General features: G+C 42.5%; 2 protein-coding genes across 10 annotated transcripts; one reads left to right on the top strand and one right to left on the bottom strand.

Moving 5' to 3' along the window:
* On the top strand, positions 18,820-43,646 carry TAF7L (TATA-box binding protein associated factor 7 like). Of its 5 annotated transcripts, none has more exons than NM_024885.4 (13): positions 18,820-19,113; positions 24,358-24,425; positions 25,250-25,328; positions 28,320-28,453; positions 29,450-29,576; positions 30,128-30,183; positions 32,868-32,909; positions 33,782-33,854; positions 34,184-34,297; positions 35,375-35,596; positions 35,791-35,903; positions 36,622-36,681; positions 42,666-43,646. In NM_024885.4, the coding sequence occupies exons 1-13, from the start codon at positions 18,858-18,860 to the stop codon at positions 42,708-42,710; spliced, it is 1,389 nt and encodes a 462-aa protein (NP_079161.3). In that variant the 5' UTR covers positions 18,820-18,857; the 3' UTR covers positions 42,711-43,646. The 5 variants fall into 5 exon arrangements, with proteins under 5 accessions (NP_079161.3, XP_006724727.1, NP_001161946.1 ...); XM_006724664.2 differs by having other exon boundaries at positions 35,372-35,596; NM_001168474.2 differs by lacking the exon at positions 18,820-19,113 and adding an exon at positions 20,569-20,679.
* DRP2 (dystrophin related protein 2) lies at positions 47,401-92,117 on the bottom strand. 5 transcript variants are annotated; one of them, NM_001939.3, is made up of 24 exons: positions 91,757-92,117; positions 87,197-87,299; positions 80,139-80,318; positions 75,880-76,043; positions 74,128-74,284; positions 72,802-72,922; positions 69,967-70,235; positions 69,432-69,578; positions 68,921-68,999; positions 66,826-66,886; positions 66,454-66,515; positions 64,739-64,813; positions 63,613-63,814; positions 63,304-63,389; positions 61,323-61,480; positions 60,820-60,986; positions 59,187-59,298; positions 57,342-57,478; positions 56,979-57,044; positions 56,654-56,719; positions 55,642-55,785; positions 53,357-53,594; positions 51,734-51,854; positions 47,401-51,406 (listed from the first exon to the last, which is right to left on the bottom strand). In NM_001939.3, exons 3-24 carry the CDS (start codon positions 80,253-80,255, stop codon positions 51,282-51,284), a joined length of 2,874 nt encoding a protein of 957 aa, NP_001930.2. In that variant the 5' UTR covers positions 80,256-80,318; positions 87,197-87,299; positions 91,757-92,117; the 3' UTR covers positions 47,401-51,281. The 5 variants fall into 5 exon arrangements, with proteins under 5 accessions (NP_001930.2, XP_016884822.1, XP_047297850.1 ...); XM_017029333.2 differs by lacking the exon at positions 64,739-64,813; XM_047441894.1 differs by lacking the exon at positions 87,197-87,299.

Here is a 114,735-nt window from a genome sequence, read left to right as displayed (position 1 = left end):
TGCCTCAGCCTCCTGAGTAGCTGGGATTACAGGCATGCACCACAACTCCCGGCTAATTTTTGTATTTTTAGTAGAGATGGGGTTTCTCCATGTTGGTCAGGCTGGTCTCGAACTCCCGACCTCAGGTGATCCACCCGCCTCAACCCCCCAAAGTGCTGGGATTACAGGTGTGAGCCACCGCGCCCGGCCAAGATATTTTATTAATACAGACAAGATCGTTCTAAAAATCATAAGGAAAGGCAAAGGAATTAGAATAGCAAAAACAATTTTGCAAAGGAAGAGAAAAGTGGGAGGAATCAATATACTTAATTTCAAGACATTAGAGAACTACAGTAATCAAGACTCTGTGGTAGTAGTGGAAGGGCAGACAGACAGATAAGAGGAACAGAATGGACAACCCAGAAGCAGACCCACATAAATATGTCCAACTGATTTTGACAAAGGCACAAAAGAACTCAAATGGTACTGGAGCAATTGGACAAAATGGCAAAAATGAACCTTGACTTAGACCTCACACCGTATACAAAAATTAACTCAAAGTGGATCACAGACTCAAATTTATAATATAAAAGTATAAATTTAGTCCGGGCACGGTGGCTCACTCCTGTAATCCCAGCACTTTGGGAGGCCAAGGTGGGCGGATCACCTGAGGTCAGGAGTTCAAGACCAGCCTGACCAATATGATGAAACCCTGTCTCTACTAAAAATACAAAAATTAGCCAGGCATGGTGGCATGTGCCTGTAATCCCAGCTACTCGGGAGGCTGAGACAGGAGAATTGCTTGAACCCAGGAGGTGGAGGTTGCAGTGAGCCAAGATCACACCATTGCACTCCAGCCTGGGCAACAAGAGCAAAACTCCATCTCAAAAAAAAAAAAGTGTAAAACTTTTAGGAAAAAATACAAGAAAGTCTTCAGGATCTAGGGTTAGGCCAAGAGTTCTCAGATATGACACGATCCATAAAAGGAAAAATTGATTAATTGGGCCTCATGAAGATTTAAAACTTTTGCTCTTTGATAGAGCCTGCTAAGAGGATGAAAAGACAAGCTACGGACTAGGAGAAAATATTTCCAAACGATATAACTGTCGAAAAATTTAGAATATATATATATATATCTCGAAACTCAACAGCAAAAAAAAAAATCCATTTAGAAAATTGGCAAAAGACATGAACAGAAATGTACCAAAGAAGATAGACAGATGGGCTGAGCGCGGTGGCTCACGCCTGTAATCCCAGCACTTTGAGAGGCCAAGGCGGTCAGATCACGAGGTCAGGAGTTCAAGACCAGCCTGGCCAACACTGGGAAACCCCATCTCTACTAAAAATACAAAAAAATTACCCGGGCGTGGTGGTGGGCACCTGTAATCCCAGCTACTCAGGAGGCTGAAGCAAGAGAATCGCTTGAACCTGGGAGGCAGAGGTTGCAGTGAGCCAAGATCACGCCATTGCACTCCAGCCTGGGTGACAGAGCGAGACTCCATTTCAACAAAACAAAACAAAAAAACAAAAAAAGAAGACAGATTGCAAATAAACAGATGAAAAGATGTGCAACATCATCAGCCATTAGGAAAATGAAAATTTTTAAAAGATATCCACAAGATATCACTACATACCTATCAGAATGGCTTAAAATAAAAAATAGTGAATACATCAAATGTTGGTGATGATGCAAAGAAACTTGAAAGGAGCATAAAATGGCACAGACACTCCAGAAAACTGCTTGGCAGTTTATTAAAAAACTAACCATGCTATTACTGTATAACCCAGAAATCACACACTTGGGAATTTATGCCAAACAAATGAAACTGATGTGCACACAAAAACCTGTACACAAATGCTCATCGCAACTTTATTCATAACAACCAAAGACGAGAAACAACTCAAATGTCCATAAGAGGTGAATGGTTAAATAAAACTACTCAGGCATAAGGCTAGGTGTAGTGGCTCACGCCTGTAATCCCAGCACTTTGGGAGGCCGAGGAGGGTGGATCACTTGAGGTCAGGAGTTCGAGACCAGCCTGGCCAACATGGCAAAACCCCATCTCTACCAAAAATAAAAAAAAATCAGCTGGGCATGGTGGCACACACCTGTAGTCCCAGCTACTTGGGAGGCTGAGGTGGGAAGATCGCTTGAGCGTGGGAGGCAGAGGTTACAGTGAGCCAAGATCGTGCCACTGCACTCCAGCCTGGGCAACAGAGTGAGACTCTGTCTCCAAATAAATACATAAATAAATAAATAAAAGAAGAGTATATTCCTGTCTCTGCCCTTTAATCTGATCAGTTTCTGTCTAAGCAAACTTTCTTTTTTTTTTTTTTTTTGAGATGGAGTCTCACTCTGTCACCCAGGCTGGAGTGCAGTGGCATGATTTCGGTTCACTGCAAACTCCGCCTCCCTGGGTTCAGTGATTCTCCTGCCTCAGCCTCCCAAGTGGCTGGGATTACAGGCCACGTTACCATGCCTGGCCAATTTTTGTATTTTTAGTAGAAACGGGGTTTTGCCATATTGGCCAGGCTGGTCTCGAACTCCTGACCTTGTGATCTGCCCGCCTCAGCCTCCCAAAGTGCTGGGATTACAGGCGTGAGCCACTGCGCCCAGCCTGTCTAAGCAAACCTAACTTTAGCTTCTGTTGCTTGACCTGGAGTTACAGTTGAATCTCACAACTCAAGGCTATACTATAGGGAAGCAACTTTCCTAGGAAAATGATCCAAATAAATGAGGCATTCTGGGAACAAATAACAGAAAGAGATAAGGATAAAGTTGATGTCAGACCCTAGAAATTGGGACTGCTTGTGAGACTTTCAATATAGGCCTGTCATTTTGGTCTTTTGTTCTGGCAGAAGCAGCACTTTCTTAATCATAGTAAAATAGAAATGAAATGCTTATCTGCTACTCATTTCTCTAGGAAACATGATAGATTTGCTCCTTATTTTTACCAGTCATTTGTGCTATTTCTTCTATTTTGATTAGTGGGTCATAAACTATTAGTAACTATCAATCTAAAAAATCTTTTAGTCTTTTCTCACTAGAATAATGATATAAATTACTAGAGAATCAGAACTATCCTGCTTATAGCTGCTGTGGATTTATTTAATCCAAAAAAAAGAGATAGGGCTCAACTGAAATCTGGTAGAAGTTCAGAGTTTACATAACACAAGTGTATGTCTAAGAGCTTTTGATTCTTTACATGGGCTGGACTTTAAAAACTGCAGTATATGTTAAAAAAAAAAAACAGTACACAGACACTAAGTTTTGTTTATAGTCACATCACCTTGCTTGACCATGAACTTTGTGTCATGTATGCAGTGGAAATTGGAGAAGCCGCCCTTTTCGTAGCCTGTGCCTTTGCCCTGGCAACACTGGTAACAAATCTGAGTGTACTGAGTGTATTATTCAGGTAAACAGAATTAAGATGCTTTATTTGGACTTTCTGTAAATATCAGCATCATTTTTACTCTATTCTCCTCCATTCTTATTTTTAATTCTCATACCCCCAAATGAGTTCTGGCTGATAGTATTTTACTTCTGCTGAGGATGATCTTTTATTTCCCTTATCTCTTTTATTTAGGAGAAATTTTAATTTTTAGAAGATATTATATATTTCAGTAAATATTCTTCCATGTATAAAACCCACCAACTATAACATTGCTTGATTTGTCACTTCTGCAATAATTTTTCTTTAGTTTAATAAGGCGCTTCTTTCTAGGAGCTCCTTGGTAGAATTAAAATAACCGTCTTTTTTTTTTTTGAGACAGTGTCTAGCTCTGTTGCTGTTGCCCAGGCAGGAGTGCAGTGGCACGATCTCGGCTCACTGCAACCTCTGCCTCCCGAGTTCAAGGATCCTCCTGCCTCAGCCCCCCAGTAGCTGGGATTACAGGCATGCGCCACCACACCTGGCTAATTTTTGTATTTTTCGTAGAGACAGGTTTTCGCCATGTTGGCCAGGCTGGTCTCAAACTCCTGACGTCAGGTGATCCACCTGCCTGGGCCTCCCAAAGTGCTGGGATTACAGGCATGAGCCACCACATCTGGCCCAATAACTCATTTTATCCCTATTGAAACACTAGAAAAATTCTACATGGTACAAGAACATTGAGTGAATCTGGTCATTTTCATCATTTTTCAAAGAATTGCCTAGCCTATGTCTGGAGAAGGAATTCTAGGTTTATTTACCTTTCCTCTGTTTTCCCACAGTTCCACTCTATCTTCTTACTTTTTGAATGAACAATTGAATGTGCATGGTAAGATCGTAAGTGCATCTTAAGTGTCCTGGGCTCTATGTAATGATGATCTATGTCCAACAAGGGGAACAGATGTCTACCTTGTCACAGACGGCTGAGAAATGGAAAAATCCAGGTACTAATTGAACTAAATAGGAGATAATTTTTATTTTAAAATGATGTTTTTTCTATTTGAAAAAGTAATTACATTTATTGCCAAGTGTTAACAAAATACATGATTCAGCAATTGGTTTACCGGCAGTGAAAAAAGCTACAATATTGGAGCTCTACCTACTTAATTTTTAATTTTTATTTTTAAAATTTTATTTTTATTATTTTAAATTTTTAATTGACCCATAATAATTGTACATATTTACAGCATACAGGGTGATATTTTGATACATGTATACAATGTGTAATGATCAAATCAGGGTACTTAACATATCTATCACCTCAAACATTTACCATTTCTTTGTGTTGTGAACATTCAAAACCCTCTCTTGTAGCTACTTGAAAGTATACAATAAATTATTGTTAGCTACAGTCAACCTACTGTGCAATAGAAAACCAGAACTTATTTCTCCTCTCTAACTGTAATTTTGTATTGGTTAACCAACCTCTCCCCATCCCCCTTGCCCCCTCCTCTTCTCAGGTTTTAGTAACCATTATTCTATTCTCTGCTTCTAATGAGATCAATATTTTTAGCTCTCACACATGAGTGAGAACATGTGATATTTATCTTTCTGTGACTGAGACTGCTTTCTTTCTTTTTTTTTTTGAGACAGAGTTTCGCTCTTGTCGCCCAGGCTGGAGTGCAATGGCATGATCTCAGCTCACAGCAACCTCCACCTCCCGGGTTCAAGTGATTCTCCTGCCTCAGCCTCTAGAGTAGCTGGAATTACAGGCATGCACCCCCACGCCTGACTAATTTTTGTATTTTTAGTAGAGACGGGGTTTCACCATATTGACCAGGCTGGTCTTGACCTCCTGACCTCACCAGCCCCAGCCTCCCAAAGTGCTGGGATTACAGGCGTGAGCCACCACGCCAGGTCTTTTTTTTTTTTTTTTTTGAGTGACTTATTTCACTTAAAGTAATGCTCCCCAGGAGCATCCATTTTGCCATTAATGACAATATTTCATTCATTTTTATGGCTGAATAGTATGCCATTTGTTATATACCACATTTTAATTTTTATTTTAAAATCACTTCATAACAAGTTAGACTATAACCAAGCATGGTTTATTCCAGTAATATAAGGGTGGTTAGACATAAGAAAATCTATCAGTATAACCCATTATATCACCAAATTAAAGGAGAAAGCCCTATGACTATATAAATAAATAATTTAAATAAATTTGATAAAAATTTAGCAGGAATTCCTAATAAAAATTCTAAGAAATTTTTTGTTTTGTTTTGTTTTGAGATAGAGTCTTGCTCTGTCACCCAGGCTGGAGGGCAGTGGCACGATCTCAACTCACTGCAACCTCTGCCTGCCAGGTTCAAGCAATTCTTCTGCCTCAGCCTCCTGAGTAGCTGGGACTACAGGTACACGCCACCACACCCGGCTAATTTTTGTATTTTTAGTAGAGACAGGTTTCATTACATTGGCCAGGCTGGTCTCGAACTCCTGACCTTGTGATCCGCCCACCTCAGCCTCCCAAAGTTCTGGGATTACAGGTGTGAGCCACCACGCCCGGCCTTTAAGAAAAATTTTAAAAACCTACCTAAATATCATGGTTTATTTACCAAAATGCAACAGCAAATAGTAGCAAAAGACTACAAGACTAAGTAGCAAATGACTAAAATAATTTTAATGAAAAGTAGGACTATACAAATACATGTATTATTGTCATTATTATTTAACATTACTTTAGATATTCTAGAGCTGTACTGTTCAATATGGTAGCTACTAGCCACATGTGGCTGTCTACATTTAAATAAATTGAAATTACATTGAAAAAATTAGCTCTTCAGTCTCCCTAGCCCCATTTCTTTTTCTTTTTTCTTTCTTTCTTTCTCTTTTTTTTGAGATGGAGTCTTGCTCTATCGCCCAGGCTGCAATGCAGTCGTGCAATTTTGGCTCACTGCAAACTCCACCTTCGGGATTCCAGTGATTCTGGTGACTCAGCCACCCATGTAGCTGGGATTACATGCACGTGCTACCAAACCCAGCTAATTTTTGTATTTTTAGTAGAGACCGGGTTTCACCATGTTGGCCAGGCTGGTCTCGAACTCCTGACCTCAGGTGAGCTGCCGGCCTCGGCCTCCCAAAGTGCTGGGATTACAGGCGTGAGCCACCACACCTGGCCCCCTAACCACATTTCAAGTGCCCCGTAGCAACACATGGTCAGTGGCTACTATAATGGACAGTGCAACTATAGAACTTTTCCATCATCACAGGAAATTCTATTAGATAATGCTATTCTAGAGAATGAAATAAGATAGAAAAAACGTATATATAGTGGGGAAAAATGAGATTAAATTTTCTATCTCTTTTCACTCATGTGTGCTTGTATACATAGAAAACCCAAGGGACAGTCACCAAAATGGTGGAGTAGAAGCAATCTGGCTTCATTCTCCCCCACATAAAATTAAAAACAACTATTCAGTGCCAAGATTGTTACTAGCAATATCCCAGAACTCAAAACTGAGACTGTGTCAATCTCTGGGGCCACAAAGAATTGAAAAACTGTGACTAGAAGGTAAGAGAAACAGACACCTCTACCTGCGACACCTCTTTCCCCAGCTGCCAGGCACCTTGCAGAAAAGTCTGCCTGGACTCATGGTTTCTACACTGGAGAAAGTGAGATTGAGGTGGACAGCCAGCTCTCTTACTATCTTGGGTTCCTTTGTAGGAAAGCCATTCCTGCTCAACCCATGGGAAGCATCATGAGTGTCTGGAAGGAGAAAAACCCCTGAGGGTAGCTAGGGACGAACAGTGGAGGTGTGGCTAGGACCCCCATTGCAGGGAAACTCAGGAGCTGCTCTTTATCTCAGCCAAAGGAGATGCCAAATCAGAGAGGCAGTTCAGCAGCATCATGCTGTAGGAGGCACGCTCCAAGGGTCCTCTGGCCACTAACCTTAGCCAACCTTCCCACACAGGCAGGATATTCCCTTTGGGACCCCCAGCCCCCCAGTGTGGGGCAATGCTCGGAACTTTTGTGAGAACTATGGCAAATCTTGGCTAACTAGTGCCAAAAAGGAAACAGCAATATGGGATTAAGGGGACTCAACAAGCAAATTATACAGAACTTCTAATCAGACATACTCCAGAAGGACCAAACCAAGCCGGAGAGCGAAGACTGGAATAAATAACTAATCCTTCAATGTGAATCCATAGACATATATTCATAAGAAACAACAGCAAATGGGAACCATGATCTTCCCAAATGAACAAAGTAATAAGCCAGTGACCAATCCCAACAAGACAATGATACATGAGCTTTCAGATCAATAATTCAAAATAACAGTTTTGAGGAAATTCAGGGAACTCTAAGATAACACAGAAAATCAATTCAGTAATTTTTATAAGAGAAATTTAACAAAGAGCTTGAAATAATAAAATAAGTCAAACAGAAATCCTGGTACTAAGAAATACATTAACCAACTAAATTTCCAAATAGCCTATCTTCAAGCTCACTGACTCTTTCTTCTGCATGATCAATTCTGTTGTTAACCTCAGAAAGCAAATCTAAGAGACACTGGCCTTAAAGAGGGAACTGAGAAAGAGCAAGGGCTAGAAATCTTATTAAAAAAAATAAGCACAGAAAACTCTCCAAACCTAGATAAAGATATAAATATCCAGGTATAGGAAGGCCAACATCACCAAACAGATTCAACGCAAATAAAACTGTACCAAGGTATATAATAAACTCTCAAAGGTAAAGGACAAAGAGAGGGTCCTAAAAGCAGCAAGAGAAAAGAAGCAAATAATGGGCCAGGCACAGTGGCTCATGCCTGTAATCCCAGCACTTTGGGAGGCCAAGGTGGGAGGATCACTTGAGGTCAGGGGTTAGAAACCAGCCTGGGCAACATGGTGAAACCCTGTCTCTACTAAAAATATAACAGTTATCCAGGTGTGGTGGTGCACACCTGTAATCCTGGACATTTGGGAGGCTGAGGCAGGAGAATTGCTTGAACGGGGAGGTGGAGGTTGCAGTGAGCCGAGATCATGCCACTGCACTTCAGCCTGGGCCACAGAGCAAAACTCCATCTCAAAAAAAAAAAGAAGAAGAAGAAGCAAATAATGTATAAAGGGGCTCCCATTTGTCTGGCGACAGAATTCTCAGCAGAAACCATATAGATCAGGAGGCAGTGGGGTGACATATTCAAAGTGCTAAAGGAAGAAACTGCCAAATGAGAATACTGTACCCAGCAAAGCTTTATCTCCTTCAAACATGAAGGAGAGAGAAAAAATTTCCCAAACAAAAACCAAGGGAATTCATCACAACAAGACCCGTCTTACAAAAAATGCTAAAGGCATTTCTTCTATCTGAAAGAAAAGGATGCTAACATGCCATAAGAAAATATTGGAAGGCATAAAATTCACTGGTAAAAGTAAGTAGACAGACAAACTCAGCATACTTTAATACTGTAATTGTGATGTGTAAACCACTCAGATCTCTAGTATGAAAACTAAAAGACAAGGCTATCAAAAATAATAATAACCATAACAAGTTTATAGTAGATGGGCAACGTAAAACCATGTAAATTGGCTGGGTATGGTGGCTCATGCCTGTAACCCCAGCACTTTGGGAGGCTGAGGCGGGCAGATCACTTGAGGCCAGGAGTTCGAGACCAGCCTGGCCAACATGGCGAAACCCTGTATCTACTAAAAACATAAAAATTAGCCATGCTGGTGGAACATGCCTGTAATCCCAGCTACTTGGGAGGCTGAGGCACGAGAATCACTTGAACCTGGGAGGCAGAGGTTGCAGTGAATCAAGATCCTGCCACTGCATTCCAGCCTGGGCAACAGAGTGAGACTCTGTCTCAAAAAAAATAAATACATAAAATAAAAATAATAAGATGTAAATCAAGACAATAAAACACCAACAAGGAAAAGCCCAGAACCCGATGGCTTCATTGCTGAATTCTACTGAACTTTAAAAGAGGAACTAGGTCAGGCACGGTGGCTCACATCTGTAATCCCAGCACTTTGGGAGACCAAGGTGGGCAGATCACGAGGTCAGGAGATCGAGACCATCCTGGCTAACACAGTGAAATCCTGTCTCTAATAAAAATACAAAAAATTAGCCAGGCGTGGCGGCGGGTGCCTGTAGTCCCAGCTACCCGGGAGGCTGAGGCAGGAGAATGGCATGAACCCGGAAGGTGGAGCTTGCAATGAGCCAAGATCACCCCACTGCACTCCAGCCTGGGTGACAGTGTGAGACTCCGTCAAAAAAAAAAACTGAAAAACAAAAAACTAATATCAGTTCTTCTCAAACCCTTCCAGGAAACTGAAGAAAAGAAAATTCTTCCAAACTCATTTGGAAGAATCTATTAGGCCAGCATTACCCTGCTACCAAAACCAGACAAGGACACAACAGAAAAGAAAGCTGTAGACCAATATCCATGATGAGCATAGATGCAATAATCCCTAACAAAATACTAGTAAACCAATCCCAGGAGCACATTTAAAATATCATTCACCATGATTGGGATTTATCCCAAGGATGCAAGGATGTTTCAGTGTATGCAAATCAATAAATGTGATATAACACATCAACAGAATGAAGAACAAAAATCATTTTATCACCTCAATAAACTCAGTAAAACACATTTGATAAAATTCAACATCCCTTCATGATAAAAAGTCTCAACAAGTTAGGTACAGAAGGAATGTACAGCAGCACAACAAAGGCCAAACCTACAGCCAGCATCAGACTAGCAATCCCACTTACAATAAATCCCATTTACAATAAATACAAAAAGAGGGAACAGTTGGAAGCTTTTACTTTCAGATCTAGGACAAGACAGGCATACCCACTTTCACCAGTTTTATTTAATGTAATGCTGGAAGTCTAAGCCAGAGTAATTCAGCAAACGAAAGAAATAAAGAGAATCCAAATTGGAAATTAAGGAAGACAAATTGTCCTGTTTGCAGACAACACGATCTTATATGGAGAAAACCCTAAAAGCTCCAGCAAAAAAACTGCTAGAACTGATGAACAAATTCAGTAAAGTTGCAGAATACAAAATCAACATATAAAAATCAGTAGTGCCGGCCACGGTGGCTCACGCCTGTAATCCCAGCACTTTGGGAGGCCAAGGCTGGCGGATCATGAGGTCAGGAGATTGAGACCATCCTGGCTAACATGGTGAAACCCCGTCTCTACTAAAAATACAAAAAATTAGCTGGGCGTGGTGGCGGGTGCCTGTAGTCCCAGCTACTGGGGAGGCTGAGGCAGGAGAATCACTTGAACCCAGGAGGCGGAGCTTGCAGTGAGCCACGATCATGCCACTGCACTCCAGCCTGGGCAACAAAGCAAGACTCCATCAAAAAAAAAAAAAATCAGTAGTGACTCCATACACCCCAACAATGAACTAGTGGAAAAAGAAAGCAAAAGAAGCAATCCTGTTTACAATAAATAGAAAAAATACCTAGGAATGGCCAGGCGCAGTGGCTCACACCTGTAATCCCAGCATTTTGGGAGGCTGAGGCAGGCAGATCATGAGGTCAGGAGTTCGAGACCAGCCTAGCTAATATGTTGAAACCCTGTCTGTACTAAAAATACAAAAATTAGCCGGACATGGTGGTGGGCACCTGTAATCCCAGCTACTCGGGAGGCTGAGGCAGCAAATTGCTTGAACCTGGGAGGTGGAGGTTGCAGTGACCCAAGGTCATGCCACCGCACTCCAGCCTGGGTGATGGAGCAAAACTTGGTCAAAAAAAAAAAAACATAGGAATATATTTAAATGAGGTAAAAGATCAAGATGAAAAAGTTATAAAACACTAATGAAAGAAATTGAAGAGGACAAAAAACAATAGAAAGACTTTCATGTTCATGGATTGGAAGAATCAACATTTTGAAAAAGTAATCTATTACCAAAAGTTCTCTATGCGTTCAGTGCAATCACAATCAAAACACTAATGACATTATTCATAGAAATATTTTTTAAATCTTAAAATTTGTATGGAGTCACAAAAGATTCTGAGTAGTCAAAGTAATTCTGAGCAAAAAGAACAAAGCTGAAGGCACCACACTACCTGACTTCAAAATATACTACAAAGCTATAGTGACCAAAACAACGTGGTACTGGCATAAAAACAGACACATAGACCAATGGAAGAGAATAGAGAATGCAGATATAAACCCATGTATTTACAGCCAACTAATTTTTGACAAAGGTGCCAAGAACATTCATTGGGGGAAGTGACAGTCTACTAAATAAATGGTGCTGGGAAAACTGGATATCCATATGCAGAAAAATGAAACTATACCCCTATATCTCACCATATATAAAAATCAACTCAAAATGGATTAAAGACTTACGTGTAAGACCTGAAACTATGAAACGACTAAAGGAAAACAGAGGAAATACTTGAAGACATTGGTCTGGGCAAAGATTTTACGGCTAACGCCTCCCAAGCACACACAACAAAAGCAAAAATAGAGTAGTGGGATTACATAAAAAAGAAAGAAAATTAACTCAAAATGGATTAAAGACCTAAATGTAAGACCTTAAACTATAAAACTCTTAGAAGAAAACATAGGGGAAAAGCTTCATGACATTGGATTTGACAATGATTTCTTGGATATAACAACAAAGGCACAGGCAACAAAAGAAATAGTAGATAAATTGGACTTCACCAAAACTAAAAACTTTTGTGTACCAAAGGATGCTATCTAGCTGGGATTACAGGTGCCCATGACCACGCCTGGCTAATTTTTTTTTTTTTTTGTATTTTCAGTAGAGATGGGGTTTCAGCAGGTTGCCCAGGCTGGTCTCAAACTCCTGACCTCAAGTGATCAGCCTGCCTTGGCCTTCCAAAGTGCAGGGATTACACCACGCCCAGCCAGAATATATGAAGAACTCTTACAACTCAAGAACAACACAAAGTAGAACCCAACTAACCTAATTAATAAGTGGGCAATAAAGTTGCAGAATACAAAATCAACACACAAAAATCAGTAGTAACTATACACTCCAATAATGAACTAGTGGATAAAGAAAGTAAAAAAGCAAACCCATCTACAGTAACTAAAAAAATACCTAGGAGTATATTGAAATTGAATAGATGTTTCTATTCAATATTTCATATGCTAATTGGCCATTTGTATCTCTTCCTTGGAGTAATAAAATAGGCATTTCTCCAAGGAAGAGATACAAATGGCCAATTCGCACATGAAAAAGATGCTCAATATCATTAGCCATCAGGGACATGGAAAGCAAAACCACAATGAGATACTACTACATACCCATTAAGATGGCTATTACTTTTTAAAAGTGGAAATTAACAAGTGTTGGCAGGGACATGGAGAAATTGAAGCCTTTGTGCACTGTTGGTGAGAATGTAAAATCGTACAGCCACTGTACAAAACAGTTTGGTAGTTCTTCAAATAGCTAAACATGGAACTATGGTGTGATCTAACAATTCCACTTCTAGGTGTCTTCTTAAAAGAATTGCAAGCAGGGACTCCAACAGATATTTTTGCACCAATATTCATAGAAGCATTCATCGCAATAGTTAAAAGTTACAAACAACCCAATGTCCATGGGCAGATGAATGGATAAACAAAATGTGATATATCCATACAATGGAATATTATTTAGTCTTTAAAAGGAATGAAATTATAATACATGCTACAATATGGATGAACCTTGAGAACATTATGCTAAGCAAATGAAGCCAGATACAAAAGGGCTGATACAGTCATCCCTCGATATCCGTGGGGGATTGGTTCTAGGCCTCTCAGGCAGGTACCAAAATCAGATGCTCAAGTCCCTTATATAAAATGGTATAGTATTTGCATATAACCTGAACACATCCTCCTATATAAGTTAAATCATTTCTAGATTACTTATAATACCTAATTACAATGTAAATACTATGTAAATAGATATTGTATTGTTTAGGGAATAATGACAAAAAAGTCTGTACATATTCAATGCAGATGCAACCATCCATTTTTTTTTCAAATATTTTCAAGCCACAATTGGTTGAAACTATGGACACAGAATCCAAGGATACAGAGGGCCACTGTACTGCATGAGTCCACTTATATGAGGTACCTATAATAGGCAAATTCATAGAGACAGAAAGTAGAAGTTAGCAGGGGCTCAGGAGGGGAGGGTAGAAAGGAGACTAACTGTAAATCTAATTATGTGGGAGAGATCTGAATATGTAGACATAGGTAGTATTGAGAATCAAATGAAACTGGGCTTAAATAAATTATTGGCTCTGCCCTTTATTAGGTGTGCGACATGGGTCGAGTTAATTAACTTTTTAATTTTAATTACATATTTTTATTTATTTATTTACAAAATTTTATTGCAAATTCTTCAGGGCTTCATAAATTTTATATCAATAAATGTAGAATATCTAACTGTTAAGAGATAATACAGGGTCACTAATTTAATACTTTTTTTTGGGGGGGGGACAAGATCTCACACTATCACCCAGGCTGGAGTGTAGTGGCACTATCTCAGGCCACTGAAACCTCGACCTCCCAGGCTCAAGCGATCCTCTTACCTCAGCCTCCCGATTATCTCGGCAGGCACATGCCACCATGCCTAGCTAATTTTTGTAGTTTTTTCAGAGATGGAATTTCACCATGTTGCCCAGGCTGGTCTCGAATTCCTGAGCTCAAGCGATCCATCCACCTCAGGCTCCAGAAGGGTTGGGACTATAGGGATAAGCCACCTAGCCCAGCTAATTTGGTAAATTTACCAGGAATCGGGATCCAGTATTCAGACTCACAACTTTAAAACTCGATCTTGTCAGTTCCCCTTGTTAGCAAACTCACAAGGTATACCAATAGATAAACTAGAATGACAATTTTAGATACTCAAGTATCTAGAAAGAATACTTAAACACCTTATTTCAGGCACATCCTTTTATAGTTTTGAAGTATCAAGGAGGCTGATGTTACTTGTAAAGTTAGTAATTAGCAAAGAAATGTGGATTGTCTTAAGCAAAATCTAATCCAGACTTTTGTGAGACACAGCAGACAGTACCTGTCTTTCTAGAAAAAGTTGTTCACATCTCCCAGTTTCAGACTCTCTCTCCTAGAGAGTGCAGGATATAAAAAGTCAATTCTTTTTGACTCCTCCTTTGCCCATGCTCCAAGGAAACTAGATATACAACGGCTTTCAATCCTGGCTACACATTGGAATAATGTGAAATCTGAAATTTAAAAACATACCTAGAGCAATACCCATGCCTCACCCCAAGACAACTGAATCAGAGTCTCTGAAAAGCTAGGAACTTTACATCTGCATTTTTAAAAAAGCTTCCCAAAAGATTCTGATGCATAGTAAGCATCAAAAATAAAATGGACTTCTTATTACATATCCATTTTTTGTTGATTTTATGTTGAGTTCTTGTCTCTCCTATATTATGTACATAATACACTTAAATAAAATATAGTTTAGGCATATACATAGATCTGAGAAGAAAAATCACACTCTAGGCTTAACTGCTAATATATAATATTAAGAAAAATTGTAGGTTATTTTATATTTAAAAGTATATTGAAATAATTAGAAGTTTAGAGTCTGTGTATAAAACCAAAATCTAATACCTAGAAAACAGAATTTTGATTATTATAAATAACTGATCAAATTTATCCACAATTTACATATTTCTTTTTAATTCATATATAATCGTAGTACATATTTTGGGGGATACGTGTGATATTTGATACCTGTCTACAATGTGTAATGATCAAATCAGGGTAATTCGGATATCCATCACCTGAAACATTTTTACCTTTTCTTTGTATTGGGTATATTACAATTCTTCTATTCTAGCTATTTAGAAATATACAATGAGTTATTGTTTAGTATAATTTCCCTAATGTGCTACTGAATACTAGAACTTATTACTTTTACTGAACTGTATTTTTATACCCCTTAATCAACTTCTCTTCATTCTCCCCTCCTAGCCTCTGGTAATCACCATTTTATTCTCTACCTCCATGAGATCTACTTTTTTAGCTCCCACAGATGAGTGAGAACATGAAGTATTTGTCTATGTCTGGCTTATTTCACTTAACATAATGACCTCCAGTTCCATCCATGTTGCAGCAAATGACGGGATTTCACCCTTTTTATGGCTGAACAATAGTCCATTGTGTATATATACCGCATTTCACATTTTCTTTTTCTTTTTCTTTTTTTTGAGACGGAGTCTCGCTCTGTCACCCAGGCTGGAGTGCAGTGGTGTGATCTCGGCTAACTGCAACCTCCGCTTCCCAGGTTCAAGCAATTCTCCTGCCTCAGCCTCCTGAGTAGCTGGGACTACAGGCATGCACCACCACGCCCAGCTAATTTTTGTATTTTTAGTAGAGATGGGGTTTCGCTATGTTGGCCAGGATGGTCTTGATCTCTTGGCCTCGTGACCTGCCCGCCTCGGCCTCGTGACCTGCCCGCCTCAGCCTCATGATCCACCGGCCTCAGCTTCCCGAAGTGCTGGGATTACAGGCGTGAGCTACCGCGCCTGGCCTATATACCGCATTTTCTTTCTCTATTCATTCGTTGATGAACACTTAGGTTGATTCCATATCTTGGTTATTGTGAATAGTGCTGCAATAAACTTGGGAGTGTAGATCTCCTTGATATACTGATTTCCTCTCTTTTGGATATATACCTATACCTAGTGATGGGATTGCTGGGCCAAATGACAGTTCTAGTTTTAGTTTCTTATTTATTTATTTATTTATTTATTTATTTATTTATTTATGTAGAGATGGTGTCTCAGTATGTTGCCCAGGCTGGTCTTGAATTCCTGGGCTCAGGTGATCCTCCCGCTTGGCCTCCCAAAGTGCTGGGATTACCGGTGTGAGCCACCATCCTGGCCTATTTTTAGTTTCTTGAGGAACCTCCATACTGTTTTCCATAATGACTGTACTACTTTATATTCCTACCAACAGTATACAAGGGTTCCCCTTTATCTGCATCCCTGTCAGCATTTGTTATTTTTTTGTCTTTTTGATAATAGCTATTCTAACAGGGATGAGATGATATCTCATTGTGGTTTTGATTTGCACTTCCCTAATGATTAGTAATGTTGAGCATTTTTTCATGTATCTGTTGGTCATTTGTATCTATTCTTTTGAGACCTATTTAGGTCTTTGCCCATTTAAAAATCGGATTAACTGTTTATTTTTATTTAATTATTTTTTGTGCTATAGAGTTGTTTGAGTTCCTTATATAGTCTGGTTATTAATCCCTTGTTACATAGATAGTTTGCAAATATTTTCTCCCATTCTGTGGGTTGTCTCTTCACTTTGTTGTTTGTTTCCTTTGCTGTACGGAAGCTTTTTACCTTGATGTGATCCCATTTGTCTATCTTTGCTTTTGTCACCCATGCTTTTGAGGTCTTAAAAAAAAATTTGCCCAGTCCAACGTCCTGGAGAGTTTCCCTAATATTGTCTTTTAGTAGTTTCATAGTGCGAGGTCTTACATTTAAGTCTTGGATCCATTTTGAGTTGATTTTTGTATATGATGAAAGATAGGGCTAATTAACCTTTTAAAATCTGTTTGCTAATCTGAAAACAAAAATCAATAAACAGAATCATAATCATACCAAACTCAGAGGGCAATTGTGAGGGTTAAATGAATAACATACGAAGCACTAGCAAAGAGTCTAGCACATAAACACTCAGTGAATGTTAGCTATTAATGACCTTAGGACAATTCCCGATACCTAATAAACTTCTATTGAAGGAACACATGCAACTGCATATTTGCTATAATGATGAAACTGAAGCATAGTTAGGGAGGGGGAAGAGTGCTTTATAGGGAAAGGCATGCAAAAGAACTTATTAAAAAGAAACTGCAGCATGACAGACTAGAACCCGGAAACACACTCTCTGTGTACCTGATAATATGATAGTATGTATAGGACAGTTTTTTCTGTATTTGTACATCATGTTGCTTCTTGGATCAACTCTCCTCTACCAAAGAGAAACCATAATTCATATCCTTTCCTTTCTTCCACTTTATATTTCCCCGTTTCCTTAAGAAGGGGCTGGAACTCTGGCAATAATGAAAAAGTTACATATGTGTATGCTCTAACTAGATTGTAAATTTCTGAAGGATAATTTTTGCCTCCTTCCCATGAAACACTTAACCATATTTTAAGCATTTAATAAATGTTTCAAATCCGATCTGGCACACTAAATTCTCAATTAACATTTGTTGGATGATTGAATTTATAAGTGAGCAGTTATTGTGCTCCCCTCCTCTACCCACAGAGATGCTCCCTGAGACACTTTTGTCAGGAGTACTATTTCCTCTCCCTCTCCCTCTCCCTCTCCCTCTCCTCCCTCTCCTCCCTCTCCTCCCTCTCCTCCCTCTCCTCCCTCTCCTCCCTCTCCTCCCTCTCCCTCTCCCTCTCCCTCGTTCTTCTTTTTTTTGACGGAGTCTCGCTCTGTCACCCAGGCTGGAATGCAGTGGCGCGATCTTGGCTCATGGCAACGTCCGCCTCCCGGATTCAAGCGATTCTCGTGCGTCAACCTCCCTAGTAGCTGGGATTACAGGCACGCGCCACCACGCCCGGCTAATTTTTGTATTTTTAGTAGAGACGGGGGATTCTCACCGTGTTGGTCAGGCTGCTCTGGAACTCCTGACCTGAGGTGATCCACCTGCCTCAGCCTCCCAAAGTGCTGGGATTACAGGCGTGAGCTACTGTGCCCAGCCAGGAGTACTATTTTCATTTACCTAACATGTATATATCTGATTCTTTATGAAAAGGCTTTGAGCAGCTTTTAGTGTTATTTACTGCATGAGACAAAAAATAATTAGGGAAATGGGAGAGAACATAGTTACTTAAGATAAAACTCAACATATGTCAGTAAGGCTTAGTTATTACAGGTTGGTTGCAAATTTGGTTCTGAGCTTCCTAGCAGCCATCATAAACTTAATTATATAATTCACACTGTCCTTACAAGTCAAAACAATTACTCAGCTATTTCAGTTACCAAAAACAGAATTTTCATTTCCGTTTTCATGAAAGGATTTTTTTGTATAATTAATGCCTTCAAGAATATTGTATAGTAAATGTAAAACTGGTCTCGTTGGCCTGTTTTCTTGCATAACCCCTGATGTAGCCCCATGGCACAATGCCAAAATGAAGGTTAGCAGATAGATTCTAAAAGGGATCAAAACAATTTTGTCTTGGTCTGAAGCTCTGATAATCTAGTTTAATTGAATGAAAAAATATCATGTCCCAAAAGAAAATGATTGTAGAATAGTCTTCCGAAAATATTTATTCCCTGCGATTAAGTTTGGGTGAGTGTTAGGCAGTGGAGACGTGGCTGCTACAATCTTGAACCGGCACCGGCAATGTCGTTAACAGTATTACGTCTTAAAGACATAAAAGAAACCTTTTACATTTACGAAGGTTCTGGAACCCTCCAGGTCACATGACTACACAGGAAGCCATTTTACAACCCCAACGAGGTGGGCCATGGAGTGCCCCGAGGGACAGCTCCCCATTTCTTCAGAAAATGATTCAACACCAACAGTTTCAACATCGGAAGTAACTAGCCAACAAGAACCCCAAATTCTTGTCGACCGTGGGTCTGAAACCACCTATGAAAGCAGCGCCGACATTGCTGGCGACGAAGGCACCCAGATTCCTGCCGACGAGGACACTCAAACGGATGCGGACAGCAGCGCCCAGGCTGCTGCCCAGGCCCCAGAAAACTTCCAGGAAGGGAAAGGTAGGTGGTTTTTTAAGCTTGTTCCCCCAGCCGAGGACCTTCTTTCGGAGAAACAAACTGCTTTTAGTTCGATTCAAAATTTGTTTGAATTGCGGCCCCCTTGAGGAGCAATGGGCGACGTAACCTGTGTCCCTCTCCAGAGGATGTAAAATGTTGACTCTGTTGAGGAGAGGGGAGCAACCGATCGTGTTAGAGGGCTTTGGGCACAGATTCTAGTTGTTCAGTGGGTTTGCACGGTGGCGTGTTTGTCACTAGGCGAGGTCACCGTGCCTAGGGACAAACCGTCCGACCTAATGGAGTCGAGGAGCAACCAAAAGCGAGCAACTCGCTTTTTTTTTTTTTTTTTTTTTTTGACGGAGTTTCGCTCTTGTTGCCCAGGCTGGAGTGCAGTGGCACGATCTCGGCTCACTATAACCTCCACCTCCTGGGTTCAAGAGATTCTCCTGCCTCAGCTGCCCAAGTAGCTGAGATTACAGGCGCCTGCCATCATGCCTGGCTAATTATTATTATTATTATTTTTATTTATTTTTTTTATTTATTTTTTTTTTTTTGAGACGGAGTCTCGCTCTGTCGCCCAGGCTGGAGTGCAGTGGCGGGATCTCGGCTCACTGCAAGCTCCGCCTCCCGGGTTCACGCCATTCTCCTGCCTCAGCCTCCCGAGTAGCTGGGACTACAGGCGCCCGCCACTACGCCCGGCTAATTTTTTGTATTTTTAGTAGAGACGGGGTTTCAACATGTTGGCCAGGCTGATCTCGAACTCCTGACCTCAGGTGATCCACCCGACTCGGCCTCCCAAAGTGCTGGGATTACAGGCGTGAGCCACCGCGCCCGGCCCAACTCGCCTCTTAGGAGTATCACTGTCCCCTGGTAAAAATCTTCTGGCGCCCTGAAGGTTGCCCCTGTGTAAAGGTAATTTTTTTTTTTTCGGACAGAGTCTCACTCTGTCGCCAGGCTGGAGTGCAGTGGCGCAATCTCGGCTCACTGCAATCTCCACCTCCCGGGTTCAAGCGATTCTCCTGCCTCAGCCTACTGAGCAGCTGGGACTACAGGCGCGCGCAACCACGCCCAGCTAATTTTTGTATTTTTAGTAGAGACGGGGGTTTCATCATGTTGGCCAGGATGGTCTCGATCTTTTGACCTTGAGATCTGCCCGCCTTGGCCTCCCAAAGTACTGGGATTACAGTCGTGAGCCACCGCGCCTGGCCAAGGTAACTTGTTTTGAAGCCTCGGTCTTGCTTCGCGAGGTCCCTGAGCAGTCGCGTCCCCCTCAGCCCTCCCCTCGGCGCTCCCCTCGGCGCTCCGCGCCTTTCGAGCCTTCCCGCCCAGCACGCGGTGAGCGGGCCACTGCCTCGAAGTCGTGCTCCAGTCCGCTGGGCAGCGCGGCCGCGGAGGCGTGGCGAGGCGGGGAGGGGCCGGCGCGCGCCGCTTTTACTGTCCAGGCGCCGGCAGCCCAGCGTTCGCCTCTACGTTCCGCGCGGGAGCCCACGCGCGGTTCGTCCGGAACCCACAGACCAGAGACGCAGGTCCCAGCCTTTTCGGTGTCGGCGCCAGTTCCCGGAGGAGCGGGTGAGTCGGGCGGCCGACCGGGCGGCCGGGACCGGGTCAGCGCCCCGCCAGTGTGCACCCCGCCGCGGTGCACCCCGCAGCCCTCCCCAGCCAGCCTGCACAGCGAGGCGCGAAGGCTGGGACCCGTTGCGACCTGTTGGGCCTCGCGAGAAGTTTTCAAGGGAAAGTGGATCAAAGCCTAGGGGTCAAACTTTCTCTTTGAAAGCTTAGTGCCCCGGGGATAAGGATGGAGGTCAGTCTCTTAAACTGCAGCCGGAGACTGCGAACTTGAAAAAACACCCATTTAGGCGTGTACTGACTTGCATGGCCTGGAGCATGCTGCCAGGCGCCCTCCAGCCAATTATAATTCCAATTGTAATTCTGCTAAAGCGAGATGGAACTAGAGGTGAATGGTAGTAAGGGGTCCTGTTAATTTAATCAGGCATCAAAGAGTGCTTGCTGGAAAAAAGTGGATGCTTTTTCTTAAAGTGAATACCGTACAACTAGTCTTTTAGGTAAATGCAAGTAAATTTAAAAAATAATTAAAACCCAGTTCAACCAGGATTGTCTAACTTTTCTCCCACCAGACTTTTTATTAGGTCTGTTTATCAAACAAATACATTGAAATAGTTTCAGTTCTTACATTCTTTCTTCCATAAAAGAGGAATTACCAAAAAGGCTTGGAAATGAACAAAATGCCCCAGTTTTAGTTCTGCTGAGAAATCTAAAAGTTACTACTGATCTGATAAAATCTTGCTTAGCAGCTAGTTCTTCAAATAATCTGTTCCTGCTCCCAGCCTTAATTGTTACTATGTTCTGTTAGGGAATGTGCTCAGCCCCCAGATTTTTTATTTATTTCGATCAACTCTCTTCTTGCATTTACATTTCTCTTTTGTATTTATATATGCATATATATACATATATATCTGTATGAAACAAGAAGAGAAGAAATTACAATCACAAATAATGCATCTTTCCCTCTCCCATCCTGGGTGTCTGCTTTTCTACTGCTGACTTTTTTTGTTTTGTTTTGTTTTGTTTTGTTTTTGAGAAGGAGTCTCACTCTGTCACCCAAGCTGGAGTGCAGTGGCGCCATCTCGGCTCATTGCAGCCTCCATCTCCTGGGTTCAAGCAATTCTCCTGCCTCAGCCTCCCAACTAGCTGTAAAGATACAGCTAATTTTTGTATCTTTAGTAGAGATGGGGTTTCACTATGTTGGCCAGGCTGGTCTGGAACTCCTGACCTCAGGTGATCCACCTGCCTCAGCCTCCCAAAGTGCTGAGATTACAGGTGTGAGCCACAGCGCCCAGCTGTCTTTCCACCTTTGAGAAAAATCTTCCTCAGAAGTGTGGGCCTGGCTGGGCACAGTGGCTCATGCCCACAATCCCAACACTTTGGGAGGCCAAGGCGGGTGGATCACCTGAGGTCAGGAGCTCGAGACCAGCCTGGCCAACATGGTGAAACCCTGTCTCTACTAAATATACAAAAAAAAAATTTAGCCGGGTGTGGTGGCAGGTACCTGTAATGCCAGCTACTCAGGAGGCTGAGATGGGAGAATCACTTGAACCCGGGCAGCAGAGGTTGCAGTGAGCTGAGATGCGTGCCATTGCACTCCAGCCTGGGGTCAACAAGAGCAAAACTCTGTCTCAAAACAAAACAAAACAAAAGTGTGGGCCCTAATACCCAAAATGCAGGGCTCTACAAATACATCCCAAATACATGGAAAATAAGATTAGAAATAAAGTCTTGGTTCATTGTAAGAACATAAAATTGAAAAACAAATAATGAAAACAATAAAAAATAATAAAATAAAAACTTGGGATCCAGCAATCCCACGTCTAGATGTATATCCTAAAAACTTGAGATCAGTGTGTCAAAGAAATATCCGCACACACATGTTCACTGCAGCATTACAATAGCTAAGTTATGAAATCAATCTAGGTATCCAACAAGTGAATGGATAAATATGTGGTATGTGTACCCAGCTGAATACTATTCAGCCTTTAAAAAGAAGGAAATTCTGTCATTTGCAACAACGTGGATGAATCTGGAGGATATTATATTAAGTGAAATAAGCCAGGCAGAAAAAGACAAAAATCACATATTCTCACTTATATGTGGAATCTAAAATAATTGAACTCATAGAAGCAGAGAGTAGTGTTGGTTATTACAGGCTGGAGTAGCGGGAGGGGCATTGAGGAGATGTTGATCAAAGAACAGAAAATTTCAGTTAGGCTGGTCCAATAGTAGTGGGATATTATCACAACTTATTAACATTAATGCCACTAAAGTTGGTATACAATCTCCCACTTCCAAATTTGGCTTTTAAAATTAAAAAAAATGAAAGTTGCAGTTAGGGGGAATAACTGATAAGTATTTAAGGTGATGGATGTGCTCATTAGATTGATTCAGTCATTTCACACTATATCATAACATCATTGTGTACCCCATAATTATATATGATTATAATTTGTCAAAAAAAGATTAACTTGGAAGAAAGTATTCACTTCACCAAAGGTATATATATATATTTTAAATAAAAAGATCCATCTTAGGAGTTCTTTTAAATAGCTTTTGGGGGCATTCGAAGTAAGTGGTGATTGTGAGGATTATATGAAATGATAGACCTAATGCACTCAATGTAGTACTGGGCATACAGAATGCACACAATAAAGGGTAGTAATGAATGAAAGGGTAGTAACGAATAAATCAAATCAGATTTTATGTTCTCCATAAAACTCCATCTCAAAAAGAAAAAAAAAAGAGACTCCGTCTCAAAAAAAAAAAAAGAACTGGATTCCATGCTGGGCGCGGTGGCTCAGGCCTGTAATCCCAGCACTTTGGGAGGCTGAGGTGGGCGGATCACTTGGGGTCAGGAGCTTAAGACCAGCCTAGCCGACATGGTGAAATCCTGTCTCTACTAAAAAATACAAAAATTAGCCAGGTGTGGTGGTGCATGCCTGTAGTCCCAACTACTTGGGAGACTGAGGCAGGAGAATGGCTTGAACCTGGGAGGCGGAGGTTGCAGTGAGCCGAGATCGCACCACTGCACTCCAGCCTGGGCGACAGAGCGAGACTCTGTCTTGAAAAAAAAAAAAAAGAACTGGACTCCTAACTTTTCCCCAGGGTAGCTCAAAGCTGTTGTTGCTGGCTCTAGAGTCATAAAAAACTGCCTGGTCTCCCATGGACTGCTTAATTTCTACTAATCCATTAATGTAGGTGAAATATTGAAAATCAAGCCCTTGTTTACTTCAAATCATCACAGAACATTTATGCAAGTGGTTTCTAGGCGAATTTCAGCTTTTGGTTTGCATTCTTCCCTACAGAGGTTAGTTTGCTTAGGTAGCCACCAACGTGTTGTTGAATTGTAGTCTTTTACCTGAGAGTCTAAGAATATGATTAAGAAGACGAAATCATGTTTCATAACAGCTCTTATTTCATTTGTTCATCAAATTACATCATGTAATTTGGATTGACTTTGGAAAATCTACACATATTGGAGAGGAGCTAAGGTAACGTCTAGAAATAATTAAGTTATGTCAAATAAGGTATTGTCTAACTGTACACACATCATTCTAGTGAGGATTATGGGCAAGATCTTGTATAATTTAGCCAGTACTACCAGAAGTGGTCAGGAGAGGGAGCAAGAGGAGTTTTTAGTGATGGTTTTCTTTTTGCTTTCATGAACTCAAAATCAAGACATGAGTGAAAGCCAGGATGAAGTTCCTGATGAAGTTGAGAACCAGTTTATATTGCGTCTGCCTCTGGTAAGAACTTGTATCTCAGAACAAATATCTTCATAATTATAGTTTAATTATAATTATAGTTCTACTTGGATTCTGACATTTCTATTTCAGGTAGGCTATAAAAACTCAGAACATTTGTTTCCCAGGAATCATGTTCTGTTAAGCAGTCCTATCATAGCGTGTACTTTTTTGGCAGCATTTTTTCCTCCTGTACAATACCACCTATCATGCAGGTTGATTTCCTGGCAAAACAGCTGTGACAATGATGGACCCATTCACTTACCACCAATACTAACAGCCTGTTCCCTGGACAGCCAAGATACGGCTCCTCTGAAATCCTTTCTGTCACCTCAAAAGGGGCAGTGAGAAGGGCCAGCATTATTCACCACCATGCAAGACTTTTAAAGCTCATCTCAACAAGTATTTGGCTCTCTTCCCCCACACTGATACCTGTATTCAAGCAATTACTTAGTCTAGGCAGCTATATTAAGGATGGGGTTCAGAAACCTATTTCCCTAATTAGGGTTACTTAATATACCAAGCAAACTGCAACTAGGTAAGCCTTTCTTTAGCAACTACAACAGAAGGGTAGCAGTGAGAGGCAGGATTGTAGAGCTAGGAGAAAGCATTAACTGTAGCTACTAAGAGACAATTATGAGTTTAGAGTCAGCTTCATCCTAACTTGACTTATACAGTGCACAGTATCTCATGGTACATGGTCTTGTTAGTAACATTTGGGAGGTGTAAAGTTTTATTTAAGGGAGGGCTTTCTTTGATATATCTATTCTGTTAGCTGCCAAGTAGATGTTTAGTTCTTCTGATTTTTCAATTTACCTCCTTTTTAGGAACATGCTTGTACTGTCAGGAACCTAGCACGTTCTCAAAGTGTCAAGATGAAGGATAAACTAAAAATTGACTTATTGCGTAAGTAGTTAATATCCATTCACTATACATTGAACAATAATTTATTAAGGGATTGCTATGTGCCATACACTGTACTTGGTACTAAGGATGTGAAAAATGATAGAATATGGTCTCTGACTTGATGGACTCATGCTTTAGAGAGGCTTAAGTCCTCTTCTTTTAAGAGGAAAGGAAGTAGGAATATTGCACCTTGAGTTGAGTGATTATCATAGTGTGTTTAAGGAAACTTGGGGGTCAACTGTGGGGTTTTTATACTGCTGGTAGCCTCCCATATATAAACTTTATGATTTCTGAACATCCAAGGGAATGACAAATGGATATGCCATTCTTTGTTTATAAAGGTGACATGTATTTCTTTCTTTCTTTCTTTCTTTCTTTCTTTTTTTTTTTTTTTGAGATGGAGTCTCGCTCTGTCGCCCAGGCTGGAGTGCAGTGGCGCAATCTTGGTTCACTGCAACCTCTACCTCCTGGGTTCAAGTGATTCTTCTGCCTCAGCCTCCCAAGTAGCTGGGATTACAGGCACATGCCACCATGCCCGGCTAAGTTTTGTATTTTTAGTAGAGACGTGGTTTCACCATGTTGGTCAGGCTAGTCTCAAACTCCTGACCTTGTGATCCGCCTGCCTTGGCCTCCCAAAGTGCTGGGATTACAGGCGTGAGCCACCGTGCCTGGCCAGTGACATATATTTTTCTTTTAAATAATATTTGTTATATTGGCAAATTGTACATCCAATAAAGTGGTTAATATCCAAATATATAAGGAACTCAAACAACTCAATAGCAAGAAAACAAATAACCTGATTTTAAAATGGGCAAAGGATCTGAACAGATATTTCTCAAAAGAAGACATACAAGTAGCCAAAAGGTTCATGAAAAAATGCTCAGCATCACTAATCATTAGGGGAATGCAAATTAAAACAACAGCGAGATATCACCTCATACCTGTTAGAATGGCTTTTATTAAAAAAAAAAAAAGAACAATAACAACTGTTAATGAGGATGAGGAGAAAAGGGAAACTTTGTACCCTATTGGTGGTAATGTAAATTAATACAGCCTTTTTTTTTTTTTTTTTTTTTTGAGATGGAGTCTTGCTGTGTCACCCAGGCTGGAGTGCAGTGGCGCGATCTTGGCTCACTGGAACCTCCACCTCCTGGGTTCAAGCAATTCTCCTGCCTCAGCCTTCCGAGTAGCTGGGACTACAGGCATGCGCCACCACACCTGGCTAATTTTTTTGTATTTTTGGTAGAGATGGGGTTTCACCATGTTGACCAGGCTGGTCTTGAACTCCTGACCTCGAGTGATCCACCCACCTCAGCCTCCCAAAGTGCTGGGATTACAGGCGTGAGCTACTGTGCCTGGCCTACAGCCATTATTTTTTTTAAATGGTATGGAGGTTCCTCAGAAAACTAAAAATAGAACAACCATGTGATCCAGCAACCCCACTTCTGTGAATATATTCACAGAAGGAATTGATATCAACATGTTGAAGGCATATCTCTCTGCACTCCCATATTCATTGTAGCATTATTCACAATAGCCAAGATATGGAATCAACCTAAGTGTAAATGTGATACGTATACACAATGCTATACTACTCAGCCTTTTAAAAAGAACAAAATTCTGTCATTTGGGACACCATGGATGAATCTAGAGGCCATTTGCACCAAGAGCATGTGTAAATAAATAAGTAAATAAGTAAATAAATAAATAAATGTTTCCACACAAGTTTATCTGCCTAAAAAACACACAACCAAAAATAAATAAATTTTGCTAGTTTTTTTTTTTAATACAGAGAAGCATATAAAGGAGAAAACAAAAAGTGGCTCATAATCTCACCAGTTAGTTAACACTTACTGACATTTTTTAAAAAAGATAATATAAGTTCATAGTTAGAAAATTCAAATAAAACAGGCTGGGTGTGATGGCTCATGCCTGTAATCCCAGCTCTTTGGGAGGCTGAGGCGGGCGGATCACTTGAGGTCAGGAGTTCCAGACCAGCCTGGCCAACATGGCGAAACCCCGTCTCTACTAAAAATGCAAAAATTAGCCGGGCATGGTGGTGCACACCTGTAATCCTAGCTATTTGGGAGGCTGAGGCATGATAATTGCTTGAACCCAGGGGGCGGAGATTGCAGTGAGCAGAGATTATGCCACTGCACTCCAGCCTGGGTGACAGAGTGAGACTCCTTCTCAAAGAAAAATAAAAAAATCAAATGAAAAAGAAAAGTTCGAAAGGAGAAATAAAACTCTTCTTCCTTATGGTGCCCCAACCTCAATACCACAGATAACTGATACTGTTTCTTGTTACTTCCTTATTGACAAAACTCTTATGCATAATACTAGAATTGAAGCAATCTCTCTATTTTTAGAGTTAATTCACACAAAATGATAAACATTGTTTTGTATCTTTCTTTTTTCACATAATACTAGAAGATTATACCTGAATCCTCTTGTGTCAAAAGACATTTATGTTTGGGACATCTGAGCAGCAATATTCAGAGTTTAGTATATGGCTGTTGTATAGAATTTTATCTTTATGAAGCTAATTAGAGATTTAACTTGAGATTTATTAGCACCATTCTAGGGTCAGTCAACCCTTCCCTCACCCAGCCCTTTGAAAACACACATGTACAATGACACGATTGAATGCTTCTAAAAAAAAAAAAAAAGGAATTGGTTTTAATGAATGGAATTTGCTTTTCAGGATGAGAATGAAACATTTATTACTTCACCTATATTTAGTTCACATCCATTAACAAGAAACTTAGCTACTTTTGCACAAGTGACGTAAACTAGGAAAAAAGAGCTCCATATACTTTCCATTTCTTTTCTTTAGGAAGCTATTAATTGTGTACACAATTCTAGCATTATGAGAGATAGTAGGTTTCTTGGAAAGACTAATCTGTCCCACATAAGTCTTCATTATTCAAACCTTAGGAAGTTTAAGAGTTCACTGGGAAGATATCAACTTTAATCTTTACTTCTCTTCAGCTGATGGGCGCCATGCAGTTGTTGAAGTAGAAGATGTCCCACTAGCTGCTAAGCTGGTTGACTTGCCTTGTGTTATTGAAAGCCTGAGAACGCTTGATAAAAAAACCTTTTATAAAACAGCAGACATTTCTCAGGTATGGACTAGTTTTCTTTACTAGCCTCACATCCTTCAAGGAATTCTTTTCTCTTCCTATTTTTCTTTCTTTCAGTACTCCTTTCCACTTGGTGAATGGCTGCTTGGCATTTCTAATTTCCAGATTGACTGCACAGGAATGAAATGTCATGTTCTCGTTTGGTGTTTGATCCTTAGCTTTCAGTATTGTATTTTGACCAAATAGCCTATAGAGAGTCCCATTTGCCACTTATAGTGACTTTTCATTAATTGAAACATATGAGCTGCTGGGATCTTCTGAACTTTGTATTAAAACAGTATGTTGTTAACTCTGGAGGTTTAAATTGGTTCTTATTCATCATCTCTGCTGTTGATTTCTTATTTCCTCTCTAAATCAAAATGCTGAGATAGGCCAGACACAATGGCTCATGCCTATAATCCCTACACTTTGGGAGGCTGAGGTGGGAGGATCACCTGAGCCCAGGAGTTTGAGACCAACCTGGGCAACATAGTGAGACCTCATCTCTACAAAAACAAGATTAGCCAGGTGTGGTGGCACACACCTGTAGTCCCAGCTATTCTAGAGATTGAGGTGGGAGGATCACTTGAGCCCAGGAGGTCGAGGGTGCAGTGAGCCATGATCACGTACCACTGCACTCCAGCCTGTATGACAGAGCAAGACTTTGTCTAAAAACAAAACAAAAAACCTAAGCTAAGTTCCAAGATCTGTTTCCAATATATTCCCTCTGTAGTGGTAAACACTCTCGTGGAAAAAAAAAAACAAAACAAAGCACCTTCAGAGTTCATATGTAGTGCTGCTGGTGGCTGGTGGTGGGGAGGAGAGGGAGAGAGAGAGACTGCAAAAATGAGAGAATATAAATGTACATTACAAAATACTTGGTTTTCTGGAAATGGCAAGTATCAGTCTCTTCTGTGCATTTCTAGTGGTAAGAATGATTATGATTGCTAACCCAAAATTCGTGGTCATAGTCAACTTCTTTGTCTTTGTTAAATGTAGATGCTTGTGTGCACTGCTGATGGTGATATCCACCTTTCTCCAGAAGAACCAGCTGCCTCTACTGATCCTAATATAGTCAGGAAAAAAGAAAGGGGGAGAGAAGAAAAATGTGTCTGGAAGCATGGCAGTAAGTCACCAGCCCCTTGCTCATTCCTGCTGACTAAAATTTATTTGCTGAATCCTAATTCCTTGTGAAACAGGGACGTCTTACCACACTTAGGTGTTTGGTTCATTAGGTTCTCAGATACTCTTTAAGAGGAGTCACGTCAGCTGGGCGCGGTGGCTCACGCTTGTAATCCCAGCACTTTGGGAGGCCGAGGCGGGTGGATCACCTGAGGTCAGGAGTTCGAGACCAGCTTGGCCAACATGGTGAAACTCTGTCTTTACTAAAAATACAAAAATTAGTTGGGTGTGGTGGCGGGCACCTGTAATCCCAGCTACTCGGGAGGCTGAGGCAGGAGAATCGCTTGAACCTAGGAGGAGGTGGTTGCAGTAAGCTGAGCTCGCACCACTGCACTCCAGCCTGGGCAACAGAGTGGGACTCGATCTCAAAAAAAAAAAAAAAAAAGGAGTGATGTCATGACCCTTTGGTTTATAGCATGATCTTTGTCTTTATCAAATTCAGCTATGTGACTACCATCAGTCATATAACGTTTCACTGTGTTGTATTTATTTTAGTTACGCCACCACTTAAGAATGTCAGAAAGAAAAGGTTCCGGAAAACACAAAAAAAGGTTAGTTACATGCTATTTGTGTGTCTGCCGGGCCGATTAGAAGAGGATCATGGGCCAGAAGAAAAGAGAAAAAGTCAGTTGGGAATTAATTTTTAATTCATTTATATGTTCAATAAACATTTATTGAATGTGAACTAAATGCCAGGCACTGTATGCTAGCAGTAGGGAATATAGCAGTGAATAAAAAGACCTGATCCTTGAGGTTATAGGCTAGTCATTTGGGGTCTGGAAGAATCATACATTTGAAACTTCTGTTAATGCTTTCAGTTTTCTATTGCAAGATCTAGTTTTAAAGTGAACCCATCCAGAACCTGAAAATTGGGAATTGTGGTTATATTCCTAATGTTATTTCAGGCTTGTAGAATCTTGGGCAAACTACAGGAGTATTGTGGCTTGGCTTCTTCTTTTGTTTAAAATTAAACATGTTATTTTGAAATAATTGTAAATTCATATACAGTTGTAAGAAATAAAAGAGAGATATCGTGTACCCTTTCGCCATTTTCCCCATTTTGCAAAACTATAGTACAATACCACAAACAGGTAATTGACATGATTAGAATTCTGCAATCTTATTCCAATTTCTCCAGTTTTACTTGTACTCGTGTATTTTTGTGCATGTGTTTAGTTCTATGCAGTTTTATCCCATGTGTAAGTTCATGTATCTGTCTACACAGTCAAAATACAAAACAGTTTCATCACAAGGATCCCTCATTTTGCTTTTATATAACCATGCCCACTTCCCTTCCACCTCACACCCCAGTCTCTGACACTTGGTAATCACTAATCTGATCTCTATCTCTGTAATTTTGTCATTTCAAAAATTTAATATTAATGGAATTATATAGTATATAACATCAGAGACTAGCTTATTTTTTCATTCAGCATAATTCACTTAAGATCCATATAAGTTTTTGTAGCATCAATAGTTTATTTTTTATTGCTGAGTAGTATTCCATGGTATGAATGTACCACATTACATAACTGTTCTCCCTTTGAAGGACATCTGGGTTGTTTACAGGTTTTGACTATTATAAATAAAGCTGTGAACAGGTTTTTGTGTGAATATAAGTATTCATTTCTTTGGAATAAATGTCCAGGAGTATAATTGCTGGGTCATATGGTAGTCACATGTTTAGTTTTGTAAGAAATGACCTGTTTTCCAGAGTGACTGTACCATTTTATATTCCTGCCAATAATGTATGAATGATCCAGTTTCTCCACCTCCTCACCAGCATTAGGTGTTGTCACTATTTTTCATTTTAGCCATTCTGATAGGTGCATAGTGATCCCATTGTAGTATTAATTTACATTTCCCTGATGGTTAACGGGGTTGAGCATCTCATGTGCCATCTATTCCACTTCAGCGAAATGTCTGCTCATGCCTTTTGCCTATTTTCTAAATTGATTTTTTATTATTGAATTTTGAGAGTTCTTTTTATATTTTAAATACTACCAGTGTTTTATCAGATATGTAGTTTGCAAATATATTCTCCCAGTCTGTAGCTTGTCTTTCCATCCTCTTCGTAGGGTCTTTCAGAGAGCAAAAGTTTTTAGTTTTGATGAAGTACAATATATTGATTTTTTTGAAAACGATCTTGCTTTTTATAGTAAATCTAAGAACTCTTTGCCTAGCCCAGATCCTGAAGATTTTCTCCTGCTTTTTTTTTTTTTTTACATCTTTTTAAGCCTGATGCCCATTTTCGACTTAATTTTTGTAAAAGCTATGAGGTTTAGTTCAAGGTTTTTTTTTTGTTGTTGTTGTTGTTTTGTTTTTGTTTGTTTGTTTGTTTTTGCTTTTCTTGCCAAAGGATGTCTAATTGCTCTCGCACTATTTGTTGAAAAGGCTATTCTTCCTCTGTTGTATTGCTTTTGCACCTTTGTGAAATATCAGTTGGGCTTGGTTTTATGGGTCTGTTTCTGGGTTCTCCATTCTCCTCCACTGATCCATCTGTCAATCCCTCCACCAATATCACAGTGTCGCTATATAATTGGTCCTGAAATTAGAAGGCTGATTGCTCTGACTTTACTTTTCTTTGTCAATATTGTTTAGCCATTCTAGAGTCCATATCTTTATTTATTTATTTATTTATTTATTTTTTGAGATGGAGTCTCGCTCTGTTGCCCAGGCTGGAGTGCAATGGCACGATCTCTGCTCACTGCAGTCTCTGCCTCCCGGGTTCAAGCGACTCTCATGCCTCAGCCTCCCAAGTAGCCAGGATTACAGGCATGGGCCACCATGCCCGGCTAATTTTTGTATTTTTAGTAGAGACGGGTTTCACCATGTTGGCCAGGCTGGTCTCGAACTCCTGACCTCACGTGATCCGCCCGCCTTGGCCTCCCAAAGTGCTGAGATTACAGGCATGAGCCACCACGCCTGGCCAAAAGCCTGTATCTTTTAATATAAATTTTAGAATAAGCTTGTCTATAGCTATAGAAAACCTTGCTAGAATTTTGGCAGGAATTACATTAAACTTGTAGATCAATTTGGGGAGAACTGACATTTTTACTATATTGAGTCTTCCAATCCATGAACACAGTTGCCTTGGCTTTTATACTCTGTAAATCAACATTTATTGAGTGCCTACTAAATGTAAAACTAAGTTAAGGATAGTTGTAGAGCTCTTTAAGCTTTACTGAAATATAGGTATCATAATATAACTTGTTTATTGTGTTTTATTTCATAGGTCCCTGATGTCAAAGAAATGGAAAAAAGCAGCTTTACTGAGGTAGAGCAATCATAATATAACTTCATTTTTACCCTTAATGTGTTTTATTTAATAGCTCATTAGTTTCAAATGAATCAAATAAACCACAGAAGCTACTTTTGAGCCTTCCTTCTCACCTCTAACCCTCATCCTAAACACATACACTGGGTTTGATTCACTAAAAAATGAATTCATTGTTTGATGTTTGATAACTGCTAGAGGAAAAGATACAATTTGGCCAGTGACCCCGTGTATTCTAATCTGCTCTTTTTATTCTGATATTTATTTCAAAAGCCATTCCTTGGGAGCCAGAGCTCACTTTTAACAGCAGTTGTTTGCAATTGCTTATTCCCCATCAAAATCCTAATTTCTATTTGTGGCACAACAAATTGGTTGCTGTGGAGATAATTATGTAAAACTGGATTCAAGGGAGAACATGCAGCTAAGATCCAGTTTTTATAGGAACGTCTCTAATAATAAAGATGTGGGGAAGTGAAATCTGGGAATTTGGATCTTTAAACCAAATTATTTCTAAATAACTAATAAGGAATTATAGTTCTTTGCCAATATAAATCAGGAGAAATAATTTATAACTGAGACCTAAGGGTTGCACCTCTGAGAGAGGGCTTTACCATAGAGCTGCAGATTGAAAAGATTAAATGTCTCAAGTAATTTGTTTAATTAGGAAAAAAGTAAGTTTACTGTACAAAATTCTAGACCCTGGCTAAAGATTCCTTTATAAATAGCACTACTTAAAGTAGAAATTTGGTTGGATCAGAATTTAAAGAGGCCTAACATTTGAATTCGTTGGTACGTAGGAGGGCACTCCTGCAACACACAGGGTGTTAAATGACAGTATTGGTATCCCCCTCTAATCCCCAACTTTGCTTCAGTACATTGAATCTCCAGACGTGGAAAATGAAGTAAAGAGACTGCTGCGTTCGGATGCTGAAGCCGTAAGTACCCGTATCCTTTATACAAATATTTTCTGCATAGTCTGTTCTGCCCCATTTGTACATGCTGACGAAGCCTCACCTCTGGTGTTTGTGTGCCAGTCTTGATGTGTGGAACTTAAGATTCTTTGAAATGTTCTAGCTAGGAACAGTAAATTCATGTAATAGAAAATTATTTATTGTGTAATTCAATATGAGGCACTTCTCCAAACTAGGAATTCCAATACAAATGGCCTAAAGTTGGACTAAATTAAATAGCACTGTTAGCCAAAGAGCCCCTTCCCTTTCAGCTGTGCCTTTTTGTTTCCTTCTGTGTTTTCCTTGACTACCCACTCCTTTCAGGTTGGGAAGTCATTGCTGAAGATGGAACCAAGGAAATAGAAAGTCAAGGCTCCATCCCAGGATTTTTGATATCCTCGGGAATGAGCAGCCACAAGCAGGGTCATACCTCGTCAGGTACTTTAGTAAAGGCAAAGCAGGAGTTTCAGATAGGGCAGGTATTGACTGGGTATCAGATCATTTTCCATAAATTCATAGGCCAATCCAAAAAAAAAAAAACCCAGAAAAAAAGGATGGTTTCGTCCTTCCCTCTTTTTTTTTTTTTTTTTTTGAGATGGAGTCTTGCTCTGTCGCCCAGGCTGGAGTGCAGTGGCGTGATCTCGGCTCACTACAACCTCTGCCTCATGAGTTCAAGTGATTCTCCTGCCTCGGCCTCCCAGGTAGCTGGGATTACAGGTGTTCACCACCATGCCCAGCTAATTTTTTACTAGCGTCGGGGTTTCACCATGTTGGCCAGGCTGGTCTTGAATTCCAGACCTCAAGTGATCTGCCTGCCTCGGCCTCCCAAAGTGCTTGAATTACAGGCATGAGCCACTGTGCCTGGCCTTTTTTTTTTTTTTTTTTTTTTTTTGAGACAGAGTCTCGCTCTGTCGCCCAAACTGGAGTGTAGTGGTGCGATCTCGGCTCACTGCAACCTCTGCCTCCCAGGTTCAAGTAGTTCTTGTGCCTCAGCCTCCCAAGTAGCTGGGATTACAGGCATGTACCACCACACCAAGCTAATTTTTCTTTTTTCTTTTCTTTTTTTTTTTTTTGTAAGTAGAGATGGGGTTTTGCCATGTTGGCCAGGCTGGTCTCCAACTCCTGGCTTCAAGTGTTCTGCCCGCGTTGGCCTCCCAAAGTGCTGGGATTACAGGCATGAGCCACCACACCCAGCCCTTCTTCCCTCTTATTGGTCTCTTGGCAGTTTAGGGGTTTTAGATTAGTGTTCTAATCTCCCATCCACCCCTGGTATTTTAACTTCCTATGACCCTTAGAGTCTCTAAATATCTTGATCATTCACTACATGAATGAATGTTACAGTGTTTTGCATTTGCTGTCCTTGTTTTATAAAGGGAATAATCTTCCTGCATGAAAAAATGATTTATAAAATTCACTGGTTGCCTGGGGAATGTGAAAGGAGTATAATTATATCTGGAGTATGAGTCATTTGCAGAGTTTTAGATAGTTCACCTTCTTCTTGCTTAAAACTAGTAGAATATGATATGCTTCGGGAGATGTTCAGTGATTCTAGAAGTAACAATGATGATGATGAGGATGAGGATGATGAAGATGAGGATGAGGATGAGGATGAGGATGAAGATGAAGACAAAGAAGAGGAGGAGGAAGATTGTTCTGAAGAGTATCTGGAAAGGCAGCTGCAGGCCGAGTTTATTGAATCTGGCCAGTATAGGGCAAATGAAGGTACCAGTTCAATAGGTAAGTCAGAAAAAACAAAGGGATGGGACCAGGGTGGGTGGCAGTGCTAACAGTTGACTCTAAGCATACATTAGACTCAAAGCTAAGCTCAAGAAGTTATCGCTTCGATGTGTAGTAGAGTTTTACTTGATTTGGATCTTGGTCCATTCATTTAGGCTATATTTAATATATAAAGTTCTATGTTTCTCTATTAGTCATGGAAATTCAGAAGCAGATTGAGAAAAAGGAGAAAAAGCTCCATAAGATTCAGAATAAAGCACAAAGACAGAAGGATCTCATCATGAAAGTGGAAAACCTGACACTCAAGGTAAATTCTTGGCTGGCATAAAGAAATCCTGATATCTTACTTTCAGTATCTTGCCTTTGTGTTTCCACTTATGTTATCTCTGTGCAGGGTTCTTGTTCATTCATGAACCTAAACAGCCTCTTAGAAACTCCTAATAAAAGATAACCCTGTTTCCTTTTACCTGAGTAATTTTGATCATCTAATATAAGCATTTTGGGGAAGGGACTAGGTGATATGAGATAAAAATTGCCAATATTGAGCATTTGCTATGTAAAAGGCACATAAAGGGCTAAGAATTGTGTACACATATTATCACATTTTATCCTCACATCCTTGAAACGTAAATACTGTCACCACTCCCATTTTATAGATAAAGAATGGAAACTCAAAGAGGTTAAGTAACTTGCCAGGGATCACAGTAAATGATCCCTGAGTAAGGGATCTTTTAGTAGAGATGAAACCTCATCTCTACTAAAAATACAAAAATTAGCCAGGCCTGGTGGCATGCTCCTGTAATCCCAGCTACCCAGGAGGCTGAGACATGAGAATCACTTGAGCCTGGGAGGCGGAGGTTGCATGAGCCAAGATTGCGCCACTGCACTCCAGCCTGGGTGACAGAGGAAGATTCCGCCTCAAAAACAAAAACAAAAACAATTATTTGCCAAACTCCTTGCCTCCCTTGGTTTTTTTTTTTTTCTTTGAGACTCAGTGTTCATCATTTATACAATTTATTTTTCAGAATCATTTTCAGTCTGTGCTGGAGCAGCTTGAGTTACAGGAAAAACAAAAAAATGAGAAGGTAAGAAGTATGTTTTCAAATTAACCAGAAAACATTTGATACAGAGAATCCCCCACTTCAATTCCAATATCATTGCTGGCTGTTCCTCTCATAGGAATAGTGGTAGCCAAATCTTCTAAATGAAGGTAGCAGGGTGGAACAAGGTCTTTGTGAAAATTCACTCATTCAACAGATATTGAATGCCTATGAAGTGAAAAGCACTGGATGTACGGTGTTGAATAAGACAAATGCAATACAGTAAATCCTCAGTGTCATTGATAGGTTCTTGGAAACTGTAACTTTAAGCAAAATAATGTATATATAATGAAACCAATTTTACTATAGGCTAATTGATATAAAGAAGAATTAAGTTCCTATAGCATATTTCTGGTCACAAAAACATCACCAAACTTCTAAATAAAAACCAAAACGCTTCTAATAATTAAACGTTGAAATAAATGTGAGCTATACATACATTTGAGAAAGACTGATAAAAACAAGTAAGACAATTATGTACCCAGTGATTCCAGTTCAGGGTCTCAGATGGCCAGAGCCTATCCCAGCAGCTCAGGGCACAAGGTAGGAACCAGCCTTGGATAGGATGGCATCCCATTGCAGGGCACACTCACACCCACACTCACACCCACACTCACTCAGACTGGGACAATTCAGACAAACCAATTCACCTAATGTGTACAGGGAAGTGATTTTATTTTTCTCATCAACATTATAATGAGGCCAGGAGTGGTGGCTCATGCATGTAACCCCAGTATTTTGGGAGGCCGACGCGAGAGGATTGCTTTAGCTCAGGAGTTTGAGACCAATCTGAGCAACATGGTGAAACGCTGACTGTACAAAAAATTAGCCGGTTGTGGTGGCATAAGCCTGTAGTCTCAGCTACTCAGGACGCTAAGGTGGGAGGATTGCTTGAGCCCAGGAGGTTGAGGCTGCAGTGAGCCATGATCACACCACTGCACTCCAGCTTGGGCAACAAAGTGAGCCCCTGTCTCAAAAAAAAAAAAAATTATAATGAAATGACATTGAACTAACAATGTTATTTGGAGACCTTTTGCATGTCATTTTGCTTAAAGTTGCAGTTTCTAAGAACCTATTGATGACATTAAGTGAGGACTTACTGTAACAAAACGACATTGGACAAAACGATGTTATTCAAGGACCTGCTGTACTTATCCTCGTGGAGCTGTCTAGCAGGGGAGATTGACAATAAACAAATTATACAAATATAAAGTTACAAATTGTGAAGAAGTGCTATGAAGGAAAAAAGTCAGTGGTGCTATTAGAATAAAGGGTCTTGAATTAATTGGGGGATCATGATAGACCTCTCCTAGGAGGTGCTATTGAAGCTGAGACCGGAAGGATTAAGTCCAGGCAAAGAGTGGGATGAGGAGCCTCTTAGGTGGAGCGTATGCAAGGTCTCATGCTCAGAAAGAACTTGGCTTCTTTGAGGACCTTTGGAGTATTTAAAGCCAGGAAGAGAATGGCTTAAGATAAGGTTGGAGAAGTAGGCAGAGACCATAGTGTATGGTTCCTTGAAGGCCATGATAAGGAGGATGGGTTTGGCCTTAAGTGTAATGTGAAGTCCTTGAAGAATTGTAGATAGGAAAATCACATCTAATTTAAACTTTTTTTTTTTTAAATGGAGTCTTGCTCTGTCGCCCAGGCTGGAGTGCAGTGGCACAATCTAGGCTCACTGCAACATCCGCCTCTCGGGTTCAAGAGATTGTCCTCCCTCAGCCTCCCAAGTAACTGGGACTACAGGCACGTGCCACCATGCCCGGCTAATTTTTTGTATTTTTAGTAGAGACAGGGTTTCACCGTGTTAGCGAGGATGGTCTTGATCTCCTGACCTCGTGATCCACCTGCCTTGGCCTCCCAAAGTGCTGGGATTACAGGCGTGAGCCACCACGTCTGGCCTAATTTAAACTTTTAAAAGGTTACTCTGATTATTATCTGGAGAATGGGTTGGAAGAAGGTGAGAGTAGAAGCAAAGAGGCTGGTTGGGGGGCTTTGTGGTACTCTAATAACAGAGGATGGTAACTTGGACTAAGTTAGTAGCAATGGAGATTGAAAGAATATAGATTTTTAAACTGCAATAAAAATGTTTTTATAACAGATGTAATTCATAAACCATACAATATCACCCATTTAGGCTGGGTGCGGTGGTGCGTGCCTGTAATCCTAGCGCTTTGGGAGGCCAAAGTGGGCAGATGGCTTCAGCCCAGGAGTTCGAGACCAGCCTGGGCAACATGGTGAAACCCCGTCTCTCCAAAAATTAGCCAGGCATGGTGGTGTATGCCTGTAGTCCCAGCTGCTCGGGAGGCTGAGGTGGGAGGATTGCTTGAGCCTGGGAGGCAGAGGTTGCAGTGAGCAGAGATCCCACCACTGCACTCCAGCCTGGGTGACAGAGTGAGACTGCCTCAAACCCCGTCCTCCCCACCCCCGACAAGTCACCCATTTAAACTATACAATTCAGTGGCTTTTAGCATATTCAGAGTTGTACAACCACCACTGCAGTCAATTTTAGAATAGTTTCATCACTCCAAAAAGAAACCCTGTATCCATTAGTAGTCACTCCCCACTTCTCCAGAACCTCTCCCCTGCCCAGCACTAGGCAACCACTCATCTAGTTTCTACTAATCTACTGCCTATTCTAGTTATTTCATACAAGTGAAATCATATAATACATGGTGTTTTGAGTCGGGCTCCTCTCATTTAGCATATTTTCAGGGTTCATCCATGTTATGGCATGTATCAGTACTTTTTTCCATTTAAAACTGACTAATACTCCATTGGATCAATATACCACATTTTGTTTATTCATTCATCTGCTGATGGACATTTGGGTTGCTTTCACTTTTGGCTATTATGAATAATGCTGCAATGAATATTGATATATTAGAGAATATACTTTAAAGGTAGAATTGACAGGAGTTGGGTCAATTACTGGGTGTTGAAGGAGAAGGAATCATTAAGGATGTATGTATTTCTAACTTGAACGACAACTGTATTTTTCAAAGCCACAAGAGAGTGTACAGGGCGAAGAGAGAAGAAGGCAATATAGGCTAAATGAGGGTCAAGCAGCTGTATAGAAAATGTGTGCTGACTCTAACCTTATACTGTTGAGGGTTACAATTTTAAAGAGACTGGAGTTGGTATTATGAGGATGGGCTTAGCATGGTGCTCTTGAAGTACAGGCACTACTCCCCACCCCCATCCCCACAAGGCTAGCGGAATTTTTATGTTCTATATATTCCCTTCCTCTCAGCAAATCACTTATCCAAGTACTGCTTAATACTGCTTTAAAACAATCAGATGAACAGTTAATGCCAGGATTGTTTTAGTACCCACCAAACATCTTTGTTTTCATCAATGTAAGTACAGTTGTATGCTGCATAACAACATTTTGGCCAATGACAGACTGCATATATGATGGTAGTCCCATAAGATTATAATGGAGCTAAGAAATTCCTGTCACCTGGTGACACTGTGGCCATCATAACATAGCAGCAGAATTACTTAATTTTTAAATTATTTTACTATAGCCTAAGTATATAGTGTTTATATAGTCTTCAGTAGTGCATAGTAATGTCCTAGGCCTTCACATTCACTCACCACTCACTCACTGACTCACCCACAGCAACTTCTAGTCCTGCAAGCTCTATTCATAGTAAGTGCCCTATATAAGTGTACCATTTTTAATTTTTTATATTGTATTTTTAGTTTACCTTTTCTATGTTTAGATACACAAATACTTAACATTGTGCTACAATTGCCTACAGTATTCAGTACAGTAATATGCTGTACAGGTTTGTAACCTAGGAACGATAGACTATACTATGTAGCCTAGGTGTGTAGTAAGCTATACTATCTAGGTTGGTGTAAGTATGTTCTATCATGTTCGCGTCATGACAAAATTGCCTAAGGATGCATTTCTTAGAACATATCCCCATTGTTAAGTAACACATGACTATATTTAGTATTGAGGAGCAGCATAGAAATGTAGCTGTAAACTTTATTTACTCAGAGTCCCTTATGTTAGTTCATTTATCCAAATTAGATTTAGTAGGTGTCTACTTTAAGCTAGGCTCTACAGGGAGCTATGATATGCTTATGATGTAGTCTCTGTCTTCATTTGGGGAGAAATTGGCAAGAGGGGTAGGGACTTAAAGGAATGACAGATTGTCCATGGATATTAAAGAAGACTTCATGGAGAAGATGGTGTTTGACTGGGGCCTTAAAATATAGGTAGGGTTTTAATAAGGAGATAGGGAAAGGAGTGCATTCCATGAGAAAGCAGCATGCACACTGGCTCAGAGGTGGTGATGCCAGGGTGAACAGTTTAGATTTTTGGTGTAGGTCATAATGAACCTTCAAAGCCTTTTTACCTGGGGAATAACTCAGGAAGATTTTTCTGCCAGAAGTATATAGGAGAAATTGGAGTGGGGACAGCCTGGAGCTTCAAAGGTGCAAGTGGTAGAAGCAAACAGAGCTTAACAATTGATTGGATTTACAGGGCAAAAAGGGGAACAAAGATGAGTCCAAAGCCTGGGAAACTGGGAAATGATGTGCCATTAACTGAAAATAGGATAACAAAAAGTGGATTTGGAGGGGTATGTGGAGAAGTGCTTTTGAAAATGGGAAATTGGAGAGAGGCCCATACACAGAAATGATCATTGAAGCTGTGGGGCTAGTTGAGTTAGCCTGGTTGATTGTTCAGCAAGAAGTCTGAACCTAAGGAAAAACCTATCTATAGGGGGTGGTGGGAAGAGAAAGAGCCTGCAAAGGAGAAAGAACTGGATCAGTCAGTGGTTGTAATCATGGTCAATCAGGGGTCACTCAGCAACTGAGTGAGAAGAGCCTCTAAGTTACTGCGGACAGCAATTATTGTGGCTTGGTAGGTGATGTGCAGCATAGGATTGTTTTATAATGTTCCTTTCATTTCACAGACTAAAAATTCATTCTGGTATGGAGTGTCCTGAAATGAATAATATTCAAAAACAACCTTTGTTGTAAAGATGGCATACATCTCTGAATGTTATTGGTCACTTTACCATTTCAAGTTAAAAAAAAGTAAATCCTATACCACAAAATGTTCAGGGCTTCTAACTTAGAAAGCATTAAGTAGAACATCATCAGGCTCCTGATTGGTCAGGGCTCTGGCTCAGTTTCTAAGTATCTCCTAATGTGGTAAGAAGCAGCTGGTAAGACTCAGTCTAAGACCCATTGTGTTCATTGGGACAAGAGAGTGTCCCAACTGTTTTATCATCTGACTCTTAGAATATGGCTACAGAGATCCCATCTCCTTTGCCCCTACAGTGAGCTGTGACCTCTGTATATTCTTCACAGAAGCACAAATTCTTAACAGCAAAAATATTGTTTTTTTTTAAAGCCTATTCAATTTTAAAGCTTGATATGGTTTGTCTGTGTCCCCACCCAAATCTCATCTTTAATTCCCACGTGTTGTGGGAGGCACCTGGTGGGAGGTAATTGAATCATGGGGGCAGGTCTTTCCCATGCTGTTCTCGTGATAGTGAATAAGTCTCACGAGATCTGATGGTTTTAAAAAGGGGAGTTTCCCTGCATAAGTTCTCCTCTCTTTGCCTGCTGCCATCCATGTAAGATATGACTTGCTCCTCCTTGCCTTCCACCATGATTGTGAGGCCTCCAGCTATGTGGAACTGTAAGTCCATTAAACCTCTTTTTCTTCCCAAACTCAGGTATATCTTTATCAGCAGTGTGAAAACTGACTAATACAAAGCTTCTCTTCATAAATTGGGCATAATAAAGGACATCATCATGGCCACAGCAGTATGCATGCATTCTTGACTGTGGCCAGTATTCTCTGGAACATTGCAAGACTAAGATAACCTTATAAATGCCAAATAACAGTAGTTCTTTTTGGTTCATTTAAGTAAATTCTAGATCAAGTAATGGGACCTCAAATTTCAAATGAATTTTTCATGTCTTTCTACCTCTCCCTACAGCTCATTTCCCTACAGGAACAGTTGCAGCGTTTTCTGAAGAAGTGAGGAGAGCCATTGGCGTGGCCCACAAACCTTGGATTCACCATCCAGACTGCAGATTGGATGAAACTGTGCACGTTTTTGTCCCTTCAGTTGCCTTATGTTGAATCAGTTATATTTATCTGTACCTTCTTTGCTACTTAAAATATGCTCACAGTTTGTAGTCATGTAGAAAAGGCCAGTATAAAAATGTAGTAGACTTAAAGACCCCACTCGACCATGAGACTTTCTCTTTGTCAATTTGGGAATTATTATTATTAATTTAGAAATGGGGTCTTGTTATGTTGCCCAGGCTGAATTCAGACTCCTGGGCTTAAGGGATCCTTCCGCCTCAGCCTCCTGAGTAGCTGGGACTACAGTTGTGCACCACCACACCAAACAAGAATTGATTATATTGCTTCTGTGCTATGGTACCAGCAGATTATTCAGCCATGCTTCTAAAGGCAGTCTAGCCTAGAGGCCGTACAGCTGTTTGGTTTGCATATGTTTTAGCTTTTCTTTTGGTTTTTAGTATTTCCTAAAACATAGGGGAAAAAACGAGGTCATTTCTACTAAGCACTAGGACCTGCCATAGTGAGTTTAAGTGCCTACCTTGCAGCAGTTAATACTAGATTGTGTTCTGTCTCTGTTCAGGTAACAGGACTGCATTCCTGCTCAAGGATGATTCCTTGCTGCTGCTTATGTTCTGTTGTTTTTAGGATGGAGCTGGTTGTTATTCACCAACTAAGGGAACAGTTAGAGCAGAGATGAAGAAATTATGAACTGTTATCCTTATTCTGAGCCTTCTCCTCCTAACCCTCATCAGTTAAGGTTAGGAAGAACAAGATGCCATAATGCCTATGAAGACTTCTTTAACAATCTTGTTTGGGTTTTTTTCTAGGTATATTATTAGTGTTTTATGGTCTATGTTCTTTAAGCAATAAATAAATTGTTCATTTTAAATGGATTGTTGTCAATTTATTAAACCATCCCCCATGATGAGTGTACTCATATCCAAACAGAAACAAGAAGAAAAGCAATAAGCTCTATATCTTAGTTCATTTGGGCTGCTGTAACAAAAATACCATAGACTGGGTAAATATAAACAACAGAAATTTATTGCTTATAGCTCTGGAGGCTTGGAAGTCTAAGATCAAGGTGCCAGCAGCTTTGGCATCTGGTGAGGGGTTTGTCTGCTTCCTAGCGTCTTCGGGGTGCATCCTCACATGACCGCAGGGCAAACAAACTCCCTCGGGCCTCTTTTAAAAGGGCGCTAATTCCATTCATAAGGGTGGAGCCCTCATTACCTAATCACCTCCCAAAAGCCCTACCTCTTAATACTAACACATTACTGATTATATCTTAACATATGAATTTTGGGGGACACATTCGGACCATAGCACTCTGATTAGAAAATGGCAGAAGATGCTATCAGCCTTGGGGCATCCTTCCAGAGTTCTTAGGGTAACTCCTAATAAACTAAGCAAATAAAATCCCAATGCTGTATTGTTAAGGTGAGAAGATTTGCTCCAAATCCCAATGCTATATGGTTAATATGAGATGGAGCGGGTGGTGGGGGGTGGTTAGAGAAGTGATACAAATGGCGGCTCCAATATTTGGGTTGAATTACCATGCTGTAGTGGAACTCACACAAGGATGGAACTTGCCTTGGGCAAGCCCCTATGGTTCTTTTTTTGTTTTGAGATGGAGTCTTGCTCTGTCGCCCAGGCTGGAGTGCAGTGGTGCGATTTTGGCTCACTGTAACCTCCGCCTCCCGGGTTCAGGTGATTCTCCTGCCTCAGCCTCCCAAGTAGCAAGGATTACAGGCAGCTGCCACCATGCCTGGCTAATTTTTGTATTTTTAGGAGAGACGGGGTTTCACTATGTTGGCCAGGCTGGTCTCGAACTCCTGACCTCAGGTGATCCACCTGCCTTGGCCTCCCAAAGTGCCGGGATTACAGGCGTGAGCCATCATGCCTGCCCACCCCTACGCTTCTTAGAGCCTCTATTTTCTCATTGTAAATCATGGGTGATAATGCTTACCACCAAGAGGCATCTGGGGGTTTTCTGGAAGTAGCCCAGCTAGCCCCGGGTCTGATCCCAATTGACAAAGTCAGTGCTGCTTTAAGAAATATAATCCTCAGTTCTCCGTGCCACTTTTAGTGCTCCTACTCCAAGTCAAAGTTAAGCCATGGGCAAAGGAGAGGTCATGTATGAGCAGGGCCTGTGAAGTTGGGATGGAGACGGCAGGAATGCTGAGGGAAATGCAAGGGAAAAAGTAGGACTAAGGGAGATAGGCATGTTAAAGGCAAACAAAATGGAGCCCAGATTAGGAGAGAAGTTCGAGGATTGCTTGAAAACCAAGATGATATTTTAAAAAGATTGTTTTTTTCAGAAACCCGTAACTTAAAAGATGAGAATAAGGAGAAAGAATGAGGGAAAGAAGTTGAGTGTCAGAGGTAGAAGGTGGGGAAAGAAGCAGAGTTTGAAAAGAAGATAGGCCTTTCCAGATAAAGGCAGGCAGGGGACTGATAGAAAGTACCCTGGGGTCATGCTGGAGAGACAGGCCAGTGAGTGTGGCACATGTGCCACAGCGGGCATCCAGGAGTGGAAGAGGTAGAAGAGCCCTCATACAGCCTCTGTCTGATACTGCAGCCTGAGAACAGTCAGAGCTCTGCTGAGAGGCGGGGTGGTAGGGAAGACAACACAACAGGAAGGGGCAAGGGCAAGCTAGTGTGTTTGCGATGCCCCTCCATCTCCTCTGCTACCACTTCTCAATGTAACCCAGGGGGGCTACTTCACCACTGCCCTCCAGTCACCCAAAGCTATTGCCGTTCTGACTTTCCACCCCACCCCAACATACACATGCACACATTCACTCTGACACCTCAGAAAGTTTTCCTTTGCTATAGCTCAGTGATTTTGACTTCTGTATGCTACAGACTTGTGCTGTCCAATATGGTATCCACTAGGCACATGTGGTTTTTGAGCACCACATGACTAGCCTGAGTTGAGATGTGCAGTAAGTGTAAAATAAACACTGGATTTCTATAAAGGAACTGCTCTGTGCCCGCATCCTGATGACCTTACACTATCCACATAGGCCACACAGGCCAGGCTCAACTGCAGGCTGACTCAGGTCCTGGCATAACATCCTGTGATCCTCCCGGAACACAGGAAGACAGGCAGTCTTGTGAGAATTTGCTACAAGAGCGTTTCTCAGTCATCTCCCTATCTTGAGGGAGGTTGCCATGAGACAGCTTGTCACCTGCCTCCCTCGTTCCAGTTAAGTATAGGGCTTTCTGCCTGCTTCCCACTCCAGAGGGTACAGTTGCAGGCCATAAAACTGCTTAGCTGCAGTGTGTCATTGGCTACACAGTACCAGGGGGTCCTACCATTCATGTTGCCTGTCATCTAGCCCCTTTTGTTGCCCTGTTATATTGTTCTGTGGGACGAGGGATGCAGGGAGCTGATACGATTGCTGATCTTGCTTTTTCTGTCTCTATAAGGAATAAACTGTCTGGATCTCTCTGGATCTCGTGTGTGTGTGTGTGTGTGTGTGTGTGTGTGTTTCCCCCAGCTGAATGTGTCAGCTTGCTTGACATTTCCAAAGACTTGGTTAAAAATATATTTTAAAATCTCATTAATAATTGTTTTATACTATTACATGTTGAAAGGGTAATATTGTGGATATATTGGGTTATTAAAATTAATTCCATCTATTTTTATTTTTGTAATATGGCTGCTATAAAATTTAAAATTACATATGTGGCTTGCATTATTTTATACTGGACAGTGTTGCTATAGTTTGGTGAGAGGCTGAGGCAGGAGAATTGCTTGAATCCAGGAGGCAGAGGTTGCAGTAAGCTGAGATTGCACAACTGCACTGTAGCCTGGGTGACAGAGTGAGACTCCGTCTCAAAAAAAAAAAAAAAGAAAAGAAAAGACGGACTGACAGGGTTTTACTTATTGACAGGATATATATATACACACAGGAGATATATATATATATATATAGATGGATATATATATATAGATGGATTATATATATACAGACATACACATGCTATATATATATTACGGATATATATATATATCCTTAATATAAAAAGAAAAGAAAAGAAAAGAAAAAGAAAAAGAGGGACTGACAGGGTTTTACTTATTGACAGGATATATATACACACACAGGATATATATATATAGATGGATATATATATATACATACACATACTATATATATATTACGGATATATACACACACACACTATATATATATATATATATATAGTGTGTGTGTGTGTGTCTGTGTGTGTGTGTATCCGTAATCTCAGAATAAAAGGTAGACCTTTAAACTTAATATAATTTTATGAAAACTCAATGCATTGTCCTGACTTTTCTTACAATGCTTCAGGCTGGTGAAAAACCCTCAGATTGAGGAGGATGAAATTTAGAAACGATTGCTACATACAGCTCATCTCATAAGGCGCTAACTAGCTAATTTGGGGAGGGCTGGGAGGATGTTGAGAGGTGATTAATCCGGGTAACAGTGGCAGATGAGCCCAATGGGGAGGTCTTTTTGTGTCCCACAGGTGTTGGACTCATCTGGTAGCCTTATGTTTTACAGTACTTCTGTGGCTTCTTGGTCTACCCTCTCTTCCCACCCCCAAATAAGGGAAAGATATGAAATATCAGACTCAGAGAGTATAACCAGAGGAACCAAAGTAAACAAGTACAAATTTATTCTTTTCAAAGCAGAATTCAAGGGAAAGGGGGAAAGCACCACAGTGAGTGGCAATCAAAGTTAACCAATTTGTTCCCAACCCTGTCCCTTTGTCCCCTAGACTTCCATGCCACCCTTGTCACCTCCCCCAAATCCTTTCCCCAATTTTCATCCTGTGACCAGTTCTTGTAGCCAGCAAGCAGCATACCAGACTTCGGTCAGGCCTCAATACTGCCATAGGGGACAGCAAGGGCATTCAGCAGGCCCCCTCTCAAATGTGGCAACTGTGGGAGAAGATGGACTCTGCGAGCTGAGCCCTGGCCTTGAGCCTTTCCTTCTCCCACAGCCATTGGTGTTAAAAGAGTAAGAAGTAGCTAAAGTGTTCCTTGTTCCTACGGGAACCACCCAGCTGAAGAATTAAGTCTCCACAGCCTCAGGACAAGGCCCCCAGTTTTTTTCCCAGAACTGTTCGAGTTAAGGCAGCTACTTTCTTGCTTTTCTGTCATCTATGTGAAGGGAAATTGGATGGGATTTTTGGCCTTGAAATGGTGCCACAGACCATGACTCTGCCACTGAGAATGTGAGTTCAAATGCTGGATATAGAGCCCAAATCTCAAGCACACACATCAGGAAGCACAGATATTCCTTAAAATGAATCTGGAGGGAAAACATCTCCTAGGATTGGCCTCTTCCTGGCCTCAGGGTTTCTCATTTCTGTGTCCTGCCAACCCATTTCCTGGAGCACCAGAAACTCAAACAGATTTCTCTGTAGGGAAATAGTTCCCAACCTTGGACCTTGAAGAAAATGAGCACTTGAAACTCTTGATTCTAGCCTTTCTAATCTGGAGGGAAGGGCACATGTCCTCCCTAGGGAAGCATAGCACAGCCTGATGTCCTCCAGCTAGTCAGCCTTCCGTGACAATGCCCAATCAATGTGAATCCACTCTGCTGTCACTGGAAGCAGAGGTATCCTCGTAATGGCTTTTTGGCCTCTATCAAATTCTGTCAAGAAGAAATCACCTCTCAGTCCTAACTGTTCTCTGATACTATTTGACAACAACCCCAGCAAATGCTCACATTCCTTATCATTGATGCTAATCCCACAGTCAGAAGGTTTTCTTTAGGCTATCAATCTAGCAACTCCCTTCACCATCCTTCCAGTGTAGGGCTATAAACTACACAGTGCCATGCACAATATCCTTAGAAGACTAATACACAACAAGATGTCTAACAACATACAACACATTTTGGTAAATCCAACCCCAAGTTGGATTCATAGTACCCAAGGATCCATTTACCTTACTGTGGGAAAATTCCCCACACATACTGCAGTGACTGTCCCTGGACCCTTGAACAATACACTCACCTTAGGCATTAAGGTAAACACAGGACCACAAAATGTCAGTGACCCCTTAGTGAGAATTCAACTCTTGACCTGCTGCTTCAGTCCACCTACAACGCAAATCCTACATAACAAGATCTACATCTTTTCTACCATGCCTGGCCCACTGCAGTTGCCACAGGCCCTCAGCAGCCCAAGAGCTCTCAGGTGGGGTGGGGATAACAGAAAAGATTTTCCAGGACTTTCCTGGTAAAAAATTGCTCCATAACATGTACCCGCCTAAGGCTTAGGCAGGCATATGCCTCCAAAGTCCTTGAGCCCTCCGTCCCACATTCCCGCCCACAATCTAGGCTTCTACAAATATGCTCCCACTCTGACTGATGCCCAGGTTCTATGATTGATGCCCGCCTACCACCTGCTCAACCATCTATCCAGATACCCAGTTCTCCTGCCCAGAGACCTCATGAACACTAAGGCAGATGTTATGCTGTGAAGTCTGACACCCTGGACCTGTGACTTAGTGGTGGAGGAGGCAACCCTAAGCTTCTGGACCCAAGCCACTGCCCTGCCTCCCCTGCAGCAGATCAAACTAGGTTCCTAGCAGTTCTACCCACTGGCCCACTGCTGGATTATAATACAACACCCCAACCGTCACTCCCTCCTGATTGTGGTGGCAACTGTTGCTTTCTTTAGCCCTGAGTGAGACCATAAGAGCTGGAAGGGACCAGAGAATGTTCTCTGTGTCTTAGCTGGCAAAGGCTAATAAAGGCCTGTTTGTCCTTTTCTGCATGGGGTGGGCAGAGCTTGGGTTTGCTCTATTTTGGCACCTGAACCATTTAGGGGAGCCCAGGAAAATTCACCCAAGGCCCAGGTCTCAAGGGAACAAGATTTGGAATGAGTGAAGAGAACAGTGACTCTTCCTGTTAGATTCTCTGTGACCACAGGTTTCTGTTGCTTTGGTCTTGAGGACAGCCCACCCCAAACATCAATGGAGAGAGATATCCTAGGGGAACAGCCAGGATACATCTATCTTTCCAACCAGAGGCTGGGGCTAACAAAGAGCAAGGCAGAACATTAATACTTCAAGAGGTATTAGAATTTAATGTGTGAGTGAGGCCAGGAGAGCACTGATGTACAGTAGATATGTAGAATAGATATGTATGTATATAAACTTAGGCAAATGAAGTCAACTGCAGGGCTCTAGGTTATAAAGCTCCTCTTGGGAGAAAGCTGCCTAAGTGGGCTCTGAATCTATTCAACATTCCCAAGCCCACTCCCCCACCCCTACTATCTATTCTGAACAGTTTCTGGATAAAGAGATCATGGTATATGTCGCCTAGGAAGAGCTAGTTCAGTTTGAGGATTGGATTCACCTTCCAGAGTTAGAAATAACAATTTTAGGCACAGGAAGGCCTTGCTGTTGTTGTCTGGGTGGAAAGTGGCCAGCTTCCTGATTTGTGGCCTGTGGCTCCTATGGAGGGGCCACTACACACGGTAGCCAGTTGCAAATGCCTTATGATTAGCTGGGGACAATCAGCCACCTCACCTGATTCAGCCTGAGAGCTAGAAGGGTCACAGCCTGGAAGGGTGTTGGATGGCAGTCATACTACTCCAGACTTGAGGTGGGCTTCCTCTTCCTTACCCAAGGAAAGCAACACTCCCTTGCTCAGCAAGCTGCCACTGTGTCCTCAGGTCTGTGAGGACAGACTCAGAGGAGCAAAGGGTGGCTTCAGCCAGGTTTCCAGAGCAACTCGCAACTCAGTGGGTCTCTCAAAATGCTGAGGACTTTAAGAAATAGGAAGATGTGGGGCAAAAAAAAAATCTAAACCCATAAGTATGGATTTAATGCTTCCAAATATAACGTAGAAGAACCAGAATGAACTGTTCTCCCCTTAAGGAAGGTCTGTCAGGGACTGAGGCTAAAGAAAATGAAGATATTTGAGGAGAAACCAATACCTAGGTAGCATTAGGATGGCTAGCAATCTGTCCTGGAGCTGAAGTAATAGAACACACACTGCCCAGACTTTTTCAGGGGCACTTGGGGTGGGGAAGGTGTCTCGGGGATACCCTTTTGCCTCCCTGAGTTGCGCCAGAGAGTAGGGGTAAACCCTGTGGATTCATAATGCTGGATGGAACCTTGGGGTAATTAGGCTTCTCTCTTTCCATAATTCCACGGAGAAGGAAGAGGGGCCAACATGTACCGCTTAGCTCTGCAAGGCAGCTTCTCTGCTCCCCATCTGAATGGCCAAGTGATATTTGCCTGGGCTGCAACAGAAAGGTACTTAAAGGGCTGATCTCGAACTTGAAGATTAAAGGGAACATTTCTAGGGTCAGAAGAATCATGCCTCCCCTTCTCCCATCACTGCCCGCATGCACCTCACATACCACCAGATCCCTGCTGCTGCCCAGAGCCCAAATAATACTAGTTGAGGAATGTGGGGCCAGTGGAAACTGGAAAGGTTGGGTGAAGGCTGAGGAAAGGCTTTGACCGGAACCAGGAGAGGACTATGAACTATAGGATGGGGATCTGGCTCCATCAAGAGGCCAGCAGGGTGTTGGCAGTCACATCAGAACTTCGCACACTGGGGAAGGCATGACGGAGTTTCTCCATGATGTCCTCCAAGCACAGGCTGACATCCTGGCTCTTTGACCCCACATCATCTGGGTTAAAAAACAGAGATTTGAGAAGAGAACTAGAGACTCCTTTATGAGGCCAAGGGGTCAGATAGAATTCTGCCAGCTGAAGGGCAGACCTGCCCGCAGCATTTGCATCTTCCCAGCACAATGCCTAATACATAGGTTGTGCTCAATGTATATTTATTTGTGGAATAAGCATATGAATTAATCAATCAGTAAACCAATCATCCCTGACCCTAAGCACAAAGCCAAGAGGAGAAACCAGTCCCAGCCCCGCAAAGCCTTGGGCAGGAAATCGAGGGCAGGACAAAGCCATGGAGAAAGGGGCTGGGAAAGGCCAGGGGAACTCACCTGCAGCCTCGGTATCTGGAGTAGTCTGTCCCTTCTCCCGGGGGTGACTGCCTTCTGACTGCTGTGGAGAGGAAGCTAGGGACGAGCCTGCAGAGCCACTGCCATCTGATTCGGTGGGTGGCTAGCAAGAGGTAAGGCATGACTTAAGTGGATTTGCCTTCCTGACCTTACTCTGACAGACTCCTGAGCTTAGAAGGGACCTGAGAGACTTCATACCATCCCTTTACCCTTAGACTTTAAGAAGCTTTTGGTATTACCTAAAACAGTGGCTTCCACTTTTAGGAAACTTCTTAGAATATTGAATTACCCATTACCTTCTTCCTTTAACAACATGTGTCAAAGGCTCCCAGTTCTTATAAGAATGGCATTGTAGGCTGGGCGCGGTGGCTCACGCCTGTAATCCCAGCACTTTGGGAGGCTGACGCAGGCGGATCACCTGAGGTCAGGAGTTCAAGACCAGCCTAACCAACATGGAGAAACCCCGTCTCCACTAAAAATACAAAATTAGCCGGGCATGGTGGCCCATGCCTATAATCCCAGCTACTTGGGAGGCTGAGGCAGGAGAATCGCTTGAACCTGGGAGGCGGAGGTTGCAGTGAGCTGAGATCGAGCCATTACACTCCAGCCTGGGCAACAAGAGCCAAACTCTGTCTTGAAAATTAATTAATTAATTAATTAATTAAATAAAGAATGGCATTGTACCTAAAGGTCTCTTGCTGTCATTTCAGCTATAATTAAGCTATTTAGAACACAATTCTCTCTGGAAATGTAGAGTTTCACACCTGATCCTTGGTTCATGACATAGCATATGTTAGAAACCTCCAGGAATCCATAGAGGCCATTCCTTGGAGGATCTGGGGAAGAGGCAGAAGAGTGGTATTTTCCATTACATATAATGACAATAATAGGTAACATTTATGAAGTGTGTACTAAATTCCTGGCATCATGCTAAATTCCATAAATGCATTATCTCCTTTTATGTTCACCACAATTCTATGAAGTTGGTACTGTTACCATCTCTGTTGTACAGATGAGGAAACTGGGGCTTAGAGAGGTTAACTAACTGTCCAAACACCCCACAGTCAATTGGCAGAGCCACATGCAAACCCAGAGCTGCCTGACTCCAGAGCTTTACCACAGCATACACATTGCCTCTCAGAGATGAAAGGTGCAAAAAGTAACAAGAAACACCTTTAGATAGCACTAATCTTTCTCTTGCCAAACTTGTCCCAACCCACTTCTTTCTAGCAAATACCATACTAGCAAAATCAATGTTTTAGATGATTTTTGAAGTTTGTTCTTTTAGTATGGGATTCCAATGGGTTGTGAAGAAATAAGCCCTCAGAAGTCTTCTCTCTGCCCCAGGCCCCACAGTGGCTGGAGAGTGACACACAGGGTGGCATGGAAGGTAGGTGGAAGAGAGTTGGCTGAAGATGTGACCATACCAGTCTCTTCTTTCCCCCGCCCCCCCACCAACCGCAGGCCCAGTTCTCTTCAGGAAGTTACCTGACAGCCACTGCCAAGGAGCTCTCTCTTGTGTCTTCTTTGCCACAGCCCTCAGCTCCCCAGCCCTTCCCCTGGGCTCAGAGGCCACCCTGGCTCTTTTCCTGTCTCCATCCTCACCTGCAGGAGAAGCTCCCTCAGACGCTGCAGCTGGGACTCTAGCTGCTTGTTGTGATCTTCGAGGATCTGCATGCGCGTCTCCAGGCGGCTCTTATGTTGCCGAAGGATACGGGCCTCGGCCAGAAGCTCCTCATTGCGGTGGTCTGTTGCTGCCTCAGTGGAGCCGTCAGCCAGACTGGGTGCCTCAGCTGCCTCCTCATGCTGCCACTTCAGGCGCCTCAGCTCTCCCTGGAGAATCCTGCCATGGAGAGAGACACCAAGACCTATGGCTCTAACAGGGCTCTGACTGTCCAGGTTTCAGATGTCCCCTCAGGCCTAGGTGTGAACAATCCCTGTGCTCTTCCACCCTACCTCACCCCCACCCCCATCCCCACCCCCAGCTGTGCTCTTGCTTGAATGGCCACATCCACTTCCTCTCCAGCACATATGTCATTTACTCTGCCATCCTGAGACCTCAGAGCAGAGAAAGTTGACATTTTGCGTAAGAAATGTCTCAGGGCTTTGATGTGCTGCTTTAGGGATTAATTCTGACCTTAAAATCAGGCAGAAACACAGTCTGCAAATAAAGGAGGCATTAGGGCCACTGACTCACCTACTCCATTTTTAGATGTTTAGATTCCAAGGGAAAACATAACATAAACAAGAGACCACCTGTCTTGCCTCTTCTCTCCACAATCCTCCTCTTTGGCCCACTTTGAACACCCATGCTGGGTCATCAAAAAAACAAATTCCAAACAGGTGGCCTACTTTTGGGGATATCACTTTTGGCTTTGTTCGTTTTTTCTTTATTTGCAACAGAACAGTCACTCTCAGCCCAGTGTTTCCCAGGGCCTGCAGACTGCTGCTCAAAGGCAGTGTTTCTCAAATGATTCATGGCAAAAATCCAGGTTTTTTTTTTTTTCACTCTGTTGTGGACCAGTATGTGGTCCCAATGCACATGACTAGTACATAGCTCACACCACGTAATTCATCACACAAGTTCAACAACACTCAAACTGGTCTCTACCCTATTCAACGAGATGAGCCTACTAATTTGGTGCTTGAATATCATAGCAATGTCAAATTGCTGTAAAAGTTTCTAAAAGCTTACTCTCTCTTTTTTTTTTTTTTTTTTTTTATCTTGCCTTGGACTGGTCACAAACTGGTCACAAACTGGCCCTGGTCTGCTCTCCAAACTCTGAGTAGCACTGTTCTAAAGACTTGCTACTCCAAGTGTGGCCTGTGGAACAGCAGTATGGGCATCCACTGGGAGCTAGTGAGAAACGCAGAAACTCAGGCCCCACCCAGACCTGTGACTTAGAATTTGTATTTTACCAAGCTTCCCAAGTGACTATCTTATGCACTACTGTTTGCAAAGCACTGCTCTAAGGGGTACTACGAATTCTACTTCATGCCCCATAAGAGGCTTGGACCCTCCTTAGGTACCTGCTGCCACCTTTACTTTATGGAAAGTCATGTCTTCCCTGTATTCTTCTTCACCATCCCTATTCCAGACCTCCAACGCTCTATGTAGTGTCATTGTCCTCTGGAATACTTTTACTAGGTGATACACATTTCTTTCCACTTCCAACATTGAAAGGTCTCTGAGGGCAGGAACATGTCATACCCTCTCCTGTTTTCTCTATGCATTCTCTCTGCTTGCATCTTGTGTGTTCTTGGAAAAATTTGGGTTACATTAAAAGGATTCAGGCCAGGCACAGTGGCTCATGCCTGTAATCCCAGCACTTTGGGAAGCCGGGGTGAGCAGATCACTTGAGGTCAGGAGTTCAAGACCAGCCTGGCCAACATGGTGAAACCCCGTCTCTACTAAAAATACCAAAAAAAAAAAAAATTAGCCAGGCATGGTGGTGCATGCCTGTAGTCCCAGCTACTCGGGACGCTAAGGCATGAGAATCGTTTGAACTCAGGAGCCAGAGGTTGCAGTGAGCCGAGATCACGACACTGCACTCCAGCCTGGGCAACAGAGTGAGACTCTGTCTCAAAAAAAAAAAAAATTTAAAAGTTTTCAAATAATTATTATAATAGCTAGCATTTATTGAACCCTTACTATAAGCCAGGCACTGAGCCAAACACATTATATGCCTGATCTCATTTGGTCTTCACAAGTGACCCTAGGAGGCAGGTTTGATGATCATCATCCCCGTTTTACAGATAAGGAAATAGAGGATTACAGAATATAAGTAACTTGCTCAAGGTCAGACAGCTAGGATGTAGAAGTGCCTGGACTTAAATTCAATCTGTCTGCCTCAAGAACCCACACAGATTTCTGCTATCATCACACCCACCGGTTCTCATCTTCCAAGTGGGCCAGGATCTTCTGTAGCTCCCCTTTGCTTTCTGTGGCCACACTGCATGGAGCCTGCTGTCCAAAGGCTGGCTCCCGGTCTGTGATGGGGCTGGAGTGCCGCAGCAGGTACTGGTCCTCGTCTCTGCATGGGTGTGGGGAAAGCAGAGTAGGTGACCAGTTGTTGAACAGAGAAACAACTCAGCTCTCAGCTCAGGCCCCAGGAAATGCATGCTGGAGGATTCACTTCTAAGTCACATCGAGAGGGAAAGGACATATACTGAGGCTTGAGAGGGATGAAAGTGTTCAAAGGAGGCAGAGGCTGTGGTTGGGGGTATTGAGAGAGTGTTTTCAGGATGCAGGTATCTGGGTTCTACTTACAGCCCACCCCCCTCCCCGGGAAACAATGAGCAAATCATTTCCCTTTCTGTGCTGTTCCCCTACTCTACCCTCCTTTGTTTCCTCTTCCTCTAGAGGGATCTGGGTCCCAGTCAGGGCAGATTGATCCATGTAGCCAGAAGCTCCTAGGACCTCTGAGCAGGGTGGGGACCTCCCTAGAGACACAAGGCCCCTTCTCTGGGCTGTCATACCAGGGAGTTCCCTTGGCTATAGTTCAGCCAAGTCCCTGATGTCTCCCAGGGTTAGTGTAGCACTAGATAGGGCTTTGGCATCTTGAGCACAAGATAATGGCTCCTTTCTGCAACTTCAGATGAGGGAGGGCATATTCTTCGTTCCTCAAAGTTGTGTATAGAAGGATGGGATCTTGCAACAGGAAGGGACTTGGAAAGATGGCAGAGAGCTAGTACATCACTCATTTCCTAGGTTGATTGATAGAGGGAAGACTGCCTTTCTTACTGAACACCGTGCCCAGAAAGCAGCCTTCCTTCCTTAGGGAGCTAAGGATCCTAACCACCACACACCCCCATTCCCTGGAGGATATACCCTTCCCAAACAGTGGCACAAAGATCTCAAGGAGAACTATTTCTGGCAAATAAGCAGCTGTGGAAACTCACATGCTGTCATCTGGGGACAAGCTGTCATTAAAGAAGGAGCAATTTTGACTTTCCATCTCAGCAAGCCTAGGAATAAAGAGCAGAGGCAGGAGAGAAAACAGGATGTGGGGCCTGCTTCCATCTCAAGGACTTTAATCTCACAGCAGGATCATTGGCTTTGAGAGCTGCCCCAACTACTCCTAAGTGTTGGGTCTTGCTGGCTGCTGCACACCCCACTGTGCACATCCCCTGGCCCTGACTCCATTCTCCTTGCCCCGACTGAAGATCCTTTCCCCTCGGACTTCCTACAACAGCTCCTACCCACCTCCCGCAAACCTGGTGGTACCTGCTGGCAAAATGCTCAATTCGGGAGTGTGTGTCGGCGTGTGGCCACATCGGGGAAGAAGCCGGCCTAGAAGAAAGCAGCAAAGACTCGGAGGACCAAAGACTGGGCAGCCTGTTTCCTCCTCCCTCTCCTGCTCCCTACATTATGGACATGGGCAAGAGCTGATGGGAACAAAATACAAAGACTGGATTCCAGTCTACTTCTCAGGCCAGAGTGCAGGTCAGGCCCAAGCTGAACGGCCCTATCACTAGTGGGATTTACCTTGGAACATTCTCCTAGCCCACTCGGGACTCAGCCCCTTCACAGCATACGATCGGGCTCAGTGAGGCTGCCCACAGCCCCTGCTCAGCCACCAGTACTCACGTCTCACTGTAGTCAGCCTCCAGCACTGATTGCACAGGCAGATAACCTCGCTGAGGGTGTTTGCTGAAATAATGCTTGGAGCGGAATTTGTTCTTTAAGGTTGTGGCAAAGTCCCTCATGTTCTCACTGGATGTGGTCTGAGGAGGAGACAGGGCAGAGGAACTTACCCTAATGGCTTCCAGATATACTGGGCAGGTGTGGCTGCTCTGCTAGAGCAGACAGCCTGCTGGGTAATCCACTCTTGCTCATGCCCACCATACCCTGCTCCTAGAAGAAGGTCTGGGAGGATATATGCCAAACTCAACACTGGTTGCCTCTGGGAAGTTGAACTGGAGGGGTGGGGGCCAGGGTGAGGAGACAGGAGGACTTTCATTTTATACTTAAAAATTTAATTGTCTCAGTTCCTCTAAAAGCAAAACTAATAATAATAATAATTAATTTTGTAGAGACAGGGGTCTCACTGTGTTACCAAGGCCGGTCTTGAACTCCTGGGCTCAAGAAATCCTCCTACCTCGGCCTCTCAAAGTGTTGGGATTACAGGTGTGAGCCATGGCACCCAGCCTTTTTTTTATACTTTAAACGCTTTTATATGATTCCAATATTTTATAATGAGCATATGTTTGTTAATTTTTAAAATAGCTTTTCTATGAATTCTAAGGATGTAGAGGACGAGCAGGTGGTAGAGGATTATCAGTCTACCAGATCCAGCCAGTTTTCCATGTATGACTTTTCTAATGTTTTCTTTAAAATGATAATAAATGAAAAGTAAAGGGCATGGTCCCTGTTCCCACCAGGCCACACGTTTCTGTGTCAACAGGATTTGAAGAGATGAAAGCTTGGACAGATGGATTGTGGGGAAACAGGTTGAAAAATAGGAGACACTAGCTACTTGGGAGGCTGAGGCAGGAGAATCGCTTGAACCTCAGAGGCAGAGGTTGCAGTGAGCCAAGATCGCACCATTGCACTCCAGCCTGGGTAAGAGTGAGACTCTGTCTCAAAAAAAAAAAAAAAAAAAAAAAAAGGTGAAAGTAAAATTAAAAAAAAATTCTAAAAAAAAAAAAGAAAAATAGACAGAATAGGGGAGAGAGAGCAGTGGTGGGAGCTGGGGATATGATCAGGGCTTTGGGAGCATCTGCGGGGACAGAAAAGGATAAAGATGAGTAGGGAGCAGAGTCAGTGCTGGAAGCTAAGCATGGAGCTGTGGGTTTTAGACACAGCACAGGAGCAACTCTGTGGCTGGAGTTCAGGGATGCTGACTGAACTGGGCTAAGGCAAGTATGGAGGACATGGTTACCAGGGAAAACCAAGTGGAGTTTGGGGGTCCAGGTAAAGGACATACCTTTCTTTTTTCCCTCCAAGGGATGAATAATTAATTTGAGCATAAGCTTTGGTACTGACTAGAAGGGGTAGAAATAATGACAAAGCATCAGGGAAAGACTGAGTGACCCAGTACAGAAGCAATATAGGAAGCTAGCCAGGAAAAACTCAAGTGAGCAATGGAAGGCGAATCACCTGGAACTGCCTTGCTCTCTCTGTTTTAGTTTGTTTGTTTGTTTGTTTTGCTTTGTTTTGTTTTTCCTGAGACTTTTCTCTGCAGTAAAACAGTGAGTGCCCTTTAAATGGCTGAGAGTGTCCTGGGCCAGCTGTGGCCAGGCCTGGTGAGGGAGAAGCTCTGCTGGAAGAATAGAGAGGCCTGAATTTCCCAAACCAGTGAATCACCAGAGCTCCTTGGAGAATGCTCCCCACGGGAGAGCAGAAAACAATGAGCCAATGCTGGGCAAAGTGGATCAAGGCCTAGTACCTGAGAGCTGCCTAACCCTCCCACCCAGCCTGGAGGCTTCATACCGGTGTGTAATACTCCATGATGGGGTAGTGCAGCTTATTGCCTTTGCTGGCCCTGCCTGTCAAGAAGCAGGTCTGGCAGATGTCAACGTTGAATTGCTTCAGACTCCGGTACCTTGGGGGAGAGGAGATGTAGTAGGAAAGAGAGTCCAACGTGCCACAGTGACCTCCCCGCTGTTCCCCTAACATTAAAATATACACACACAGTAGAAGGGGATGAATGAGGCATGGAGCCATAACATGCCCAACCTCGTATACATAGCAGTGGCTGAATTCTCAATAGATGAATAACTTTATTCTAGAGACCATAAATCTCTATGAAATCACAAGGCCAGATTCCCATGAAGTGTGGGAAATAGCATTGTCTCACCACCTTTGTTTAAGGGAGACAGGAGGGAAGCAGGGGTAAATATCTCATCATATCAAATGGCCTTCTAAACAAGGATGGCCCAAACAGGTCCAGGCTCCCAGGGACCACCACCTACCCTGGAGAAATTACACTTCCAATATGAAGGCAGTTCTTTCTACCAGCCTTGGCTAAGTTGGCTAAAAGTTATTTCCAAAGGTTGTTCATAATAATATACCTATTATTGCAGAACAAAGAATAGCCCTTCAGATCTACTTCCAAAGCCTGGCTGAACTGCCCAACCTTGTAGCATAGGACAGTGAAATGCCTAGACTTAGAGGAGTCATATGATCCAATATCTAGTCTAGATCTACCACTAACTAGCTGTGTGCCTCATTTGCTCATCTTACGAAAAGCAGGGTGATGACAGGGAGAGTTGTGGGTTAGTGTTTTACAAAGGTAAAAAGTTGAGTGTTTTATGATGAAAGTCCAATCCAGGATAGTGGTTACCTTTGTTGGGGAAGGAGAGGAATATAATCAAGGAGACCTCAGATGTATTGCAGTAATGTTTTATTCCTTAAGTTGGTCACAGGTATATACTGTGGTGTGCTGATGCCAGCTCATACCAGCTCACGACAGTTGGCTGTTAAAATTTCAGGGGTTTTCTAAGCCAGTTGTTAAATCTAGCCATTATTAAATTATATAAACTCACAATTAAATAAATTATATTACAAACAAAGGTAATAAATACTCAAAACTCATTACTTCCTAATTACTTTGCTACTCTCTATGTTCTTGAGGTTACTTAACATCTATTGTATCTGCATGGTTGACATACTATATAAATGGTGTGCAACTGAGGATCTGTTTCTGACTCTGCTCAGAGACCTCTTGTAAATAGCCTGATGTCATTCACAGTGGGAGTATATACATCACAGAAATTAGCAAATGCTACAGATCAGCTTTCCTTTTTTCTTTCTAGAGAGTAGGTTGTGAACCATTTGCTGGCATACCATTTAGTACATAGGTGCTCTTACACCTATGTTCTTCTATACATTTTTGTAGGTCTGTAATACTTTATAATACAACTAAAACAAAATATTTCCTCACTTCCCATTTAAAAACAATTAAACATTCTGCAATATAAAGGATTATAACAGTATATAATAATGTACAATAGACTAGCTGTAATTATATAATAATTAGGTGACACTTTATTTTTTAATATCTGAGTTATATGTCACATGACATATTTATTATTATCATCCCAGCAGGTATTGTTTTCCCTACCTGAACCCCTTGATGGGGCACTGCCTACAGATAGAGCACTTGGTCTGATGCTTCACTTGCTCAGCAATGGTGACCCGATGCAGAACAGCCAGCCACACCATGGACTGGGGCTCCAGGTTGACCCACTCCAGGAACTGGGATGCTTCAATGACTGGCTTCCCGGTGCTCTACGGAAACAAGAAGACCAATGGGAATGACTGAGGCCCAAAGTGTCTTATCCCTAGAATGGCAGCCCTCAGAGGGGCAGGAGAACCAGCAGGGGCTGGGTTGGCCTGTTCTCCAGAGATGTTCACGTTCTGCCCTGTGCTAGTTGAGCTGACACCCTCCCTAACAGGACTATGATTCTAGAGCCCAGAGAACCCTCTGCCCTGTTGTTCCATCCCAATAAACTCCCTTGCATCTGCGTACTTCAGATCAAAAGCCTAGCTCGTAGTCCTCCTTCCCTTCTTCCCACCCTTCCTGCAACCTCCCTTCCCTCCCCCACTCCCCAGTTCCATACTCACAAAACGGAAGCAACTACGGACACTGGGCTCCACATTGCTGCCCCCAAAGGCTGCCACTTCACCCAGCTGACGGGGCACCTGAATGGCCTCATGAAGCAGGACACCAAGGTGGCGCTGGTCACACTGGCTGCCTGAGTTGGCCACTTGGCTGAAGAGGTCTGCTGGCCCCACCGTCAAGAATGGCCAACCCCGACACAGGAATGGCCGGAGAATGGTGAGGAGAAAGGGCAGAAAAGGAAAATAGGGAAAGAGCACAGACTGAGCTAATGACTTTTCAAACTGGACTACATAGAGGTCTATCCCTGACCTTCTAGTAGCCGAGTTCTAAAAAGAGCATTCTCTGAGTTCAGAGAGAAAAATCAGGCCAACACAAAGAGAGAATATCAGGGGGAGGGGGAGACAGAGAGAGAAAGAGTGAGAGAGAGTGAAAGCAAGAGAGAGAGAGGTCGAGTGCACTGTGTGTAAGAGCAGTGCCAGACACAGATATGATACTGTTGGGAAAACAGATTCTTCCAGAAGCAGGATGATGGGGTACGGGCTCAGGGGCACCTGAACATGAGTCACAGTCAGGCTGCCATACCATCTCTCCTGTTTATGTAGTCTGACACTGCAGTAATCTCTCAATTGTCCACACAAATGGAAGGAAACACTGGCATGCATAATCCAAAAAGAGAAGCTAATTCAAAACATCTGATCATCTAAAAATTATCTCTAAGTCTCTGTGGAATCTACTATGATACTTATCTTTGTATATGGGTTATTTAAGCCCTTCTAGGACTGTTCCCTTCCACATCCCAATTCAGCCTTAGCAAACCTCCTCCAGAGGTTATTCTCTGTCTGCTTCATACCTTGATTAAGGCTTAGAAAATACACAGAAATAGAAGGCAGAGAGCCTAGGTTCGAGTTTTGGGTCCATTACTGCCTAGTTGTAGAATCATAGGTAAGTCATGAACCTCTCTATGCTGCCATTTCCTTACTTTTTAAAATTAGAAATGGAGTCTCACTATATTGTCTAGGCTGGACTTGAACTTCTGGGCTCAAGTGATCCTCCCACCTCGGCCTCCCAAAGTGCTGGGATTACATGCATGAGCCACCATGCCCAGCCCAGTTTCCTTACTTTTAAATTGATGATAAATAATCACTGTTCATCCCATTGCAAGGAAATGTTGAGAGAAATACATAATATCATAGCCACGAACATGTTTGGAAACGTTCTCTTCCCTGTAAAGTTTTTCCAGACTGCTGTCATCTGTCTCTTTTCTGTCATATGATATAGGATATATTTTTGGCCATTTGGATTATTCTCATCAGTACTTTCTAAAAAATGCTTTCTGTGTACTTCCATCTCCTCCTCTGGACTGTAAATCATTGGAAGCAGGGACCACGTCTAATTTAACTTAGCACTCACCCCATTTAGCAGTCACATATTAGGACTCAACAACTAATCATGCTGCTACTGAGAAGTTCAAAATGCTGAACACAAGATGGAGGACAGAGGGGAACACAAAGGTACTATAAGCCAAAGATGTGAAAAACTACAGAAGAACATAGTGTCCGCCTCCCAGATATTGGGTATTATTGTGCCCTGCCTGTGTATATAAGAAGTCTCTAGTGACATGGCTTGAGCTTCAGACTGGAAGAGGGCTAAGCCTGATAGGCCACAGGGGAATGCAACTAGAACATCAGGGCCCTGGGTACCTCAAAATGCCAACATAGATCCTGACTAAGTACTTCCATCAATTCAGAAGGAATGAAGCCCGTTGGAGTGACACTGGGAATAGTAATAGGCCTTAGGCCCATCTTGTCCTTTGGCTGTCATGTGTTCTTTGCAACAGTGTGAACCAAGAAGCATCATAAGGTAGCCCAAGTAGCCCTCTGCTGAGTCACAAGATGTACTTTCTGCTTATCTTACACCCTTCCTCCTCCCTGCAACACCTTTCCCTCTACCCAACACCACTCCACACTTTGGAGTTCTACTCACACTGAAGTTTTTCCTTCACTTCCGTGCCACACAAGCATGCAATGCCAGTCTTAAAAGACAATGCCCGCATCTTTCCGCTGCGACCACTAGGTTTAAAAAGAAGAGACTGAGAATATGAATGTATGTAAAGGGTTAACATCTTGGCAATCATTTCCCTCACAAAGTTGATCCCAGCAGGGCCCTGTTCCAACCATGCCCCAAGCTGAGCTGGGTCCAAGTCTACTATGGGAGCAACACCTTCCCACCAGGCCCACTTGAGATATCCCATTGAATTTTATCCTGGAGGCTTCCAGAGCTGAAAGCCCTTACCTATCAAAAACATTGAGGAGCCAATTGAGGCTCATGTCCACACAGAGTGGCACGTTGACCAGGATGCCTCTTTCCTCCTCCAAACGTTCATATAAGGCAGTCAGGCAGTGAATGACCTCTACCACATCCATCACGTGCTCACTGGCCTGCAGATCATGCTCATTGAAGATTTCCAGGGCTGTGGTTAAAGTTACCAGGTCCACTGGTAAGGAAAGAAGAGAAGAGAAAAAAAATATAGCCAAAAGTAGAACCCCAGGGATTAAATAAGGAGATAAAGCCACCAGCATCACCAAATTTGACTCAATCTCCAGATCAACCATTTGCAAATATGATACAAGCTTGTCCTTTACTAAGACCCTCATCCAAGGAGGCAGAAGGCAGCAAAATGTTCCTCAAATTAACCCAACATGTTTTTATATCCAATGTTCTTTGACATCAGTTTCAAAAAGATGATGGGACATGAGTAAACTCAACTCCTATGTTATACTAACTCTCAAGGGATCAAATCCCATTTTAAGTTTCTGTCTTTGCATGAGTTTCAATTGCAAATAGGTTCGTCTGTAAGTTTTGTTCTGAGAACCTAGACACCAGCAATGAAGGCTCAGGTATGGTTGGGGAAATGTGACATACATCAAGAGGACATCTTAATTACCCCCAAATGCTGGCTCAGCCTAGCCAGACATGCCTGAGCCAGGAAGTCTGAATGAACAGTGTCTCCGAGAAAGGCCAGAAGGCATATTATATCCTCAGCCACACTGTTCCCTAACCACTGGTATTTGCTTCAACAGTTTTGCTGCTACATCCAATAACCCCAAGATGGCAAATCATGGGTTGCAGTACTTCCTGTCACAAAGCAGTTGCTTGATTATACATACTGAGCATGGGAAAAGGGTCAAGGAGGAGCATAACAGTGGGGTTAATTTGGAAACACGTCTGGGGCCTAGCGAGAGTGGAAGGGAACTGGGAAGAGCAGAAGTTGACAGCTAGCATATTGCAGGCTTTGGAGAGTTTCCACCAAGCCAATCAACAACCTTTGCCAAGGTGGGAGGAAAATGAGAAACAGCAGACAGATGAGGAACAGGAGAGGGGTGGTGAACGTCATAGGGAAGTACAACAGGAGACGTACAGCGCAGGGCTTTCTGGACTCTGCGGAGTTTCATGGCAGTGCGATAAGCTGAGAACTTAATGTTGTTCAGATCAGCTGCAAAGAATGGAGAGAGACCCACTCAGATCAGAAAAATTCAAGTTAAAGCCGCAACAAGATACCATTTTACACCCACCAGACTGGCAACCAATAGATGTCTGACAATAGCAAGTGTCAACAAGAGTGGGGATGAATGAGAACTGCCAGTGAAAGTGTGAACTGACACAATCATCTTTGAAAACAACTTGGTATCACCTAGTAAAATGGAACAGTCACATATCCCACCACCCAGCCAGCTATATATCCCAGAGCAGTGACTTGCAAATGCTTTTTGATCAAGACTTACAGTATGAAATTCATTTTATAGTATACATGTATATATGTAAAAATAACTAAATCAAACATTTCAGGAAGCAATTCCTTACTAGATTGCATAGAGTGAAAACAACAAAATTAATATCAACTATGACTCTTGCTAAGGATCTGTTGCATATTAATATTTCCTGGTCTATTTCAACTTTTTAAATGTTTGTCACAACACACTGAAATGATGTTATGACCTGCAGACTGAAAAACATGCCCCAGAGAAATCTTTGCACACATGTACTGGAAGACACATATAAGAAACTCCTCAGCAGCACTGTCCTCATTAGCTTAAAACAAGAAATGACCCACGTGTCTGTCAACAGCAGAAACTGTGCTATATACAATGGAACATTCTATAGTGGTAAAAAAGAATGAACTGTAGTCACATGCATCAGCATGGATAAAATGTGCAACAAACATAATGATGAGTCTCTCACAGTAGGCAAAGATAAGGCACACAAGAGTTACGCTCATCACAGCCTGGACAGTCTTTTAAAGCAAATCAGACTTCACATCTGTAAGAATAATGCACTAATCCGGTGATAAAATGGTCCAGAGGGGAATGTAGAGCCTCCAGTTGAGAAAGGTGCGAGGATAAAGGAAGGCAGGCTGTTGGAGAAACGATGAGGCACTCATTCCCTCTCCCACCTGCTTATTGACTGCGATTCTCTTCTATTCTTTTTAAAACCACTTTATTGAGTTATAGCTGACATATAAAAAGCTTTACAGATTCAATGTCTACAAGTTGATGAGTTTGGAGACAAGTATGCATCTATGAATCCATCACCCCAATCTATGCCATTAGTACATCCATCACTTCCAAAAAGTTCCAACTACCCTCTTTATTGTTTTTTTCTGTAAGAACACTTAACATAAGATCTACCTTTTTAGCAAATTTTTAACGATACAATCCAGTATTGTTCACTATAGGTAATATGCTGCACCGTAGATCTCTCTAGGACTTATCCATCTTGTATAATTGAAACTTCTTTGTACTCTTGACCAGTATCTCCCCATTTTCCCCTCCCCTCAGCCACTGGCAGCCACCATTCTACTCTCTGCTTCTATGAGTCTGTCTATTTTAGATTCCTTACATACATGAGATCATGTAGTATTTGCCTTTTGTTTCTGGCTTATTATTTCACTTAGCACAATGTCCTCCAGGTTCATCCACATTGTTTCAAATGGCAGTATTTCCTTCTTTCTAAAGGCTGAATATTCCATTACATGGATATACCACATTTTCTTTATCCATTCATCTGTAGATGGACATTATAGGACAAAGGCAGCTGTGTATATGCCCACCCTATACAGGAAGCCCACATTCTTACCTAGGGTTTGGTATAACTCTGTCATCTTGGGATGGTCCCAGCATGTGGTCTGAGCCTGGTGGCTACAAACAATAGCATCAATAGTACCAGCATCTATACCACCCACCCACCCCCACACTCAGATGTGCACACCACTCAAGTGACAGGTTGGATGCAAGAAGCTGCAGGGTTCGAGGGTAAACCCAAGATGCCAAAGCCCAAGGGTTCACCTTTACCCAAGTAGAATCTTGAGATCTTGAGATGAGTAGGAGAAAAACCGAACTGGATGGAGGAATCCCAACAGACAGAGTGACAAGGACAGGTAGCAAAAAGGCAGGAGAGGGAGGGGGTGGGCAGGTGACTGACCCGCTTCTGATTCAGATGGTCACTCACTTGATGTAGTAGGGAACTTTATTGGGTGAAATTGCTCTTTCCCAGGGAACCTGGACAGAGGCTGGTAAAGGAGAAGAGAAAGAGAAAAAAAGCTGGCCACTAATGCTCTTAAGGCCCCCAGCTACTCCCTTGCTCTATTCTCCCAAAGAGGTTGTCAAGCCCAAAAGGGGATGTCTGAATTTCATTGCCAGCTCTTAACAGCCTCTGAGGGTGGGACAAAGAGTTCTAATGAACACGCTTCTCTCCCTGATGTTAGGGCAAGGCAAGGAGAAGAGGTTGTCACCGATATCCTAACATACCAGAGATGTGGCAAGGGCATGAACAGGAATACTTGGCCTTGGCCACCCTGACAATCTTCTCCCTGAGCAGACTGCCATTTCTACCCATCAGCTGCAGGCAGCTGGATTACTCTTGCGGATATGAAGTAGACTCCACTTTCCCCTTAGGGCTCAAAGCTCTTCCCCTAGAAGGTCAAGCTTCTCAGTCCTGTGGGACTGTGGGTAATGGTACTGCCCATTTCTCTCTCTCTCATGAGGAACTCTGGAAACTCATGCCTCTCTCTGCCTGTGTCTATCTTTTGGACCTTCCACGAATGGCTCAGTTTACATGGCCAGCTTGCTCACTGCAGTTTTCCTCGGTACAAGAGTCCTCCGCCTGCAGGTATAGCTGTATGCCAATGATTATAATAGCAACAATTTTAACCACAGTTAACATTTACTGAGCTCCTACTATGTGCCAGATATTATGCTCATTGCTTTGTGTGCATATCTCATTTTTCTGTCTGTATATTCTCACCATCTCCACTGCTACCAGCCCCCTAGTCTGGGCCACCATAATCCCTCACCTGGATTATTGCAATGTACCTCCAAATAGGCCTCCCTGTTCCCACTCTTGCTCCCCAGTAGTCTCTTCTCAACACCCTGACTCTGTTGAAACATAAGGCAGATCATGCCATCCCTTGGCTCAAACCCTGCCGATGGTTCTCCACTGTACTGAGAATAAAATCTGAAGTTCCTCCCATTGCCTACAAGGCCTTACATGCTCCAGCCTCCCCTACTCCCCCACACTTTGCTCTCCTTACTGTTTCTTGGACACATCCTTACCTTAAAGGTATGGAATATGCTGTTCCCTCTGCCTGGTATGCTCTTCCCTCAGCTATCATCCACACGGTTCATCTCTTCATCTACTTTAGACCTCTGCTCAATTGCCACCTTCTCAGTGAGGCCTCTGCTAACCACCCTGTTCAAAATTGCAACACCTCCATGCTTAAGTCCAGCACTCCCTATCCACGCCTTCCCTGCTTTTTGTCCATAGCCCTTGTCACCAAGTAACCTTATATATATTTTACTTATTTGTTTGTGGTCTGGTTTCCCCAGCTAGAATATAAGCTGTCTAAGGATTTCTGTGTGTTTTGTTTACTGATGCAGCCCCAGTGCCTAGAGCAGTATCTGGCCCACAGAAGGCCCTCAATAAATATTGTTGAAAAAATAAAGTCATTTAATTCCCATAACCTGATGAGCTAGGTAATATTTTTCCTTCCTTTTACAGATGGGAAAATTGAGGTTCAGAAAGAGTAAGCTATTTTTTTTTTTGAGCCTGCACAGTTATTAGGTTGAGGTGCTGTGCCTCAGACCCAGATCTCTCCGATTTGAGAGATTGTGTTTTTTTTTTTTTTTTTTTGAGACGGAGTTTCATCCTTATCGCCCAGGCTGCAACCTCCACCTCCTGGGTTCAAGCAATTCTCCTGCCTCAGCCTTCCGAGTAGCTGGGATTACAGGCACCCGCCACCATGCCCAGCTAATTTTTGTATTTTTAGTAGAGACGGAGTTTTGCATGTTGGCCAGGCTGGTCTCGAACTCCTGACCTCAGGTGATCCGCCCACCTCAGCCTCCCAAAGTGTTGGGATTACAGGTGTGAGCCACCACGCCCAGCCGAGAGACTGTTCTTTTAACCACTATACCACACTGTTTTATCCTTACTGCTTCTCGGATGTCAAGGTATACTGGGCTCCCACCAGGGCCCCAGGGGATAACAATAGACTCTCCAGGAAGATGGCTGAGGTTCTGCTAAGTGGAGTCCAGTTTGGTTCACGTACAGGAGAGAAAGTGCTGTGACCCAGGCCCAAAGTCCCGGTGGGCATCCTGGAGCTGCTTAAGCCTCTCACTAACTGACGCCTATGGAAAGAACAGGGTGAGGTCAGTAGATTCATTCCAGCTATTTAGAGTGGGATCCCCAGGTGCCTCTGGGAATCTTTATGAGCTTCCTCAGGGACTGGCTTTTCTCTGGTTCCAGCCTCTCCCACCGTCACCCAACTCCTAGCCATCCCCCAGAACTCCCAAAGGTCACAGCAGAGCATCCCTAATTCCAGGCCACAGTCACTCTTCCCCTGCCCCTGTCTACCCTGAGTGCCCAAATCCAGAAAGACCCCTCTTATTCATTTTAATCATTCCCTGCAGCTTAGAGGTTGAAAAGCCCATTCCCTAGCTCCACATTCTCCACTCCTCTTTTCCCATGCAGATCCTATTTCCATACCCCTGAAGAAGTTTCCCCCAAGCCTAGTTATATGGAGGCACCTCCCCATGGTTCACTCCAGGCTGCTCTTCTACCTGTAGTTGTTTCCATCGGACGTTGATCTGTTCCAGGGCCTGGGAATTCTCCATTGACAAGTGCACATCAGAAATGGCAAGTTGGTGGGCCAGATCATTCACCAACTTTACTCCATCTTTCATGGGGGAGAATTCTTCTTTGAACAGCTGGAGAACCAGGACCCAAGTGCCACAGCAGACAGAGTGGGAAAGAAGAAACATTAGTCATTCACCTCTACTCTTCCCTCTTCACCCAGAGGTTTTGTTTCAATAACACAGCCTAGTGCTTGCCTATTAGGGCAACCAGACTAAGGTGTGGGCGGCCACTGTCCTTATCCTCTTCCTCTCATCCTCAGAAAACACCAGGAAAAGAGAAGAAAGTAGGAAAACAGAAGAGACTCCAGCCAAACCAGCCCCAAATCTAGCACATAAACTGACAGCAACTCAGTTGTAGTCCAGGCCAACAATGGAGTCTCAGCAGCAGAAACATTGTCAGTGTCTGGGGAGAGTGTCAGGTCTCAGGGTAGACTGTAGTCAGGGGAGGGGGCTTGCATACCTTAATAGCCTGGATGTGCTCTGGGAGTGAATCAATGAAGAGATCCCCAATGGGCTCCCAAGTGGCTCGGACTCCCTCAGCTTGGCTCAGAGTAGTGCTTAGTTCCTCCATTGCCCCTTGAATCTCCAAGAGCTGCTCCAGAGTCCGCTCAATGTGACGGTGCTGGTCCACACAGCGGGCTGTCAACTTCTCCCACAGTTCACTGGCCACCGTCGCCTGCTTCCATACAAAGCGGCTGAGATTCTGGATCCGCTGTTTCGGGGAGGTATCTGCAAGAGGAGGCAGGAAGCCAGGTTAGGCCAACCAGGCAGGGTCAGCTCAAAGAAAGAGACAGAAACAGCCCTTTATAAAATGTGTGTGTATGTGTGTGTGCACATGTGGGCATGTTTGTGTATATATTCATACACACACAAATACATATTTTTCCATGGTTGAGCCCTTTAATACAGTCACGTTTTTTTTAAAAAAAAACTGTTTATTTTTAAATCATTGTAGAGTCATAGGCAGTTATAAGTAATAACACAGAGATTTCATGTACCCTTTACCCAGTTTCCCCAAATGACAACATCTTGCAAAACTACAGTATAATATCACAATCAGGATATTGACATTGACATAATCTGCCAATTTTGTCCAAGTTTCCCCAGTTTTACTTGTATTCGTGTGTGTATGTGTGTGTGTGTACACGTGTGTTTAGTTCTATGTGATTTTATCACATGCGTTGGTTTATATATCCGCCACCACAGTCAAGAGACCATATTGTGTTTTTCCACTTACTATATCATGAGGATTTCCTCATATTTTAAAACAGTAGGAAATGAAAAAGTAAGACATTATAAAAGGTATAGTGAGGCAAGTCATCTAGAGCCCTATTCATACGACCCTGGAATGTGATTTTGCATTAGTTTCTGTTGCCCACTTCCAGCCAAAGGGAGGCATTTTATGAAGGCTCAGCCCAGGAGAAGTTGGTATAATGTGTCTGGCTTTTCCACCTAGGCTCCTAATCTGTAGATTTCTTCTTCCTCCCTCAGATCTCTCCTCAGAAGATCCAGAGCCCCATAGCCCCAGGCTAACTAGAATTGTGCTGCTCTTTCTAGAGCTTGTCCTATCTGAGGCCCATCGGGCATCAAATTAAGTACTAGCCCTCCCATTGAAGGGCCAGAAATAAACTGAGATGGGCATATGGCATTGACAAAGGGCTCAATTCATGAAGGGTCCTTTCAGGCTATTCACAATCCATCTCAGAGGGTTGAGGATTCTTTTTGGAGAAGAGGGCTTGCTGGACCACCACTCAGATCTAGTCACCATGAGTCCCATCCCACTGCCTTATAGACCAGAGTGGCCCTCTCTATCAAGGGAAGGGGCTAGAAGTTATTGGAGTCAGTATCAAAGAGTCACAGTCGGCTGGGGGCAGTGGCTTACACCTGTAATCCCAACACTTCAGGAGGCCAAGCAGGCCGATCACTTGAGCCCAAGAGTTCAAGACCAGCCTGGCCAACATGGCGAGACCTGGTCTCTTCAAAAAACACAAAAATTAGCTGGGTGTGGTAGCATGCGCCTGTAGTCCCAGCTACTCAGGATGCTGAGGCTGAGGCTGAGGCTGGAGGATAGCTTGGGCCTGGGAGGTCAAGGCTGCAATAAGCTGTGATCACACCACTGCACTCCAGCCTGGGTTATGAAGTGAGAGGCTGTCTCAAAAACAAAGACTAAACACAAAAAAATTCCAAAGAGTCATAGTCAATTTGCCTTTCAAAGGCAATCATCACCTAACTTTTTAGATTTTATAAAGGTTTATTATTTGCTGGTTTGCATGTCCCTCGATGTTGGAATAAAGCAGTATTTTTAAATTATGATTATTTTAGTTTGTTATTTTATTGTATATTATTTATTTTTAGAGTCAGGGTCTTGCTCTGTTGCCCAGGCTGGAATGCAGTGGAGCAATCATAGCTCACTGCAGCCTCGAACTTCTGGGCTCAAGTGATCCTCCCATTTCAGCCTCTCAAGTAGCTGGGACTACAGGCACACACCACAAAACCTAGCTAATTTAAAAAAAAATTTTGGGCCAGGCGTGGTGGCTCACGCCTGTAATCCCAGCACTTTGGGAGGCCGAGGTGGGTGGATCACGAGGTCAGGAGATTGAGACCATCCTGGCTAACACAGTGAAACCCCGTCTCTATTAAAAATACAAAAAATTAGCCAGGCGTGGTGGCAGGTGCCTATAGTCCCAGCTACTCGGGAGGCTGAGGCAGGAGAATGGCATGAACCCAGGAGGCGGAGCTTGCAGTGGGCCAAGATCACACCACTGCACTTCAGCCTGGGCGACAGAGCGAGACTCCGTCCCCCACAAAAAAAAATTGTAGAGATGGGGGTCTCACTATGTTGCCCAGGCTAGTCTTGAATTTCTGGGCACAAGTGATCTTCTTGCCTCAGCCTCCCAAAGTGCTGGAATTACAGACATGAGCCACTGTGCCCAGCCAGCACTATGTTTTTAAAGGACATACTGGTACTTTTATTCATTGAGTCAGTTCAATTCATTTGAGTGGTTTTTTGTTTTTCTTTTCCACATCTCATTAAATGGCCACACATGCTGCTCCAAAGAGCCACATACAGCTTTGGGTCACACAACTGTTGACCCCTGCTCCAGGCTATATTCTCTTTGCTTTTTTTCCTGCAGTAGGAATCTTGCTTCCCCCCAACTTTGGATGGACTCCTGGGGGAAACTATCCTCCTAGATAACAGGTAAGAAAATGAGTTTGGGGAAGGCAGGAGGGTGTTTGTTCAGCATTCAGCAGTACATGGCTCAAGAAGAAGTGGGAAAAACAGAAGACCACCTACCTTTGCTCTCAGAATGAGGCTCCTCTAACTCCTCAAATGGGTGCTGGGACAGGAAGGCCTGAGCTGACTCCAGCACAGAATAGATGTAGGGGCCCCGAGACTTGACTTCTTCCATAAAGGCCTATAAAGTTTAGCAATATGGTCAACAGGAAAGGAAAGTTTTTCAATCACTTTACATTCCATCCTGCAATTGACAACCTTTCTTCTTCTCAGTGTGTCTTGATTCTTTGGCATTATCAGGTATCTTTGAACTACCTAGACAAAAAGGCGTGCAATCCTCCTGATAGACAGAAAAATAACTCTGACACTGGAAGGTCTGTTTAGTATGAAATTTGTCTGTCTATGCCACAGGATAGAGAAAAATGTGGGGATCTTGGTTCTCCAGAAGACTCAGAAAGCTTCCTGTAAGGGTCTTATGGAAATCAAAACCAAGATAGGCAGGATTTATATTAAAATTATAATTAAATTTTTGGTTGAAATATATACGGGATACACAAACTAAAACTGTACATCTTGATGTAACCAGTACTGAGATCAAGAAACAGAACTCTATCAGCATCCCAGGTGGGCCCTCCTAGTCACTATCTCACCTTCATGCCCCACCCCTCCCTCCCCTCCCACAAAGGTGACCACAATTTTTACTTGTAAAATCACTGATTAGTTTTGCCTATTTTTAAACTTTGTATAAGTGGAATCATACAGTATATACTCTTTTTGTATCCGGCTTTTTTTCACTCAACATATTGTCTGTCTGTAAGATTCACCCATGCTGTGGCACGTGGTTATAGTTTATTTTATTGCTGTATTATATTTCATTCTGTAGTCATTTTAAGAAGTATTTTAACTACAGCAGTAATATATATCACAGAAATATTAGAAATTTCAGAAAGATATGAAGAAAATTAAGAACTCCAATTTTATTACCTAGAGTTAACCATTGTTAACATTTTGATATAGTTCCTTCCTATGCTGTTATATGTATGTAAACATCACACTCATCTATATACATTTTTATACAATTGAGATCCACTTGCACTTAGTTTTGTATCCTGTGTTTTTTCACTTAGCATTATGTTATGTTCATTTCCCCATGTTCCCATTAAAAATCATGGCAGTATTTTAAGGGAGGCTAGAATTTGATGGGAGGGGTAGAAAGAAAATATTTGACTTAGGCTGTGGCATGCTAGCCACAGACTAATAGGACTGCATACAGCCTCCTATTCATTTAGGTGTCTCAGCAGAGCTGGGTGTCTGTCAGGGTACTGAAGAAGGGATTCCTCCCCAGCTGAGAGGCTACACACCACGGCTTCTCTGATTCTAACCTACCGCATGTGTCTCCTTCTCCTGTTGCACCAGGGCCACATCCCCCTGTAGGGGCAGCTGAGCTGACAACTCCTCATCCTTTTGGCTGAGCCAGTCAATAATCTCTTGAAGAGGGAGCTGAAGCTTTCCACTGTGGTCTGAGAAGGCCTCTAGGCGAGCGCTGCACACAATGAGTAAAACCAGTGATGTTCAGTCTTCTTTTTAAGTGGCAAAACATTTTTTTTTCCAAACTAAGTTATATGGAACTTTAATATAGAAAACAAATTCAGGAGGAGCTTTTCTGGTTCAAGTGGGAGGAGGCCTGGAGTCCTCCCTCTTACCCACCCAAAGAGGGTCCCAAGGCACCTCCACATAGAGCACAGTACTAAAACCAGTAGGTAGAACCATGGGTGTGGAGGCATCCCAAACTTCAATGGCTTAAAATGTCACTTTGTGGATCTCAGTTACTTCAGTTGCATGCCAAACATCAGGCTGGGAAGGGTAGGAAACTGAACAAGGGCATTAGAGGTGACAGCTGTCTGGTTCCCCTCTTGCCCTGGTAGAATTCAAGTCATGCCAAACTGCTCAACCATAGAGGCTGTTCCGAACTGCCCTCTGAGCAGGAGAGGATTCAGTAAGTGGAAAGGGCAAGTTGGGTGGTTGAGTATAGGCATGCACATGTGCAAGGATGCATACGAATATAACAGTCCTTGGGACCCAAAGGAACATTGGCTAGAGGTCTGAGATATGGAAACAGAAAAATCTGTACTGTATAATTATCTCTGTCTGCCCTCCTACCCCGCTGCCCTCCAAATGAACCATGGTAGGAAGCTGGAGGCTGGCCAAGGATATGTGCAGCCATCAAGCCATTCCCCTTGGCTGACAATAATAACTATCTTTATTCATTGCCCCCCCCTCACCACCACCTAGGCCAAGATCTTTACCTAAATTATTGCTTCAACTAATTCTTACAAAAACCTTATTAAGTAGGCATTCCTATTGCCCAGAAAGGGTAAGTAGGTTCCCAAAGGTCACACAGTTAAGTCATTGATAGAGCGATGATTTGAACTCAGGTTTACCTGACTCCAAAGCCTGCATTCTTTCAACTTATCCACAATGCCTCACCCCTAACAAAGCCCATCAGAAGCCAGAAGCTTGGACTTTGATGATAGAGGGTGGAGAAAAAAAGTGGCAGGCATGCACAGACAGCTAGGGAAAGCCGATCAACTGAGAAAAAAATTGACTTCAGGCTCTTACAGAGCTACCCTTAGTTTGGGGAGAAATAGGTGGGCTGAAAACTTATGGATAGAACGTAAAAGGATGGGGAAGTGAACAGATGAGACCTACCAAGATATAGGACAGCTATGAGAGGAAGAGGAGAAGGGAGCAATCATCCCCTTCATTTATACCTCGGCATTTTTAAGTTTAGAAAGCATTTCCACATCTGATTTGAATTCCTATGACCACACTGTGAGGTAGTTAGAACAGGTATTATTCCTCCACTCATTTTTTGTCCTTATAAAAAACAAATGGAAGCTAACATTTCGAGAACTCAAACAAAGTATTCAGGGTGACACAACTACTTAAAACTGAGGCTCAGATCCAAGTCTCCTGACTTCTAAAGCAAGGCTGTTTCCCCAGTGCCAGTGTAGGAAAGGGAGAAGTGGGTGGGCTAAGGAAAGGGGGATGCACAGGCTGAGAGGAGAAGGACAGGGTGCAGCAGCAAAAGGAGCCCAACACCATCTAAGCCAATTCCCTAAGGCACCTGTTTCTTACCGGAGGTTGTGAGACTTCTTTTTTATTTCATTCCAACACAGATTCATGGCTGGTGGTTCCAGGGGTCCAGAGGCACCAACAGACCCGTTCAACAGCTTTAGGCTTAGGCAGGGAACCCCAGCACCATCTTGAGGAGGTGCAGGGCTGGTGACAGCAGCTCTAACCTGGACAGAAACACAAACATCCTGTGATCCTTGGATTGTGCCACACCCTGGTCTGCACCAAGCCAAGGGTGAGACAAGTGTGAACAAGGGGAGAGAAGGGTTGCTGCCAGGGTTCAGAAATGCTATTCTCTGTGTGTTCAGGGACTGAGATGAAGAAAGACCCTGTGGTCCTGTTCATTGCCAAGTCTTCTCTTGGTACAGGTCAGTTACATAGAACTGCTGCCTACTATTATTGTTACTCATGATTATAAATTTTGGACCTAGGGAAAGGTTAACATTCCCAAGCTGGGCCCCCACTCCTCAGGACCACTGCCCAGATGGGGTCTTGGAAGTACCTGCATTAGGTAAGAAGCTGCACAGAATTGCCCAAATTATGGGCAACCATACCATTGCAGGTAAGCTGTTGGCTCATACTTCAGGGTCCTACAGTTTACCCAACCTTCTAGAAAAGCAAGCTGAGGAGTTTCTCCATAAAGATTTATAGAGGGAGTAGACTGGCAAGAGAGAACTATCAGTGGTCCACGTCTTACTTCCCATATGAAACTTGGCTTTGATGTGTCCACCACAGTCAGGAAGCCTGGACACAGTCTTCAAGAGAACTGCTCATAAAGATGAGCAGAGGACTCTGACCAGAGTTGATGGCCAAGAGGACAAGCCATGGAGCCTGCCAAAGTCTAGTCTTGAGCCCTCAGGCACACAGTCTATTGCTTGCTCTCCTGGGCACTGGTAAGGCCCTATGGGGGTAATTGTGGGGTTTGGGGGAATGGTGGTTATCCCGGATAGCCCTAAGGAAGGTAGCTACCTATAGAACAGTGTCAGAACTGCCCAGCCAGGGGGCAGGAGCAGGCAGAGGGAAGGGGAATTGGAGGAGGAAATCAGCCTGGGCTGCTCTACCCCAGACTAGGGAGACCCACACCTGCCTACCTGCTTGTCTACATGCTTGCCTTCATTTGCAAAGAAAATGGCCCTGCTAGTCAGTGGCCAAGACTCTTGTAGTCTCCCCTTGCCCCCAACCATACTTCTTTCCCACACAAGACTCTCCAGGCAATTTAGGAAACCAATCATCCCATTAAAACCATAGCTCACAGCCACACCGAGAAAGGGAAGTGAGGAAGCAGTCAAGCTATGGGAAAAGCTCAGCACTCAGCCAGCCTGCAGCCCCAGGAGCTGATCCTACCTGTGCTGCCTGGGGAGTCCATAGCAGGATCCGGCAGCTCCATGATCATCCCTCACCAGGAATCCAGACCTAGTGTCTGGTGAGCCACAAACAGGCAGAATCCTGACAGGCTCTGAGCAAGCCCTCTCAGGGAGGCAGGAGGGGCTGAGCCAGGCCAGGAGGCAGGGGTCACCCTGTTTGTTTACTGACCCCCCAGGAATCTGGAGGGGGCGGCTATGTCAGGGCCTGGCTGGTGAATCAGAGCTTTGTCTCTGGAGAATTCCGGTTCACTCCCAACTGGGCCTGCCACACCAGGGCCAGGATGGCCCTCTCAGGCTGGCAAGGATGGCGGGAGTGGGACTGGGCATTCCATGGTGCTGAGGAGGGGCATGCAGAGGGCAGCTTCTGTTGATTTATTTTCCCTTTCCATGGAAGACACAAAGGGCTCACTCTGCCTCTAGGCCCACCCCTCCCCTGAGGTGGAGGATAAGATCAGACCACTTTGGTGACAAGCTTCTGGTAAGCAATTTCCCTAAGACATAAGAGGATGGGCTTGGAAAATAAGCCTTGTCTTCAACTAAGTAAGCCTCCTCAGAGACAGTGAGGAAGGTTTGTGGCACATCTGGGGACAGAGCCATGGGATGGCAGCATCGGCAAGCAGGCGCAGCAGAATCCCTCTAAATGTGATTATCCTTGGGTGAGTGCAGAGGCCAGGAGATTCGTCAGAGTCTACTGTGAAAATGGAGGGGTGCTCTGCCCTGCCTTTGAGAGGCAGAGAGGAGTGGAGGGAGAGCCATAGCCCTCAGACCTCTCGCTGTACCCTGAGGCCAAAGGGAAATGGATAGTTAGTGGGCATCCCGTTGAATTTTCACAGGGGAGGGAAAGGGGTCACTGGGACCCAGCAGTTCCATGTAGGCAGCCATTGCCAGGGAGGCTCCTGTGTCCTGCCTGTGCTACCCTGGGTGGGGGCAGGGGAAGGCCCTTTCCTGTAAGCCACTGGCCTGAGGGGTAGGGCCCCTCCTGGAAGTGGCCACTCTTCTCCTTTTCCAGCAGACTTGTCTGGGGAAAGGTTAACATTCCCAAGCTGGTCCCCCATCCCTCAGCACTGAGGGAAAACACATCGTTTTTACCAAAAAGGGTTCTGTTCCCATCCTTATTTATCTCCCACAGAGTCTTCTGGGCTTTCCAACAGTTCCACATTGTTTCCATGCTGAGGTCCACCTACAGGAATAGTTGGAACAGCTGCCTGACTCTTTCTGGGGTTCTGGGGTGGAGCCACCCAGGGTGGCTGGGGGATGGCAGGGGATGGCAGGCCAAGAGCAGGGAGTCGTTCTAGCTCTGGGCCATATCTTCACTCATGCTGGGTCCTCTGCACTGGGAATGTCCAGAGTTAGAAAAAGCCCCTTGTGACCCAGCCACAACCAAGCTGTCCTGGCTCTGAGGGGAGCACCCACGATGAGCTGGGCTCTACCCATGTTAGCTTTGCATTCCCTGCAGACTTCTTGGTTTCCCAAATCCCCACCCAGCTGCCATACTATTCTCCATCACCCTGCTCTCCCTCTCCTACTTCCCGGTATACTCTCAAGTCACACCTAGCAGAGCCAGGCACACAATAGGCACATTTCTTTCTCCTTCCCTATCAATTACCTTCTACTTCTGGCTTTTGTAGCCAGGATATTTGCTTCTTGCACCCCACTCCCCTCAAGGCTCTCTATCCATCCCCTGAATCTTTGAGAAAAAGGTTGCAGGAAAGGAAGAGAAACTGGATCGTGGCAGAAGAGAGAAGTTGCCCATGCTATTGGCAATCACAAAATGAAGCCCTCAGGTTTCCCTGCCTACATGGTGGTGTTTGGAGGGGGTAGACAATGAACAGGGTAAGCCTTTGGAAGGGCTCAGTTTTCTTAATCCCTCGACCCTGTGAAAGTCCCACTCCGGGGAAGGGGTAGGTTAATGGGGGAGTCTATGTTGACTCTCGCTTTGAGAATATGTTCGAGGCAGTAATTTCTTTCTAGCTGGATGTGGGGAAAATAGCTCAGGGGGACCTGACTCTAATGTCTCTCTGGACCTTGACTTTCCTTCATTACTGCCCCCAAAACAGGCTCCCCAGCATCCACATTCTCCATCCCCACTTCCTTTCTTCCTCCCTTCCTCCTTCCTGTATATTCGGCCGCTGCCTGCCTCCCAGCAGTGACTCAGCACTGCAGCCCATCTGTGAGGCTCCAGGAGACATAGCACTTTCTCACACCCCCATAGTCTCTGGACCCCAAAGCATTGTAGGGCAACCAAAGTATGCTTATGCGTCTCCCTTCTCCAGTCAACTTTCCCTAGACCTCCCTCATTGTCGGGAAAGGGGGCTGCCCTCTCTACTGTCTCACACACATCCTCTACCTGCCTACCAACATACACAGGCGGACACATACACCACCACCATCGCACTACTACAGGAGCAGAGAGGACAGGCAGATATGGAGCTCATGGAATTCTAAGTGGGGATGAGCCAGGAGCTATGAAAAAGGCTAGGAACTTGAGAGGAAAAGCCGATGGCAGGAGAGAGACACCTGTGGAAAATGGAAGGCATGCCACAGAGAAGCCAAGCCAAAGGAAGGACCTGCCTAGTCCTAGACCATGCCCTGAAGGATCATACTCTTCTAGGACATTCCTGGACCTGTAACTCTTAGAAGGTTAACATGGAACCAGCCCCGCTCAGCTGCAGTGGGCCCTCTGAGCTGCCCAGCCCAACACCCTTCCTTTCCTTATGCCCCCCAATAAAAGACATAATGAGTAATAAAGGATGGGCCCAATATATTCCCCATGCTATCCAAGGGGTTGCATGTATACAGAGAGTGCCCCTGAGCCTTAGGAAGCGTGGGTACCCCAAGGACACACAGATCCTGTGTCCACTTTCTCCACAGGTCTTTCTTTCACTATCAGACTCTTACCTGAGGGTGGGGGCAGGTGCTTCGGAGGCTGCTGCTATGATGGAACTGGTCAGCTGCCTGCCAGTCATGACATCGTGGGAGGGTGTAAGGGCATCCCTGCATGACCATAGGTTGCATAAAAACCAAGGCTCATGGGGGGGATGAGGATAGGCAGTGCACCAACTATTGATCATTAAGCACCTGGAAAAGCAATACAGAGAGATTTCGAGTCAAGACCTAGAAAAGCCTATGAATCAAGCATCTACCCAGAGGTGCCTTGACCAGATATACAAATAAGTATTCAAAACTTACTGACCTACCCAGGCCACCATGTACCATAAAATACTTTATTTAATTATTGACCAAGGAAGCATTTATTGTTTACCTATAGTGCTTTGTGCTAGAGACATAAAGATAACTGCTGAGATCTCAAAGCCTAAGGGTGGAGGTGGGCAAGATGGGTAGGGGAGGCAGTCATGTATGCTGATAATTATAATAAAATGCTTACATAGCAAATGCTAAAATCAAGAGTTTACCAAAAGGCTAAGGGAGCACAGAGTGGGGAACAGCTAACTCTGAGAATATGCACGTATTTCAGAAAGAGCACACTTGAGATGAGTCTCAAAAGATAAGTAGATATTTGCTTGTGCAGAGGAGAAAGGGAGAATGGCATTCCCAGCAGACAGATCCACCTGTGCAAAGGTGGATGTCATAAAAAGGCCTAGCATGTTCAGAGGACAATGGGATCGGTATGGTTAGAGTTTAAGAGGCACAGAGATGAAAAAGACATGGGGGCTTCCCCTGAGGAGTATCACATACAGAGAGAACAAATGTGGAGAAAATAATGGCCATAAAGTGTTATTTGAGGTCATAATGGAATTGTTTATGGGATGAAGTGAAGAGACAGATGAGGGAATCGTGAGTTCTATCTGGTCATGTCAAGAAAAGTCTCCCTAGAGGAAATGTGCTTGAGGTGAGTCATGAAAGAGAAACAGATTTGTCATTAGGCAGTGAAGGTTAAAAAAAATACAAACATGAAAATTAAATATATGGTGTGTTCCGTGTGACCAGAGTACAAGGTAGGTGCCTTGTTGTGTGTAGCAGGAGGTGAGGCTGTGGCCACATTGGGCCATGCCTTGAATGACAAGCAGAGGATTGTAGGCTTTATCTTGTAGACAATGGGGAGGCACTGAAGATTTTAAGCAGGGAGTGACATAATGAGATTTGCATTTTATTTTATTTATTTATTTATTTATTTTAGACGGGAGTCTCGCTCTTGTTGCCCAGGCCGGAGTGCAGTGGCGCGATCTCAGCTCACTGCAACCTCTGCCTCCCAGGTTCAAGCGATTCTCCTGCCTCAGCCTCCTGAGTAGCTGGGATTACAGGTGCCTGCCACCATGCCCCACTAATTTTTCGTATTTTTAGTAGAGATGGGGTTTCGTCATGTTGGCCAGGCTGGTCTTGAACTCCTGACCTCAGGTGATCCACCCGCCTCGGCCTCCCAAAGTGCTGGGATTACAGGCATGAGCCACTGTGCCTGGCCGAGATTTGCATTTTAGAAAGAGCCCCCTGCCTTCCTTATAGAGTGATTCTCCAAAAGGAAGAACCTGTTGAGAAGCTGTTAGAATAGGCAGGCAGTTGCCGTGAGGATGAAGCAGACAGCATGACTCTGAGGTACATTGGAGAGGTAAAATACACTGGGCTTGATGATCAATTGGATGTGAACAGTAAGGGAGGAGAAGGAGTCAAAGGTTTCTAATTTGGGAGCTGAGTGGATAATGTTGCCAACAGCAAGAGAAGGAAGACAGGAGAAAGAGTAAATTTGCTGTGTAGGGAATAGGGGCAGTGTTGCATAATAAGCTATGCTTGAGACATATTCAGCTTTAGATGTAAAGAGCTAAGCTTAGTAAAGGAGAAATATGGGGACAAAGTTTAGATGTACAAACCAATTGATGGTTTAGAGAATGTAAACAAATGTGATGAGAATGGGTGGCAAAGATGATGCTTGCAAATAATAAGGTGATCTCTTTTAGTGTGGGGCAAAGACACACAAACCCTGATTCAAAGGGCCGGAACTGAGCATCTTTTATTCATGATGCAGATAATTAAATAACCACCATTTTTAGACTCTATTCCAGTGGTTCACAATGTTTTAGATATAAGAGGCCCTTCTTAAGACTAAAAAAAAAAAATCTCACTTCACCCACTCTCACCCACAATAGTAGCTGTACTTTTAGAACTTACCGAGTGAGAAAAACATTTATGCATTTAAAGATATGTGGACTCCTTGCATTAAGTACCCACCCCTCCTCCTCAGGAGACCATAGTCCAAAGAATGGAGATTATTACAAATCACAAGGGCACAAGAGGTTGTGGTCTAAAGGGTACTTTGTTGTAGTCAAAGTCCCTATAGATTATACAGCTATGTAGCTACTCATCCCCAAAGAATGACTGAAAATATGGCTCCTCTGTGATCAGACACCACAAAAGCATTAGTCACTTAGATTAAAAAATGAAGTACTGCTATGGATGTGTTATAAGCATAAAGGCTACAAGAGGCTTGCTTTCAGACCTCTTTTTATGTTAACATTTTTATTTTTGCTGATTATAGAAGTAATACATGTTCTTGATAGAAAAACTGGGAAATACAAAAAATAATAAGGATGAAAATAAAAATAATCTGTAATATTACCACCCAGAGATAATCATTACTAACAGCTATGAACTTTAGTTTTTCTCTGAAAAATATATACATACACTTTTAAAATAAAATCGCCATCACATGCTATCATTTCGTAGCCTGCTTTTTTCACTTGCCATTATATCATGGTCATTTTAGAATGTCATTAACTATTCCCTTAAAACATGATTTTTTTTTTTGAGACAGGGTCTCTCACTTTGTCACCCAGGCTGGAGTGCACTGGCGTGATCTTGGCTCACTGCAACCTCCCAGGCTCAAGAGATCTTCCTGCCTCAGTACCCCCAGGTAGCTGGGACTACAGGTGTGCACCACAATGCCTGGATAATTTTTTGTATTTTTGGTAGAGACGGGGTTTTGTCATGTTGCCAGGCTGGTCTCAAACTCCTGAGCTCAAGTGATCAGCCTGCCTCAGCCTCGCAAAGTGTTTATATTACAGGTGTGAGCCACCACGCCCAGCCTAAAACATGATTTTTAACAGCTGCATAGGAAGTACAGCACTGTGACTGAGGCCATGGGCACTGGCATCAGACAGACCTAGAGTCAAATCCACACTATTCAACCTATTAGCAGTGTGGTCCAGGACAAGTTAACCTCTCTGAGCCTCAGTGTCCTCATCTGCAAAATGGGGATAAATAATGATAGCATCCTCACAGAATTATTCTAATGATTAAAGTTAATAATTTAAATAACTTAGCACAGTGTCTGGCAACAATACACAACTCAATAAGTGTTAGCTATCGTCATTGTATAGTATCCCACTGAATGGATACACCATAGTTTAACAATTAGACATATGTTTATAGTTCTTCTTTTTTATAAATCAAAGTGCAGTGAACAACCTTGTGCATATTTGTGATTCTTTCCATAGGATAATTGCCTATAAGGGAGAATTCCTGGATCAAAGCGTTTATGATACATATGTCTAAATTGCCCTAGAAAAAGTTATATCATTTTACACTACTACTAGCAATGTATGAGAGTGCCAGTTTCCCAGCACACTTGTCCACAGTATGTATTCTTACTTTATTTGCCAACTTTGTAAGTGAAAATGGCATTTTGAGGATTACTTTGCGTTTCCTTAATTGCTAAAGATATTTAGCTTTTCCTCCACACTTTTAGTGGTCGTTTGTATCTCTTCTTTCATCAACTATCTCTTTTCTTCTCTTTTGAGATTCATTTCTCTCCAGATTATAAGATTCTTTCTTATTCCTCTACTGACCTGATGCTAGGTTAAGGCTTCACAAAACAAAACTAAGATAAACCAAGGAGTCAGAGAATTCAGACCTTCTAATCCTAACACAGGCAGAAAAGGAATAGATTTCTTCTGGTCCTAAAATGACTATCCTCTGCTCTTTTTAGACTTTGCCCCTGACTGTGACCTCAAGTCATATTGCCTCTCTAGGCCTTAGTTTGCTAATGTATCAAGTGTTAATGTTTAAGGGTTGCTAAGCACCAAACACTATCATTCTCTGTATTCATATAGCATGCCTTTGTAGTCGGCTGTGCTGTCTTTCATGATCCTCAGTACAACCTAGTAAAGTTGTCCCAGTCAGAATTAAGATCCCACTTTACAGATGAAGATGCTGAGACACAAGTGAACCAGGGCCTCCTGATTCCTGGGCGAGTACTCTTTGTTATACACAAAGATTCTTCTGCCTCTATCTAGCTCCATCCTATCTCAAATCACCATCTGCACATACTGATTTTTTTCCTATTCCTCTTTTTAATTTGCAAAGGCTATGAGAGATTGAAGATGAATCAGACTTGGTCCCCAACTGGTCAAATGTAGGAAACAAGACATATAAACAAACAAAAAAAAGGATAATTTTAGCGGGGAAAATTATTCATACCATACGTGGGTGCTGTGGTTTGAATATCTGTCCCCAATGTGACAGTATTGAGAGCTGGAGCCTTTAAGAGGTGATGAGGGCTTTGCCCTCATGAATGGATTAATCCACTCATGGATTAATGAATTAATAAGTTATCACGGGAGGAGAATTCATGGCTTTATAAAAAGAGGAAGAGATATCTGAACTAGCACACTAAGCCCTCTAGCCATGTGATACTCCGTGCCATCTTGGGATGCTTCAGAGAGTTTATGACAGCAAGAAGACTCTCACCAGATGCAGCCCCTCAAACTTGGACTTCTCAGCTTCCATAACTGTAAGAAATAAATTCCTTTTCTTATAAATTACTCAGTTTCAGGTATTCTGTTATAAGCAACAGAAAATGGACTGAGACAGCAAGACACAGAAATTATGGTATAAGAGGTCACAGAGGAGGAAGTGTTCACTTCTAGTTGGAGGGATTTGGGATGTATTTATGGAAAAGAAGCTTTCGAGCTAAGGTGAAAGAGAAGATTTTGACATATGCAGGTGTGGAGGATGCTTTTTGGGTGGCAATAAGCCTTCCCTGCCCTCCCCTAGGGACCCTGCTGGATACCAAACTGTGGCTTTTTGCTACTACAAATACTCTTCCTGGTTCTAAAAGCCATACACAGGCTGTTTGAGGAGGATTCAGTGGGAAGGCATTGTTTCTCTTGAGCAGAGATAAAAAGCTTTAAAAACACAGGGGAGATATTAGGATTTCAGCATGAAAGCAAGATTGTTGGCTCATGGGGGACAAAACCCACACCTGATATTTATTTATATCCCACATATTTTTAACACAGTGCTAGGCACCCATAAACTGGAGATGTATAGGAACATATGCTACTTAAATTTGTGTGGAATAATGTACAATGTTAGCATTTGAAACAAGTACAATAATAAGTACAATGTCAGCATTTGAAACAAGGCTTGAAATGGCAAAAAAAATTGCAAAAACTTAAACGTCTATCACTAGGGGACTAATTAAATAATGGTGTATCCATACAATGGAATTCTATACAGCTACTTAAAAAATAATTAAGAACTCTTTATATGCCAATACAAAATGATCTCTTATGATATACCTTAAGTAAAAAGAAAACAAGAGAAAAATCAAGGTGGTGGTTAGTCTACATTTGTATACTAAAAATATGTGCTTATAGATGCAAAAAAATATCTTTGGAAGTATACAAAAGAGCCTGTTACCATTGGAGAAGGGAACTGAGCAGTAAAAATTCTCCCCATGTCTTTGGGATTTCTACTATTTCTGCCCTTTTCAAAATGAGAAATATACCTATAAAAGTACATAAAGCATATATGTAAAGTATATTAAATTATTATAAAGTAAATTCATATAATCACTTCTCAGGTTGAGAAACAGAATTATTCCCCACACCACATAAGCCCCATGTTGCCAATAGGAGATAAAATTTTTTACTAAATATCATTTTGTACTTTTTGAATTTTGACCCATGTGAACACATTACCTATTTAATAACAGCTAATTCTTCGCCCCCTCTCCGCTCCCCACCAAAATACAAGGAGGTCAACAACTATTTTATGGAAAGATTGGTGTGCCAGCTTTTCCATAATCAAATAAATAATAACTGTATTCTGTGTTTTATATATATTAACTAAGCAGTCTACATACATTAACTCATTTAATCCTTACAACAACCCTATAAAGTAGTTACTATTGCTATCCTCATTGTGTGGATGAGAAAATGGGGGCACAGAGATGGTAAGTAACTTGTTCAGAGTCATATTGTGAATACATCGTGAAGAGCTGGGATTTGTACCCAGGCAGTTGTGTCTCAGAATACAAGTTATTTATCATTATGCTATTCTGCCTCTGTAAATTCTAGAACCCAGGCTCTGAGGCATTGTAATCACTGATACCTGGAAAGTGTATCCATACAATGGATACAATGGAGACAATTTTTGGCTATAGACCACCAGGTGCGAGCCCAAGCATTGACTCAGTTATGCCACTACCCAGGCAAAGACACAAGCAATTAAAAACAGATAAGATGCAGTGAGTCTAATGGGGCAGCACCAGGCTGGCAAATCATGAAAAGCACTTAAGTGACCTTTATAGGACATCTGAGAAGTGAAATTCTGGTCAAGTCTCCTATTTTAAGCTCAGAGCCTCCCCAATGCCTAGAGCTCAATAAATTTTTTTTTCAATAAATAAGCTCTTTCCACCTAGAAACCAGAGAAATCTAAGAGCCTATGTTACAAAAAGACCTCCAGAAGTGGACAAAGATGTTTGCTGCAGTATTGTTTGCAATAGCAAAAATCTGCATTCACTCAAATGTCCACCAGCGGGGGACTGGTGAGTAGACTATGTCTGAGACATATCACAGCATTATTGTCTGGGACATAGGCTCTGAACCAGGATGCTCTGGCTTGCACCTTGGCCACTTATCGGCACATATATGGACAAGCTCCCCAACCTTACTGTGCTCCAGTCCCCACATCTGTGAAACAGGGATAACAAAAAGACCTACCTCTTAGCTTTGTTGAGAGGAGTTAATTCATAGTTTCTGGCATTTAGTAGATATTCAAATGTTATCTATTACGATAGCCACTCACACGGCGAATATTATGTAGCTGTTAAAAAGAAAGAGGTAGATCTATATGCACTGATTTGGACAGATTTCAAAGTTATATATTTTAGGCCAAAGAAAACAAATGCCAGAATAGCATGCTTAGTGGAACTCCAATTTTGTAAAAACATTTTTAAAAAATCTACTGTGCGCATGCGCAGAAAGGAAGCCTGGACATCCGGGTTTTTTGGGCTTTTTTTTGTTTTTTTTTTTGAGACGGAGTCTCGCTCTGTCGCCCAGGCTGGAGTGCAGCTGGAGTGCAGTGGCATGATCTCGGCTCACTGCAACCTCCGCCTCCTGGGTTCAAGTGATTATCTTGCCTCAGCCTCCCAGCCGAGATTGTGCCACTGCACTCTAGCCTGGGTGACATAGCGAGACTCCATCTCAAAAAAAAAAAAAAAAAAAAAAAAAAAAAACAAAAAAAACCCAGCAAACATTTATTATTCTTGGGAGAAAAAATTCAAGAGATAGGGAAGACTTCTAAGATGTAGAGGTTCTGTAAAGAACAGGGCAATGGGAAGGCGACCCCCTTCCCATGGGCTACAGAATCCTCTCCCCAATCCAAGGTAACACTGTGTAACTGCCTTTTCTCTCATACCACTGGCTTTCTACCTGACAGCATGGCAGTAAGAGAGAAGATACACATTTCACTGGTAACAAACTTTGTTATAGTTCCTAAAATAATTCCTGCAATGCACCCAAAAAACCAAGGTTCTGCTTCAGATGTACCTGATTTAATGAATAAATCATAGAAACTCAGATTTTCAAGCTAGAAAGGACCTTTGAGATCATCTAGGCCAATCCCCTCATTTACAAATGAAAACAAGGAAACGTATTCCTGAGAAGTTTAGCTGTCAAGCAATTTTGAGAAATAAAATTTATTATCCAATTAAAAAATCAGAGATGCATCCCCATGGGAGAAAACTCTAAGAGCCAATTAATGCAATAAACCTGAAACCTTTATACACTGATGGTGGGAGTGTAAGTTAGTAAACTATTTTGCACAGTGATTTGACAATATCTCCCAAAGGTGACAATGCACATACCCTGTAAGGGGACAATTCCACCCAGATATTTACCCAGTAGAAATTGTCACCTAAGAATAGCTACACAAGAATGATCACAGTACCTCTGTGATTGCTCAAAACTAGAAATAGCCTAAATGTCCATCAACAGCAGAATAGATAAAGTGTGGTATAGTCATTACAGGAGTATACAATAGTGAAAAAAATGAGTAAACTAGAGACCCGTGTTACAACATGGATGCTTTTCACAAATATAACATTGAATAGAAAAAATAAGTTTCAAGGCAGGTGCAGTGGCTCATGGCTGTAATCCCAACACTTTGGGAGGCTGAGGCAGGAGGACTACATGAGGCCAGGAGTTTGAGATCAGCCTGGACAACATAGCAGGACCCTGTCTCTATGAAGGAAAAAAAATTAGCTGGGCATGGTGGTGCCACCTGGGGGGTGGTGAGGCTGGAGGATTGCTCCAGCCCAGGAGCTCGAGACTGCAGTGAGCTATGATCACACCACTTCACTTCAGCCTGGATAACAGTGCAAGATCTCGTCTCTTGGCGGGGAGAAAAAAGAAAAGAGAAATCACGTTGCAGAAGAATACGTATGATACACCACTGATACAAACTTTTAAAACATATAAAGCAGTAGTATATGTTGTTTAAAAATATATACATGTGTAGTAAAAGTATATAAATCAATGCATGGGAATAATAAACACCAAATCCAGGATAGTGGTTACTTTGGAAGGAAAGAGAGAACTTTAATCATGGAGAATAGACAGAAGGTTTCAACTCTACTGGTAATGTTTCTTTATTAAGCTGGGCAGTGAATAACCTGATTTTCACCATATTATTTTTATACCTTTTTGAATGAACAAAGATATTTCATAACACATTGTTTAAAAGAATGCAACAAAGCCCATGCTGAAAAGAAAGTTGACAATTTTTGCATATAGCAAAATACTAGAAGAAATGTATTAAATGTAAATATTGCACTCAAAATTTAAGGATTATTCCTTAAATCTGCTTCATTTTCCTGGAACTAGTTTCACAGGAGGGGACCTGCTAGAGAAGCAGCAGTTGGGTACAGTGGGCTGGGGAATCAGGAGATAATCCCAGATTCTCATCAGCTATGGGAAGGAAAACAATATGATTAACCTCTTGGGTTTTTCATGTTTAGAAATGCATTGTTGGACTAGATTATTTTACAAGTGTTATCCATGTGACGATTTCTTCCAGTTTTTTATTTTTTTATTTTTTATTTTATTATTTTTTTTTAGCAGCAGTTCCCCAAACTGTATCTGCAAGAGGCAAAAAGTGTTTTCCATACAGAAAAGTGTTCCCTGGTCAAACCAGTCTGGGATGTACTGGGTTAAACAAAATTAAACATTCATTTACAGCAGTACTTCTCAGAGTCTTTAATATGCGTTACATACACTGTGACTCTCCAAAATGAGAATTCGGTTAAGAAGCATTTCCAAAAAAGTATTGAACTGCAGAATACACACACATGCATGCACACACACACACACCCCCAACACTTATTTTAAAACAGAATCTATTAACATTCTCTCAGGATGGGGCTCTATAGAACATTGGTTTGGTAAATGCTATCCTAGAAGGATTTATCTCACTTGCTATTTTTGTTGCTGATGCATGTTTAGAATCCTTCATAAGGGAGGAATGTCATTTCATAGTATAATTTCCACTGAATGGGTTTCCTCTGAGTGTGTATCCCTGAGAAGTTTAGAAGACTATCTTCTTGGCCTTCATTAGTGAGACCCCATCCTAGCTGGCATGGTGGCAGATCCAACATCAGAAACTTCTGAGCATCCATAGTTAGAAGGGCTGAATCGCAGATGTGCTCTCCGCATCTGGCTCAGGGCCTTTGCTAAATTCATTGCTTCAAGCTATGCTCCCCTCCTTTATGGTGGACTTGAAGGGTAATCTGACCTGGAGCACAGAGCTACTTAGCTGAGGCTGAATGCCTAGAAGTACAAATCTCACAGGAAGAGGAGTTCTTTCCATGTGCCTTCATCCCCCAGCAATGGTTTACAGAAAGCAAGACTACAGGACAGAGGCCTGCCAACCCAGAGACAGAGGGGCTTGGTCTTCTTTCAGAAACAGGACACAACACTGCCACTTCCAACACTGCCTTTTCACGGAGGTTTCCTTAGAAGGCCCTGAGATTCTCTGGGATCATCTCCCCACGCAAACCTTAGAAGGAAAATCACCTGAGGCTTGTGGTTCCCACAGGCCTTTTAAAAGGTGATTTACCTGAGGGCCTTTCATCTAGAAACAAGGATTCTTTGGAAAAGTCAGGAATTAAGATGAACTAGACATAGAGCTTTTTTAAGGCTTTTGTTCTTTTGACAATCAAAAAGAAAACATTTTTAAAAAGTATGTTCTTTTCCAGACAGCATGCACCATGCTTTCAACGGAAGCAGGCAGCAGCTGCTGCTGACGTTCTCCTCTACCCCACTCCACCCCACCCCAGCCCAGCCTTGCCACCTGCTTAGACCCAACACCTGTGAGGCCTGGCTCGACCTGCCTACCAAAGGAAGGATAAACATTAACTACCCATATAGTCTCAGGCCCACTTACTAGGCTGGGGCACTTGGTCCGATGCTGGGAAAGGTGGTGAGAGCAGAAGGTGATAGGGTGTTGGACTCCAAGAGAAGCAAGCCCTATTTGAAACCACTCCAAGCTATGCTTTCAAGAGTGGAAAGATGCCTCCTGATTACAGGGTGTAGAAAGGAAACCAGGGGAGAAGATAAGGGGGAAAAATGTCACAGGAAAAACAACAGAGCCAGGAAGTAAATACAGAGATGAGATGAGCCCTTCAGCTCCAGGCTCTTAGGTCAGAGCCTGGTTTACTTCAGCAAAGAACTCCTGTGTCCTGTCTGCTGGCCAGAATACTCATTTGTTCAGGGAACCTGCTCCAAGGTCCCATGTTTCCTCTCTCCTCCCTTGTTAGCCAAGGCTTTCCACACACCTTTGCTTCCCTCCTGCCAAGAAGTATACCCTTGGACAAAAAGCATGCTATTGAGAACCTAAAATAAATAAATGCCCCTCTTTTCTCAAAGAAGCAAACTGTGTACCTCCTTCTTATTCATTTTTAGACCTTAGTTGCTCAAATCGGCTTGAGTTTCTATTCTTGGGCATCTTTTTTTTTTTCTTTATGAATCTAAATGGTGACTACTTTATTGTGGGCATTTTTAAATGCAAGTTTTCCACTAAAGGCACATGCAAGCAGACCGCAGGCAGGCACGCGTACACACACACACACACACACACACACACGCACACACACACTCATTTTCCCTCTCTCCCCCCACCCCTCGCCCGCCACACAGTACCTCTGGAGCTTCCCCTCCCTCAGTCATTTCCCCTCAGCCAGCTGAACAAGGCCAAGGCTTGGAAATAATTTTTCTGTGGCCTACCTTCTGATTCCGTCAGGTCTGAGAAGCAGGCGGCAGCTGTAAGCTGGGAGGCCGGGGCTGGGCTGCCTCTGTGAATCAGCAAAGAAGTCCCTGAGACAGGGATGCCGACAGCTGCTGTATGCACACTCTCCCTCTGTCTCTCCCACTTCCCTGTCTTCCTTCTTCTCCTCCTCCTCCCCTCTCAGAGCTGCTCTGTGTTGCTATGCAATCATATCACCAGGACTAACAGCATCATTCCGACCTCAGGCAAAAATACCCTTGACTGGGCAAACGCAGGAAGAGCAAGGACAGTTTTGTAAAACTACCAGAGATGTGGCGGCTCTTGGAGATGTCAATTCATTAGAAGCAGAGGAGGAAAGCGGAAGAGCCTGAGAAGCAGAGGGGGAGAGAAGGAGACAAGGAGAGGGGGAAGAGGGAGAGAGGGGGAGAGGGGGAGAGGGGAAGAGGGGGAGAGGCTTCCACTGGGGAGGAGGAGACAAAAGAGCCCTGGAGATCAATCAGGCTGCTGAGCGAGCAGCCTGGACCCCAACTTACACCGATCTAGCCCACAGACAAAACCAACTTTGGAGCCAGCAGCTGGCAGGGGCCCCTCGGTAGCCAGTCCAGGATTCTGCTTCTGTGTTGAGGGTTGAAACACTGTGGTCTGGAATCATCACTGGTACTCAAGGTACAGTTTTGGGCTCAGGACAGTCTGCCAGTCACCCCTAAGTCTCATCCTCACACCCTCTTAGATCTCACGTGTAGAAAAAGCCTCAACAAATTGGGGAAACAAAATGGATCTTGAATAATTCAGGAAAATACAGCTCCTCCATGACTCACCTCAATGACTACTACCCCAGGCACCTTCCTGCTTTTGTCCATACCAGCCCTTACTCTTTTAACTGTCACGCTTGTTAAAGAGAAGAGGGTATGAGCTCCAAACACCCTCAGAGACCTGGGAGAAGCCACTGGCAGGATAGATAAGATTATATCCCTTTACCAAGTGCCCAGCACACAGTAGGTTACTTAATAAATATATGTTGAATGAGTAAATTGAATGAATAGGTGGATGAATAGCAGTCAGAAAGTCCCCATCCTCACCCTCCTACACAAACATACAAAGATTTAAAGCCCCAGCAGTCCCAGGCCACAGCAAAGGATAAAAGCAGCTTTCTTCTTTCCTCCCTCCATCTCTGGGAACAGGGTGTATATGGAGAGAGACAAAGACTGGTTGGGAGTGGGTTGCTTAAGTTCACTGATTTGCCTCTAAAAATTTTATAAGCTCTGATGGCACTGGAACTTAGAAAATACTTCCTAGGGTCGGGCGTGGTGGCTCACGCCTATATAATCCCACACTTTGGGAGGCCGAGGCAGGCGGATCACAAGGTCAGGAGTTCGAGACAAGCCTGACCAACATGGTAAAACCCCCGTCTCTACCAAAAAAATACAAAAATTAGCTGGGCGTGGTGGTGTGCGCCTGTAATCCCATCTACTCAGGAGGCTGAGGCAGGAGAATCACTTGAACCTGGGAGGTGGAGGTTGCAGTGAGCCAAGATCGCACCACTGCACCCAACCTGGGTAACAGAGCAAGACTCTGTCTCAAAAAAAAGAAAAAAAGAAAGAAAGAAAGAAAGAAAATACTTCCTAGGACTAGTATTTACATAGGATCTAGGACTAGTATTTACATAGGATCTAGGACTAGTGTTTACAAAGTGTCTAAAGGACCCAGAATTACTGTTTTTTTTCAGTTCCATTTTAAAATTATTATGTGATTTTTTTATGAAGTATTTTTATTATTTATTTTTAATTGACAAATAATAATTGTATATATTTATGGGCTCCAGCGTGATGTTTTGATCTATGTATACTATGCAGAAAAATTCAGCCCAGCCAATTAACATATTCATCATCCCACCAACTTATCATTTTTTTTGTAGCAAGAACATTAGAAATCTATTATTTTAGCAATTTTGATACATATAATACATCATTAATAACTGTGGTCATCATGATGATCATTACTATTATTGAAAACCTTCAGCTAGAAAATAGTGTGTATATATATCTTTTCTTTTGAGGTGAAATTTTAAAAACTTAAGTTGCTAGCTTCAGCAAAAGGCTAGAAATATGGCCTGATCTCCTCTTCAAAATAAGCGACATAGGAACCAATTGCCCCTGTCATCAAGCTTTCAGAGCTGTGTAAGTAGCCCTTCCTATCTGGTCCAAATAGCAATAGGCAGGCCCCCATGCAGGTGCAGAAAAGGCCTTTGATTTCTGAAGGGGCTTTTGAAAACACATCCGGCTTCTCAACCTACATATCCGCAACAGAACATTTCTCAGCTACCTAGCCTAGCCCAGGCCTGACCCTGTCTCGCCCTCCATCCTAGCCGTGGAAGCTTACAGGGTTTGTCAATACCATCCATCCAGAACCAGGGACCTCAGAGTCCTTTACAACTGACTTGGAATGAGTTGGAGCGGAGAGCTGGCTAGAAGAAAGACCAGAGGGAACATTGTGAGAAATAGTTTGGGAAGGCACACACAGAACAACTGTGACGGACATATACAAAACACATGGGAACCTGACTCACTACTCACCCTCGGCACCAGACTACCACATGCCCAACAAGAACATAGGCTAGGCTCAACTATTTTCGGAGGAGGCCAAAGAAAGATAAAAGTAGGTCGGGCCACAAGCTTTGACTTTAGTTTCACCTTGGTAACTGGCAGAAGGATGTTCAAGGCTCACCCTGGTATCACTGCACAGGACTTTGCTAGGGTATTTCAGATAGGGAGAAAGCATGTATAAAAGCACAAAGGTTAGAGCACACAGCCTGCTGAGGAACTGCATGTCCTAGTTAAGTATGGTTAACTTAAGACGGGGATATGGGTGGGAAAGGGGAGAAGGTGGCAGGAGATGAAGCTATGGAAGCACATGGGATCAGCCCATGGGGGCACTGGAGTACCATGCTAAGGATCATTTAAAATGTTGAAGCAGGCAAGTGGCATGATCAGGTTTATGTTTTAGAAATATCGCTCCAGTGGTTTTCGTTCAAAGAACCATTACTGAGTGTCTACTACATTCCACATTCTGTGCTAGACCCCAGGGGCACAGAGAAGACTGGAAGACTGCCTTCAAGTTGCTCATAGCCTAATGGGTGAGACAGTTAATTAAAAACAAATACAATAGAGTGATAAGTGAAACGAAGGATGAATCTGAGGGGGGAAAGGCTGGAAGCCTGGGTGCCTGGTAGGAAGCAGTTGCAGTACTCATCTGATAAGGGCCTGAGGTAGAGCAGTTGGTAGTGAGGGTGGAAAAAACGGACAACTCGGTTTTATATTGGAAGAGTGGGCCTCGTCCCCAAATGGATCTTCTTCATACTGGCCTTTCCTTGTATTGATTCTTCCTAGTCTGCCTACTTGCTGCATTGCTAAAGGAGAAATAAACTGTATTTTTGTCCTTTGTGGGTGAGAGAGGTGGTATAGCTTATTCTCTCATTGCTGTTTTGCCATTCCGCAGCCTTATTTGCTGGTCCCTGACCATGTTTACCAAAACAACTACTTCTGTTCATGTCTACCAGCCACTCAACCCCGGCCACCTACCTCAGCAAATAACTTCCATTCTCTTGCTTTACTGAAAAGGTGGATGTTATCCCTGCAAACTTCTCTATCTCAGAATGTCTTCCAGTCTTTCCCTCCTACCGTCTCCAGACAAAATGAAATCACTTATTACCTCCCTAAGGTCAACGCCTCTTCCCATGACCTCAGGCCATTTTCTCTGTATCTCCTCCGGGAACTTCTTATACATTGTTCCTTCTCTTGCTTTCCTCTGCAATCTTTTGGTTGCCTCCCTTTCCCTGCTGTCGAAAAACATGCGAGGAGCAGGAAGTATGTTGACTCCGATGAGCTGGGAAGTGGGAAGAATGTTTCCCCACTATAGAAAGCCCCACCCCCTTGGGCCGGGCACAGTGGCTTACATCTGTAATCCCAGCACTTTGGTGGGCTGAGGCAGGAGGATTTCTTGAGCTCAGGAGTTTGAGACCAGCCTGGGCAATATAGTGAGACCTCGTCTCCAAATAAATAAAGTTTTTTAAAAAAGAAAGTCCCATCTCACGTACACACACACAACCAGTTTAAGACTATGTTATGGACAAACCGGAGAAAGTTTAGAGGGAAGCAGCATCATCAGGGCAAAGAATACCCATGTTTCAGTAAGGTTGCAAAGTAAAAAATATCCCTCAGAAAATGCAGAATAATAATAAATCTTTGCCAGCTATTATTTGCAGAATATCTTCTGCCATATTATTTGATTTACATAGCAGAGATTGCTTCCAACGAATTGAGGTTCCATGCAGAAAAACCAAAAGGGTTAGAAGAACAGATAGAGGCAAATGTCTCAGGACGAACAAGATTAATATGAATTCAGATGAGAGAATGAGTCAGAGAGTAGGAGGGAGGGATTTTCACCATGTATGATATAGATGCAGGAGGCTGGGAGATAAGTTGAAGGAACAGGTTAAGTTGGAGGAACAGGTTAAAAATGTAGGGGGCACAATGTCAAAAAGGCTGGAATTCGTCATTGGAGTTGATAAGGAATAATGCAAAGCCATAACAGACTAAGGGTTAAAGAATCAGTATTGTCCCAGTCAATGGTCTGAGCACTCTCTGTTGCTTTTGTTGAACATCTGAAAATGTGGAACTCATTTTACACACTTGGTTACCTCCCACCCTCTTCTGCTGTTCTTCAAGCTTCTGCTAAACCAGACCCAGCAGCTGGGATGTTATATAACATAACTTCTATTTATGTTTTCAAATATATTCCACTTAGGCCAAAACCATTCAAGCTACGGTTAAAGTGGTATAGTGGAAAGAATGTTGAATTAGGAGTCAAAAGACAAAGGTTCTAATCCCAATTTTGCTACGAAATTGTCACTGACATTTTTGAGCTTTGATTTTTCCTTCACCAGATAGGAGATAATAGCTGTCTGCCCTGTTTACTTCACTCATTTGGATTGAGACTCAAATGGGATAATGGATGTGAATATATATTGAAACTATAAAGTGTTATTCAAATGTAAGAGATTATTATTTCTATTGCTTCAAGGTCCTGGTGGTTTTCCTATATGCAAAGGACATACATCCTAGAGTAGACTATAACAGCTAAGGACGTCGTGCCAGGAATGTAATTAGCTCCCTGTTTCCATGCTAGATCAGATACTATATTTCTTTAAGTAGACACACCAACCACACAATTCAGGTTTATTCACTATCTTTCACATTATCAACCTTCCTATCCTCCTTTCAGCCCAGACTGCTAGACATATGCACATTCACTAGCAACCTTTCACATATGAGCTTCCAAGAAAACACACACAATTCAATAAGAACTACTGATTTTCGGCTGGGCACAGTGGCTCACGCCTGTAATCCCAGCACTTTGGGAGGCTGAGGTGGATCACCTGAGGTTGGGAGTTCAAGACCAGCCTGGCCAACATGGTGAAACTCCATCTCTATTGAAAACACAAAAATTAGCCAGGCATGGTGGCAGTTGCCTATAATCCCAGCTACTTGGGAGGCTGAGGCAGGAGAATCACTTAAACCCGGGAGGTGGAGGCTGCAGTGAGCCAAGACCACGCCATTTCACCCCAGCCTGGGCAAAAAGAGCAAAACTCCATCTCAAAAAAAAAAAAAAAAAAAGAAAAAGAAAAAGAAAACAACTACTGATTTTCTAGGCTAAAGAGAACTGCTATTGATTTGTACTTTCATTGTGTTTAGGATACTGAGGCAAGATGGTCACTCACTTCTTGCTTGTAACTTGGATTGAGAGGGGAAGGGAACTAACATTTTTGAGACTGTATTCTGTGCCAAGTAGTGTACCTATGTGCCAGTGTTACCTCCTGCAATGCTCACAATGATTCAGTGAGGTAAGGGTTATTATTTCCAACTTTACAGACAAGGAGACTACAGCTCAGAGATGTTAAAAGTAACTTGTCCAAATTCATAAAGCTAATAAAAAAATGCAAGCTGGGATTCAATCCCAAATCCACCTGACTCCAAAGCTGATACTCTTCCCACATCTCTCCTACTTTTAGGCAGGGCCACAGTATTACAAATAGGACACATCCTAGAACTTACCACTTCATAATTCTAGGTGCACTTGAAAGCACATATTGGCATATATGGGTGGCAAGCACCTTGACCACCAACTGGTAGAGACCCATTTCAGGGATGCCTTTAAACCCTGAAGTTGCTTCAGAATCTAAAGCAACCCTGGGCCTAAACAACAAGAGCTGTCTGTTTTATATCTAGTAGCAAGCTCTATCTGTCTCACAAAAGAAAGGCAGGTATTTATTTGCTTGGTAGAGGCAAAGTGACAATTTCAAGGTGAGACTCTGTCAGCGATAAAAGGATGCCTCATACAGGACAATAACCAGTCAAACTTGGAGCTACCATATTGCCCCCTCCTTAGATCCAGTCTTAAATTCGATCTCACAGGAGTCAGTGGAGTTAGTAGGTACCTACTTGGTATAATTTGAGGAGGACTGAAATGCTATCACTAATAAAAATGACTTCCCCTGCTGGCCCCACCATGGTGCCTGCAATTCCCTATTAATCATTTCCTTCAAGTTAAAGCATCTGTCAAAATGAAAGTGCTATCTTCAGTTACTATACATTATACTCATTAGTTTGTCTCTTTCGTTCTAATCACCAGACAGGCATGGGATAGAGGGCAAATGATTTTGAAGGGGAAGGCAAAGAAGGAAAGATTCAATATGATGTATGATGCACAGCTAGAGTACAACAGGGCTAGGGTAAGACATTTTAAAACCCCAAGAACGATGGCTGGGTATGGTGGCTCACACCTGTAATCCCAGCACTTTGGGAGGCCAAGGCAGGCAGATCACGAGGTTAGGAGTTCGAGACCAGCCTGGCCAACATAGTGAAACCCCGTCTCAATTGAAAATACAAAAAATAGCTGGGCATGGTGGTGCACACCTGTAGTCCCAGCTATTCAAGAGGCTGAGGCAGGAGAATCACTTGAACCCGGGAGGTGGAGGTTGTGGTGAGCCAAGGTCACACCACTGCACTCCAGCCTGGGCAACAGAGCGAGACTCCATCTAAAAAAAAAAAAAAAAAAAAAAGGAAAAACAAACAAACAACCCCAAGAATGAAAGAGATAGATAATGGTACAAACCCTAAGTGCCTATAAATAATTTAAGATATAAATAATACTAACCTATAAAATAAGCATGAGAGAATTCAACAAAATCTGAACTTTTTCATAATTACAACTGCAATTCTTTCTTATTGTCATGCGGTTCACTTTTTAAAAGTGCACAATTCAGCCAGGTGTGATATAATCTGAGCACCTTGGGAAGCTAAGGCAGGAGGATTGCTTGAGCCTGGGAGTTCAAGACCAGCCTGGGTAACACAGTGAGACTGTGTCTCTACTGAAAAATATTTAAAAATTAGCCAGGTATGGTGGCTCGTGCCTTTAGTCCCAGCTACTCGGGAGGCTGCGTGAGGAGGACCATTTGGGTTCAGGAGTTCCAGGTTGCAGTGAGCTATGATTGCACCACTGCACTTCAGCCTGGGTGATAGAGTGAAACTCTGTCTCAAACTAAAAACTCCATACCCATTATCAGTTGCCCCCAATATCCCCCCAGTCCCTTCTCAGGCCTAGGCAGCCACTAATCTACCTTCTGTCTCTATAGAGTTTCCTATTCTGGCCATTCTACACAAATGACATCAAACAACATGTGGTCTTTTGTGTCTGGATTCTTTCACGTAGCATATTATCATCAAGCTTCACTACATCATTCCTATGTATGGCTGAATAATATTCCATTGTATAAATATACCACATTTTATTTATCCATCCATCAATTGATGGACATTTAGGTGTTTCCACCCTTTGGCTATTATGAATATTATTGCTATGAACATTTGTGTGCAAGTTTATTGTATGAATATATGTTTTCAATTCTTTTAAGTACATACCTAGGAATGGAATTGCTGTGTTATATGATAACTCTGCATTTAACTTTTTGAGGAACTGCCAGACCGTTCATCAAAGTGGCATCTCCACGAGCAATGTACAAGGGTTCCCATCTCTGCATATTCTTGCCAATACTTGTCTTTTTTAGTATAGCCATCCTAGAAGTTATAAAGTAGTATCTCATTGTGTGGACTCAAATCTTTAAAAAAAATCTTTAATGCCTCTATTTAGCTGGTTTCCTAAGCATGTGCTTAATCTACCTATTATTAGGCCATCAAGGACGGGGATCAGTCAAATTAATTAGGTTCCTGGGGCTGGAAAGCACATAAGGGAGGGCCTGCTCAGTGTAAAACATTTCCAACACCAAAGCAAGATTCAAAAATGACTAACTCACAATCTCTGTCTAATAGGGGAGGCAGACACCTACTCAAACAACTATTAAACAAAGTGGAATGAGAAAAGTGCTATAATAAGGCAGTGGAAGTGCAGAGGGGTGTTAAGGCATGCAATTCTTCCAAAGTACAGTGCTAAGCAGCCCCAAACATCACCAAAGCAGCCTAGATCCTTACCCCTATGCAGCTACCACATTAAGCCAGAGTCTTCTTGGAAACAGCTATAAGAGCAGGGAATAGGGCTCTTGGAGATATACTGTGCTGGACCTGAGAGGTATATTTGTCATTTTCTCATTTCAGTGACTATTCATACTTACTACCCACTGAGTAACCTTTCAGGCCTGGCCTCATTATTTTTAGTCTTATATCAATTTGTAGGACTGTACTGAAGAATAGCTGTAAAGTGCTTTGTAATTCTATGGTGTGTTATAAATAATAATCTCTCATTGCAACCATCTTACCAATAATAAGCAAATCCTACTCCAGCAGTTCCACATTGTACCCTCTCCAATCTACTATTTTACCTGAATCATTCCCATTACACTTCTTTGTATCAGAACACCCCAGCTTCTGGAGATAATGGTTACAATCAGCTAAACCTTCGGAGAGCCTTTCTAGTCTTAGAAGCAGTTTGATTCAGTATTTTGCTTCAGAAATAGAAAGCAAGCCAGGGAGATTGCTCCCACTTCATAAATGGAGACAATGAGGTACATAGAGATTAAGTGACCCAATAGTTAAAAAGGAAATATTACCAGACTGAAGTTCTGTGTGTCCTCCCTATCTTACCCTCACTCTACCCACAAGAAAACTTTAGCTATTAAGGTTGTGGGTTTGGGATGCCTACTCCCCAGGTCCCAAGCCTTTCTCCTAAGAGTAGCTAAGAGTAAGCAGGCTGCCAGAGCACAGCTAACTCATATTCAACAGACCAGAGAAGGCAATTTCACTTTTGAACTGCTCTCTACTTTCCTGAAGTGGGACTCAATTGTGCTTGAAAATGCAAGCACAACCTAATTGCCCTCAACCATCTGTCTAAACTTTCCTCAGAGCAATGGGCCAAAAACACGTGACCCTGCCTAAGGGAGGCCTTGGGGAAGCCCTTTGGAAATTAGAGCCCTCTAATCATTTATTTATTCAAATATTTATTGAGTACATACTCATTTTAATACTTAAGAGTGGTACTAGCATAGTAGTTACCAGCATGGGATCTGAAGGCTGATTGCCTGGGCTCAAATCCTGATGCTACTATCTGCTTATTGATTTTAGTTTCCCTCTTTGTAAAATGAAAAGACTAAAATTGCCAGAGGGTAGGTATGAGGATTAAATGAGATGCATATGTGAAGTGCCTAGCACATTGCCTGGTACATGGTAAGTATTCAATAAATGTTAGCTAGTATTGTTATTCATGCTGAATCAGAGCAAACCTGTCAGGGATCAATGAACAATACATAATAGATAATGGAGTAAAATTTTAGGGACCTTCCACCAGTTTCATGGGCCCATTGCTGAAAGCGTTCTGGGGAAGAAGCATGTGCTAAGAAGAGCAGTAGAGAAAGTGTTGTGATTCAAGGAGGTAAAGTAGAAATTACACTTGGATGCCAGAGAATGACTTGTTGCATTACTGAAGTTTCAGAAGAATATAAATGCCAAAGAGGACACTATTGCATATCAATGCATTCCATTCTAGAGGAAAAGATTCCTGCTAACAAGCCCAGTCCTTAGCACCAATGTTTTCCATCACACTATAAAGCACAGAATTAAGGCAGTGATTCTTAGGTGCAAAGCCCAGAACCTAACAAATTACCCCCAATTTCTCCCAGCAACCCTATTTCTGGAATTAGCTCTGTGAGTTGGGGTACTTCAACTGACCCAAGAAAAGGAAATAGTGGCCAGGCACGGTGGCTCACGCCTGTAATCTCAGCACTTTGGGAGGCCGAGGCAGGTGGATCACCTGAGGTCAGAAGTTCAAGACCAGCCTGGCCAACATGGTGAGACCCCGTCTCTACTAAAAGTACAAAAAATTAGCCGGGCGTGGTGGCACGCGCCTGTGATCCCAGCTACTTGGGAGGCTGAGGCAGGAGAATCACTTGAACCTGGGAGGTGGGGGTGGAGGTTGCAGTGAGCCGAGATCATGCCACTGCACCCCAGCCTGGGTGACAGAACAAGACTTTGTCTCAAAAAAAAAAAAAAAAAAGGAAATGATGTCAGAGAGAAAAGCCTACTGATGAGCCTATTGAGAGGATTAATTTAGGACTACCTTGAGGGTCTTGGGGGTCTCCTGCTGGGGCAAGGCTCAAAAGCAATGTAGGGAGGGTGGGAAGTGACAGTGAGACTCTGTTTTGACTATACTAATGACTATCAAGCAGGGATCTTTAACCTCATTCCTGGCTTTCATGTTTATTTAGTGTCTATTCTGTGCACAGCAGTGCCAAACATTGTAAGGGATACAAAAGAAGCAACAAATAAGCTTCCAAACTGTGATTAAATTGAAGTGGGAAAAATATTCTGTAGTTTCTGCCCATAACTTAATTCCAGATTGGAGAATACAATGTAACAGCTGCACTAATTGCTTTTATTTTACATACAGCACTTAGATTTAGGGCCTCTTGAACTCAATTCACAAACTGACATAAAACCATGTGTGAGTACTTCTGTTTGTTATAGGATTGCAGCCAGAACTGTATAAAATTCTCTGTTTATATTCTTTGCTGCACTGGTCTCTCGTTGGACTGGTATTCCATTGTCTTTAAACAGTAACTAACCCACTGAAATATTTCTGGTCCTTCCAGGGATCCCAAGGACATATACACAGTGGGTTAACACCATCAGCCATTCCTGTATCAGCTCTGCTGTTTTCTCTCAAATCCCTTTGCCATTTGAAGGTTTTGTTTTTGTTTGCTGCTCTCAATGGGCTGAACCTCAGAAACAGTGGGCTGGTGAACAACCATTTGTGAACAATCTAATTGTGAGAGAAGCAGGACAATGGCAGACTGAGCAGAATGAACCCTAAGCATCAACAAGCTATGAACCCATGTATCGGTACACTCTCCAGATTCCTCAGAGTTCCACACACCTCCCACTTAGGGTAAGAAGGCTCACAGTGAGGGGGAGGTATGAGGCAGAGGCAAGTACTTTTCTATGATTATTTTTCTTTTCTGCAAGACATGCTCAAAGAGTTCTCCTTTGATAGTGTGGGATGGGTTAGGTGTAGTTCATCTTGAAAGCAAAAAGACAGCCTCTTTCACCCATGTGAATCTGATTATACTTCCTGACTCCCACAGAGATGAACCAAGCACCCACGTTGTCTAGTCTTTTCTTCTGTCCAAGCTAGCCAAAAGATATCCTCTTACTGAAAGCTTGCAGCTACTGCTATTACTATTACTACTGCTTTTTATCACTGTTTCCTGCTCTTGGAAAACCTCAGCCTGATAGCGCAGGAACTGAGAAATTAATTCTGACCTCAAAAGGGGATAGCGTCTGTGAGACTTGCAAGAGGGGCTGATATCTGCCAGTCACTAGGCAGAGAAGAGCATTCCAGGCTGAGCAAACAGCATGAGCAAGTGTGCAGAGGTATGCAAGTGCATTGTTCTCATATTCAAGTTCAGGAAAGTTAATAGTCTAGTGGGGCTACAGGGAAGGCCATCAGAGCAGTGAGAGTGATGCCAAAGAAACCGGAACAAGGTAGAGTGGGGCAGATTTGTGAAGCACATTGAATGCCATGTTAAGGGAATTAAACTTTCTTTTTTAGGCAATGAGGCGTTCTAAGCAGATGAAACACAATCCAATTCACGTTTACAGAGAACTCTGGCAGGAGTATGGACGTTTGATTGGCAGAGATAAGGAGACTATTTAGGAGGCTCTAGCACGGGTCTAGATAAGAAATCAGAACCACATCTAGGGTAGTGGTAGTGGGTACTAAAAGGTGGCAGGTTTGAAAAACACTAAGAAATAGTAGTATGTTGCTTAAAAAAAACCTAGCTCTCTGGAAAAGCCAGGAAAATAGACTTCACTAGGAACAAAATTGGCCAGCACCCTGATTTTGGACTTTCCAGCCTCCAGAACTGTGTGGAAATAAATTTTGTTGTTTAAGCCACCCAGTCTGTGGTATTTTGTTATGGCAGCCTGAGCACACTAATACACATAGTATAAGATCAATAAATAGTTGCTGAATGAATATTCAAGTGTTAGGACTGATCCTAACATTTGTATTGGAATTAGTATTTTTTTAGAGATAAGATCTATTAAGACATAATGAGAAAATAGAACTAAGAAGAGGTACCACGTGACAGATTGTTGGCGATGGATTTTTCTCTGATGTAAGCTTTGCTCTGTGAGGCTAGTGAGGGGTTTCTTGCCAGGGTTTACAACAGTATCACTAGCTAAAATATCTTTCCCTGAGGATATCATATTCTTCCTCCTCCATTCTTGATTTACTTATGACATTAGAAATGCAATGGGAGGGCTAGGCACGGTGGCTCACACCTGTAATCCCAGCACTTTAGGAGGCCGAGGCAGGCGGATCACTTGAGGTCAGGAGTTCGAGACCAGCCTGGCCAATATGGTGAGACCACATTTCTACTAAAAATACAAAAATCAGCTGGGCGTGTTGGTATGCGCCTGTAGGCCCAGCTACTCGGGAGGCTGAGGCAGGAGGATCGCTTGAACCTGGAAGATGGAGGGTGCAGTGTGCCGAGATTGAGCTACTGCACTCCAGCCTGGGTGACAAAGCAAGGCTCTGTCTCAAAAAAGAAAAGAAAAGAAATGTAATGGGAGGCTGGGCACAGGGGTTCACGACTGTAATTCTAGCACTTTGGGAAGCTGAGGTGGGGGAATTGCTTGAGACCAGGAGTTCAAGATCAGCCTGGCCAACACGGTGAAACCCCATCTCTACTAAAAATAAATAAATAAATAAATAAATAAATAAAATTAGCTGGGCATGGTGGTGGGCACCTGTAATCCCAGTCACTCAGGAGGCTGAGTCAAGAGAATCACTTGAACCTGGGAGGCAGAGGTTGCAGTAAGCCAAGATCATGCCACTGACTCATGTCTGACTTTTTAAAAAAATGATCTTTTCCCCTTCCTTACCCCTACCAACCAGCAGGGTGCATTCTCTACTCAATATATCTCTTGGCTTCTGCTTATTTCCATACGGGGGTACTGTGCTGATTGCTCTACATGCATTCTCTGAATTCATTCTCATGACAACCCTAGGCATCTAGCGCAGTTTCTGGCAAATAATAAGTATTCAATAAATACTTTTTAAAAGATTAGCCGTGTAACAATAACAGTAACTAACATTTATTTTGTCTTCTATGGGTCAGCATCCATTCTAAACACTTCACATACATTAACACATTTAATTTCAACAACACAAAGAGGTAGTGACCATTATTATCAATTTTAGAGATGCTTACCAATTATAACTTTTTAGTGCTTTTGGCTCTAATGGGTGTCAGTTGCTGGCAGGAGTTGTAGTGATAGCAATAGTATTTTCAGCCCTAATCAAGGTGGTAATACTTGGGTAGATCTAGACTGATTGTGATAATGTCTCTAACAGTGCAACAAAAGTTACAAGCTTGTGGGCTCTACCTCAGGACTATTAGTTTCTGATTTTTGGGTATCACTCTTCTTCCTTTTGTCCCACTCCCTTTTACTATGCCATGTATCCGAAATCTCTGTAACTAATTTTATTTCAATAGTTTTTGGTTACATGGATGAGTTATTTAATGGTGAATTCTGGGATTTCAGTGCACCCGTCACCCAAGCAGTATACATTGTACCCAATATGTAACCAATTATTTTAAGAGTTTGGGTCTCCCTCTGTCACCCAGGCTGGAGTGCAATGGCATGATCACAGCTCACTGCAGCCTCAAACCCCTGGGCTCAAGCTATCCTCCCACCTCAGCCTCCCGAGTAGCTGGGACTACAGGCATGCACCACCACTCCTGGCTAATTTTTAAAAATGTTTTTGCAGAGACGGGGTCTTGCTATGTTGCCTAGTCTGGTGTCAAACTCCTGGCCTTAGGCAATCCTTCTGCCTCTGTCCCAAAATGCTAGGATTACAGGTAAACCATCGTGCCCAGCCAGTAACTTTTTTTTTTTTTTTTTTTGAGACAGTGTCTCACTTTGTCACCCGGGCTGGAGTGCAGTGGCACAATCTCAGCTCACTGCAACCTCCGCCTCCCGGGTTCAAGCGATTCTCCTGCCTCAGCCTCCCGAGTAGCTGGAATTACAGGTGCATGCCACCACGCCCAGCTAGTTTTTGTATTTTTAGTAGAGATGGGGTTTCACGATGTTGGTCAGGCTGGTCTCGAATTCCCGATCTTAGGTGATCTGCCTGCCTCGGCCTCCCAGAATGCTGGGATTACAGTCGTGAGCCACTGCGCCTGGCCAACTAATTCTTTTTATTAAATTCCCTTTTTGGAACACCAAGAGTAATTTCTCTTTACCTAGCTGGACTTTGAATAAGACCTAAAAGAACTTAAAGATGAAACTACTGATTCTCTATTGACAATCTTTGAGAAACAGTGACGATTACCAGAATAGCAACAGAGGGTTGAAAACAACAAAGCATTGTACTTTTTCAAAGCTTTGGGTTTTTTTGCTTTTGTTTTTGTTTTTTTGGAGACAGAGTCTCACTCTGTCACCCATGCTGGAGTGCAGTGGCATGATCTTGGCCCACTGCAACCTCCACCTCCCAGGTTCAAGCGATTCTTGTGCCTCAGCTTCCTGAGTAGCTGGGATTACATGCATGTGCCACACACCCGGATAACTTTTTGTATTTTTAGTAGAGACGAGGTCTCACTATGTTGGCCAGGCTTGTCTCAAACGCCTGAGCTCAAGTGACCCCCCAACCTCAGGCTCCCAAAGTGCTGGGATTACAGATGTGAGCCACTGTGCCCGGCCTTTTAACCTTTTATATTGTAAAGAATAACACATACTGAAAAGTGAGCACACAAATATATAACTCAATGGTTTACCAGGAATCAAACAGCCATGTAACCAGCACCCAGGTCATGAAAAAGAACATCTCCAGCAGCCCAGAATCCCCCTGCCAACCACTAAGGCCTTTCTCTTCCACTTAAGTAATCATTAACATGCCTTTTAGGAGAATCATGCCCTTTTTTTTATATATATAGCTTTTCCACCTAAACATGCATCCCTGAACATTAGTGGCTTATTTTTTTTTTTTAATTTGAGACAGGGTCTTGCTTTGTTGCCCAGGCATGAACCCATATGCCCTGACTTAGTTTTGCTGTTTTTTGAACTTTCACATATACGCAATCAAGATATATTCTTCTGTGTCTGGTTTCTTTCACTCAACATTATATCGCTGAGATTCACCCATTCCTATGCAAGAAATTATTCATCCATTTTATTGCTGTATAATATTCCATTGTATGAACAAACATGGCTGCTCAACAAGGTCTGATCTGAGTCTATATTTTAAAAGTAGATAACATCAGGCACAATACCAATTAATTAGATGACTTGTTGAGGATGACCAAGATAGTAAAGATCTAGTTGCTTACACTAGAAAAAGAGAAGGCTTGGGGCAAAGAGGAAAAAAAGTCACAGCTATTTTAAAATTTTTAAAGAGCTATTATGTAGAAGAGGAATTGAAACTATTCTCTGCACTTTCAGAGGGCAGAATCAGAACCAATAGGGAGATAGCATAAATAAGTATATTTTGGCCATCTTGTTTACTATATTCTTGTCCTTACCATCCCATAAAGTTGGAGATAATCTGGTCAGATAGGCATGCTGTAGCAGCACTAAATATAGATAAACTAAAATGATCTGCATGACTAGCAGCCTGAGCCAAGGCTTCCAAACACAATAAAACGATTCTAGAAATAATCCTTAGCATTCTCTGCATGCTTTCCTTTGAGAGAAACTTTTCAGCTGGAGCAAGCAGAGGCAAATCGGTAGGCTAGGAACTATAGTAGATACTGACTAGTGTCAAGAGAACTAAAAATGTGGAGACCTCTGAATTGAAAAATCAGGATGCCATTTGAGTTTCACACTAATCTTAAAAATCATTCCCTATACCAGATCATGTTGGGAATCTTTCCAACAAAAAGGTGACCTTGAATATATAAAGTCTGAGAAAAAAGAGAGCAGAAATTTCTTAGAGCTTGTGTGTGTGTGTGTGTGCACACGCATGTTGCGCATATGCATGCTTTTTGCCTTAGGGAGTTATAAAGTTCAAACCAGATAAAGTAAATATAAACACTTCAGAAACTCTTAGGTGCATTAAACTAGAAGATGAACTTAAAGAAAAAAACAAAGTTTCAAAGAACTCAGAAGAATCAGCCTAAAGTTCGAAACCAGGGTTTAGGCTGAATGATTTTTCAGAAATGAAGTTCCTCAAAATTTCCTAATGAAATTCTTGAACAGAAAAAGACATAAGGAGAATCCACCTCTAGAGAGGGAGTTAATTTTGTGCATAATGAATAAACGCTAAAGGGTATACCATTAGACTGAGAGCCTCGGGTCAAAATTTTGCTAAGAAAATAGCCTCTTCTAGTCTACTACCTCTTTAAATACACTGGAAGAGGTTTTCCTTTTATAGGCCCATCAAAGCACTAAATGGGTTGCTTTAGTGGTAATTGCAGAAATGGCTGATAACCAAAGTGGGTTTTGCTAACATTTCTTCCCCTAATCTAAGTGTACTGAAGAAAAAGGTATGGAACCTAGTGTTAATAGTGAATGGTAGGATAAAAAAAGCTCTCCTAGAGCTTTCAAATTCATCTTAAGATTTGGTGGTGAATTTGTAATAATATGAGTACACTGATTTTAATTATCCCTCTTTCCATTTACTATCAGCCATAATATGATGCTTCATTGTGCTTATGAGCTGGGGGGAATGAAGACTTAAAAAAGGACACAATATTTAAGAAAAATTCATGTCTAACAGAAAAACAAAGTAGATGTGGTAGGATGGGGTTTTTTTTCAAGGTTGGAGAAAATGAAAAGACAGTAAAAATTTTTAAATATTATTAAATAGCTGCATAAGATAGAAAATTACAAAATATTGCTTTAATTTTAAAAAATCTAAATAAATAGATTAATATATTATGCTTATTGGTTAGAAAACTCATTATTTTAATGTTAATTTTACCCAAATTGATATATAGGTTAAACACAATCTCAAAAGTAATACCAGCACGCTCTTTTTTCTGGAAATCAACAAGATGATTGGCCTGATTTAATCATTCCACATTGCATACATATACCAAAACAACACATTATACCCCATAAATGTATATCTTATGATTTGTCAATTAAAAATAATATCAATAAAATTTAAATTTATAGGGAAACACAAAGGTCCTAGAAAAACCAATCTTAAAACAACAACAGCCGGGCGCAGTGGCTCACGCCTGTAATCCCAGCACTTTGGGAGGCCAAGGCATGTGGATCACGAGGTCAGGAGATCGAGACCATCCTGGCTAACATGGTGAAACCCCGTCTCTACTAAAAATACAAACAATTAGCCGGGCGTGGTGGCGGGCACCTGTAGTCCCAGCTACTCGGGAGGCTGAGGCAGGAGAATGGCGTGAACCTGCGAGGCGGAGCTTGCAGTGAGCTGAGACTGCGCCACTGCACTCCAGACTGGGCGACAGAGCGAGACTCTGTCTCAAAATAACAACAACAACAACAACAACAACAACGAAGCTGGAGGGCTTACACTATTAGGTATCAAGACTTGTTATAATGCTACAGTGATTAAGACCATATGGTATTTATGCAATGATAGTCAAATAGACCAATGGAGCACTATATAGAATATAGAAAGAGAACCACCCATATCCAGTCATCAGATGTATGGTGAAGGCACCATTACAATTCAGTGGGAAAGGGTTAGAGTTTTTTTTTTTTTAATAGTGATGGGTTAACTGGATATCTATATAGAAAAAAATGAACTATCTCAAACCACACACAAAAATTAATTTGAGATGGGTAATAGATCTAAATGATCTAGAACAACAGAGGTTGGCAAACATTTTCTGTAAAAGGCCAGATAGTAAATATTTTAGGCTTTGTGGCTCGTATGGTCTTTGTCACACTGACTTTGATGCTGAAGTGTGAAAGCAACCATAGACGATACATAAATGAATGGATGTAGCTATGATTCAGTAAAACATTATCTGGGCCACATTTGACCTTTGGGATGTAGTTTGTCAACTCCTGTTCTAGCAAAACACATAGAAGAGTATCTTCTTGATCTTAGGGATAGGCAAGGATTTTTAAAGTAGGGCATCAAAAGTACTAACTAATAAGAAATGATAAATTGGACTTAATTAAAATTAAGAACTTCTGGTCAAATGATATCATTAAGAATACGAAAATTCAAGCCATAGACTGGGAGATTTCTGAAATACATACGACTAAGGACTTGCAGTTAGAATATGTAAAGAACTGGGCCAGGTGTGGTGGCTCATACCTGTAGCCCCAGCACTTTGGGAAGCTGAGACGGAAGGATCGCTTGAGGCCGGGAGTTCAAGACCAACCTGGGAAACATAGCAAGACCCCATCTCTACAAAAAAATAGTAAAAAAAAAAATAAAAAAGCCAAGTGTGGTGGCACACGCCTGTAGCCCCAGCTATTCAAGAGGCTGAGGCAGGAAGATCACTTGAGCTCAGGAGTTTCAGGCTGCAGTGAACTAGGTTTGCACCATTACACTCCAACTTGGGCAATAGAGTGATACTTCGTCTCTAAAAAAATAAAAAATAAAAATATAGAAATCTTACAAAACAATAGAAAGACAAAAACTCAGTAATAAAATAGGTAAAATACCTGAACAGGCATTTTACGAAAGAAGATATCCATATGGTCAATAAACCTATGAAGAGATGCTCACCATCATTAATCATCAGGAAAATGCAAACTAAAATGACATTGTGATACTACCATACATCCAACATAATGGTTAAATTAGATGGACAAAATCAAGTGCCAATGAAGATATAGAGCTATTGAGACTGTCATACATTGCTGGTGGTGATGTAAATAAACACATAATCACTTTGGCAGTTATTACAAAAGCCAAACATACATTTCATTCTATGACGAAGAAATTCCGCTCCTGCATATGAACTCAACCAAAATGAGTGCTTATATTCTATGAAAGATATGTACAAGACTGTTCGTATCCATTTTGTTCATAATTCAAAAACTGGAAACTCAAATGCATTTATACTCTAGAATGAATAAACCAATTGTGGTAAATTGACACAATGGAATTAGTACATAGCAGCTAAAAAGAAGAAGAAACTACTAGAATGTGCAATGACATGGATAAATCTCAAGAAAACAATGTTGGCTGGGTGTGGTGACTCATGCCTGTAATTCCAGCACTTTGGGAGGCCAAGGCAGGCAGATCACCTAAGGTCAGGAGTTCGAGACCAGCCTGCCCAACATGGCAAAACCCCATCTCTACTAAAAATACAAAAAATTAGCCAGGCGTGGTGGCACGTGCCTGTAATCCCAGCTACTCGAGAGGCTGAGGCGGGAGAATCGCTTGAACCTGGGAGGCAGAGGTTGCAGTGAGCCAAGATCGCACCACTGCACTCCAGCCTGGGCAACAGAGTAAGACTCTCTCAAAAAAAAAAAAAAAAAAAAAAAAAGAAAGAAAGAAAAAGAAAATAATGTTTAGCAAAAGTCAAATACATAAGTACATAGTTTGATTCCATTTAAATGAAGTTTTAAAACAGGCAATACACCTATGGTGATACAAGTTAAAACGGTGGTTACCTTCGAGAGTATCAAGTGGGAAGGGGCATGAAGAAGTCTTCTGAGGTACTGGAAATGGTTCTACATCTTGATCTGGGTGGTAGGTAGTTAAATGATTGTGTGTGTGTATGTGTGTGAGAGAGAAAGAGATGTGTGTGTGAGGGAGACACAGAGAGAGAGAATTAAGTGAGCTACGCTTGAGATCTGTGAACTTTTACTGTAGAAAAGAAAAAAACAATTATTAGCTAAGCACAGTGGCACATGCCTGTAGTCCCAGTTACTTGGGAGGCTGAGGCAGAAAGATTGCTTAAGCCCAAGAGTGCAAGAGCAGCCTGGACAATATAACAAGACTTTATCTCAAAAAAAAAAAAAAAAAAAAAGAAAGGAAGAAAGAAAAGAAGAAAAATATTTAAAAAGACAATATCAATTTAAAAAAGAAAAAAAAATGGTTAATGGTCCCACTGAACACTTCAAGAAAAAAGTATGTTATCCCAGCATTCAAATTAGATAAGTAAAATAATTGCTTCTCTCTCAAATTGATTAAATCTTCCTCTAAACAGATTATTTTGCTTTTCTTTTGCTTAGATTTTTTGCTTTGGATGTGGTATCCAAGTATAATAAAGCAGAAGAGAGAATTTTCTTCCTACTCCCAGATATTAGTTTATGCCATACAGACATCATATATTCTTCAGAAGATTTGCTCTGACCCAATTCAGGATACTTTGTTTTTGGCAAATAATCTGAGTAAAAAATGCCATTCCTCACTCTGTGATTGTGTGTATATTTATACAGTTTTTAATTTCCCTGGGAGTACTCATACCCAGTTTGAAAAGCATGCCTTTAAATAGCCAATCTAGTCACAATGGCTAATTGACAGGAAAAGCTTTCAAGTGCTCAAAGGGATCATTGATCCTTTTATTTCGCGATGAGCAAAGAGATCCTTAGAGCTAATTAAATTATGATCCTAATATTCTTCCCTTTCATTATTAGCAGTATTTGGCCCTGATTTTTTTCCTGGAGCATGTGTACTCAATTAGGGGTGAGGGAAACACATGTTTTATAAAACAAAAGTGGTCATTATTCTCTGCTCCAATAAGAGTGTGTTTTATCTTTTATCATTAAAAGAGGAATCAGTATTTTTACCAGGAGTTTTCAAATACATTTTTCTTTGAAGAAAGTTCTGGTGTGTTTCAATTGTTTTAAACTAAGATTAAGCTCAGGGCAATAATTCAAAACGTTTAAATTATACATAGTGATTAGTTTTAATTTTTAGTGTGGGAAAGTGGTAATTGAAGACAACATTAATTTGGTAATGTTAAAGCATTAAGTGGAGAACAACCTTTCAATTTTCCTCACCCTAGTGTGATTTATTATATTATAGCCCATACTTGCAGTATCTATATTATCTGCTTCAAGGTATTAGATCTTATGATACTAATAATCTTAAAAAGGAGATATTTTTCTTAAGAGAGTACCAGGCACCAGGTGTGGTGGCTCACGTCTATAATCCCAGCACTTTGGGAGGCCAAGGGGGGCAGATCACCTGAGGTTGGGAGTTCGAGACCAGCCTGGCTAACATAGGGAAGCCCCGTCTCTAATAAAAATACAAAAATTAGCTGGGTGTGATGGCACGTGCCTGTAATCCCAGCTACTTGGGAGGCAGAGGCAGGAGAATCACTTGAACCCGGGAGGTGGAGGTTGCAGTGACCCGAGATTGTACCACTGCACTCCAGCCTGGGAGACAGAGTGAGACTCCATCTCAAAAAAAAAAAAAAAGAGACCGGATGCGGTGGCTCACGCCTGTAATCCCAGCACTTTGGGAGGCCAAGGCGGGCGGATCAGGAGGTCAGGAGTTCGAGACCAGCCTGGCCAACATGGTGAAACCCCATCTCTACTAAAAATACAAAAATTAGCCAGGCGTGGTGGCGGGCACCTGTAATCCCAGCTACTCAGGAGGCTGAGGCAGGAGAGTCACTTGAACCCGGGAGGTGGAGGTTGCAGTGAGCCGAGATCGTGCCACTGCACTCCAGCCTGGGTGACAGAGCGAGACTCCATCTCAAAAAAAAAAAAAAAAAAGAAAGAGTACAAGGAGCAGCTTGCAATACCATATGATTTTATTCTCAAAATGGTGTAATGAAAAAAACCCATAGACTCTGGTGTTAGTAGATCTGAAAGGCAGACCTGACTCCATTATGAATGACTTTGTGTGAATTATTCAATCTTTCAGAGCTTATAGTTTCTTCAACTGTAAAATGAGACTATTATAATAATGCCTGCCACACTGAAGAATCTGGATGAAAGGCATCCACACAATATCTTAGAATGTGAACTGGATATAATGCATGACAATATTTTTTTTTAGACAGGGTCTCACTCTGTCACCCAGGCTGGAGTGCAGTGGCATGGTCATGGCTCACTGTAGCCTCAACTTCCCAGGCTCAAGCAATCCTCCCTCGTCAGCCTTCTGAGTAGCTGGGACTATAGGTGTGTGCCACCATACCCTGGTAATTTTTTAATTTTTTGTACAGATGGGGTTTCGCTACGTTGCCTAGGCTAGTTTTGAACTCCTGGGCTCAAGTGATCCTCTCACCTCAGCCCCACAAAGTGTTGGGATTACAGGCAAGAGCCAGTGCACCCAGCTTGATACTATTTTTAAAATTCCAGTACAATTAGGCTGACAAAGGTTTAGGTTTGGGGTTTAAAAATCTAAAAATACTAAATAGTAAAAAATGCAGTATAAAGATTTTAATAATGGTCGTGGTAATCTAAGACTGACAGAACCAGTATTTTAATGGAAAAAAAGGTTACTTTTCAATTCCTAGAAATAAGTATTTCATTACTGAGAGAATAAGTGTATATCTGTTTGGGAAGAAGGG

This window comes from Homo sapiens, chromosome X (assembly GCF_000001405.40).
Source record: "Homo sapiens chromosome X, GRCh38.p14 Primary Assembly".
Classification (NCBI taxonomy): domain Eukaryota; kingdom Metazoa; phylum Chordata; class Mammalia; order Primates; family Hominidae; genus Homo; species Homo sapiens.
The sequence above is the reverse complement of the archived record's forward strand: the minus strand, read 5'-3'. Positions and strand labels throughout refer to the sequence as shown.

Bases quoted from the DNA above. Each gene is read 5' to 3' on its own strand.
- TAF7L (XM_006724664.2), top strand. From the start codon at position 18,858: ATGGAGTGCCCCGAGGGACAGCTCCCCATTTCTTCAGAAAATGATTCA. The intron at 25,329-28,319 runs GTAAGTAGTTAA...ACTTCTCTTCAG, and splicing joins ACTAAAAATTGACTTATTGC to CTGATGGGCGCCATGCAGTT. The intron at 30,184-32,867 runs GTTAGTTACATG...TTTATTTCATAG, and splicing joins TCCGGAAAACACAAAAAAAG to GTCCCTGATGTCAAAGAAAT.
- DRP2 (NM_001939.3), bottom strand. From the start codon at position 80,255: ATGCAACCTATGGTCATGCAGGGATGCCCTTACACCCTCCCACGATGT. The intron at 72,923-74,127 runs GTAGGTTAGAAT...TAAACTTTATAG, and splicing joins AGGAGAAGGAGACACATGCG to GCCTTTATGGAAGAAGTCAA. The intron at 57,045-57,341 runs GTGAGTACTGGT...GCTTTCTTCTAG, and splicing joins GAGGCTGACTACAGTGAGAC to GCCGGCTTCTTCCCCGATGT.